We start from the raw sequence: 144179 nt of genomic DNA, 5'->3' as shown, positions 1-144179 counted from the left end.
CATGCTTAGAGTTGTTGAAAGAGCACATGTATATAATACATCTAAGTGCTGGGGGAACATTGCTATTATTATTTTATATATAGGTGTGTTACTTTTGTGCCATTTTTGAGATTTCCTCCAATACTTTGAGTCATTTCCTCAATGAATAATTACTGTGATTTATTTGAAATTTTCAGGCAAGTTTTCATCTAGGAGAGCAGTAGATGAAATTCACTGATGAATTTTCATAAATGTAGTAAATCCCCAATTCACAAATCACCATTCTCATTTCGTGCAATGTTTCCCTAGTTACTCAAATTCTATATTACATTGTATCCTGTTTCCAATGTCCTGAATATTGTGATTAATAACTACTTCATGAACAGTTAGAATTGAATTTATAGTTTTTTGCAAGTCACTCTCAAACATTTATTGCAATTCTCTGTTAAGTTAAAAAATAATGTTAGAGTTGGCCTTTTTTACAGTTTTCTGTTGAAGAAAGAAAAACTGACTGTCTACTGTTTCCAAGAATAAAAATTAAAATACAGGATTGCCTACAAAGACCTTGTGATGTTTTTGATGGTGTTCAAAACATTTATTTTATAAATTTATCTTACTTAGATCAGAAAACCAAGTGCCTATAGTAATGCGTAAATGTGATTGTGTAACAGTTCATTAGCATTCTGTGCAGCATTTAGCAAAATCTTTGAGGCCAGAAAAATGAATCGTGTATTCCCCAAGGTGTGAGTGAAAGAATGATCCTTTGTTTCTATTAGGATTTGGTGCCAAGAAATAAAAAACCTGACAACAGGGGCTTAAACAATTGGGGCTTATCTTTTTCATGCAATGATGCCTCAGGTGTAGGCAGTGTGGGATCGGTGCAGACGCCCGGGCCTATCAACAGAGACCCGGGCTCCTCAGTGAATAAGTTCCCCCACTCTGGCTTTTATTCTCTTGTGTGCAAGATGGTCTCTGCCCCGCCTGAGATGGCGTTTGCATTCCAAGAAAAGAAAAGAAGGCAAGTCAAAGTGCAGGGACCGAGTGAGTTGGTCCCATGTTATCAGAAAAATAAGTGCTCCCAGGGCAGCCCCCTCCCCGGGCAACTCAGCTTAGATTTCATCGGCAAGAACTAGGTCCTAATGCAAGTCAGTTTGGCAGGGTGAGTGAGTATTGGAGCTGCATCCTATACCACCCAGATAGAACTGGCACAAGGAAGAGAAGGACGGATGGACCCTGAAAAGCTCAGAACTTTCCCGCCATGGGTAGGAGAAATTGTGGGAGCACATGAAGGTTTTCCAAGAAAACCATCGAGATTATTTTCTAGTTTTTCAACCTCCGTTTATACAGTCTGTTCTAGAAGTGAGCTGCCTAAACAAGCATCTGAGTTGAAGACATCACACCGGGTGTCTCTAACCACTCTTGCTATTAAAACTGACTTCGGGGATGCCGGGGTGGCTCAGTCAGTTGAGTGTCTGACTCTTCGTTTGGGCTCAGGTTATGATCTGGGGGGTTGTAGGACCGAGTCCCTCATGGAGGTCGGAACTCAACTGGGAGTCTGCTTGGGGAGTCTCTCTCCACCCCCCCCCCATTTCTGCCCTCCTCCTGCTCATGCTCTCTCTCCCTCTCTCTCATGAATGAATGAATAAATGAATGAATGAATGAATGAATAAATAAATAAAATTGACCTCCTTCTACTTTGCAAAAGAATAAATAGATTGATCACTTTGCTACTTTGGGCATTCAAACCCAGAAAAGGAACACTTTTTTAAAGTAGTGATAGTCTTTAGTAAATTCCTTCTATTTCCATCTACTTATATATGTGTTTCTTAGTGTTTGCATATAAATGATGAAAGATAGGAATAAAACTAATGGTGAATACTGTCTCACACTAGCGATATATAATATTCACCCATGGAAATATGAATAAATCTAAAAAAAAAAAAGCCCTACCCAACTCATTAAAAGGCATTTTTAAAAAGGATTTTACTTATTTGTTGATTTGAGAGAAAGAAAGAATGCATGTGTGAGTGGGAGGAAGGGCAGAGAGGGAGGGAGAATCTTAAGCAGACTCTGAGCTGAATGCAGAGATCAGTGAGGGCTTCATCTCACAACCCTGAGATCATGATACAAGCTGAAACCAAGAGTCAGACAAAGATCTGGAGCCACCCAGGTTCTCCTAAAAATTTTTCTTTCTTTCTTTATTTTTTAAAAACTAACTTATAATGTATTATTTGCTTCAGGGGTACTTCAGTCTGTGAATCATCAGTCTTACACAATTCATTGCACTCATCATAGCACATACTCTCCCCAATGTCCATAATCCAGCTACCCTATCCCTCTCCCACCATCCCCAACAATCCTATTTGTTTTCTGAGATTCAGAGTCTCTTATTGTTTGTCTCCCTCCCCGGTCCCATCTTGGTTCATTTTTTTCCCTCCCTAACCCCAAGACACCCCACCTGCCTCTCAAATTCCTCATATCAGAGAGATCATATGATAATTGTCTTTCTCTGACTGACTCATTTCGCTTAGCTTAATACCTGCTAGTTCCATCCAAGTCATTGTAAATGGCAAGATTCCTGGGTTTTTTGATGGCTGCATAGTATTCCATTGTACATATATACCATATCTTCTTTATCCATTCATCTGTTGATGGATATCTAGGCTCTTTCCGTAGTTTGGCTATTATGGACATTGCTGCTACAAACAATCGGGTGCAAATACCCCTTCGGATCATTACATTTGTATCTTTAGGGTAAATACCCAGTAGTGCAATTTCTGGGTGGTATGGTAGCTCCATTTTCAACTTTTTGAGGAACCTCCATACTGTTTTCCAGAGCGGCAACACCAGCTTGCATTCCCACCAATAGTGTAAGAGGGTTCATTTTTATCCACAACCACACCAACATCTGTCATTTCCTGACTTGTTAGTTTTAGCCATTCTGATATCACTGTGGTTTTGATTTGTACTTCCCTGATGGGATGTTGAGTTTGATAAGTTCTTTCTAGATTTTGGATCTTGATCTGATATGTCATTTGCAATACCTTCTCCCATTCTGTCGGTTGTCTTTTGTTTTTGTTCATTTTTCCTTTGCTATGCAAAAGCTTTTGATCTTAAACAAGTCTCAATTGTTCATTTTTGCCCTTGCTTCCCTTGCCATGATTCTAGGAAGAAGTTGCTGCTGCTGCTGAGGTCCAAGAGGTTGTTGCCTGGGTTCTCCTAATGAATACCTGGCTCACGTTGAGGTCTTTCATCCATTTTGAGTCTATTTTTTGCGTGTCATGTAAGGAAATAGTCCAGTTTCATTCTTCTGCACATGGCTGTCCAGTTTTCCCATACCATGTGTTAAAGAGAATTTTTTCCATTGGACATTCTTTCCTGCTTTGTTGAAGATTAGTTGACCATAGAGTTGAGGTTCATTTCTGGGCTCTCTACTCTGTTCCATTGATCTATGTGTTTATTTCTGTCCTGGTACCATACTGTCTTGGTCAAGCTTATTACAAAGCTGTCTTATTACATCTTTGTAATAAGCTTGACATCTGGAATTGTAATGGCACAGGCTTTGCCTTTCTTTATTAACATTCTTCTGGCTATTTAGGGTCTTTTCTGGTTCCATAAAAATTTTAAGATTATTTTTGTTCCATTTCTTTGAAAAAATTTATGGTATATTGATAGGGATTACATTAAATGTGTAAATTGCTTTAGGTAGCATAGACATTATCACAATATTTTTTCTTCCAATCCATGCACATGGAACATTTTTCCATGTTTTTGTGTCTTCCTCAGTTTCTTTCATGAGTACTTTATAGTTTTCTGAGTACAGATATTTTGCCTCTTTGGTTAGGTCTCTTCCTAGGCATCTTATGGTTTGGGGTGCAATTGTAAATGGGATTGACTCCTTAATTTCTCTTTCTTCTGTCTTGTTGTCGGTATATAGAAATGCAAGTGATTTATGTACATTGATTTTATATCCTGACACTTTACTGAATTCCTGTATGAGTTCTAGCAGTTATGGAGTGGAGCTTTTTGGGTTTTCCACATACATTATCATATCATCCTCAAAGAGTGAGAGTTTGACTTCTTTGCCAATTCAGATGCTTTTTATTTGTTGTTGTTGTTATTGTCTGATTACTGAGGCTAGGACTTCTAGTACTATGCTGAATAGCAGTAGTGATAGTGGACAGCCCTTCCATGTTCCTGACCTTAGGGGAAAAGTTGTCAGTTTTTCCCCATTGAGAATGATATTTGCTGTGGGTTTTTCATAGATGGCTTTTATGATATTGAGGTACGTACTCTCTGTCCCTACACTGTAAAGAGTTTTGATCAGGAAAGGATGTTGTATTTTGTCAAATGCTTTTTCAGCATCTATTGAGAGTATCATATGGTTCTTGTTCTTTCTTTTACTAATGTCTTGTATCATGTTAATTGATTTATGGATGTTGAACCAACCTTACAGCCCAGGAATAAATGCCACTTGGTTGTGGTGAATAATCCTTTTAATGTACTGTTGGGTTGTATTGGCTAGTGTTTTGGTGAGAATTTTTGCATCCATGTTTGTCAAGGATATTGGTCTGTAATCTTTCTTTCTTTCTTTTTTTTTTAAAGATTTTATTTATTTATTTGAGAGACAGAGATCACAAGTAGGCAGAGAGGCAGGCAGAGAGAGAGGAGGAAGCAGGCTCAGAGAGCCCGATGCGGGGCTCGATCCCAGGACCCTGGGATCATGACCTGAGCCGAAGGCAGAGGCTTTAACCCACTGAGCTACCCAGGCGCCCCTGTAATCTTTCTTTTTGATGGGGTCTTTGTCTGACTTGGGGATCAAGTTAATGCTGGCTTCGTAAAATGAGTTTAGAAGTTTTCCTTCCATTTCTATTTTATTGGAACAGTTTCAGGGGAATAGGTATTAATTCTTCTTTAAATGTTTGGTAGAATTTCCCCTGGGAAGCTCTCTGGCCCTGGGCTCTTGTTTGTTGGAAGATTTTTAACGATTGCTTCAATCTCCTTACCGGTTATGGGTCTGCTCAGGTTTTCTATTTCTTCCTGGTTCAGGTTTGGGAATTTATTTGTCTCTAGGAATGCATCCATTTCATCCAGATTGTCAAATTTGCTGGTGTATACTTGCTAATATGTTCTTATAATTGTTTGTATCTATTTGGTGTTGGTTGTGATCTCTCCTCTTTCATTCATATTTTATTAATTTGGGTTCTTTCTCTTTTCTTTTGGATAAGTTTAGCCAGGGTTTATCAATCTTATCTTTCAAAGAACCAGCTCCTAGTTTTGTTGATCTGTTCTACTGTGCTTTTGACTTCTATTTCATTGATTTCTGCTCTGATATTTATTATTTCTCTTCTCCTGCTGGGTTTGGGCTTTCTTTGCTGTTCTTTCTCTAGCTCCTTTAAGTGTAGGGTTAGGTTGTGTACTTGAGACCTTTTTTGTTTCTTGAGAAAGGCTAGTATTGCTATACACTTTCTTCTCAGGACCACCTTTGCTGCATGCCAAAGATTTTGAGTAGTTGTGTTTTCATTTTCATTTGTTTCCATGACTTTTTAAAATTCTTCTTTAATTTCCTGGTTGACCCATTCATTCTTTATTAGGTTGCTCTTTAGCTTCCATGTATTTGAATTCTTTCCAACTTTCCTCTTGTGGTTGAGTTCTATTTTCAAAGCATTGTGGTCTGAAAATATGTGAGGAATGATCCCAATCTTTTGGTACCTGTTGAGACCTGATTTGTGACCCAGGATGTGCTCTGTTCTGGAGAATGTTCTATGTGCACTAGAGAAGAATGTGTGTTCTCTTGCTTTGAGATGGAATGTTCTGAATATATCTGTGATGTCCCTCTGCTCCAATGTATCATTTAAAGCTTTATTGTTGATCTTTTGCTTAGATGATCTGTCTATTTCAGTGAGGGGGTGTTTAAGTTCTCTACTATTATTGTATTATTGTTGATATGATCCTTTGATTTTGTTATTAATTGGTTTATATAATTTGCTGATCCCATGTTAGGGGCATAGATATTTTAAATTGTTAGATCTTCTTGTTGGACACTTAAGTATGATAGAGTATCATCCTTCCTCATCTCTTACTGTAATCTTTGGTTTAAAATTTAATTTATAGGATGTAAGGATTGCCACCCCAGTTTTCTTTTGCTGTCCATTAACATGGTCAATGACTTTCCACTCCCTCACTTTAAATCTGGAGGTGTCTTTGGGCCTAAAATGAGTTTCTTGTAGACAGCATATCGACAGGTCTTCTTTTTATCCATTCTGATACCCTGTGTCTTTTGATTGGGGTGTTTAGCCCATTTATGTTCAGAGTAACTATTGAAATATATTAATTTAGACCCACTGTATTGCCTGTAATGTGACTGTTATTGTATATTGTCTCTGTTCCTTTCTGGTCTGTTACTTTAGGCTCTCTCTTTGCTTAGAAATCCCCTTTTAATATTTCCTGAAAGATTTGTTTGGCATTTGCAAATTCTTTTAGTTTTTGTTTGTGCTGGAAGCTTTTTATCTCTCCTTCTATTTTTCAATGACAGCCTAGCTGGGTATAGTATTCTTGGCTGCATATTGTTCTCATTTAGTGCTCTGAATGTATCATGCCAGTCCTTTCTGGCCTGTCAGGTTTCTGTGGATAGGTCTGCTTCCAATCTAATATTTCTACTGTTGTATGCTACAGTAGACCTCTTGTCCTGAGTGGCATGCAAGATTTTCTCTTTGTCTCTGAGACTGATAAGTTTTACTATTCCATGATGGGATGTGGACCTATGTTTATGGATTTTGAGAAGGGTTCTCTGTGCCTCCTGGATTTTGATGCTTGTACCCTTCCCCAAATTAAGGAAGTTCTCCACTATCATTTGCTCCAATATACCTTCTGTACACCCTTCTTCTACTTCTGGGATCCCAACTATTCTAGTATTGTTTCATCTTATGGTAGCACTTATCTCTCAAGTTCTCCCCTCATGAACCAGTAGTTGTTCATTTCTCTTTTTCTCAGCTTCTTTATTCTCCATCATTTGGTCTTCTATATCACTAATTCTCTCTTCTGCCTCATTTGTCCTAGCAGTAAGAGCCTCCATTTTTTATTGCACTTCATTAAAAGCTTTTTTTAAAATTTCAACTTGGATTTTAATTCTTTTATTTCTCCAGAAAGGGTTTTCATTTCTCCACACAGGGATTCTCTAGTATCTCCCATGCTTTTTTCTAGTGCAGTTAGCACCTTAATAATTGTCATTCTAAACTTGGGTTCTAACATCTTAATAATGTCTGTATTGATTAGGTCCCTAGCCGTTGGTATTGCTACTTGTTCTTTTTTGTTTTTGTTTTTGTTTCTTGAGGTGAGTTTATCCACCTTGTCATTTTATCCAGATAAGAATAGATGAAAGAGAGGACAAAACGCTAAAAGGGTAGCAATGATCCCAGAAAAATATACACTAACCAAATCGGAAGAGACCCAAAACTGGGGGAGAAGAAAGGAGTAAATAAATAAATAAATAAATAAATATTACATATATATTATATGTATATATAAAACTCATGAATAGAACAGAGCCACACACTTGATTTGGGGTGTATTTTGGTCTATTAGAAGAAACTCCCTTCCCAAATTTTAAAGAAAGAAAAACATATATAAAAGTAAGGTAAACACAATAAAGAGAGGGAATATGACTGTAAAAATGTAAATTTTTAAAGATTCTAAAAAAAGGAATTGATAAGATAAGAAGTTGGTTGAAAAAAAAAAAAAGAGGAAAGAATGTGATCAGGCTGGAGACCAGAACAAGGTCATGTGCTAAATTTAGGGTATGTTTTGATTTGTTAGAAGAAACTGTATCCCCAATTTTTTTTTAAAAAACTTATATGTATACAAAAAATAAGGTTAAATACAATGAAGGCATAGAATATTATCATAAAAATGAAAATTAAGGGGCACTTGGGTGGCTCAGTGGGTTAAAGCCTCTGCCTTCAGCTCAGGTCATGATCCCAGGGTCCTAGGATCGAGCCCCACATCAGACTCTCTGCTTAGTGGGGAGCCTGCTTCCCCCCCCCCTCTGCCTGCCTCTCTGCCTACTTGTGATCTCTGTCAAATAAATAGAATCTTAAAAAAAAAAGAAAATTAAAAAAATTTTTAAGATATACATAAGATAAAATAAATTAGGTTAAAATAGGAAAGAGGAAACATTCAAAAAATAGAAAAAGAAAAGAATAAAATCTTTAAAAATTTAACTTTGAAAGACTAATGAATCATGGGGGGGGGCCATGAATTCTATGTGCTCTATTCCCCTAGCACTGCTGTTTCATAGTTCTCATTGATAGTAAACTTGGTCTTGACTGGATGTTCTTGCTGATCTTCTGAGTGAAGAGCCTGTTGTAGTGATTCTCAAACATCTTTGTCCAAGGTGGAATTACACCGCCCTTGGGAGGGGCCAGGCTAAGCAATCTGAGCAGTTTTGCTCCCTGTTCCCTGCTTTTGTTCCCTGAATGCTTTCCGTAGAGCTTTGGAGGACGGGAATGAAGATGGTGGCCTCCCAATCTCCAACCCATAGAAGCTGAGAGCTCAGGGCCCCACTCCTCAGTGCGCCTCAGAGAAAAGCACTCAATCACTAACATCTTCCTGGTCTCTGGATGCATTCCAAGCTCACCTGGCCTGTAACCAAGCATTTCTATCTGGGGCACACAGCCCTGTTTGGAGTCTCTTAACCCAGTAGATTCCTGCCCCATGCTCCCACGCTGCCCATCCTGGAGTAGAAAGGTGGGTCTCCCCAGATCTGCCAGATCTGCCACTTGTTTGGTCCCTCCTAGAAGAGCAAGTGGCCTGACTGTGCCTCAGTTCATGGTTTAAGGTAACCCCAAGCTAAGAGCTCTTTCCTTGGTTCTGTCTCTGTTAGCCAGCTTCCCTGCTTCGATACCTGGGAGCTCTGACACCCTCAGACAAACCCCATCTTTCTGTGACCCCAAGGGTCCTGAGAACACACTGTCCCTGCAAAGGCCCCCCCCCCCCCCCCCACTTAGCCTCTGGAAGGACATCCCCCCCGCAGAACAGACTTCTAAAATTTGTGATTTTGTGCTCCGCTGCTATATCGCTTGCCAGGAGCCGCCCCTCCCTCCACGGTCTCTCTTCCTAAGTGTTACCTCGGATTCACTTCTCCACATGTCCTACCTTCCAGAAAGTGGTCAGTTTCTGTTCCTAAAACTGCTGCTCTTCTCTTCGATCTCCTGTTCTGTTTGTAGGTCTTCAGAATAATTTGATAACTATCTAGCCGAACTCCTGGGACCCAACGATATTTAGGTCTCTTACTCCTCCACCATCTTGCTCCTCTGCTCCAAAAAAATCTTCTAACAAAAATGTATATTTTCCATTTATCAAAGTAATATAAAAATGTATATTTCTCACTTATCAGCAATTACCAAAATGCATAAATAATTGTTTTCTATCAATTGATATTATCCTATCAATATTTATAAATATAATTGAATCCAGAAGAAATTTTTAAAATTTAAAAATTTAAAAAATTAAATTAAAAAAAGTTGGGGTGGCCAACTTTTAAAAAAATACATATACATGTTTATATACATTGGAGGATATCAACTTGCTTTGGCATTTAGAATTCAATGGCTGTATGATATTTATATTCCATTGGGTATAATGAAAATAATTACTTTATGGTATTGTTTTTAATTTATCTAAATCCAATATAACACTATAATATATGATATACAATATATAATCTAATATATAATACATTATGAAGCTTTTTATATAAAATATTTTCAAGTTAGATTTAAAACTCTACACTAACATACTTTGCAACAATTCAAATTTCAAATTAAAAATTTTTGATGTCCACTTAAAAAAACATTGTTTTTCAAAAAATTTTTAGGAGGTCTATGGGCAAAAATATTTAAGGGAGAGACAACTGGTGGTATCATGGGCACATTTCCTGTCTCAGATCTACCTGTCACAAAGCTATCACTGTAGGACTGAGTTTTCAAGTGTATCTCATAACTTGAGTTATAGAACTCTTAAAAGAAGCTCCCAGAATTGAAAGGTAAGACCACCAGATGGAGTGGTGTGAGTAACTAGTTCAATCACCAAATAATAAATATTCTTAAGCACTTGTTGTGTTCTTTGCGGGCACCTTACAGACATCAGGTTAAATAAAAGATGGTGCCTACCCTCAAAGATTACACAGATCAGCACGTAGATAAGACATAGCCCACGATGTTGGCTATTTCGACATAGTGCTCATAAGAGGTCATGGGAACAGAGGGAGCTGGATTGAGAAAAGTAGGCACCAACTCCACTGTAACAGAATATTTAGATAGCCACTTGTCCTCGCAGATTTACGATTATACATGTTTCTTTTTTTATTTGGTGCAAAGGTAAATGGATAAATATCATAGTAGTGAACATTTTCTATTTCTCCATGTTCTTTCATAGAATCTATCTGTGTGGTAGATGATTTTTCATAAGTTATGATTAGGGGCAAGGACAATTTTACATTCTGTTTTTCCTCCCATGGGAATTAACACACATTTTTACCAGCAGGGATTGTAAGTACCATGGAAGAAACATTTAGAGTAACCCAAGAGTCTAAGTGGGTTTGCTCTCTAGTCACCATTTATACCAGCCGGAGTCTAATGTGTGGCTGTAACTGAAATGCTCCTTTAGGATTCAACCTGAGTCTTAGATTGAATTAGTTGCCTGATAGAAGCCTCTGAGGAAGAAATTTCTTTTAAGGATAGAGGAGCAGTGGCCTTCAAAGGAAAATGGAAGCAAGATAATTATAGCACCACCTGCTGATCCCCCATGAAGAGGAAATGTGGGAGACAGAGCAGCTCGGCCAGAGATTTCCAGATTGTTCAGAAATCCTGTACTTTCACAGATTTAGGCAGGCAAACATATTTATTTACATGTTTTATTCTATCCCCCCACACAGAAATGTGTCAGATACTGTGTAAATAGCAGGGGAAATACAGAGATAGGTAAATTTCTTTTCCAGTAGAAATATCTTACTCGGGGCGCCTGGGTGGCTCAGTGGATTAGGCCGCTGCCTTCGGCTCAGGTCATGATCTCAGGGTCCTGGGATCGGGTCCCGCATCGAGCTCTCTGCTCAGCAGGGAGCTTGCTTCCCTCTCTCTCTCTCTCTCTGGCTGCCTCTCTGTCTACTTGTGATTTCTCTCTGTCAAATAAATAAATCTTTAAAAAAAAAAAAAAAAGAAATATCTTACTCATCTGTGCCATAATGTGCAAGGATTAGGCATGTCTAATAAACTTCAGACAATGCCTCCCTTATATTCTGTGTCATTTGATACTCAAGAAAAGATCTTGATAAAAATGAAAATAAAAAAGGTGATGGCCTGGCCAGAGCAGCGAAAAATCCTGCAACACCTGATGGGAGAGACAATAGCTTCTCTGACGTGCTGCTCGTGAGGTCAAGTTCAATAGCAGAGCTAGAATGTGAGATATGAGTCACTTGTTGACCAGCACAGAAGTCGTGTCGGGGAGACAAAGCGTATTCATCCTGAGCTATGCAGACAGATAGAACGTTAGCTTACATTTAAACTAATAAATAAATAAATAAATAAGCTACTCAGTTCATCTTTGGAAACAAAGCGGGGGGCTGTTTTGCTCTCGTGGGTCCCTTGTATTTCCATATGAATTAAGATGGCCACGTCATTTTCTCAAACAATAACACCAAACACAGCTGGAATTTTTACAAGGGTTGTGGTGCATCTACAGATCCATTCAGAGAGAACTGCCATTTTAACAATATTAATTATTCCAATCCATGGACACTGGATATTTTTCTACTTACTCAGACTTTTCAACTTCTTTCAACAATGCTTTGTAGTTTTCAATGTCTAAGTTGCACACATCGCACATTAAATTTATTCCTGAGTATTTTATTCTTTTTGATGCTATTGTGAGTAGAATTGCTTTCTTAACTTCACTTTTTGGTTATTCATTGCTAGAAATAGAAGTACTTTTTATATTGACATTTTGCAAACCTGACGATTTTTTTCTTGGTGCTAATGTTGGTGTGTGTGTATGTGGATTCCTCAGACTTTTCCATATAAAAGATGGCATGCAAATAAAGAAGTTTTACTTCTTCTTGTCTAAAAAGAGAGAGAGAGAACAAAGGGACTCTGCTAGCTGGTAGCTGGCATGACACTCAGCCCTGGACCACAATGTTCTTCCACTAATCACGAACATTTCACAGACCGTGAACATCAGATGAGGTCTCTGTGTCCAAGACCCCTCCCTCATCCCACCTGAGTAAAGACAAAAATAAGAATGCAATGCAAATCCCTAAAATGACCAATTTTTTCTTTCTCCTGGCTCACAAGAGGCACTGCTTCTTCTTTCCCAGTTACGTTAGCCTTCCTTGGTCCTCCACCTTCTAGATAAAAAACAATTCAAGCTACCCAATTATGGACTTGTCCCCACTTTCCGATGGCCTCCAATCCAGAGCGACTGCCCACTTTCTTAGACCCTCTCCAAAACCACTCAACACAAACTCAAATTCTTTAAAAAAGCCCCTCCTGAGATGATACTATACTCTTCCTGGGCTGCCCTGTGATGCCTCAGAGTTCCCCATGATGAGTACTCTTTTTAGTTATTATTTATTATTCTTTATTTATTGCCTCCATTATTACTGCTGAGGCAAACAATAAACCCACTTCTGGCTACTGATATGCTCCTCGTAGTCTTTGGCTGGGGTAGGGGGGGTGTGAATAATATACAAACTTATTTACATATCTTCGAGATGACCCCTCGAGGTGATGACTGCTTTCTTCCCCATTTCACAGATGATAAAACATAGAGAAGTTGAGTACATTGGCCAAAGTGACCCAGCCGGAGAACAGTTCAGCTAGAATTTTAATCTTGGTAGTCTCGAAGCTGAGTCTGTACCCTTGGCAGATGCTAGGCTGCCTCCCAAGGAGAAGGAAAAAGAAGGATTAAGAACATGTCAACTGCAGGATGAACATCCTGCAAAAGGACTTAGAGAAGAAAAAGTCAAGGATGGAGATTTTTTAAAGAAAGAAAGCCAAGAAAAGCCTTTTTCTTTCTTTCTTTTTCTTTCTTTCTTTTTTTTTTTTTTTTGAGAAAGTCCATTTCTGCACAGAAAATAAAGATTGCTTATGGAGCTGGTCCTTCCAGGCTAGTTATGAGGGGAGACAGAAAGGTTATGACTACAGATCACCAGCTCCCTAGAGTGATATGCCTAAGAGAAGGAGAAAAAAATAATAATGTCTTGTTTAGGTACAATCTACCTGGTAAGGGACAGACCTGAGACAAGAATGAAAACTGTGAGAAATTTTTATGGAGCTATTTCTGATGGCTGCCTAGTGGAGACCTCTTGTCCTACTTCTACTCAGAGTTCTTAGAGCTACTGCAGTACCGCATGGGATGCCAGGATGTATCTGTTGGGGAGAGGACAGGGTTTATGTCCTTCTCCTTTCCCCTCCTTGAAACCCTGAATTGATTTGAACAACTCTAGAGATCCCAGTGCGATTTCATGAATACCCCTGCCCCATCTGCTCCCACCAGTGAGACTGAAGCTAGGCTCCAGTTATGTTAAAATCTTTTAGATGTTTTCAGAGGCCATAGTCTCTCATGGTTCACCTCCCCTTCCAATTTCCCCCAACTCCCTTCTCCTCTCTAACTCCCTATGTCCTCCATGCTATTTGTTATGCTCCACAAATAAGTGAAACCATATGATCATTGACTCTCTCTGCTTGACTTATTTCACTCAGCATCATCTCTTCCAGTCCCGTCCATGTTGCTACAAAAGTTGGGTATTCGTCCTTTCTGATGGAGGCATCATACTCCATAGTGTATATGGACCACATCTTCCTCATCCATTCGTCCGTTGAAGGGCATCTTGGTTCTTTCCACAGTTTGGCAACCATGGCCATTGCTGCTATAAACATTGGGGTACATATGGCCCTTCTTTTCACTACATCTGTATCTTTGGTGTAAATACCCAGTCGTGCAATTGCAGGGTCATAGGGAAGATTTATTTTTAATTTCTTGAGGAATCTCCACTCTGTTTTCCAAAGTGGCTGCACCAACTTGCATTCGCTCCAACAGTGTAGGAGGGTTTTGAAGGGGTGGGGGGTGGGAGGTTGGGGGAACCAGGTGGTGTGTATTAGACAGGGCACAGATCGCATGGAGCACTGGGTGTGGTGCAAAAACAATGAATACTGTTACGCTGAAAAAAATAAATAAATTTTTTTTTAAAAAAAGAGTTGCTTTGTATTTTAGGAATTAAGAGGAAGCAAGAGATAAAATTCAAATCAAACAAAAGGCCTAATGAGTGTTTCTTGAAACCTTTGTAAAAAGGTTAGGGGGAAAAAGGAGACTGTTTTCAAGATTTAGGGCAGGCAGAGAGATCAGGTAAAGAATTGGCACCAAAAACAAGATCCGTAAAGGGAAAAACTGGTACATTCGGCTTCATCAGAATTTAAACTTTTACTCTGAAAACACCTCTTTGATGATGATGAAGGTATTTCATTACAAGCAATTCCTTGGGTCAGCACAAGTAAGAAATATCTGTAAAATGGAATTTTGGAGCAAGAAGTCACTAGAATTTTCTTTCACACCTGTGCAAAGATGTGATGGTCATGGGATTATAATCTCTCTATACATGAAGACCTCCCACCCATCAGGGTTGGAGTTTGTCGTGTTTATTTTTGCACTTACAAAAGACTTCAAAGTCCTTGTGATAACATTAGGAAGAGAAAGTCCTTGGGATGACAATTCCTCCCTGATGAGAGCAAACGGGTTGTCAGGAGACACAGTAATTTATTCTCAGGGCCAAGAAGATCAATTCTCAGCCTGCTGGATTCCCCTGTTGATGTTCTCCACATTACTAGACTAATAACTAATACAATTTAAACAGAAATATAGAGAAGGTGATTCACAGTTCTCAGTGTGTAGTTCTGCTATAAGAAATCTAAAGCTTATATTAAATATTTAATATAATTTCCTTAAAAACTACAAGAAATAAAGAGCCCCAATTACAATTATTGTTAAGTCAATTAAAATTAATTCAAGATGGATCATCACCATAAATGTAAAAGCTTGAATAATGAAGCTTCCATCAGAAAGCATAGAAAAATATCTTTGCACACTTGGTTTAGGCAAGGACTTCTTATAAAACAACAACAACAACAAATACCAAGAAGCCCTAATTATAAAAGAAAAAGTTATAAATTAGATTATACAAAATTAAAAAGCTATAATTGAGACAAGAGAAAGGCAAAACCACAAACTCTGAAAATATTCCCAATGCATATACCTAACAAAGCACTTTCATTCAAAAACATATTTTTAAATCCCTCTCAATCAGTAATTAAAAGAACAAACAGCCTAATTCTTAAAACAGCAAAGTATCTAAAAGACCCTACATGAAAGAAGTTTAATCAACGGCCAGTAAGTACAAGAGAAAGTGCTCAAAATTATTAGCTCTTGGGGGAATTCAAATTAAACTATAATGAGCTAGTATTTGCATACACCAGGATGGCTAAAATAGAGACAGACCAGTAAAGGTGTGGAGCGAGTGGACTCTTCAGATACCATTGGTTGGATGTAAGCAGCACAACCACCCCAGAGAACTAACTGTTTAGCAGAGATAAAGTTAAACATACCTCTACCCTACAACATGGAAACTCCGTGCTTAGGTATTTGCCTCAAATAAGTGAAAACAGCTTGTACGAGAATGTTAGCGACTTTCTACACAATTGCCCCAAACTGGAAATAACCCAAAATCTGTCAATAAGAAAACAGCTAAACATATTGTAATATGTTCGTGCTTAACAATCAAGCCTACCAATATGCTAATATATGCAACGATATATTGCAAAAACAGGGTATTCAGTGAGAGCAGGCAAATGAAAAGGAGGGGAAGTGAATATCATATAATTTCAAGATATAACATCAGAGGTGGGCGAGAGTAACAGAAGGTGTTAACAGAGATCTGAAGGTGGGGAAACTTAACAGAGAGGGGGCAGGAAGCTTTCTGAGGAATGAAGGAAGTGTTACCTTGTTTTATACAGTGGTTACAAGGTTGCATACAATTGACAGATCTCACCTGGGTGCACCTCTGTGTGTTTTATTTTATTTTATGTGAACTATCGCACGAGTCATAAACTAAGGAAATTAACAAATACGTTGTGAAAAGCAAAGTGCAGGAAGGGACTCATGGCTCCTGTCCGCACGCCAGGCACTGCTGCGTGACTTGAAAGCTAAAGATTACTCCATGAATCTTTATAGCAGTCCCAGGATTTAAATATGATTACCAGATTACAAATGGAAAAACGCAAATTTTATGATGTTGCTACCAACTCACATAATTTTTTTCAAGATTTCATCCTCTTATTTGACAGAGAGAGAGATCACAAGTAGGCAGAGAGGCAAACAGAGAGAAAGGGGGAAGCAGGCTCCCTGCTGAGCAGAGAGCCCGATGAGGGTCTCGATCCCAGGACCCTGGGATCGTGACCTGAGCCGAAGGCAGAGGCTTAACCCACTGAGCCATCCAGGTGCCCCAGCTCACATATATTTTTAAAGATAGGAATCCTGAGACTCAATTCTCAAACTCATCCAAGGTAACACAAATGACAAGTGGTGACATTGTTATTTAAATCTGAGACTTGGAGCAGATACTAATACAATGTTGTTTTAGTTTCAGGTGTACAGAATATTGATTCAACAATACTATGCATTACTCAATGCCCCCCACATTAACTGTAGTCATCATCACCATACAAAGTGTTACAATATCACTGACTGTAATCCCAATGCTATATTTTCCACATCTGTGGCTTACATATTTTATAACTGAAAGTTCATATACCTTTTAATCTCCTCCATCTATTTTGCCCATCCTCCTGCCCACCTCCCCTCTAGTGACCACTGGTTTGCTCTCGGAGCTACAGCATCATTAACTGTGTTCCCTATGTTGTACCTTCCATCTCAGTGACTTACTCATTCCATAACTGGAAACCTGTGCCTCCCACTCTTCTGCATCCACTTTGTCCATACTCCTACCCCTTTTCCTCTCTGGCAGTGAGTGTGTTTGTTCTCTGTATTTACGAGTCCATTTGTGCGTTTTTGGTTTGGGTTCATTTTATTGTCTAGATTCCACATGTAGTGAAATGATGTAGTCTTTGCCTTTCTCTGCCTGACTTATTTCACTTAGCATAATACCATCTAGGTCCATCCATGTGGTTGCAAATGGCACAATCTCGTTCTTATTTACACCTGAGTAATATTCCACTGTGTGTGTGTGTGTGTGTGTGCGTGTGTGTGTGTGTGCATGCACACAAATGTGTGTAAGTACATCTTCCTTATCCATTCATCCATCAGTGGGCACTTAGATCTTTTCTGTGATATTTTATAAGATATACTATGCACCTGTACATTCTTAAAACTCCATAGTTCTCTTACAAACTCAACTCTCACCCTAGGCTGGGGGCATCATTCCATATGCTGGGTTCTTCTACAGGTAAAAAGGGCAATTTCTTTGCTGAAATCCATACTTTTAAAACTGTATTTCTAAGTAATCTCTACACCCAATGTGGGCTCAAACTAACCACCCTGAGATCAAGAGTCGCATGCTCTCCCGACTAAGCCAGCCAGATGCTCCTGAAATCCACATCTTACAAACCAACAGGATTGCTACTGTTTCATCTCATTCTCTTTGTCCTGTGTTTCAGCTTGGATGACAAGGCCAGGTTAGATGCTAAAGCTTCTTGGAAGCGAGGAAATGCTGCCTTGCTGAATATAAACCAAAGTGAATGCTGTACAAAAGGCCCTCTGATGGGAATAGCCAGCCGGACTCCCACTACCTACCCCGAGACTCGGTCCCTAGGTCATACGGTTGACATTGCATGCAAGCAATGACAGCACCTTCCACATTGGCCCCCGTCACTATGCTGAGACGATGATGCCAGGATAGACCTTTTGTTCCTGCATAATTCTACTCACTGACCTGAGTGTCTGGTCTCATTCCGGAACCCTGTCTTTATTACCGTCACTTTCTAATACTTTCATACCTGATGAGAAAGCAGCTGACACTTGAATGGATTATATTCTGCATGGCTGCCTGATATTTCTACCCATTGTTAATGAAAAAACATGACCCTTTTCAATTCTTTAATTCAATTAATGCCCTCCATTTTCATGTCACAAAATCAGGTCAGCTCATCAGTTGCCAGGAATTAACCAATGGCTTGCTGTGCTCAGAAGTTTGGGGACACAGAAAATAGAAAATACAGTTCAAGGAGATGAACGATATACTGATTTATAGCCCCTAGATGGGTATGACATGAGCAAATGCACAGAGAAAACATCACATCAGTACAAAATCTGACGAGCATTCTGATAGGACTAAGCACAGGATGTGAAGAGGGCATGGAGGTGGCTAGAGAACTGGAGAGGGGATGCCTTTGGAAGAACATCATGCTCTGGTCCCCCTTGGGCCACCTTTTGCCCCGTAGGGAAGAAACCTGCAGGACCAAGGACACATACCCACCTGAAACCCATTGCCTCACCTTCTAGACCAAGAATTGGATACCTAGGTCCACAGAATTCCTTGCCCAATGGCTGCCCAATGCCCAATGCTCTCATGGCTTAGATAGTCCCTTCCCTGGATCCACATCCAAGGTCAGACATCCCAGCGACATGTAATTGTGGGCATAATAGCTAATCAAGGGGTGGCTATTGGCAGAGGGTTTAGAAGAAGGTAGAAGTTGGCATTGACATGGTCCCTCATGGTGGAAGAGACAAGCAGGGCTAGGGGAGAAGAGGGTCAGACATAGGTCAAGGACTTGGGCCTGGGTACCAGCTCTCTCCATGAAGACAGGTTCTGAGAATTCCCAGTTGAAATCTGGATTTCTAAAGCAGGAGAATTAAACATATTTTGTTTACCAGTTTAATAAGTTGACTTATGACATCTACATATAACGTACATGAGCCTTTGTTTCCATTCTTGGCTCTGCTATTTAGAGATGAGCCTGCAGAGGAAGGCCCTATGAGGAATATGGCCCCTACCTATGGGCAGGGGGGCACCTCTAGAGGCATTTATCTAGGGAAGTTACATAGTTATAGGAAGATCCCCTTCTGACATATGGTGCTTGGTGGTGAGTGAGCAAAGCTGGGAAAGCTGAGAAGCCAATTCAAGGGGTATTGAGAGTGTTGAAGGAAAAGATGAAGTAAGCTTAATTGAACATGGTGACCGGGAGTGGAGAAGGAGAAAAATAATGAAGCAGTGTTTCTAAGATTGCAGAGGACAGTCTTGGAGAGCTGATTTGTGTCCTTTGCAAGACAGAAGCTTCAGGCACAGGGTCCTATGTAGAGCCTTTAGCTCCAACATCTCACCTGATTTGCTTGTTGTCATTGTTATAACAAATTACCACAAATTAAAAGCTTTAAAACAATACAAATTTATTATCCTATGGTTCTGGAGGTGAGAAGTCTGACAAGGGTCTCACAAGGCAAAAAATCAAGATGTTGGAAAAACCACATTCCTTTGGGGAGGCAGTAATGGGAAGATCCATTTTGTTGCCTTTTCCAGCTGCTGGAAATTAGCCACATCCCATGACCCCAAATCCCTCCCTCCATTGTCAAAGTCAATGACGTGATGGCAGGCTGTGTCCTTCTCAGAGCACCTCACTTGGATCTCTTTGTGATTACGTTGTGATTACGTTGGCCCCACCTGGGTAACCTAAGATCCAAATGTCTCATTTAAAATCAGGCAATAAGCAACCTTAATTCTCCCTGGTCCTGTAATATAACAAACTCTCAGATTCTGGGGACTGGGGTGTAGACATCTTTGGCTTCGATGTTCTGCCTGTCATATCATTTTAAATATTTTATTTTTTTTTAATTTATTTGACAGGGAGAGATCACAAGTAGGCAGAGAGGCAAGCAGAGAGAGAGGAGAAGCAGGGTCCCCGCTGAGCAGAGAGCACGATGTGGGGCTCTATCCCAGGACCCTGAGATCATGACCTGAGCTGAAGGCAGAGGCTTTAACCCACTGAGCCACCCAGGTGCCCCCTGTCGTATCATTTTAGAACTTGCTTCCTGCCATTGTAGGTACTGTGGCTGGGATCATTCATCAGAAGTAAACTGGATGAGCACTGGGTGTTGATACCCAACTAATGAGTCATTGAACTCATCAGAAACTAATTATTCACTACATAGTGGCTAACTGAACATAATAAAAAATAATAATATAGTGTAAAAAAAAGAAAAAGGAGTTAATTAGTGAAGCTTGCCTAACACAAGATATTTCACCATTTTCTAGGATAGAAAACAAAACACAATTATGTTTGAGAATTCAGGATGGTGTCACCTGAAAGCCTCAGTTGTTTCAAGTAATCTATAGCCAGAGTAGCTGCCTGTTCGTCCCCAGAGCTTGTCCGCCTATGGCTGGGTAAATGATATTCTCTGTAAGCTTGGAAGATGCCTCTTTTATCCAAATCCTTTTTCTTAACAGGTGCATAGTTACAAGGTCCTTTCCATGGGCTAGGTTGCTGTTACTCCAGAGGTAACCTGTAAAAATCCAGTCCTCTATACCTGGTTACCAGATGATTTTACATGGAGGACAAAGAATGTAGACCTTCCAGACACTGTTTTTGACAGAAGGAGGAACAAGCAGAGAGAAGTGCCTAGTGTGAAGTGAGGTGCTCTGAGAGCTGTGGTGGATGATTCTAGGGAGCATAGGGGTACACAAGCATAGGAAGAGGGGCAAAGAGTGGGAACCAGAATTGGGAGAGCTCAGAGTTCTGGAACTGTCCTTACTGGTCACCAAAGTCTTTTGCTCCCATGTCATTCTTTCCTCCAGGCTTTCTTTATCTATTCTCTAGACATAGGGGTGAGATGCATGGTTTCCACGGTTTTTCTGCTTTCCCTACTAAGGACTTAAGTTCTGAAACTAAGGTAAAATATTGTGGAGCTATGCACTGCATGCTCAGGGAAAGCAGCCATGGATGATGGATCACCCAGCACACAGCCATTGCTCTCAGAAGCAACCCCTACCTGACTGCAGAGCTGGGAGTTATTTGCAGGATCCTATGTAATAGTTCTTGTAGAAGATCTGCAGACAGAGCATTACATGGTGCAAAATGGAAAGAAATAGAGTCTTGGATTTTTCCATGCTTTCTGGGCATGAAGACTTCTGAAGATCGTTTGGTTTCTGGCTCTATAGTGAGGAGACTTATAATGAGGAGATGTGGTGGCACATCTGAGATTTACTGATGAGTTATTAGTATTTCTGATACAGTATCTATCAATTCCTTCCTCCACAGCTTTCTTCCCAAACTGAGAAATACAATTTTGAAAAATGCATTGAATGCGTTCAGGGGATTGCAAATTAAAGCTCACTGGAAACATTAGAAGAGTAAAGGAAATCTCACATGGCTTCATCTTATGATAAAAATAGCTCACCCAAATTGTGCATGCCAAGTACAGTATTTTATATTACAAGTTAAAGAGCCACATATCAAGTTCATTATCTCATACAACAGTGGTGAGAACTATAACAAAAGAAACATTTCTTTTTTCTTATGTACTAATTTCACTTGATATTTTAAAATTCCAAATGTATCAAATGATCTTTTTGGCCAAATAACCTATTTTTGTTGAGTTACAGTAGTTTCGATGACAATTCTTTCACCTAATATCTCGGTCAATTAGTTTTCCATATTAACCCCCAAAAGCCGAGCTCACAATGGTTGATGATGTCATAGTTGCGATTGGCCTAGTTACCAGATTGGAGCTAGGACCATGGGAAGGGCATTGTAAGAGCCTACTTAATCAGAGGGAGCCATTTTTTGCAGTAAACTTAGATTGACCCTATGCAGTGAACTTAGATTGACCCCACCCCTCCCAGAGGAACTTACATGCATAGCCTAGATACAAGGGCGGGTCAGACAAGGTGAAGACATCCAATCAGTGGGGCGCACGTATATCTACTAGGGTAAATTGAAATTCAATTGGCCAACTGTGTATTAACTAATAGTTTTTTCCTGTGTGTGGCAGACTTAGCATGACTGTGCAGTTTTCTCTGTGTATTGCAATCTCATTGGCCACCTGTGTATAGCCCGGCTAAACTACCTCTATAAAAGTGAGTCTGTGAGGCTGGGAGGGGTCGCCTCTTTGCAAGAGACAGCCCTGACCGGTCAGTTTGATTCTCGATGCTTGGCGTGAAATAAAGCTTTGCTTGACCTTCGCTTTGTATCAGTCTCACTCCTTTGATTACGGACCCTAACATTGGAGGAGACACCCGGATCAAATGACGAGAACTGAGCCAGCATTGGAATATCTGGGAAAAGCCTCTGGAGGTATTGGGATTTTGTCTGTCTCTCTGGTTGCAGAGCTCCAGAGTATAATCCACTGGGATGCGGCCATGCTCCCCAGGGCTGGAGTGGATGCGGTGATACCCCATCCCTCTGCTGGTAGATCGACAGGGGGCTCAAGTTCCCCTGGGCAGTCAGGGGGTTCGAGTCCCCCTAGACGGTTGAGAGGTTCGAGTCCCCCTAGGCGGTCAGTGAATAAAGAAAACCCCCACCAGTGGCAGGTTCTGGATAAGAATCGTTGGGCCTGCAGTTGTCTTGACCTGGTCCTTTTGTTGTCTATTGTGTTGCTGTTGTATTTGGAGAAATGGGACAAATAGGGAATTCTTTGCCTTCTCTGGCCCTACGTGGACTGCCTAGCCCCTCCCCCTTGCTGGTGGGAAAGCATGGCATCTGAAGTGGAGATGGTTATTTGTCTGTCTCAATGTTTTAATGGGTAATTGTTAAAGTGGCTTCTGAAGTCTTTGGTAACCTGAAACTGTGAAGAGTTGCTTGAATGACAAATGGAATTAAATTTGTTGGAAATCTAGGTCTTAACAAAATGGGATAAAATGCTAGAGCATTGGCTGCTGGAACTGAGTTTGTGCTTTTAAAATCTGCTGGTGAACATGTTCCGTGCTTAACTGATTCATAAATTTGCCTTCTAAGAATTCTCTTGTAAAATGACTTCCGCCTTAAAGGAAATTCATATGGAAAGACTTTCAGGACAAATACAGGTCTTTGATATGTTGAAATCCTGGAACTGAAACGGGTAAGAATTTACAGAAGTAAAAGCTGCATTCGGACTAAACCAGAATTATTAACATGGGACTAGGTGAACTGAAAGATTATAATGTTGTATCTCTTGATGTTTTGTCTTATTTTAAATATTAATGGTTCTTTAATGTTTGCTCTTCCAGACTAGGGAAACTTTTTCTTAAGTTATCTGTAACTTATAGAGATAAAAATGTAGTCATTTGTAAACAAATCAAGGTATTCAACTCTTTCTCTCTATCTGAACCCTCTGAAACCAAAGGGTCTCAGCAAGTATTCTTTCTTCCATGGCAATCAGTCATTTGCATAAGTTCAATAAGCATCTGTTCTCCTTGTAACAGGACACCATTGGAAACAATGGTTATTTTACCATGGCTTAGACTGGGATGTCATATTTGAAAGGACTCAGATATGACTAGACAGCCTAAATGAACTAAGGTTGACTTTATAAAACCTGGAACCGTAAAGCCCTTTGGGAACTGTTGGCCTAATACCTTGCTTACAGAGTTCCCAGCAGCCTCACCAGTTGAGTAAAGGATGTTACTTCCTGGCAGGTGCAGGAACCTCAGGATTCTTTGGGGCCCTCAGGAATAGGAATTCACCCAAATCAACAGGTATTACAGGCATGTCTGATGGCAAGTATGTAGCTTGGCTTCTGGCCTGGAGAGGCTATCATAAGTTCAACCTAGAGATTCCTTATGAGAAGTTCCAGCAGAGCAGATTCTAAAAGATTTATATGATCCCTCACTGTTCTTGCTGAGCTTATGTAAATAATTAGGCCAAGCTTGTTAAAACTGGACTTGTTTTTCAAATAAATTAGCCCTGATTTGACTATCTCTGAAAACGAGGGTTATTTTAGAGAGAAAAATCATGTTTTAATAACACACCTTTATGGATGTTAAATTCTAGACTTTATTGTCTTTAAATGTTTGTTTACTTAAGCTAGAAAACATGAGGTAAACTTCAGGGAAGTTGCACAATAGCTCATTTAGACGATCTTGCTTTGCCAGTCAGTCAGCCCCAGATATAGGAAACTTCAGAAAATTGAAGGATTTGAAGGGAAGAATCTGACTGAATTAGTGGGAATAGCAGAAAAATTGTTTAACAACAAGGATGCACAAGAGGATGAAAAACAGACCAAAAAAACTGGTTAAGGTTTTGGCATTACATGAGGCAGGGAGGAGACAGGTAGGGGATAGTAAATGGAAGGAAAAGCCTAAGCACAGAGAAGGCTGGTGGGAAGACTTAGATTCATATCAGTGCGCTTACTGTAAGGAAAAAGGACATTGGGCCAGGGAGTGCCCCAAAAGGAAGAGAGAAATGCTTGCCACCAGAGACTGAAGGGGCCATGGTTCGGAGCCCCTCCCCAAACCTCGGGTAAAAATTGAAGTGGAGGGGAAATCAGTTGATTTTTTGGTGAACACAGGAGCCCAATTTTCATCATTACTTAAACCTATGGCAGACTTACTACTTGGAGAGGAAGTCTGGGTACCAGGAGCAAATGGCACAGAGAGACATAAATGGACAACAGAAAGGACTTTAAAGTTGGCCCCGGGAGTAGTTAAACATCGATTTTTGGTCCTCCCTAATGCCTCTTATAACTTGATGGGAAAAGATCTTCCTTAAGAGCTGGCATTCAGTTCTCGGAAGGAGACATGACTGTAACCTTGAGACAATCCACTGTAGAAGTGCTTATAGCAGCAGTAGATGAATACCTCCTTTATGAGCCAGTCTCAAAACCAGAGGAGACAAAGGGGGGGGAGCCTTCCCCCAATCCTACAGGATGAGTTTCCCCAGGTCTGGGCAGAAGGGAAGCCCCCTGGCGTGGTCAAGGAACAACCTCCAGTGGTGGTACAATTAAAGGCGACAGATATGGCTATTCGCGTTTGGCAGTATCCCCTTCCCCGGGAAGCAAAGGAAGGGGTCAGAAAACACATTAACCACCTCTGAGGAGACGGGATCCTAGTTCCTTGCAAATCTCCATGGAACACACTTTTGCCACCCATCAAAAAGGCTGAGACTGGGGAGTACCGACCCATCCAGGACTTGCGGGAAGTTAATAAATGGGTTGAAGATATCCACCCAACAGTGCCTAACCCCTATATCCTACTCTCCCTCCTGGGCCCCATAAGAACTGTGTATACCATCTTAGATCTCAAGGATGCATTTTTTCTGCATGTCTTTAGCAAAAGAATTCTCAGCATCTCTTTGTTTTTGAGTGGTCCAACCCACAGGAAGGATTCCAAGGCCAGCTCACCTGGACAAGACTTCCCCAAGGGTTCAAGAATTCACCCACTATCTTCAACAAGGCCCTACATGAGGATTTGCATGAGTACAGAACCTCCAACCCAGGAGTCACTCTGTTACAGTACATTGATGACTTGCTAGTAGCCGCTGATGACTATGAGTCCTGTTTGCAGAGAACGAGAGCTCTCTTACAGACTCTGCAGGAAAAAGGGTATCGGGTGTCAGCAAAGAAAGCACAGCTCTGTCAGAGCCATGCCACTTATCTAGGCTTTGATCTCCACGAGGGAGTGCGTTCACTGTCTGAGTCCAGGAAACAGGTGATCACCCTATACCCCCGCCCCACCACATCCCGACAAGTAAGGGAGTTTCTTGTGATGGTGGGCTACTATAGGCTGTGGATACTGCAGTTTGTGGAGATTGCCCGACCCCTCTACGAACTGGCAAAAGGAGGGCTCACTATGATAGAATGGACAGCTGAGGCAGAGGAACATTTTGGGAATTACAAACAGCCTTACTGAGTGCCCCAGCACTGGCCATCCCAGATGTTACCAAGCCCTTCCACTTGGATGTGGATGAAAAAGCAGGGGTGGCCAAAGGAGTTTTAACTCAGACTCTGGGGCATTGGCAAAGGCCAGTAGCCTATCTTAGCAAGAAACTAGATCCAGTAGCAGCTGGGTTCCCCCTATGCCTTTGCATAATTGCTGCCATGGCCCTCCTGGTCAAGGATGCAAATAAATTGACTTTGGGTCAAAATCTCATCGTAACCACCACACATGCTATTGAGGGCCTTCTCCGGACTCCACCAGACCAATAGATGATGAAGGCCCAAGTGACGGTGTATCAGGCCCTTCTCCTCAATGAACCAAGAGTGACCTTCCAGCCCCCAGTGGTGCTAAATCCAGCCACACTGCTGCCAGAGGAACTGGCATGACTGTGCCAGGACCTCCCACATGACTGTGGGGAGGCCCTGACCCAAGTCACAGGAATAAGGCCAGATCGCAGAGACATTCCCCTCCCGGATGCCGAGATGACTCTATTCACAGATGGAAGTAGCTACATGGTCGATGGAAAGAGGTATGCAGGGACTGTGGTGGTTTCTCCTGAGCAGGAACTCTGGATAGCAGCCCTGCCACATGGAACTTCAGCAAAAAAAGCGGAACCAACTGCACTCACTAAGGCACTGCAGATGGCCAAAGGTAAAACTGCCAACATCTATATGGACAGCAGGTATGCTTTTGCTATTCTCCATATACATGGGGCTATTTATAAAGAAAGGGGCCTATTAACAGCAGAAGGAAAAGGAATTAAAACAGAGGAGAAATATTGGCTCTCCTCCAGACTATTTGGGACCCAAAAGAGGTGGCTGTTATGCATTGCCTGGGACACCAAACGGGGACTGATCCAATTTCAAAAGGAAACCAATTAGCAGATCGAGCTGCAAAGCAACAGCCCGAGAAACAGTGCACGAGCTGGTTACACTCCCGGCTCTAGCCCTACCAGAAAAACCACACTATTCAGAGGAAGATTTAAAATATTTACAAAAATGGGCTAAATTAGACTACGAAGGGGACTGGGCTAAGACTAAAAGAGAAAAGTTAATTCTTCCTCGAAGACTAGGTAAGAAGTTAGTAGACCAGATACATCAGGGTACTCATTTGGGGTCATGCAAACTCAAGGAACTTAAAAGCAAGCAGTTCCAGGTTTCTAAATTAGGGTGTATGGTTCAGGATATAGTTGATAGATGTGCTCGATGCCAGGCAGTTAATGTGGGAGGAACTAGAATGGAAAGAGGGAAAAGAGAAGGAGGTAAGGAACCAGGAATTTATTGGGAAATAGATTTTACAGAAATGAAACCCGGAAAATATGGGCACAAGTATATGTTAGTTTTTGTAGATGCCTTTTCAGGCTGGGTAGAGGCTTTTTCCACCAAACATGAGACAGCAGGAGTGGTAGGCAAAAAGGCTACTAGAAGAAATAATTCCTAGGTTTGGACTGCCTTTTGCAATCAGGTCAGACAACGGCCCTGCATTTGTGAGTTCAGTCTCACAGGCATTGGCCAAGGCTGTGGGTACTAACTGGAAACTATATTTTGCCACCCGGCCCCAGAGTTCTGGACAAGTAGAGAGAATGAACCGGACTCTTAAAGAGACCTTGACAAAGCTAATTCTGGAGACTGGCGGTGGATGGGTGGATCTCCTTCCTTTCGCCCTCCTCAGGGCGCGATGTGCACCCTAACAGGCATGGCTATGATCGATGCTGCTACAGAGGGAGACAAAAGGAAAGACACCAAAGGGCTCAGCGTCTATGTTGTGTCCTCCAGATTTTATCTTACTTCTTCGACCCTTGTTTACCCTTTGCTTTATTTCATTGCTATTGCAAATACACCCTATTTGACTTGATTCATGTGAAATTCTAGGACAAGCAAGACTAAGCTATGTTGACACGAATCACGGTACTAGTTGCCTCAGTGTGTGTTTGGGGGGTGACTGTGAAGGGTGATGGGAAGATCTTACACCTTGTTTTATGGGGTGCTCGCATTTGTCAAAATTCATCAAAATGGACACTTATATTCATATTTCATTGTGCATAAATCTGTCTCAAAAACTGGGTTAATTTAGTGCTTTATGATAAACAAAATTTAATGAAGGAACCAGCCAACCACACAGTTCTTCACTTTTTTCCACCTCTTACTTTCTTCATCGAAATTAATAAGTCTACCATCTTGGGACAACTCTGGCATGTTAGGAAATCCCAGATGGATGTATTTACTGAAGATGCTGGAAGCTTCCTGGGAAGAATAATGAAGAAGATTTCAGGATCTGTAGTTGGTCATTGGATAACAATTTCTGACGCAAGAGGAACGACCCAGCTAACTGTTGCTTTTTGCTGGATTGTCCAGAATGAGAAACTCACCCTACTATGTGCTCACTCTAACAGACAGGAGAGATCAATTTTGTCAAGATGAACTGACTAGGGGCAAAAAGGATCCTTTTTGAGTGTGAAGCTGTGTGTTCCCAGGGAATATGTCCCCCATTCTTAAAGAGAAGGCACAACGACCAATCCTAGCGGAAGTCACATCACGCACGGCCAAGATTCTCTGAGTTCGCTCATTTGTCCTACAGGTGGAAACAGTATTTGGGGTCCCAGCCATTTGACTGAATGGTAGTCAGGATCAAAAGCTCATTCCCTCCTGTGGCAATCGTCGCCCTTCTGAGGTCGTGGGGAGGGCACAGTAATAATCATACATCTGTTCCTCGCCAGAACCAACAAAGAGAGGTGACCCAATACAGGCGATGTTTGTGGAGCAGGCTGGGATGGGTGAACGCAGCTTTGATCTGCAAGGAAGTGGATTTCCTGATACCTAGCTGCACAGCTGGATATGAGCTCTCCACCCAGTGCTGGTCCCCGCCGCCCTCCACTGCAGGGACAAGGCTTCTGTGGCCCAGCCTCCCTCAGGACTGACAGAAAGTAGGAGTGTTCTCTGCAGTCAGGTTCCCATCCAAGAGGGAAAGAGGAGGAAGAGAAAAATCATGCCCAGGTTTCTTCCAAAATCCCCGTGGGCAATCTACTTCCTTTTCCCGGGTGAGGATAGGCATGCTGTGTTAATGGAAATATGTATATTGATTGAGCCTTTTCTTTCTGTAGTCCTGGTGCTTTGACATCTGGGCCTTGCTAACACTGGGGAGACCAGTCCTCCCAGAGTTGGCCAATTCCCACATATAAACTAGCCCTTCTCCCCCAGTACACCTTCTAAATACAAACCAACCAAATCCTGGAGCCCATCCCCAACTTCCTCTCTGGGGCTCTCATGCTGGACCCTATCCCCGGTCCTAATCACCCAGAGCCAGGTGTCTGACCACCGGGGATAGCCCTGAAGCTCTGAAATTATTTAAACTAGCCAAGCCTGAACCTGCTTATCCTGCCTCTCCTGTTCCTTCCTAAAGAGACCCCGGGAAAGGCTCTTGCCCACTGTTCCCCTCTCCCTCTGCCTTGTGACCAACCCTGGGGCTTCCCCCTGTTGCCCACCCCTACCCCAAATGGCATGCTATTCCCCCTCCTCTTGGGAACAATAGCAAAGCATCATTTCAATGGCAACTGTCTCCTGAACCATTGGACTTAACCATACCTCAGTAAGAATAAAACCTATATTTGACAATAAGTTCTGTCCACAGGAGGGTGGGGAGGAAGCACGCCTCAGAGGAACATTACTTACAGCCCCGATTGTCCATGCTCACGTTTGTTTCCCCCCGGAAGCTGTTCCTGTCTTCCTGTTGTGAATTCTGTTCAACTTAATAAACCTGGTTCCATCACCTGGGTGGAACTGGGAAGCAGAGTCACAAGGGGTCTGAGGCTCTGGAGTCAGAGCAGACTTGGGTGTCATCCCTGTCGCTGTGAGCTGGGATGAGTAACCCACCTCCATTCTGCTTGACTCCCCTCACGGGGAAAAATGGCTTCATGGGAGGACTTCCCCTGCAGGATTGTTCTGGCACAGAAATGCTCAGTCAGGGTGGTCCTCCCAACACAAGTCTGTCCCATGTAAGGCAAACATATTTGGCAGAATTAGCTGGACCCTTCTAGCAACCGTTCCTTCTTCTTTCTGCTCTATCTGCTCTATCTTTTTCCTGCTTCTATCTGCTCCCCTGCCCCCAACTCCTTGGTCCTTTCAGCTTCCCTGTGTGTCTGTGTGTCCTTCTACGGACTGTGGCTGTGAGTGCCTCACCTCTGGGTCTTGGCATAACCTAGCAGCATCCAGTGTTCTCCTCGAGTCCTGTGCCCAAGTGTTGGACCACAGACTCAGACCTGGCTGCTGATCATTTATTTTAAGGACTGACCTTGTGCACCCTTGGGTTTGATTTCTATTCTCCTCTGCTCAGCAAGCTATCAGCTGTTATTTTTTTTTTAAGATTTTATTTATTTATTTGACAGAGAGAGATCACAAGTAGGCAGAGAGGCAGGCAGAGGGGGTGGGGAAGCAGGCACCCTGCTGAGCAGAGAGCCCGATGCAGGGCTCGATCCCAGGACCCTGGGATCATGACCTGAGCTAAAGGCAGAGGCTTTAACCGACTGAGCCACCCAGGCCCCTATTAGCTGTTTCTATGGAAGACGGGCAGGTGTCTGACCTTCACTGCAAACTTGTCCTGTCTGCTCCTGACCCACGTCCTCCAGTGTTCTCCACGGCCACCTCCTTCTTGCTCGGCTTCTCTCCTAGACTTTTGCTGACTCCCCCATCACCGTCTTTCCTCAGCCACTAAGTGGACCAACCTTAAAAACAATAGCGCCTCTTCCCTGCCCCTCCCTGGCCGTGCTCCCTCTCATCCCCCTCCTGGACAGCATGCTGAAAACACTTGTCCACACGGGGGGGGGGGGGTCTCTTTTGCTCCCCCTCCTTCCCTCCTAGCTCCCATCAGCAGGACTCTGTCCTCCTCTAGTTCCAGTTCCTCTAAAAAATACTCAGTGTGAACTTGGGCCAGGTCCTTCTCTGCTGACATCAGAGGCTCTGTGTAGCGAGGGGTTAGGTGATTAGTATGTCTTCAGGGCCCCATTCACGCCCCACTGTCAAAGACAGATGAACATGATAAGAATCTGTTGCCGTTGTTAATCTTATATATGTAGCATTTTTAGTGATTTTTTTTTAAACATTGTGTTTATTTATTTGACAGAGATCACAAGTAGGCAGAGAGGCAGGCAGAGAGAGAGGAGGAAGCAGGCTCTCCACGGAGCAGAGAGCGGGATGCGGGGCTCGATCCCAGGACCCCGAAGGCAGAGGCCTCAACCCACTGAGCCACCCAGGCGCCCTGCATTTGTAGCAATTTCTACTTAGATTACACTTTTAAAATTAGGAGTAACTCTGGAGAGAATTGTTAGAAGGAAAAGGGATCAAAAGGAGAGTTAATCATTTCCGGTCATGGAACGTGATATTATCATATCGGGCTGTGATGTTAATAGGTGCCTAATGCTATAGCACCCAGTACATTCTTGTGCCGAAATCCATACTCACTTTGTGATTTTAGGCAAATGAGAAAATGACATTTATTGATCTATTGACCTGTTCTCTCTGAAATACGAAGCAATAAAAAGAAAGTGAGATGGAATATATTGTCCTAGTGAACAAATAAGAGATGAGTTGTCTTATTATTCTCACTTGCGTCGAAAATGATTATGTATTTTTCTAATCCAGCTCCTATGTGAATCAATATTGCTGATAATGAATCACCAGAAAATCACCCATGGTTCTTAGTGATAATCACATACCACACTTGGGTTTAGGAACCACAGACATGGACATGGACCCGTGAGGATTTCGGGTTCACCAGGAGAACAAATGTAATAATAGTGTTTATTTTCTTTCTCCCCCGTCTCCTTCCCAGAGGACTTGCAGAGACCTGGGACTTGGAGTAAGCACGGGGGGCACGTTTCCTGGAGCTGGTCTGCTTCACGGTGACAGACTTGAGAAATGCTGAATTGTATATACCAGGTTCACTGCCTCTTGCGGTTTGATCATTGTGGGCCATCACCCACACAAGGTGAAGTTCTGTCCTTTTTTGTGGATTATTGATTTAAGCTTTTAAAAGTCAGAGTTAAGACTGAATGCAGGATCACATGGTTTAAAAAAAGTCAAGTAACCAGAGAGAGCACGGCACCTGTAAATCGTCTGCAGTTTCCTTGGCTCCCACTCCCATCCAGTTGAGGTGCTGCAGGGTAGGACTGGAGAACACAGGGAGCAGTCCCTCCATCCAGCCCCAGATGTCTTCCGCCAGCCTTGCCATACTGTACAAAGCTCTTTGCTGAGCTGGAAAGGTAGCATATAAAGAGGCGATCATTTATTAACAACACGACTTAAACCGTTACATCCATGCACTTTTCACTTCCAGGTTTTACTCAGTCTGTTTCTTCAGTCTAGAAAGACTTCCCCGTCCTATTTATCCATCCTTCAAATTTTAATTCAAACCTTTCCAGACACCCCCTCTCCCCACTAGGGTGATGAATCCCGTCTGCTTCCCGGAAAGATGACTGATATCCCAGGGAGTGTGCCCCTGAGTCTCAGTTGCCTTTCTGTCGCCCATTACCAGTCTTTCAAACACGGTACAAGCTCAGTACATGTTCTTGAACTGGATGTATTTAAGACCAAGAGATTAACTACCCCTCCAGGGTGCTGGCTACCAGGACAAAATACACCTACAATGCGGCCATCAGCCAAGTGGACCATAAATTGCCTACAGGGAAAACATTGAGAAATAAAGATTATATTACGTAGAATGAACTTGGAAGCAAGCAATCAAAGCTGAAATACAATGTGTTGGGGGAGAGTGCATCGTTCACTATGTAAAGCATTCACATCGGATTATTGTAGAGATTGCATTTTCTCTCCCAGCAGCCACCCAATGGCTCTCACCGCCTATGGTTTCGCTTGGCCTCTGAGGAGAAAACAATGACAGAATTTTAACTTCCAGCCTACCCCTTTTCTGCATCCACACAGAAGCAGATCTCTGCCCACATTCCCAGTCCTCTTTCCCAGGCAACTGTGGAACCAGCAACACAGGATCCTTCTTTAAAGAAACCCCAGGGGGGTTGGTGATTAAGTTATAGCTTTTTCCTCTGTTCATAACAACCAAATAGCAAATTAACCGCCCACCTATTACTTCAGAATTTTTCCTTTTTTTAAGATTATATTTATTTACTTGAAAGACAGAGAGACAGCGCACACTTAGGCACACATGCTAACGCACATGATCAGTGGAGGAGGGCAGGAGAGGGAGAAGCAGACTCCCCACTGAGCAGGGAGCAGGAACCCAACTCTGGTCTCCAACCCGGGACCCCAGGATCATGTCCTGAGCTAAAAGGCAGATGCTTAACTGACTGAAGCATTCAGCCACCCCCAGAATTTTTCTGATAATCTACTTGTTAAAGTTAAAAATAGGGACAAATGTCTTTGCAAATGGTAGTTATAAGCCCCTGACCCAGCCTGTGTTGGTGAGATCACGTTCTAATTGCTGTTTCTTCTCTGACCCATAATGTTTACCCCCATTCCCTCTTCCCTCAAGGAACAAAACCCTTTGCCTGTTCAACCGAAGGGAGCACACCATGGTTGTCTCACCATGACAATAGGAACTGGTCAATCATTTCACTGACTTCCCTACCTTCCTGGGGATGCACAGCGAGTTCAGGTTGGGCATTTGTTGTCCGCCCCCATATCTGTCAGGTTATGTCAGTCCTCACAACATATCCGCAGGGTTCGGCATTGTTCACCCCAAGGCTCAGGGAGATTGAGTGACTCCTCAAAGTCTATAAACAGAAGGAGCAGGAGTCCAACCGGGGTCGAACTTCAAATAAAATTACTGCCATTTGGAGTCCCTATCACTTCCAACGGAGAAAGGGAAGCCCACCGTCCCTTTGGCCACTCAGACCTCTAGGAGCAAATTTTCCCTCCTCCATCCTGCCAACTTCCCATTTGCTTGCTTTCCTCCTGCGCTCAGTGGAGTCCCAAATTAGCCCTGGGAGGACAGGCAGGTGGAAGAGAAAGAAAAGGGGAAGAAGGAGGACTGTGAGCGGTTCCACCAACGCTCTCCTTCTCACGAGTAGACAACGTGTCCTGCAGATGGCTCGCCTTCCTACACTTTTTCTTTTTCTATCCACACTCATGACTAATTCTCCACGCGAGCTCCCCATTAATTTGTGCGGTAAGCCCCGGAGCGGACACCAAAGTGCCATAGAATTGATTGCATTTTTGTTGAATCAGATCGTCACGTGCCATCATTACTACGAAGGTCATTATGTGATTTACAGCTGCCTATAGAAGAAAATAAACCTCAACAGCATTGTTTTCCCGTTCTTCCTCACTCGGAGGCTGGCAAACCGATGCGAGCACAATCTGCTCTCAAAAATGAGAGAAATCTGCCCAGACATAAGTGTTTCCTGTTCATCACGTTGGAACTGGACCCTTTTCCTGGATACATAAAGGTTTGCTGAGGGTTTTGACGCAAAAAGTTTCTAATGTCCTCTAAATTTTATTTCAAGGCCATGGGTGTGGGATTTCATTCCTAGTTAATAGATATGCAAAGACAAGGTGAAGAAGAAAACTGTCTAAGTGATTGCTTCTCCAGTAAAAGCCGTCCCCTCAAGTCAAGAGGAGACCTCTCTAAAATTGAGGTGGAAATACTTCTGAGTCATCTGCTTGCTCATGCCTTTTCCGTTGTGCTTCATGTCTGTCTGCTGTGGGGAATGTCTTATGGGGTGACTTCCCCCAGGTGCTGCCACTGTCGTCACACACCGACAACGTCACTGTGTGTTACGAGTTGGGTTGTGTTCCCCCCAAATTCATTTGTTGAAATTCTAACTGCCAACACCAGAATGTGACCTTATTTGGAGACAGGGCCTTTCCCTTATTGGGAGACGGGTCATCTCTGTAAAGTGAGGTCGTTAGGGTGGGTTCTCGTTCAATACTAAATTTGGACACAGAGCCACAGAGGAGCATCCTTTGGGAAGTTCTACATGCCGAGAGACCTGGAACAGATCCTACCCTCACAGCCCTCAGAAGGAACCAGCCTTACTGACACCTAGATTTCAGACTTTTGGCCTTCAGATCCAACACAATAGATGTTTGTTGTTGAAGCACCCAGTCTGTGGGACTTGGCCATTGTGCCTGAGCAAACAAATACACTGTGAACTTTCATGTCCATGGTCACCGTAGAGCTGTGAGTAATTAACAATGAGCAAACTGAAGCTTTGGGTCCTCACTGGTTTGACAGCACCTTTTCCAGAAGAAAAGATACCCTCATATTAAGCATATTTGTAACTAATAGGATGATTATAATCATATTAACTAGCGTTTCTTTGAGTCCTTATGGGTATCAGGCATTGTTCTAAACTCTTTATGTGTCTTAACTAATTTAATCCTTACCGTAATCCTGTGAGAGAAGTATATGATCATCCCCATTTTACAGATGACAAAACCGAGGCACAAAAAGATCAAGAATTTGCCCAATCTCACATAAATATGGCAGAGCTGCATTGAGCCAAAGAAATGGCCCACATTTGGTAGCTCTTGTCTTAGCTGAGCTGAGGACCTGTCTTCTGATTGGATGTCGCTTCCTTTACACACCACCGTGTCAGCGAACCATAATCCTTGTAGATATAATCTTCATAATGAAGAAGTTAAATATGTGTTTGATAATTGGTAGTAGAATTGGGGGTTGGGGGAGTGTGATATTATATATACTTTACACCATACACCGAAGTGAATTCCTAATGACTTAGTGAGTGTTTAATGTAAAGAATTAAAGCCACGAAGGACAAAGGAAAAAAAAAATAGAGAACATATATTTGTTTTCAGGATAGGAAGAACTTTTCGAGAGTAAAAGCACAGAAAGAAAGCATAAGAAAAAAAGATTGATAGATCCAAATAGGACAACTGCACACCAATGAGTACATAAAACACATAGAAATAAACACAATGCAAAATCAGCTTGGACTATATATCATGACTGTTGGGGGAAAAATTAAAATGAAATCTCCAGTCCATCAGGAGAAATATTCTCCACACCCATTCAGAATAAAGGGAACAGGTTTATTATTGAAGTCACATCCAAACAGGCAGCCACACACATCCCAAAGAATAGGCTAATGAAATACAAAGACAGAAAGGAACCCGCCTTGTCTATAGCCTAGCAGGTGAAACCCATCACTCCCAGGTTCTCAGGATTTATGGTCATGGGTTCTCTAGGAGGAGGCCCTGAAACCACCATTTGTTAAATATTCACCTGGTAATTGGGGTAGCCCTCTGTGTCTTTATCTGAAGAGAAAGGAAACTTCCTTTTTTACTCCAAGACAGGCAGGAAGCCTAGAGCCCAGAGGCCAGGTTCTTGTGCCCAGGTGACAGAAGTTAGAGGCACTCTCTTCCTTGATATTTGCATGGCAAAAACTGGGCGCCAAGCCGGCAAGAGGCTTATTTAGCCTCTAAAAAGATTTACGTACCCATCAAAGGAATAGAGGAAGTCATTTCCAAGGAAATGCTCTGAAAAAAGAGATGGGGGAAATCTATTTCCTTTTAAGCAACAGGGAAAATTTAGGGTTGTGTTTTGTGTTTTGTTTTTTACCTTTACATGGACCAATGATAACATCCACAGAGAGAGAGCTCTTAAAATCAACCCGAAAAAAATAAACGTACCATTAGAAAAATAGGCAGATTTGCAGATTCATGAAAGGAGAAATTTAAATGGCCTTTCAGTATCTGAAGATGGATTCATGTCACTAATGACTAAAGAAACACCAATTGTAGGATGCCTGGGTGGCTCAGTCGGTTGAGCTTTCCACTGCCTTCCACTCAGGTCATGATCCCAAGGTCTTGGGATGGAGCCCCGCATCAAGCTCCCTGCTCAACGGAGAGCCTGCTTCTCCTCTGCTGCTCCCCCTGCTTGTGCTCTCTCTCTCTGTCAAATAAATAAATAAAATATTTAAAAATAAATTTAAAAAATAAAAAAATAAATACAAATTATACTAAGAGTTCATATCTGACAAAAATCTGGCAGTTTGACAGAAATTGGGGGGGGGGGCATAAATTATACTTAACAGTGACCTGAGTGTAAATACAGTAGCACAATTGCTCCAGGGGACAGTTTAGCAGGGGGTGTGAAACATCTTATAAATGTCCAGAATCTGTTTTCAGTGGGTCATCTGAAAAAAGTATCAGAGATGTACATAAAGATTTATGTCAGAATGTATTGAAAAATAAGTGAAATTTCAATAACAGAATTGGTACTCTTTCAGTGTATCCATATGATATAATACTATGTAGCTATGAAGTTCAATTTTCATAAAACATTTAATGACAGGAAAACAATTTATGACTCAAGGTGGACTGAAAAGAGCCTGAGGAGGAAAAGATACTTGAATCTATTAACAAGTGCTTCCTCTAAGTAATGAAATCCTATTATTTTCCTCCCCTTATGTTTCCTTTCAATAAATACATATTTATAATCAGAAAAAAACCACATTTTTTTCAACTAATGATTTTTTTTAATTGATAAATTTTAGTTTCTGAGCAGATTCTGGTTTATGGAAGAACTGAACAGAGTTCTCACATATACCCCATCCCCCCGGTTTCCCTGGTTTCTAACACCCTGTTCTATAGTTGGTGAACCAGTGATGATTATCTCAAGCGCATAGTTTCATTAGAGTTCACTTGTGATGTTGTACATTCTGTGGGGGTTTTTTGTTTGTTGTTTTAATACATGTAATACATATATTTTAATACATGTAATGTATTTTTTGCTTCACGGATACAGGTCTGTATCATAAGGTCTGAATCATCAGTCTTGCACAATTCATAGCACTCACCATAGCACATACACTCCCCAGTATCCATCACCCAGCTATCCTATCCCTCCCTCCAGCAACCCTCAGTTTGTTTCCTGAGATTAAGAGTCTTTTATGGTTTTTCTCCCACCCCATCCCATCTTGTTTCATATTTTCCCTCCCCAACCCCCACGACCACCCCACCCTGCCTCTCAAATTCCTCGTATCAAAGAGATCCTATGATAATTGTCTTTCTCTGATTGACTTATTTCACTTAGCCTAGTATCCCCTAGTTCCACCCACGTCATTGCAAATGGCAAGGTTTCTTTTTTTGATGGCTGCATAGTATTCCACTGTAGTCATCTGTTGATGGACATCTAGGTTTTTTCCATATTTTGGCTACTGTGGACATTGCTGATATAAACATTCGGGTGCACGGGCCCATTTGGGTCACTACATTTGTATCCTAGGTTAAATACCCAGAAGTGCAATTGCTGGGTCGTAGGGTAGCTCTATCTTCACCTTTTTGAGGAACCTCCATACCGTTTTCCAGGGTGGCTGTACCAGATTGCATTCCCACCAACAGTGTAGGAGGGTTCCCCTTTCTCCACATCCTTGCCAACATCTGTCATTTCCTGACTGGTTAATTTTAGCCATTCTGACTGGTGTGAGGTGGTATCTCACTGTGGTTTTACCTGATGCTGAGTGATGTTGAGCACTTTTTCATGTGTCTGTTGGCTATCTGGATGTCTTCTTTGCAGAAATGTCTATTCATGTCTTTTGCCCATTTCTTGATTGGATTATTTGTTCTTTGGGTGTTGAGTTTGATAAGTTCTTTCTAGATTTCGGATACTAGCCCTTGATTGGATATGTCATTTATGAATATCTTCTCCCATTCTGTCAGTTATTTTTTGGTTTTGTTGACGTTTCCTTTGCTGTGCAGAAGCTTCTGATCTCAGTGAAGCCCCAATAGTTCATTTTTGTCTTTACTTCTCTTGCCTTTGGTGATGAAAAAACCCACCTTTTTAGAGAGTATTATTTATACAGTGACAGTGACACAAAAAGATTGAGCTTGCTGACATCTGCTGTTCATTTCAAGCTTCTATAAAATGCAGGCTCAGGTAGACGTCTTGACAACACTTTTATGCCAGTGACCTCCCCACAGAGCTGGGAATGACAACTACACACTGTGGTGACCTCTCTTGTTTCATAGTCTTGGGGCATTGCTGTGTGAACTATCCACCTTGTCTCAATACTACCTTGTGTCAAAATAGAAATCACAGCTGATCCAAAGATGATTTGGCTCCATCCCAGAATGCTGCAGCTGGGATAAATGAGCCCAGAGAGATTGATGAAGTCAGAGTTCATTTCTCTGGTTTTGGGGTTTTTTTTTTAGGATGCTAGGGAACAGAGAGGTACTTGGGTTATTTCAAGGTAGCAGTCTGTGGGTCAGCTCCACAGAAGGACAATGGCAAGTAAGAAACACAGTGGACACCAGATATTCTTAGGTAATTTAGAAGGTAATTTGGTGGCCAGCTTGCCTGGAAGTGTTTTCAATGACCACCAGCCTCCAGTCAGAACTTTCATACTTGATATCCCCATGACTCAGCCACTCCATTTCTAGTCATTTTCCTAATGATTTCTACTTATCATCTTTTCTACTGCTCTTTGCCTCCCACTGTCTTTCTAGGCGTCACTCAGCATTTGTCCACTCCACTAATGGTTATGTTCTTTCTTTTTAATCTAATTTAACTTTTCAAGATTTTATTTATTTATTTATTTGTTTGTTTGTTTAGAGTGGGGGAAGAGGCAGAGAGAGAATGTCAAGCAAACACTACACTGAGTGTTGAGCCCAACGTGGGGCTCTGTCTCATGACCCTGAGATCATGACCTGAGCCAAAGCCAAGAGTCAGATGCTTAACCAACTTAGCCACCCAGGTGCCCCTGGTTGTGTTCTTTCTATAGAACATTCGACCTCCTCCTCACACGCCCTAAAAAGATCTGATTGATTCAGGAAGTTACCTGATTGGTTCAGGAAGTTACCAGACATGGCAAATCCACCCTTTAGGACAATAGGGTATTTAGTATGCTGAATGTTGACCAACACATAGGGAATTCCTCAGAAAGCAGCTGAGGCCAACAAGTACTGAACTTCTCCAAAGAGGGGAACACAAGGCGCAGATTCCTTCTTTGACCTTTCCAATACTAGATCCAAACTTTTCCCAGCACGTTCTCAAAGGTGCTCCAAACAAGCCACTGCCCATTCAATAATCTTCCTTTTCTTACCCATTCAATTGTATCAGAAATGCAAAGCTGAGAGGGAGAAATAGCTTTTCTCATTTACCTGTAAGAGCAACATACTTGTACAATTTGACAACTCAGTTACTACTGGGGGTGGTACTGAATTGTCTTGGTTAGGCCAAGATATCTAGATATTTTGGGTTATATGTTGCCACAATTATTCTTTTCTTCAGATTAGATTAATTTATAAATCAGTAGATTTTCAGTAGGCTCTTCACTGTAATATGGGTAAGCCTCATACAATCAGTTGGAGGAGTTAAGAGACACCGACTTAAAAGACACAAAGAACAGGAGATTCTGCCATCAGACTCCTTTTGGACTCAAGTTGCGACATCTATTCTTCCCTGAGTAGATGCCAGCCTGCCCGGCAGATATTGAACTTACTAACCCTCATAATCATGTGAGCCAATTCCTTAAAATAAGTCTCTCTCTCACTCTCTCTCTCTCTCTAAATACACACACACACACACACACACACACACATAGTAAATCATATAAAATATATAGTATACAATTACATATTTATATAATATTCTTTTATGTATAACTCATATACATACACATATAGATCTATATCAATTATATATATTCCGTTTCTCTGGAGAACCCTGACTACCACAATTGATAGCAAATTACTTGAAACTTTTTACTTTTTAGACTCCATGATTATGAATCAACGAATTAATAACTTTTCCCAAAGTTGTCTAGTTTGTTTGTGGTAGAACCAGAACCAGATCCTGGACTCCCAGTTCGGAGTTCTTTCTATGCACTGTAATCCAACCAATCAGTAATTCCATTTATAGTCCAGCTCTGTGCTATCCATTATTGAACTGTGAGCTGAGATGATCATCTGAGCAGGTCACTATCTTTAGGGTCTTAAAATCTGTTTGGAGTGACAAGGCAGACAGACACAAAGGAAATAATTAGGGAATGACAAATAATACTCTAAAAGCAAGAGCTATTCTTTCCAATTCAGGAGATGCTAATCACATGTGGCTATTTAACGTTAAGTTATTAAAGTTACATAAAAGTAAAAGTTCAGTTCCTTAGTTTTATTAATCAGTCATACCTCAAATGCTCAATAGCCACATGTGGCTAGGGACCACCATATTGGGCAGCACAGATAAGGAACATTTCCATCACCTCAGACAGTTTGGTTGGGCTGCCCTAGGCTGGAAACTAGAAATCCAATGTGAATTCAGAGACAAAAGAAACCAAGCCATAGTAAAGGTGTCTGAGGCGTAGGCCTCCATACTTCTTAAATTTCTACCGAAGCTCGGCATCACTTTCTGAATTTAGTGCAAAATCCTCATCAGAGTAAAAGAATCTCTCAAAAATCTCATCCCCTGCCAAGGAGACTCTGTGGCCGCTCCACATTTTCTTGGATAGAAAAGACTCTCAAGTTTAACTTTTACTTTCTTCCTAAAGGTCCAGGGAGGTAGTCAGTTACATGTGATGGGTAGAAAACATATATTTGTCTCCTATCCCTCCTGACCTTTTGTTACATTGACAACCAAGGGGTTTTTAAAACATGAATGGCTGAATGAATAAACCAAAGGCATACATAGACAAGGGAAAAGGGTCAATGTACTCACCCACTTTTAGAACATGGGAAAGTGATGGAAAAGTGGTTAGCCATGGTGACAACTGAGTTAACAGTTAGTTAGCAAAAACGAAACCTCAACCTGTTGGAGAATCTGGAAGCCAACAAGAAGCAAGATCCAAAACTGGTAGCAGATCCAAAACCTTGGAAAAGTCTGGAATGGACTTTGAGATAAACACTAGATAAGCACAAAAGCGTGAGTGCTTAATGACTAACGTCTTTGGAAGGAACATTCCCCAGATGCCTATCCATACTCTGTAAAACCGGGCTAATATCTCCCTCATAACAAAGAGCTTATGAGTAAACCAAGACATTTTTGGAAGAGGGTAACTGTTCCTTATTAATGCAGAAACAACAGTATGGTCCCATGACAATGTCCTGAACACTGTGTTGGCAGCAGAGTCATAGAATAAATACAAAAAGCCATTCTCGTTCTCAAAGAGCTTTCAACCAAGAGCAACTAACATGTAATGACCGCAGCATTCAACCAATTATACCAATCATTTATGAACTCCATTGGGTACACAAGCCCAGTGAATTTTGGAGACATTCAGAAACAAAAACCCTGGAACTGAACTAGCCAAAGAAAGTTTGGAAAGAAAGAGTGATTGAATGTTGAAGACAGTAAGATTTGGACAAAACAGTCATTTTTATTATTCTAAGAAATCAGAATTCTTTAGTGGAACTCAAGAGGTGTTGTTGACTTGCTTGCTCAAGCGGTCGAAATGACCTGTGAGGACTGAATTTATTAAAGATTGAAAGCTGGCTTCAAATCTGGTACACCATTTGCAGAATTTCACAAATCAATACAAGCTTAACATTTTGCAATATTTTCTTTGTTGCGAAGAACTGTTTTGCTTTGAAGGTTGTCAGTGCCTCTTTTCTACAAAACCACCAGAGCTAAATGTGGCAGTTCAGCCGGGGGAGAAGATGAGGAATAGAAATGGAACGACTTGAGCTCAAAGGGACACCAGGAGGTGTGTCAGCACAGAAAACTGGAACAAATTCTAACCACTCAAGACCAATCTCCTTACCTGTGAGTTCAACTTCAGAATAAACACCCTAATGCCCAACGGTCTTATGTCACGGCAAAATATGTCTGAAATTTTTTCTTTATAATTCTTTGTCTCTTTGGGGCTGTTTTTTATTGCTCTTTTTAATTATGGTAAAAAAAAAAAAAAGAAAAGAAAACATTATGTTTACCAGCTTACCATGTTAACCACTTCTAGGTGTACAGTTCAGTAGTTTTAAGTATGTTTACATTGTACAACAGATCACCAAAACTTTTTCATTTTGCAAAACTGAAACTCTATACCCATGGAATAACAACTTCCTGTTACCCCACTCTCTAGCCCCCAGAAATCGCCACTCTACATTCAGTCTCTATGAACTTGACTAATTTAAATACCTCATAGAAGTGGAATCATCAAGTATTCGTAGGAGTGTAAGGTGATATATCTCATGGTGGTTTCCATTTGCATCTCTTTAAAGATTAATGGTGTTGAGCATCTAGGGCGCCTGGGTGGCTCAGTGGGTTAAAGCCTCTGCCTTCTGCAGGTCATGATCCCAGGATCCTGGGATCGAGCCCTACATCGGGCTCTCTGCTTGGCAGGGAGCCTGCTTCCCTTTCTCTCTCTCTGCCTGCCTCTCTGCCTACTTTGATCTCTGTCTGTCAAATAAATAAATTTTTTAAAATCTTAAAAAAAAATAAAGATTAATGGTGTTGAGCATCTTTACATATATTTGCTGGCCATTGGCATAACATCTTTGGAGAAACTTGTTTTAAGATCCTTTGCCCATTTTTAAAATTGGGTCCTTGTTCCTTACGATTGTTGAATTGTAGCACTTTATACATTGTGGATGTTAACTGCTTATTAGATACATGATTGGCAAATATTTTCTCCCATTCCAGAGACTGCATTTTCACTCTGTTAACTGTGTCCTATAAGGTGTAGAAGCTTTTAAATTTTATATAATCACAGAACATTTTTAAATTTGATGTAAAAACAGTGCTGTGAAGTGTGTAAACCTGGTGATTCACAGACCTGTACCCCTGGGGATAAAAATATATGTTTATAAAAAATTTAAAAAAAAATAGAAGTTTTTAAATTTGATATAATTTACCTATTTTTGCTTGTGTTGTCTGTGTTTTTGACATTGTACCCGAGAAACCCAGGCCAAATCAAATGGCATGAAGACTTCCCCCTCTGTTTTCTTCTAGGACTTCTATAGATTTACTTCTAACACTAAGATCTCTAATCTAGTGTGAGTTCATTTTTGTATATGGTGTAAGGATCCAGTTTTATACTTTTGCATGTGGATTTCCAATTTTCCCAGCACCATTTGTGGAAGAGATTGTCCTTTCCTCATGGAGTGGTCTTGGCACCTTTAAGTTCATTTGACCATATACATGACAGCTTGTTTGTTTTTTCATGTTCTTAACCTGCTGAGAATTATTTTTTGAGATTGCCTAATGTCAAGGAACAAAGAATTGTTTTTAGAATTAATCAAAGTTGTTCAATGGATGCTATTTTTTTTTTTTGGCAATCTTTCTTTCTTTCTTATCTTACAGAAATACAAAAGACACATCAGGATGAATTAAACCATTTAAAAGTTCGTTCAAATAGAAATGTCATCCTCTTTAATCAGACTCAATACAAATTTAGTCTCCACAGACGGCAAATCACAAGTGATCATTTGTCTTACTGCATGAATTACTTAAATTCCTTTTAAATATCAAAGGTATAGCCATGAAGGAAACATTGTTGAGTTTATACTACATTATAGGGATATTTAATCTTACTTCGATATAAAGCAGTGATGACACGGTTTTTTTGGCTTATGTTTCTGCAAAGCCCTTGCCTTTTAAAATTTTTCAAGCTTATAGCATTTGAAGTAAAGAAGATGACAGAACCTCAAATGATCAGTAACTTCTATACTGGTTAGGATTATGTATGTCTGCATAGGATAGTACAAAATAACAAGATGACGTTTACTTTTCTCTTATATAAAAGAAGTCTAGAGGGGTGCCTGGGTGGCTCAGTGGGTTAAGCTGCTTCCTTCGGCTCAGGTCATGATCCCAGGGTTCTGGGATCGAGCCCCACATCAGGCTCTCTGCTCCGCAGAGACTCTGCTTCCTCCTCTCTCTCTGCCTGCCTCTCTGCCTACTCGCGATCTGTCAAATAAATAAATAAAATCTTTAAAAAAAAAAAAAAGAAGAAGAAGAAGAAGTCTAGAAATAGGTATCCTAGAGGGTTGTCTAGTGGGTTATGCATCTGACTTTGGCTCAGGTCATGATCCCAAGGGTCCTGTGGTTGAACCCTGCATAGGGCACCCCACTCAGCAGGGAGTCTGTTTCTCCCTCTCCCTCTGCCCCTCCCCCAGCTTATGCTCTCTTGCTCTCTCTGTCCCTCTCTCAAGTAAATAAACAAAATCTTTTGTAAAAAATCGATATGATTTCTGTACAGGACCTGGAAGCAAAAAAATCATTTTTGGGAACACCTGGGTGGCTCGGGTGGCTGAGCATCTGTCTTCAGTTCAGGTCATGATCTCAGGGTCCTGGGATCGAGTCCCGCATTGGGATCCTTGCTCAGTGGGGAGCCTGCTTCTCTCTCTGCCTCTGCTTGCCACTCTGCCTGCTTGTGCGCACTCTCCCTCTCTAACAAATAAATAAATAAAATCTTTTAATAAATTGTTTTTTGTAGATTTACCCATGTTCAGAACTCAGTGTATGTTTTCTTGAACCTTGACCAGGGCAAAACTGATTAACATGTTATTAAACTATTACAGAAGGACAATTATGAGATTAAATGGGAGTTGTGATTCTCTTTCTTCTGGTTTCTATGACTTCCAGACTTCATAACTGTTCCTAAGAAAATGAGATATTTCAGATAATAAATGATGATCACAGTAAAAGATTTGCGAATATTTTATTTTAATTTCTTATTAAGAGTAGTTACATAAAAGCCAGCTAACACTTTCAATTTTGCATAGTACTGGCACAGTTCCTGAAAAATAAGAAGTTTGCTCAGAGGTAGCCTTGGGTTTTTGCAGAAATGGGTTTGTTCCTTCAATATACTACTGAATCTGAATCTTTACCATGTGTCAGGCACAGCGTCAGGTATTGGAAATATAAAGATGAATAAGACAACAGCCCTTCCCTTGAGGCAAGATAGACCTGAAAACAAGAATAGAAAGAACAGAAAACCTTTAGGACTTAATAATACAATGTGTCAGACTGTTTTCACTTCCTATCGCAGGTAAAGACTCTCTTACTTCTGCTCCCTTAGTGTCCAGCAGAATAGAGCTGGGCTTACAGAATCGAGTTGGGCTCATTCATTGGGATGGAAAACCGCAAAGAAATTAATAAATCCATCATTAAGTGAACGAGAGGGACAGTCCCTAAGTACAGGAAGTGTTTCTTTTTTTATCTTTCCTAACCCATTAGCTCGCTTCTGAGCTTTGCCCTCACCCCAGGAAGCTCTCAAAAAAGTACTGAGTGAGTGACTGGAATGAATCAGGTTCTGTTATAGTTCCTGGAGCAAGGTCACTAACGCCTGTTTGATGCGTACGAGACACTGCCCCGGTATGACTGTATTTTCCCCTTTTGCAGGTTCCTGGGTTACCATGGTGATTACAACTGATCACTCCCTGCCAGTTATTTATTTTTCTTCTGGTGACACTGTAACTGCTTCTGTGTTCCATTTGTGGGAGAAGAGCTGGGAATAAGACAATGACAGGTCACTGCTCAAACCCCAGCGCCATTCCAAAACCAAGAAATAACACCCTAAATTCAATCTTCATGTCCTCATAATGTGTCTTTCTCTGTCCTTTTCATTGCTAATACTAGTCTCCATCTATAGCTGCAAGTAAACAGAAATATACTGAGGTCCAAGGGCACCTGGGTGACTCTGTCAATTAAGGTGATTTCGGCTCCGGTCACAATCTCAGGGTGCGGGGATCGAGCCCTGCATGGGGCTCTGCGCTCAGCATGGAGGCTGCGTGGGATTCTCTCTCCCTCTCCTTCTGCCCTTTCCTTCTCCCCCTCCTCGTGCTCTCTCTCTCACTCTCAAAAGGAGCAAAAGGAGAAAGGAAGAAAGGAAGGGGCCAAAGTCCAGAAAAAAATACAAACTGTACTATTGACATACAATGAAAAACTCTCCTACAGTGGATTTCAAAAACTCTAAAATGAGAGCGAGTTGAGATGACAGTGTGTAAGGAGGCGAATCTGGTCATAAAAGGGAGCCTACACGGTACGTGTTCTGTTTGAATTGTAGCCTGTAGGAAATCTGGATGGAATGACGAACTTTAATAATAAGTGCATCCAGATTTGCAAATCTCAGAAAGAAAAGCAATTTCCTCTGTAGCCCAATGTGGCCCGGTTTAAAGCAGGCCGCTCATGTTCCACAGTTAAGAGTCAGGAAAATAATTTCAAGGCAAAATAACAACTTCAAAGTTTAATTTCCTGGTTATCCCATCAGACTAAATGTGCTTTCGATATTACATTTTTGAGGGGCTCCCAATTTCCCAGTTTCACTATAGAAAGCACAGATGTGGCACAGATTTAAGAGATTATAATCAAAGAAATGGAGGAGGCTGGAAGAGAACAGTGAGGGGAAGCGGGGAGAGGGTTTGGAGGTAAAGGGGAAGAGGAATAAAAGAATGAGGGATGAAGAATTCATAGGTCACATGACTCAGTTTAGTGCTTTCCATGAATGGTGTACCTTGATGAATATTTGCTGCTCTACTGTTTCAACACAACCAGGAATCAAGTGTAAGTTACAGGACATAAATACACAGCCAAACCTTCTCGCAGCCCCTCTGCTTCACCCAGGAACATAGAGCTACAGGATCAATACTTCAAATCCTTGGAGCAGAGATTTCCAGATTGCTCTATTGGTTTGGAGCTTCCAGAAATGGTAATAAATAATAGCTAACACTTATATAACTCCTACTATGTACAAATCCTTCCCCAAGTGCTTTATGTGGAGTCAGTTGATCCCCAAAACAACCCTAAGATATAGTTATACCATTATTGCCCCCATCTTATAGATAAAAATAAGGCACAGAACAATTAAGGCCAAGAAGTTGTTAAGTAGCAGAATTGGAGTCTTGCTCTGGTATCCTGGCTCTGAACCACTGTGAGATCCTATCTCTCAAGAAGGCTTTCCACGGACATCTCCCATGTTGTGGCTCCCATATTCAACAGTGAGTTCCAGAATATAAGTATAATGAAGAAATACAATGGAAATCAGAAAGGTTTAAAAATCAGAATAGGGTGTAGGAAATTGGGTTTACATTCATTTGAAATTTCCCATAATGAGTTGCCTTTGCATGTTTTTGTTTTGTTTTGTTTTTGCTTTGACCCTGAGTCCTCCCTGACCAGGAAGAAAATGTGGGGGTATGCAAGAATATAAATATTTAAGAATAAGGCAGCAGAAAACATCCTGAGATCTAATCATAATTATGTTCTCCAAAGGATACTATTTCTCCAGGATCTCCAGAGTATTTATATCTTGACTATTCTAAGTCAATGCAGCTAAATATAACTTGTAGTATTCACAGGACATAACAGTTTTCAAAGCAGAGAAAAATTTTAAGCAATTTGGTGAAGGAGCTCATTGGAACGCTAAATACCTAGGATGGTATTTAAATGATGGTGAGTAAATCCTAGACTGTCCGGGGTTTCAGGATTCAGTCACCAAAGGACCAGCGTATCAAGGACTTACTACGTGTAAAGCGCCGCTAGAAACTAGAGGGCACAAAAAACCAGACTTCAAGGACTTTATGTCCAAATATAAGGGGGGAGTCAGGTATTTGCTGAACTTCTATACACCTTATGAACATATATTCCTTCTCGAAAAATTAAACTCAGATTTAGGTTTTATTTTAATATTTGGCAACTCAATGGGAATTTAGTGGGGATTGGAGGGTCAGCCGATACTACAACCGAGATCTGTGTGTCCCACGGATTCTGATAAATACATGAAACTCATTACAGTAACAAGGAATGGAGGTGAACTGATTCCAATCATCTTCTTTGGTCTTTGTTTCTACAATTTATAGTTTGTGTCCTGCAGCCTTGTGCTCAACCAGGTGCCATACTGTGCCACTTGTTTTGTTCATCTTTCTCCCACAAAGTAAGTGTTAAATACCCTGATGGCAGAGACCATTTATTCTACTTCTGCAAGACTTATAAAAGCTCTGCTGCTTGGCCTCAGTCTCAGAACGTGGTCAAGGTCACACATCAATCAATTATTTTCAAACTGCTCAAGTCTTTACCTCCTTTTTTAAAAAGTCTTTATTTATATATATACTTATTTTATTTTATTTTTTAGGATTTTATTTATTTATTTGACAGACAGAGATCACAAGTAGGCAGAGAGGCAGGCAGAGAGAGAGGAGGAAGCAGGCTCCCTGCTAGTAGAGAACCAGATGTGGGGCTCGAGCCCAGGACCCTGAGATCATGACCTGAGCCGAAGGCAGAGGCTTTAACCCACTGGGCCACCCAGGCGCCCCTAGTTATTTTATTTTATTTAACATCTTAATTTTATTTTATTTTTTCAGTGTTTCAAGATTCATTGTTTATGCACCACACCCAGTGTTCCATGCAATCTGTGCCCTCCTCAATACGCAGCACCAGGCTCACCCAACCCCCAGTCCCCTCCCCTCCAAAACCCTCAGTTTGTTTTTCAGGCTCTCATGGTTCGTCTCCCCCTCCGAGTTTCCCCAATTCACTTTTCCTTTCCTTCTCCTAATGTCCTCCGTGTTATTCCTTATGTTGCACAAGTAAGGGAAACCATATGATCATTGACTCTCTCTGCTTGACTTATTTCACTCAGCATAATCTCCTCCAGTCCCGTCCATGTTGATACAAAAGCTGGGTATTCATCCTTTCTGATGGAGGCATCATACTCCATTTGATTAAATGTCACGAAGGAAACACTCCCTCTCCCCCCTCACGTCCACTGCCATCCCACGTTGCTGCTGCCTCTGTCTCGTATGTAAAAAAGTGAACAAACATCCTCACTGCTAACACTTGTAACTCTTAGGTCTACCTATCGTAAGACTCTCCTTGCCTTCCTTTTTCCCTTTTTTCCTTAAAATTGCAGTGTAATTCACATACCATGAAATTCACACTTTAAAAAAGTGCAGAATTCAATGCAACTAAGAAGTATATTCACAGAATCATTAGAGCCACCAGCACCACCTCTTTCCAGAACATTTTCATCACCCCAAAAAGAAATCCTGTACCTATTAGCAGCCCCTGCCATCCCCCCGACTCTAGCCCCTGGCAACCACTAATCCACGTTCTGTCTCCATGGATTTGCCTGTTCAAAACATTTCATGTAAATGGAGTCGTATAGTAGGGAGTCTTTTAAATCTGGCTTCCTTCCTTCTTTCTTTTTTTCATAAGATTTTATTTATTTATTTGAGATAGAGAGTGAGAGAGAACACAAGCATGAGCAGTGGGTGGTGGTGCTAGACAGAGGGAGAGGGAGAAGACAGCTTCCCACTGAGCAGGGAGCCCAATGCAGGACTCGATTCCAGGACCCCAGGATCACGACCTGAGCTGAAGGCAGATGCTTAACCCACTGAGCCACTCAGGTGCCCCTTGTCTGCTTCTTTCATTCAGCACATTTTCAGCATTAACCTATAGTGCACCATACACACTCTCTCACCACTTTGTATGACTGAATAGGATTCCCTCATATAGGGACACCATGTCCGTTTGCTCATTCACCAACTGATGGGCACTGGGGTCATTCTTGCTTTACTTCTTTAAATAAAATTATTAAATAATGATATCAGTTATCTGTTGCTGCCTAGTAAATTGCCCTAAAACTCAGCAACTTCGAATAATGAATGGGACTAATCTCACTATAATTTCTGAAGATCAGACATTGGGTCACAAGTTGGTGAGGCGGCCCTGGTTCAGGGTCTCTCATGAGGGTTTAGTCATCTGAGGAGGTCATCCTTCAGAGCCACTGCCAAGCTGGCTCATGAGGTCGGCAGCCTCCGTTCCTTGCTGCGGACTTCAGTTCCTTGCACACAGACCACCATAGTGCACCTCAGATCCTTAAAAGAGGCAAACCTGTCCCTCTTGACAAATATGTCCACCCCATCCCAACAAACCCCAATGAGACAGCCCATTAAAGCATCAATTCCAAAGTCCAAAACTCATCCACATTATCTAAATCAGATACGGGTGAGAGTCTGGCTCCCATCCACCCTGGGCAAACTTCCTCTCCATTTTTAGATCTGTGAAACTAGACAAAGTTCTGTTTTCCCCAAATGCAAGATGGCACAGGCGTGGATACTAGGTATTGACATTCTTATTAAAAGGGGCGTGGGGGCTGGGTGGCTCAATGGATTAAGCTTTTGCCTTCAGCTCAGGTCATGGTCTCAGGGTCCTGGGATTGAGCCCCACATTGGGCTCTCTGCTCAGCAGGGAGCCTGCTTCCCCTTCCCTTCTGCCTGCTTCTCTGCCTACTTGTGATCTCTCTGTCAAATAAATAAATAAAATCTTAAAAAAAAGGGGGGGGGGGGAGAGGGAGGAGGGACAAGGGAGGAAGAAAAAAAAAAAAAAAGAGGAATCTTCAGTTCCAAGCAATCTCAAAATCCAGCTGGGAAAACAACATGAGGTCTAAGTCCTGGAAATAATCCTTCATGATTCATAGCTCTGCCCTCTGGTCTCCCGTTTTATTCTCTGGCCTTTCAGTTCTTGCCCTCTGAGTCTTTTTTTTTTTTAAATAAAGGTAGCATGTATTAGAAGCTGAGTAGTTTTACCAGCCTATTTTTTGTCTGTAGAATTTTAAGACTCTGATAGCTTTTTTTCATTTCACTTCATGTCCCTTTTGGTCTAAGATGGCAGTCTTTCTGGGGGGCATAAAATTTTCAAGAACCTGTGGGTCTCCTACATGGGTCACAGAGAACCATTTCATTAGACAAGAGGCTCATCCACCAGTCTTTTCTAGATGAGTCCACCTCTATTTTTAGGTTCTGCTGAGAGGGCTGAGATCCACGAGCCACATACCCAACCCCTTCAGAGAATTCTCCATATGACTGATTCCCGAGACTTTTCTTCCTCCCAGGCACAAGCAAGATGCTGTCCAGCTACTCTCTTGGCTTCCACACCAGAGGACACTTTCCTCCAATTCTCAAAATTCCAGCTTTTTTTTTTTTTCAATCTGGAATAACAAAATTTCCCAAATCATCAGGTGTTAGAAGGTGGAGGAAGGACAGTGAAGTATCCTCCAGAGTGGGAAGGGGTTTGGAGATGGAAAAACGCAAGCCCCTCTATACCATTTATGAAGCTTTAGTCAGGGTGACTTAGTGATAGGGGTGGGGGGTGAGATCAGAGGGGCAAGCGATCCAGGCATTAGGCAGCTCTTCCTCTGCCCTCATCTGGACCTTCATCTACAGGTTTTATAGAGCGAGGGGCATTGTGGTTGGGTGAAAAGGTCGTTATGTGGTAAGGTCAAAGTGATACCGTCTATGCCCCAGTCATCTCTACTGGTTATCTAAAGTGGCACCACCTGTGTGACAGGGGAGGGAGGCTCAGAACGAGCCTTCCTGCATTCCAATCAGGGCACACATTAACCTCCAAGTGGCCTGGAACACGAAGCTCAGAGGAAGGTCATTGTGGGTACAGGAACAAGATGGCGGCCCAAAGATAGAGTCAGTGTTGCCAGCACCCCTATAGCCAGGCACTGATTTAAGTTTTGTTTTGTTTTGTTTTTAAGTGATTTAGTTTTGCTTAATAGTTCTTCCTCAGTTGATCTCACGTTTTCCTGTGAAAAGAAGAGACCAGGCGGCCCCTTCCATACTTTCCTTGGAAAGCTGTTCCGTTAATACCCAAGCTCGTCACTTAAAAGTTCTCCATCCACATAACTTTAGGTCACAATTCAGCTTAGCATTCTGCCACTGTCTGGCAAGGTTCTCTTTTCTTCCCATTTCCAAAAACATGTTCTTCGTTTCTTTCTGCCCTCAGCAGCGGCACCATTAACGCCCATATGTCTACCAGCAGTCTATTTATGATGATTTACATAGTCTATAACATTCTAGGATTTCTCTGCGATGCTCTTTACTTCTTTTTGCGTTCCCGCCAACAAAGTCATTTACATCCATGTTTCTACTGGTGGTCTATTCAAGGCAGTCTAGGCTTTTTCTGCCATGTTCCTCAATTCTTCTAGGCTCTACCCACTGCCCCATACCCAAGCCCTTTCTATATTTTAGGCATTTATTAGAGCAGCACACCAATAATGGTACCGTTATATTGCATCTGTTTCTTATTGCTGCTCTAAAAATTATTACAGACACAACAGCTTATTTGCTTTGAACAACACAAATCACCTTGTAGTTCCCAGTGTCGGAAGTCCAAAATGGTCTCACAGAGTTAGAATCGAGGTGTCAGCTGAGCCATGTTCTTTCTGGAGGCTCTGGGAGACAATTCATTCAGGTGTCTTTTCTGGAATCCAGAGGCTTCCTGAATGTGTTGGCTCATGGCCTCTTTCCTCCATCTTCAAAGCCAGCCATTGTAGCTTCTCCCTGATCCCGCTTCCATCCTCATATCTCTTTCTCTAACCGTAGCAGAAAGCCTTCTCTAATTTAAGGACCCATGTGATTATATTGATCTCACCTGGATAATCCAAATTACCCTCTCCATCTCAAAGTCCTTCCTCACTTCTATGAAGACCCATTGACCGTGTAACGTTTTATACTCACAGGTTCCAGGGATTAGGACATGGGACACCCTCAGATGTGCATATTCTGTCTATCATAACATATTTCATTAAAATATGACACAACTTCTTTATCCATTCATGTGTTGATGGACACCTAGGCTCTCTGCATAGTTTGCCTATTGTTGGACATTGCTGCTATAAACATTCAGGCACACGTGCCCCTTCATATCCCTACATTTGTATCTTTGGGGTAAATACCCAGTAGTGCAATTGCTGGGTCATGGGGTAGCTCTATTTTCAACTTTTTGAGGAACCTCCATACTGTTTTCCAGAGTGGCTGTACCAGCTTGCATTCCCACCAACGGCGTAGGAGGGTTCCCCTTTCTCCACATTCTCACCAACATCTGTTGTTTCCTGACTGGTTAATTTTAACCTTTCTGACTGGTGTGAGGTAGGATCTTACTGTAGTTTTGATTTTGGTATTTTCCTGATGCCAAGACATCCTATTGGCCATCTGGATGTCTTCTTTGCAGAAATGTCTGTTCATGTCTTCTGCCCATTTCTTAATTGGATTATTTGTTCTTTGGGTGTCGAGTTTGATAAATTCTTTCTAGATTTTGGAAGTAGCCCTTGATCTGATATGTCATCTGCAAATATCTAATCCCATTCTGTTGGTTGTCTTTTGGTTTTGTTGACTGTTTCCTTTGCTCTGCAAATGCTTTTGATCTTGAAGAAGTACCAATAGTTCATTTTTTGCCCTTGTTTCCCTTGCCTTTGGCAATGTTTCTAGGAAGAAGTTGTTGCTGCTGAGGTCAAAGAGGTTGCTACCTGGTTCTCCTCAAGGATTTCTGTCTCACATCAAGGTCTTTCATCCATTTTGAGTCTATTTTTCTGGGAAGTGTAAGGAAATGGTCCAGTTTTGTTCTTCTCCATGTGGCTGTCCAATTTTCCCAACACTGTATGTTGAAGAGACTATCTTTTTTCCATTAGACATTCCATTCTTTCTTGCTTTGTCGAAGATTGATTGACATAGAGTTGAGGGTTCATTTCTGAGCTATTTTGTTCCATTGATCTATGTGTCATTTTTGTGCCAGTACCATACTGCCTTGATGATTACAGCTTTGTAATGGAGCTTGAAGTCTGGAATTGTGATGCCACCAACTTTGCTTTTCTTTTTCAACCTTCCTCTGGCTATTCAGGGTTTTATCTGGTACCATATAAACTTTAGTATGATTTGTTACATTTCTTTTAAACAAGCTGATGGTATTTTGATAGGGATTACATTAAATGTGTGGATTGCTTTGGGTAGCATAGACATTTTCACAATATTGTTCTTCCAATGTATGAGCATGGAACATTTTTCCATTTCTTTGAGTTTTCCTCAATTTCTTTCATGAGTACTTTCCAGTTTTCTGTACAGATTCTTCGCCTCTTTGGTTAGGTTTCTTCCTAGGTATCTTATGGTTTTGGGTGCAATTATAAATGGGATTGACTCCTTAATTTCACTTTCTTCTGTCTTGTTGTTGGTGTATAGAAATGCAAGTGATTTCTGTGCATTTATTTTTTATCCTGACACTTTACTGAATTCCTGTATGAGTTCTAACAGCTTTGGAGTGGAGTCTTTTGGGTTTTCCACATTAGGTATCATATCATCTGCAAAGAGTGATAGTTTGACTTCTTCTTTGCCAATGTGGATGCCTTTAATTTCTTTTTGTTGTCTGATTGCTGAGACTAGGACTTCTAGTATTATGTTGAATAGCAGTCGTGATAGTGGACAGCCTTGCAGTGTTCCTGACCATGGAGGGGAAAGCTCTCAGTTTTTCCCCATTGAGAATGATATTTGCTGTAGGTTTTTTTTTTAAGATTTTATTCATTTATTTGACAGACAGAGATCACAATCAGGCAGCGAGGCAGGCAGAGAGAAAGGAGGAAGCAGGGTCCCCGCTGAGCAGAGAGCCTGATGCGGGGCTCGATCCCAGGACCCTGGGATCATGACCTGAGCTGAAAGCAGAGGCTTTAACCCACTGAGCCACCCAGGTACCCCTGCTGTGGGTTTTTCATAGATGGCTTTCATGATATTGATGTATGTACTCTCTATTCCTACACTGTGAAGAGTTTTGATCAGGAAAAGATGTTGTATTTTGTTAAATGCTTTTTCAGCATCTATTGAGAATATCATATAGTTCTTGTTCTTTCTTTTATTAATGTATTGTATCACATTAATTGATTTGTGGATATTGAACAAACCTTGCAGCCCAAGAATAAATCCCACTTGGAGGTGGTGAAAAATCCTTTTAATGTACTGTTGGATCCTATTGGCTAGTGTTTTGGTGAGAATTTTTGCATCCATGTTCATCAAGGATATTGGCCTGTAATTCTCCTTTTTGATGGGGTCTTTGTCTGGTTTGGGGACCAACTTAATGCTAGCCTCATAAAATGAGTTTAGAAGTTTTCCTTCTGTTTCTCTTTTTTGGAACAGTTTCAGAATAGGTATTAATTCTTCTTTATGTTTGGTGGAACTCCCCTTGGAAGCCATCTGGCTCTGGGCTCTTGTTTTTTGGGAGATTTTTGATGACTACTTCAATCTCCTTACTGGTTATTGGTCTGCTCAGGTTTTCAATTTCTTCCTGGTTCAGTTTTGGTAGTTTATATGTCTCCAGGAATGCATCCATTTCTTCCAGATTGTCAAATTTGCTGGTGTATAGTTGTTCATATGTTCTTATAATTGTTTGTATTTCTTTGGTATTGGTTCTGATGTCTCCTCTTTCTTTCATTATCATATTAATTTGGGTCCTTTCTCTTTTCTTTTTGTTAAGTCTGGCTAAGAGTTTATCAATCTTTTTAATTCTTTCAAACAACTAGCCCTTAGTTTCATTGATCTGTTCTACTGTTCTTCGGATTTGATTTCATTGATTTCTGCTTTGATCTTTATTATTTCTCTTATCCTGTTGGGTTTAGGCTTTATTTTGCTGTTCTCCAACTTCTTTAAGTGTAGGGTTAGGTTGTCTACTTGAGAACTTTCTTGTTTCTTGAGAAAGGCTTGTATTGCTATATACTTTCCTCTCAGGACCACCTTTGGCGTGTCCCAAAGTTTTGAACAGTTGTGTTTTCATTTTCATGTTTCACGAATTTTTAAATTCTTTTTTAATTTCCTGCTTGACCCATTCATTCTTTAATAGAATGCTCTTTAACCTCCATGTATTTGAGTTCCTTTCAACTTTCCTCTTGTGCTTGAGTTCTAGTTTCAAAGCATTGTGGCCTGAAAATATGCAGGGAATGATCCCGATCTTTTGGTACCGGTTGAAACTTGATTAGTGACCCAGGTTGTGATCTATTCTGGAGAATGTTCCATGTGCGCTAGAGAAGAATGTGTATTCTGTTGCTTTGGGATGGAATATTCTGAATAAATCTGTGATGTCAATCTGGTACAGTGTATCATTCAAAGCTTTTATGTCCTTGTTGATCTTTTGCTTAGATGATCTGTCCATTTCAGTGATTGGGGGTGGTGTTAAAGTTCCCTATATTGTTGTATTATTGTTGATATGTTTTTTTGATTTTCTTATTAATTGGTTTATATAGTTGGTTGCTCCCATGTTAAGGGCAAAGATATTTAAAAATTGTTAGATCTTCTTGTTGGACAGATACTTTAAGAGTGATATAGTGTCCTTCCTCATCTCTTATTATAGTCCAGCTTAAAATCTAATTTGTCTGATATAAGGATTGCCATTCTAGCTTTATTTTGATTTCCATTAGCATGATAAATTGTTTTCCACCCCCTCACTTTAAGTCTGAGGTTCTTTAAGTCTAAAATGAGTTCCTTGATGGGTCTTGTTTTTTTTTAATCCATTCTGATACCCTGTGTCTTTTGATTGAGGGCATTTAGCCCATTTACATTCTGGGTAACTATTGAAAGATATGAATTAAGTGCTATTGTATTGCCTATAAAGTGACTGTTACTGTATATTGTCTCTTTTCCTTTCTGGTCTGTTACTTTTAGGCTCTCTCCTTGCTTAGAGGACGCCTTTCAATATTTCCTGTAGGGCTGGTTTGGTGTTGACAAATTCTTTTCTTTTCTTTCTTTCTTTCTTTTCTTCCCCCCCCCCCCCCACCCCCCAGAAGCTTTTATTTCTCCTTCCATTCAGTGACAGCCTAGCTGCGTATAGTATTCTTGGATGCATATTGTTCTCATTTACTGCTCTGAATATATCATGCCAGTCCTTTCTGGCCTGCCAGTTCTCTGTGAATAGCTTTGCTGCCAATCAAATATTTCTACTGTTATATGTTACAGACCTCTTGTCCGTAGCTGCTTGCAGGATTTTCTCTTTGTCTCTGAGACTTGTAAGTTTTACTATTCGATGATGGGGTGTGGACCTATTTTTATTGATTTTGAGAAAGGTTCTCTGTGCCTCCTGGATTTTGATGCTTGTTCCCCTCCCCAAATTAGGGAATTTCTCCACTACCATTTGCTGTAATATACCTTCTGCACCCCCCTTCTTCTTCTTCTTCTGGGATCCCAATTATTCTAATATTGTTTCATCTTATGGTATCACTTATCTCTCAGATTCTCTCTTTGTGGTCCGGTACTTGTTTATCTCTCTTTTGCTCAGCTTCTTTATTCTCCATCCTTTGGTCTTCTATATCACTCATTCTCTCCTCTGCCTCATCTATCCTAGCAGTAAGAGCAACCATTTTTTTATTGCACCTCATTAATAGCTTTTTTGATTTCAGATTGGTTAGATTTTAGTTCTTTTATTTCTCCAGAAAGGGATTTTATTTCTCCAGAAAGGGATTCTCTAGTAGCTTCCATGCTTTTTCCAAGCCCAGCTAACAACTTTATAATTGTCACTCTGAACTCTAGTTCTGACATCTTACTAATGTCCCAATTGATTTGGTCCCCAGCAATCAGTACTGCCGCTTGTTCTTTTTTTTTTTTTTTTTTCCTGAGGTGAGTTTTTCTGCTTTGTAATTTTGTCCAGGGAAGAATAGATGAATGAAAGAACAAAATAGTAAACAGGTAACAATGACCCCAGAAAAATATACACCAATCAAATCAGAGGAGAACTGAAACCAGGGGGAGAAGAAAGGAAGAAAAAATATATGATTAGCCTCATGAATAGAACAGAGCCACACACTTGATTTTGGAAGTTGTGGTCTGTTAGAAGAAACTGCCTCCCAAAATTTGAAAGAAAGAAAAAAAAAAAAATATATATATATATATATACATATATGTATATATATATATATATACATATATGTATATATATATATATAAAATAAGGGTAAAACATGATGAAGGGATGGAATATGACTGTAAAGATGAAAATTTAAAAAGATTCTAAAAATGGAATTGATAAGAAGTTGGTTGAAAAAAGAAAAAAAAAAGGAAAGAATGTGATCAGGCTGGAGACTAGAACAAAGCCATATGCTAGATTTAGGATATATTTTAGTCTATTAGAAGAAACTGTATCCCAAAATTTTAAAGAAAAAAAAACTTACATGTATACAAAAAAATAAGGTTAAATACAATGAAGGCATAGAATATTATTATAAAAATGAAAAATAAATTTTAAAGATATTGATAAGATAAAATCTTTAAACTAGGTTAAAATAGGAGAGAGAAAACATTCAAAAATAGAAAAAGAAAGAAAATAACAAAATTTTTAAAAATTTAACTTTGAAAGACTAAGGAATCATGATTGGGGTGGTGAATCCATGAATTCTACATGCCATATTCCCCTAGCACTGCTGTTTTGGAGGTTTCATTGATCAGTAAACTTGGCCTTGACTGGATATTCTTGCTGATCTTCTAAGTGAGGGGCCTGTTGTGATGATTCTCAAACATCTTTGCCTGAGGTGGAATTGCACTGCCCTTGCCAGGGGCCAGGCTAATCAATCTGGTCAGGTTGGTCTTGGGAGCTTTTGTTCCCTGAACGCTTTCCATAGAGCTCTGGAGGACGGGAATGAAAATGGTGGCCTCGCAATCTCTGGCCTATAGGAGCTGAGAGCTCGGGGTCCCACTCCTCAGTGCACCCCCAGGGAAAAGCAGTCAATCCCTCCTGTCTCTTTGGGCTCCGGCCATGCTCCGTGCAAACCCAGCCTGTGACTGAGCATTTCTGTCTATGGTGCACCGCCCCATTTGGAGTCTCCAAACCCAGCAGATTCTTGACGTGCACTCCCACGCCACTCTTCCTGGTGGAAGAAGTGGGGGAGTCTCCCTGGATCTGACACTGCTTGAAGAGTAGTAACATGACTGTGCCTCAGATCATGGTTTAAGGTAACCCTGAGCTGAGAGCCCACTGCTCAACTCTGTCTTTGTAGCCAGCTTCCCCGCTCTGATGCCTGGGAGCTCTGCCACACTTAGACACCCCAAGTCTTTCTTTGATCCCATGGGTCCTGAGACCACACTGTCCTCACGAGGGGTCCACCCTCAGCTTAGCCTTTGGAGCAATGTCCCCCACAAAGCAGACTTCTAAAAGTTCTGATTTCGTGCTCCACTGCTCTACCACTTGCTGGGAGCTGGCCCCTCCCCCCACAGTCTCTATTCCCATATGTCACCTCGGATTCACTTCTCTGCATGTCCTACCTTCCAGAAAGTTGTTGTTTTTCTGTTCCTAAAATTGCTGCTCTTCTTTTCTTTGATCTCCTGTTGAGTTTGTAGGTGCTCACAATGGTTTGATAACTATCTAGCTGAATTTTTGGGACCAGACGAAATTAGGTCTCCTTCTTCTTCACCATCTTGCTCCTTCCCCTAAGGGATTTTTTAGTGATGGGTATTATTCTTAAATGATTTGATTTATCTGTTTGACAGAGAGAGAGAGTGAGAAATCATAAGCAGGGAGAGGGAGAAGAAGGCTCCCTACTGAGCAAAGAACCTATTGCACACCTTAACCCCAGGACCCTGAGATCCTGACCTGGGCAGAAGGCTGAAGCTTAACTGACTGAGCCACCCAGGTGCCCCAGTGTTGGGTATTTTGTGGATAAGCTTCCTGGAACACCTTTCTGGCTATTTCCTGCTTTTCCCAATTCTTCTGAGTTTTTGTCATAGGATGGTGTTGGATTTTATTAAACATCTTTCTGGGTTCATTGAAATGAGCATATGAATTTTTTCTTTATCTTATTAATATGGTCAAAACATTGACTGATTTATAAATTCATAGAATAAACCCATCTCAGGCATGAGAAATTATGCTTTTTATGCAATGCTGGATTTGATTTGCTATCATTTTACATCTGTGTTCCTGAGGAATATTGGCATAATAATTTTTCTTTATTATAATGTCCTCATCTGGTTTTCTATCAGAGTTATACTGATAGGGTATAACTAACATATAAGGGTAGTTGGAAAATGTTCCTTCGTTCTGAATTCCCACTGAGACAGGCTGAGAATACCACCTCCTTAGAGTCACAGCTGGGCAGGTTCATGGCTGACCTCCACTCCCTCCACTTGTGAGAAAATGCAAAATGAGAGAAATAAACTGAGAAAAGAACTGTTTCACCAAAAAAATAAGTAAGACTGGGAGATTTTTAAAAATTCTCAGCCTCTCCAGATGACACCAGATGTCACAGTGGCTGCCAAAACACATCACGGAGAAAAGGTTTTGTGTGGGACTGACAGGGCAACTTCTGCTAAACCACAGGAAGGTCAAGAGAGAGCACAAAAGGCCCTTTTAAGAAGTCCAGGGTGTGCCTCACAGATCCTCTCAAACAAAACAGAGGTTATCTATGAAGCTTGCGGGGCTCTCAGTCATCTGAGCAGAAGCTAAAGACTGAGAAGGCCTTATCTCAACAATGTTTGTGTGTGTGGATTTTGTCTAATGGAGTAAAACACCATGAAATGAATGCAGAGTCTACAAAGTTCTTGAGAAAAATTGTTTCAGCAAAAGTACTGTGCAAAAATTTGTGGGGTTTTGGTACAAAAAGGGACAGAGAGAATATAATGAAATGGAGGATGTTGGATTTCCAAAATCCAACTGATAGAAAATAGGCTGAGAATATTATTCAATTATAAACAGCTACTGTATTTCATGAATAAGCGAGGATGACTCAGAGGGTGGAGCCAGAAGCTGGGAGAGGGAGGAGTCAAGAGCCCATTGGGTGGAGCCATGAGGCTAGAGGGTAGGGCCAAGAGCCTAGAGGGTGGACCCAAGAGCCAAACCAGTCAAACCAAGTGCTGCAAATGATCCTGCCTAATGATCATTCCTAGGCTTGGAGAACTAATTAAGAAAAATTCATCTTTTGCCCTATTTCAGAGTTCATATGGTCTAAGGTCTTCCATTTTACCTTCTATTCTCTCACTCTTTGGGCTAAAATGTCTATATTTATTATCCTACACTGGTCCCACAATTATATTTTCAGAGTATTGGGGTGGGATAACTTGTTTTTTAGCTTCCACAGGCCTGCAGATGGATTTCATCCAGGAATCTCATTTACCCTGAATTAGATGATTTGAATGAATTTCTGGACTATGAACAGATGCTATAAGAGGATAAGGCCCTAGGGAATCTTGGGAGACCATGAATGTATTTTGCATGTGGTAGGTACTTGAATCACAGTGTAAACAGTGGGAGGGACTTCCAAGAGAGTGCTAATGGTCTCTTTGCTAAGTTTGGGTGCTGAGTGTATCTCCTTATACCTTATACATATTATAAACACTTTCTTATTTATGCAATATTTAATAAAAACAACTTATTTTTTAAATTTTGAAAAATTTAAGATTTTTCAGCTTAGTGTCCCTAAATAGTGGAGACTTCCAGATATCTGCAAAAATATGGTCTTCCCTTTCTCCATAGTTGCCTAATAGCTGGGCCTGTGGAGATCCCCATCGCTTGTGCCTCTGGGGGTATGTTTATCACTGTGAATTCTCCAATGGCAAGAGTAGAAGTGAAGACTGCCACTTTCAGGTCTGGACCTTAAAACATTGCATGTACACATTTCTCACTCCTTTCACCTTTTCTTGTACTGGAATATGGGAAAGAGAGAGATTTCTATTAAAGAATTGAGTCACAGAGCTGTGGAGGCTGGTGACTCTGAAGTCTGTAAGGGAGCTTGACAGGCAGGAGACCCAGGAAAGAGTTTATGTTGCACTTTGAGTCTGAAGGACATTGCTGGTAGATTAGCTTTTTCTCCAGGATTCTCAGTCTTTTATTGCTTAAGACTTCAACTGATTGGACAAGACCCACCACATTATGAAGAGTAATCTGCTTTACACACAACCTACTTTTTTTTTTTTTTTTAAGATTTTTAAGATTTATTTAGAGCAAGTGAGAGCAAACAAGTGTGAGGAGGAGAAGAGCAGGAGAGTCTTCAAGCTGAGTTTGGAAACCAATTTGGGGCTTAATTCCATGACCCATGAGATCATGACCTGAGCTGAAACCAAGACTCTGATGCTTAACTGATCACCCACTGCATACAATCTACTGACTTAAATGGTAATTATATCTAAAAAATATATTCACAGAAACATTTAAACATTTGCTTGACCAAATAATCTGGGCACTATAGCCTACCCAAGCAAAATTAAACATAAAGCTAAACATTTTGCACAAGTAATTAAGGTCTATCTCAAATCAACTTCTGTGTATTGTAAGAGATGAGTTGAGGTTTGTATTTATTAATATGGACATCCAGATATTCCAGTATCATTTAATAAAACCATTTTTCTATCCCATTTTATTACCTTGGCTCCTCTGTCATAAAGCTAGTGACCATATAAGTCAGTCTTTATCAGTTCTCTCTCAGTTCTTTACCAGTTCTTTGAACTAGTTGAAATGTTGTGTGGGGATTTTTGAAGATTTTATTTTTTTTATTTGACAGAAAGAGTGCACAAGAAGGCGAGTAGCAGAGGGAGAGGGAGAAGCAAGCTCCCCACTGAGCAGGGAACCCAATGCGGGGCTCGATCCCAGGACCCCAAGATCATGACTTGAGACGAAGACAGACCCTTAACCCACTGAGCCATGCAGGTGCCCTTGAAATACTATTTTTATACTTAATGTGTTCTGTGCCTTTGTATGTGTGTGTATGTTTTGAAGTATGTTTGACACACAATAGTACATTAGTTTCAGGTGTACAACAAAGTGATTCAACAACTCTATATTTGATGCTTTGCTCACCATAAGTGTAACTACCATGTCTCACCATACGACACCATGACAATATCACTGATTATATTCTCTACATTGTACCTTTCAGCCCAGTGACTTATTCATTCCATAACTGGACCCAGTATCTCCCACTTCCTTTCACCCATTTTGCCAGTAACCCCTGCCCCCCTTTCTGGCAACTATCAGTTTGTTATCTATATTAATGGGTCTGTTTATGCTTTGTTTATTTATTCATTGGTTTTGTTTTTTAGATTCCACATATAAGTGAAGTTATATGATATTTTTTCTGTCTTATTTATTTCGATCGCCATATTACCCTCTAGGTCCAGCCATGTTGTTTCGCATGGCGAGAGCATATCCTTTTTATGGCTGAGTAATAGTCCATTCTTTATCCATTCTTCTGTCCATGAACACTTAGGTTTCTTCCCTATCTTGGATGTGCAAAAGCTTTTTATTTTGGTGTATTCTGAATGTTTTACTTCCTTTTATTTCCCTCGCCTGAGGGGCCAAATCTAGAAAAAAATTCACTAAGGTGAATTTAGAGCCAAGGTCTAAGACTTTACAGCCTATGTTTTCTTCTAGAACTTTTATGGTTTCAGGTCTCACATTTAGATCTTTAGTCCACTTTGAGTTTATTTTTGTGTGTGCTGTAAATGTGCCTTGTGTTTCAGATCCTTGTTATATAAAGAACTACAGGGAAGGGGGACAGAATCTCTGCTGAAAGTGAAATTGAACAGCTATTAATATGCTTCTTAGCTATGACTAACTTTTTAATGTAAATTTATGTAAAATTCAAAGAATATTTAATTGAGTTCAAGCAGACAGCAAGAGGACAGTAAGAAAAATTGGACTAAGTTCAGTAAAGTGCCTGGTCGAAATCCAGCTCAGTTTGGTAGTGATCTAATTATCATTTCATGCTTATTCACGGTTTATATTTCTATTGGATTTTCATACCAGAATTTTTTTTTAATTTTCAGCATAACAGTATTCATTATTTTTGAATAATGAGCACCACACCCAGTACTCCATGTTCATGGGTTGTCTAAATCCAATTCCTAAATGACATTTCACTTTAAAATTTCTGCCCACTTGACAAGTTCAGACAGGAATTTATAGATCATAGTGGTATAATTACTATTGCAGAATAAATTACAATTATATTTAGGTCCAGTGCACATTAGTGAAGTAGGTTTTGGGTTGGAACAAAATATTTAGGAAAAGCAATCTCCTCTCTGTCAGTGTAACTAAAAGGACACACATATATGTGTAAGTGTACAGGTATATCTTACACAAGTTATATAGAAAGGCATATTACCCCTTTATAGATAATCAATCAATATATAATCTTGTATGAAAGGACTAGAAGTCTTATTAGCCATATTTCTGTTATTTGTTAGTATTTCTAATGCATTCGAGAAAAATGAGACCACACTTCCGCTGCATTCTATTTAAGTCTCTCATGACATGTAATCTGCCCACCGATTGGTTTGAAAGCATGGCCCAGTTGAATGTCTGTATTAGATTTTGTCTCAGACCTCTTGACCTTATTTCCCTACCTCACCAGTGAACCTCTTCTAGAGAAAATCCCTAATCCATCATTAATGCCAAAACGTGCTAGAAATCTTGAATGCTCGTTAGTGTGAGGTGAAGGAGAATAGATAAAGGTAACAAGTACTACAAAAACTATAAACACGCATAGAGGTGATGACAACTGGCCAAATATTCTTGTCTTTATATAAATTATCACTGTTAACTTTGTAGAGAAATATAGATGTGAGGGTGATTGCCATAATCTTTTTATTTAGCAGTTAAAAATAGCATGCTGAACTTGTCACATCAAACTAAGGCAAAATGTTGTCTGGGGTCCACTGCTTTTAACTTATTTTCCCAGAAAAATCTTTTGTGAGTGAAACCAACACACTTAGCAACATGCATTTTAAGTATTTTCAATGGTGCTTTGATTGGAAAATGTCCGGTTTGGTAGAGCTAGCATTTAAAAGAAGACAAATCTCACCCACAGTTTAGAATAAAGTTTAACTCAGTTGATTAGTAAAACGGGAAGGTAATTTGTTGCTTCTAATGAAGGAGACCAACTTTCTGTACAAGCCATGTTGCAACTGTAATTTCACAAATGAGAAATTTACACTTAAAAACTCAGCGTCAATGTCGCCATGACAATATTTCCTTAATTTCCTGGTGCTTAGATATATGTAATCCCTTTTCATGACATGGTCTAGCTGACCACAGGACATATTTTTATAAAATTTGAAATGCTGTGACTTAATTCCCCAAACCAGGTATAATATAGAGCTGGTGGAGAAAAAAAAAGAATACTTTCTTCTTGTTCACTTTGAACTCTAGAAAAAGCAATGAAAGAGAGGACATAACTTTCAATGTTTATTTACCACTGAAATCATTAGGGGTTCTTAATTCCTAAGAGTAACAATGTATTCATTAATGAAAGCTGGATTACCACTTTCTTGGGGAGGAACCCTAGGGGCCTTAGATCCAGTCTCTTTCCTCTGGAAATGACTGGAAGAACATAATCTGGGTGGGGATAGGAATGCCAGCCCGAGGATCAAAAGTGGAAGTGTAGGTTCATGGGGAATATAGTTGGGCCTTATGAGTTACCTGTTTCGAAGAAAAAAGAGGAGATTAACCAAGAAGGTGAGCAGAAGCTTTTATTTTGTAAGACTCCCACAGAGAACAGAGAACTGTGTGTCATTCACAGGGTAGATTCTAACCATCTTATATTTTAGATAAGTATTATTATAGGAGTCACAAAATTGCTGAATTTGACCATCATTTTACTAACAACAGCAATTTCACATGATTCAACTGAATTTTTATTTTTATTTTTTTAAAAGATTATTTATTTATTCATTTGATAGATAGAGATCACAAGTAGGCAGAGAGGCAGGCAGAGAGAGAGAGGACGAAGCAGGCTCCCTGCCGAGCAGAGAGCCTGATGTGGGCTCTATCCCAGGACCCTGAGATCATGACCCGAGCAGAAGGCAGAGGCTTTAACCCACTGAGCCACCCAAGTGCCTCTCAACTGAATTTTTTAAAGTACTTTTACAGTATTTTTTAATACTTATTAGAAAGCCCAAGTAAAAATGTGGGGTCATAATAAGTTTTTAATGATTTCTATGCCAAATCCCTAATCTTTATTTGTTTCACCTAAAGGAACAGACACTTTGGGAATTTTGACTTCTAATCATTCTGGCCAAGTTGGTTTTGATAAAATTGAAAGCCATTAGCGAAGCCTCCCCTTCTCTGATCACCAAACATGTCAGTGCCACCTCTATTCTAAGAGTTGCTCACTCAGGGAGGTTTCTGCCACTGAAAGATCTGGATTGAAAAGGCAGTCATGGGTGGCTGGGTGGCTCAGTGAGCTAAGCGTCTGCCTTCAGCTCAGGTCATGATCCCAGAGTCCGGGGATTGAGTCCCACATCAGGCTCCCTCTTCCGCGGTGAGTCTGCTTCTCCCTCGACCTCTGCCTGCCCCCTGCCTGTGCTCTCTCTCCTTCTTTCACTTCCTCTCTCAAATAAATAAATAAAATATTTAAGGGGGAAAAAAAAAGAAAAGAAAAGTCTGTCTTTCAGAATGATAAAACTCTTAAGGCCACTAACTTAAATCTACAGCTCATTTTTGAGCCACTACTCTGCCGTTGTCTTAAACAGACACTAAACATGCTCCTGGTTTCAAACGCAGCCACGGCTATGAATCATTCTCATCATTGATTATCTGTCACTGGCATCTGCATTTATGTGGTTTTCAGCAAAGAACAAATATATGTCTCAGTGATGTAAAAGTCCTTGAAAGATGACAAAGTAATAGTGACAGGAAGCTATTATTACCAAGCCCTTGGGTTTCATTTTTAAATATATCACCAAGTACGTCATCCTTATTATGTAGGCATGTTTCCGAGGAGTCTTAGAAATACACGTCGTGACTTTGCCTTCAAAGAACAGACCCTAGAAAATACTGAAAAGCCATTGAACGAAGACGCCCTTTAAAAAGTGGTTCACAAATCCTTAGTTTACTCATCTGGGAAAACTGGATAATAATGGCTTGCTTACTTCCAGTTACTCTAAGAAAGTCACTCTAATGAATGATTTATATGGGAATATCTATAAACTTTGAAACACTGGGTACATGGGCACCTGGGTGGCTCAGTGGATTAAGCTGCTGCCTTGGGCTCAGGTCACGATCTCAGGGTCTTGGAATCGAGCCCCACATCGGGCTCTCTGCTCAGCAGGAAGTCCGCTTCCCTATCTCTTCTCTGCCTGCCTCTCTGCCTACGTGTGATCTCTCTCTGTGTCAAATAGAATAAAATCTTAAAAAAAAAAAAACACAAAAAAAAACCTGGATACAAGTAGGGAAAAAATGGAATTCGGGGGGGGGGGGAAGTAAAAGTTATTTGAAAGGAAAAAAGTGCTCTGATGGGTCGCCTGGGTGGCTCCATCTGCCTTCAGCTGAGGTCCTGATGCCAGGGTGCTGGGATCAAGCTCTGTGTCGGGCTCCCTACCTAGCTGGGAGTGGGCTTCTCCCTTTGCCGCACCCTCACCCCGTTCATGCTCTCTCTCTCTCTCTCTCAATCTCTTAGATAAAATATTTAAAAATAAGTAAAAAGAAAAAAGTGCTCTGAAATTAAGTGAATAGCCATTCTAGAATGAAAACAACTAACATGCAACCTACACTCAGGGGTCAGTAACAAGGGGGAAGTCTGGTGTTTGGTTTACCACAGACAGTATTTCTCAGGTTGAAGGTGACCGGGCTCATGCATCCAGGGAGCAGCGGGGAAGTGAGCGGGAGCAGGAGGCATTGCCTGGTGGCCAGGCTGACCGCAAGCCAGGGCGATACGGTCCTGGGCTTCAGCTGTACCTGCACCTGCTTTGGGTTGCAGTTTGCTTTGAAAGCTTGAGACCGATTAACTCTGCTCTGCGGCATGTCTCTGTCTTTTCGGTCACCTTGAGAAGCGTAGAACCTTTGTCTATCCATCCTCTTTTCTGCTCGCATCTGTAGTTCGTTCCGGGCTTCTCCTCTATCTGTAATTCCCAGTGCTCCTGTCCTCGTGCAAAACTTCTCATTTGCCTTTGTGACCTTTACCAAAGCCACTTCACCCACGCCTTTATCCCAACCGCAGAATACCTTCTGCGCCCCCGAAGCCTGGTCCTCCTGGCATCCTCCTGGCATCCTCCTGGCAGCCCTCGCTGATGCCGCTCATTTTACTCTCCTGTCAGGGCAGGAGAAGCGATCAGCACGCTTCCCAAGTTCCTAAATCAATTTCCGGTCAATCTCCCTCTTCAGTAAAAGGACCCTCAACGGGGGTCAGCCTTAAAGCAGTGCTTCCTCCTTTGATCTCCATCTTTGCTAGCCGCGAACCTCCCACGCCCTCCTGAAACCCTGGAGATTTCTGCTCTTGGCGTTGTCCTCGTCTTCTCTACCCAAGTCCTGGCATTGTCTGGCATGTCTTCCACGTCAAAATACATAATCCCTGACTCACAGCTCAGCCAGCGACATTCTTCCCTCCATGTGGGAATTGGGGAAACCCTAGAGATTGTCATCACCTAGAACTCCCTCCACACCTCCGAAATAAGTCTCCTGTGCTGTGGCTACAACTTGCTCTCCTTTTACTCCCTCCCAGCCAACTTCTCACCACTCCTATTGTCCCAGCTCATTTGTCCAGTTCTTCTGTTTGCCTCCTGGGTGCTTCAGTCCTTGCTCCCTTCATTTCCTTCTCTACGCTATGGTGTGGTTTCTTTATTTTATTTATTTATTTGACACAGAGAGAGAGATCACAAGTAGGCAGAGAGGCAGATGGGAGGGAGGGGGAAGCAGGCTCCCCACTGAGCAGAGAGCCCAATGCAAGCCTCGATCCCAGGACCCTGAGATCATGACCTGAGCTGAAGGCAGAGGCTTAACCCACTGAGCCACCCAGGCACCCCACCACGGCCCATCATTTTAATGCATCTCCTTGTGGGGAAAAGTTGCAGTCCTCTTATTCCTCCCACACCCCGAGCAAGACTCTACTTTTATGTCACTCAGAGAACTGAAGATTGCTCCAGAAAACGCAAACTGAACGGATGAGGCCATCCCAAACATAAGTCTCCAACCGCGACGGCGTCCTCATGACATGTCGGTTTGCTCCTCTGCTGCTTCCCTCCGTTCGCTTTCCTACATCTCTTTCCTCAGACCCAGCATCATACTTAGCAGTATCTCACCTCCTACTTCCCAGATAAAATAGAAGTCACGTACGCACCCTCCACTCCCCACTTGCTCTCTGGAGGAGACAGCACATGTTTTCGTCGCCTGCCGTTCGTTCCCTTCCTCTCCTTCTCCCGACAGCATCTGGTAAGGGATCCTCAGCCAAGGGGAAGGGACCAAGAGATGAAATGGTGCCTTGCAGGGTGGGAATTACAAAGCCAAATGAACGACTTCCCGTGGTGCTAGAGGAGGTCAGGTCAGAAATTTCAGACACTTCGGCGAGCCTTTTTAGAAGCGAAAGGGCTTAAAGTGCGGGATGACAGAGAGGACAGTCATTTCAGGCAGAGAGATGGATCTGAGCAAAAAGACAAGGAATAGAAATGTGCATGACGTTTCTAAAGATAAAGAACCATCTCTAAGGACAGTTTGGCCAGGGACACCCAGGTGCTTCAATCAGCTAAGCATCTGCCTTTGGCTTGGGTCATGATCCCAGGGTGCTGGGATCGAGCCCTGCATCGGGCTCCTTGCTTAGCAGGGAGCCTGCTTCTCCTTCTTCCTCTGGCTGCTGCTCCCCCAACTTATGCTCTCTCTCTCTCTCTCTCTCTGACAAATAAATATATAAAATCTTAAAAGAAGAATAAGAAGATGAGGGTGGGGAGGAGGGGGGGGGAGAGAGGGGGAGGAGGAGGAGCTGGAGCTTAGCCAGGGGAAGAAAGATGCCGCAGAAGGGAAGACAAAGCAAACCACCACTCCCCTGCCCTGAGCAACCCTCCCTCACCCTGAGCCCCCATCTCTCCCTTCCCTACCCTTGACTACCTCCTAGTTCCCCCATTTTTTCATCTTACAAATATTTATTTCACATCTACCCCATGACAGGCACCATAAAAGATTCTACAGATTTCCACAGGAGCAGAACAGATGCAGCGTCTGCCCCTGTGCGATTTTACAGCAAGTGGAAGGATTTGTAGAGCACTTGTTCTGTGTCCCACGTTGTGTGCACGAAACACTTCCTATGCAATGTCTTGTTTATCTTCCCAACCCCAAGTGCTTGGTACATTTATTATTCTCATTTTTACAGAAAAAGAAGAAACCAAGACTTAGGAAATTCATATAATTCTACAAAGTTTGCATTAAGAATAGGCGGGGGAAATGATCGTTGAACCTAGACGATCTGACCTATGTCCGAGCTCTTGTTCCTCACACAAGTGTGTTGTCTCGTCTGTTTATCCTACCACCTGTGTGTTTATTGAGGACAGGGACTCAACATTCTTAAATACCCAGAATATCACCTTATTTATGAAACAGAGTACATACTTAACACGTCTTTTTCATTTCACTTTAAAACATCATTACCGTAGTGTAATTTACATATAGTACCATTCACATATTTAAGCATACAGGTGATAACTTTTCCAAGCATATACACCTGTGTAACCACCATTCCAGGCAGCATACAAATATTTCCAGCTCCCCAGAAAGTTCCTTTTGCCCTTTGCAATCAGTCTCTCTCCCACCACAGGCAGCCACCAATCTCATTGCTGCCACCATAGATCTTTCACCCGCTAGAGTTTTGTATTTACAAAACCATACAGGACATGTTTTTTCGTGCCTGACTTCTTCACACAACGTACTGTTCTTAGATTCATGCATCCAGCTGTGTGTATCAAGGGTTCATTCCTTCATTACTGGGGACAACTCCATTGTATGAATTCATATAATTTAAACAAATCGTATTATAAATAAAGCTATTATAAACATCTGAAAACAAGCCTTTGGGGACTTTCTCCTTCTTTGTTTTTAAGAGCTCTTCCTCTTTTTTTTTTTTTTTTTAAGTTTTGTTAAGGTATAATTGACAACAGTATAAGATTTAAAGAATTTTTAAAAATTTATTCCTTTGAGAGAGAGAGAGAGCATGGGGGTGGGAAGGGTCAGAGGGAGAAGTAGAAGCAGACTCCCCACTGAGCAGGGAGACTGACTCAGGGCTTGATCCCAGGACCCTGAAAACATGATGTGAGCTGAAGGCAGATGCTTAACAGACTGAACCCTCCAGACATCCCTGACGGTGAGATTTAAAGTGCACAGGGTGATGATTTGATAAACATATATTTTATAAAGGATTTCCACCCATCAAGTTAATGAACACATCCAGCCTCTGACATATTTAGTTTTGATTTCTATTTTTGCTTTTGTTTTTGGTGGGAATACCAAAGGTCTCCTCTCAACAAATTTCAGTTATGCAACACAGTGTTTTCAACTCCAGTCAATGAGGTTTTCATCTTTCTGAAGTATTTACAGAAATAGAAATGCTTGGTCACAGAATAATTGGCATGATTAATTTTATGAGGAAGTATCAAAATGTTTCCCAAACTGATTACAACATTTCATATTCCCACCAACAATGCAATGAGACTCCCAGAGACTCTACATTTTTGCCAACACTTAATATTGCTAGTCGTTTTCTCTTAACTTATCATTTTGGAATAATTTTAGGCTTACAGAAAAAGTACAAACTAGCAGAAACAACCACAAGTAATAAAATGCCAATAATTATGTATCTGTCAGGAATTACTTTGAACATGAATGGACTAAGTGCTCCAATCAAAAGATGTAGGGTGGCAGAATGGATTTAAAAAAACAAGACCCATCTATATGCTGCCTATAAGAGAACCATTTTCAACCTAAAGACACCTGCAGGAGTGCCTGGGTGGCTCAATCAGTTAAGTGTCTGCCTTCAGCTCAGATCCTGATCTTGGGTTCCTGGGATTGAGCCCTGAGTCAGACTCCCTGCTCAGTGGGGAGTCTGTTTCTCCCTCTCCCTCTGTTCCTCCCCCCACTCATGTTCTTTTTCACTTTCTCAAATGAATAAATAAAATCTTTAAAAATAAATATATAGCTCAGAAATGGACCCTCAACTTTATGGTCAACTCATTTTCGACAAAGCAGGAAAGTATATCCAATGGAAAAAAGACAGTCTCTTCAACACATGGTGTTGGGAAAATTCAACAACCACATGCAGAAGTATGAAACTGGACCATTTCCTTACACCACACACAAAAATAGACTCAAAATGGATGAAAGACCTTGATGTGAGACAGGAATCCACCAAAATCCTTGAGGACAACACGGGCAGCAACTTCTTTGACCTCAGCTGCAGCAACTTCTTCCTAGAAACATCGCCAAAGGCAAGGGAAGCAAGGGCAAAAATGAACTATTGGGACCTCATCAAGATCAAAAGCTTTTGCACAGCAAAGGAAACCGTCAACAAAACCAAAAGACAACCGACAGAATGGGAGAAGATATTCACAAATGACATATCAGATAAAGGGCTAGTATCCAAAATCTATAAAGAACTTATCAAACTCAACACCCAAAGAACCAATAATTTAATTAAGAAATGGGCAGAAGACATGAACAGACATTTCTGCAAAGAAGACATCCAGATGACCAACAGACACATGAAACAATGCTCCACATCACTTGGCATCAGGGAAATACAAATCAAAACCACAGTGAGAATGGCTCACACCAGTCAGAATGGCTGAAATTAACCAGTCAGGAAATGACAGATGTTGGCAATGATGTGGAGAAAGGGGAACCCTCCTACACTGTTGGTAGGAGTGCAAGCTGGTGCAGGTACTCTGGAAAACAGTATGGAGGTTCCCCAAAAAGTTGAAAATAGAGCTACCTTATGACTCAGCAATCACACTACTGGGTATTTACCCTAAAGATACAAATGTAGTGATCCGAAGGGGCACATGCACCTGAATATTTATAGCAGCAATGTCCACAATAGCCAAACTATGGAAAGAACCTAGATGTCCATCAACAGATGAATGGATAAGGAAGATGTCTCTCTCTCTCTCTCTCTCTCTCTCTCTCTCTCTCACACACACACACACACACACACACACACACACACACAGGAATACTATGCAGCTATCAAAAATGAAATGTTGCCACTTGCAACAACTTTGTCCATAGTGGTAACCAGCACCTCGATACCAGCTCTTGGTTTACAAAGTACTTTCACGTTATCTTATGTAAGTCTTGCAGAACAAAACCACCCCCTCATACATATGCTTCCCAACCCCGTGAGGTCACATTAACTTTGCCCTTGTTTCCATGTGAGGAAATAGACTCATGGAGTCACACAACTTCTTAAACCTTACATAGCTAGCTGCCCAGGGCCTGAGTTAGCCTCCTGTGCTAGTCTCATATGGCTCCACTGAGGCTGTCACCAGGGCTGTGCTCAGGAGGCGTTCGGGAAGAATGTGGGCAGAACTCGTGTCTTGGTTGACCAAGGTACCCTTTTCCAGACTGGCTGTCAGGTGAGAATTGCTCTCAGCTTCTAGAAGCATCAGTGGCTCCTGGCTGGTGAGTCCCTCCCATGCTTCAAATCTCCCTGACCTTTCCTTTGCCTCACCACCTCTCTATCTGATGGACTCTTTGAACTTCTTCTGATTTTCAGGGCTCCCGTGATGACATGGGGCCCCACTGGACAATCCAGGTTCATTTCCTTGTTTTCAGGTCCCGTAATTAGTAACCTCCATGTCATCTGTAAAGTCCCTTTATAGCAGTGCCTAGATTAGTGTTTGATGGAATAGCCTATGGTCACAAAACTCTCAGGGTATGTCCTTAGGGTCCTGGTGTGTCACTGTAGGTGGCCACTGGCCAGCAGCGGGTGGCCATTGAAACAGCAGTTTTGCTTTAAAAGCAAGTACGGACAAGCATACAAAATACTAGAGCAAAACTCTGAATTCTTGCAAGGACAAAAAGGTTACCACAACAGTGTTACTAATTTCAATTTCTGTGGGAATAGCTCAGGTACCACGAGGAAGAAACACAAAGCCTTTTTATTTGGGTGTCCCAGTGCATTCAGAGAGCCAGATATGGGATTTGAGTTTCACCGAAATCCAATGAGGCTGACCAGGAGGGGAGCTCTGGGCAAGGGGCTGGTCCGGGCACCGCTCAGCTCTGATGTTAGCTCTTGATACGATGATCTAACCGCTGAGCTTGCCGTACCCATGCATGCATTGCACACTCTCTTCCTATTACTTGGACATCCTGATGTTTCCATTTATGTCCTCTTTTCTGGAATAAAATAGATGCTGATACCGCTTCATACTGAAAAGAATAGACAAAAATGTTCTGTAGAGAATAAAACCACGTTTGATCATTTAAAAAAAGAAAACAGTGGCCAGTCCATATACCTTTTATTTCTACTTTGTTTATTTTACTTACAGTCTGCCTTCAACTAAATGTTTATTTTCAGGTTAATCTGTGGCTTGCTAATTCTTGTCTCAAATTCATTCTTTCTTTCTTCCTTTCTTTCTTCCTTCCTTTCTTTCTTTCTTTCTTTCTTTCTTTCTTTCTTTCTTTCTTTCTTTCTTTCTTTCTTTCTTTCTTAGTTTCTTTCTTTTTTAAAATATGGGTCTGTATCTACCACCTGAATTTGAATTCTTAGCTGAAGAATATCTTCCCTCAAGAAGACACTTTGAGTAACCTAACATAGTTCACAATGTGTCTTTCGTCTTCTATTTGGGGCTTTTAACATAGCTCATCTGTGAAAACTCATTGCAGCCATATTTTACTTTTCCACAGTGCTCAATTATATATGTATGTGAAAATTATTTTCCTTGATTCTCATTGCAGGTAGAGACAGGTGATGAGTTATTATTACTGCTCTTTGTTCTTTTTGTAGTTGTTAAGCCTGTGAAGAAAAAGACATCCACGTGTCCCACTCAGCAAGCAACATCTATATGTTCTTGACCTTTTTTATGCCAATAATCTTACACTTTTACTAAACTTCAGTCACTTGCTTCCATTGTAAAGACAGAACTGTCACTCTCTAGAAATATTCCATAGATGAATGTTACTTTGGATAATCCACCATTTTGACTTCCATCTCCACCAGAATTCACCGAGCTCTAAGCTCGTATATACCACTGCCTGCTGGGACACGTTTCCGTGCATATCTGAAGAGTATCTCAGACTCTGCTTGTCCTAAACTGAGATCATGAGTTTCTCTTGCTAACCTTATCCTCCTCCCAACTTCAGTTAATGGTGCCACCACCATTTCTGCCCACAAGCTAGAAACCTGATGCCTTTCTTACCATCTACACCCACTCAGCCACCCACTCAGTTTAACCCCAAATCCTGGAGACCCCTCAATTCTCTGGCCTTCTGCTTACATTGATTGATTTATTGATTCATTCATTCATTCTTTCATTCATTCATCTTCATTTCCACAAGCTCTCACTTTGTGCCAGATCCTGTTCTAGGTGCTAAGGCTACAGAACAGTGATCCTTGCCCTTACTGCATTTACCATAGAGGTAAACTGTCATCATTTGTTTTCTGGAACACTCCTTCCCAATCCAATGGTTCTGTGGCATCCACTCCTGCTCTACTCAAACCCATTCTTCACCCTGCAAAGTGGCCATTTGGAAATGTAAATTCGTATGCTGGAAACCCTTCCCTGGATTCCAAGAAAAAGTCCTGTATTCCTAATCTGCCCTGCAAGGTCCCGGATAATCTGGCCCCACCAGCTTCATAGCCTCTTTCCCGCTAGTTCCAGATCCTCCCTCAGCCCCACCTCTTTGTTTTAGTTAATTCCAATCATCTTTCAGCATCTCAAATAGCACAGATTGAGGGAAGCCTTTCTGATCCCCATATGCAGACAGACCTCCCTGTTATGCACCATATAGTTCCCTGCACTGTGCTCCTCTTGTTTAGTTAACGTTTGAGTCTCTCGTCTGAATATGTCTAAGACAAGGAACATAATCTTGTTTCTCGCCATTCCATTCTCTGAGCCTAGCGCCAGTCTTGCTGCACGGCGGGTTTTAAATCTCTGATAAAGGAAGCAGTAAGTAAATGAATGAACAGTCCCACCATTTGCTTTCTCTTTTTCATTGTCTACTTCCATGCTATGGATTGCAGTCGTGCTGACTTCCTCTGGAACTATTCTTTATCAGATGTTTCTTCTTTCTTCTCTCGCTTTAAACCCCACTTCTCCACTGGCTCCTTCCCCCCAGTACACAATCATGCTCAAGTCTCTCCGGTCTGAAGCACATGAGTCCACACAACAACTATCCCCACCCCCGTCAGGGGCTCCCTTTCCACCCACAGACTAGCCAGATCTAATGTTCTGGGCTTAATGCTGTTCACTTCTCCACCTCACTCTCCACCTGGGAGCAGTAGCTCCCGGGGCCTCTAGAACTACACGGGATAGAGTTCCCAACAGCTCCATGGTGAGCACATCTCATGCTTCCCTTTGTGTGCCCTCCTGCAGCACCCAGACCTTCTGAGCATTTTCTGCGTTAATCTCTCTCCTCCCTTGTCTTACAGGTCACCGTGCTCCCCTGGTTTTCTTCCTGCTCCACTTCAGAGCACCTTTCTTGATTGTTTCCAATGCCTTTTACTAAAATCTCTCTCACCTGAAAATAACAGATAACATTCTGCTTGTTCCTCTAACTCTGTTCTTGTCCATCCCTTTGTACAGTTGAGCATTTGGGGGGCACTGTCTTACCTGGCTTCCTCACTTCCTACTTACTGCTCAATCTACACTCTCTTCCTGTGCTTCTCTCATTTCAGGAAAGCTTGCTCTTCTGTCTTTTTCTTCCTTATTTTTCAGGCTGGCAGTTTTCTTCCCTTGCCCCTGATCCCTTTCAGCCACAGCACCCACCACTGCCCGAGAATCTCCGCTGGATTTTCAAATAATTGCAGTGAATCTGGTTGGTAGACAGACAATCGTCTGTTGATCAGCTTTGGTTCAAGCTCTATCCCAATCCAATCCGTCATGTTAGGGGTATGGTCATAGCCACAGTCCTGTTCCTTCTAGAATCTGTAGGAGTGTGTTGTGTTTTATTGTGTCTTATTTCAAACATTCAAAATTAAAGTCTAATAGACAACCTTTGCCTTCCATTGAAGGAAAAAGAACCTGAAAAGTCTTTGTTACATATGGAAAATCCTAGAATCCAATAGAACAAAATTACCCCCAAAATAAATCAGTTCCCTGTCTAGGTCCCCCGAGGCAGGTCCTTGTGCTAAGAACCAGCTTCCTCACATTGAAAGCAATGACAGATACTTACTGTATAAGCACAGGGTGGTTGACCATGGTTCTAAAAATATTTCTCACTAAAGTTTTCTTGCCTGGGGAAAGTGTAATCATTGTGATTATTTATTAATCAAACAAGCAAAAGGATTTATGGTACATACATCCGGTGAAAAATTGTACCAACTGCTATCAAGGTTACAAAGAACTGAGAGACACAAGGATTCTTCCTAAGAGTACATACTCTCAAAGAGAGACAAAGCGTCTACGGCTGACGGTTGAACAATGCTGGGGTTAGGGGCACCAATCCCCTGTGCAGTTCCAAATCCACAAATAACTTCTGACTCTCCCAAAACTTAACCACTAATAGTCAACTACTGACTAGAAGTTTTACCAATAATGTAAATAGTCAGTTAAAACCTATTTTATATGTCCTATGTATTAAACGCTCTATGCTTACAATGAAGTAAGCTAAAAGAAAATGTCATTAAGAAAATCATAAGGAAGAGAAAATACACTTACAGAGTTGCATTGTAGAGAAGAAAATCCATACATAAGTGGACCTACAAAGGTTGAACAGTGCTCAAGGATCAAGTGTACTCACAAAAATAATGACACCTGGAAGGGGTATGTTAGGGACCTGGAGACTCAGACAGATCATGTGTGTATTCAGGAGGGAGAATGAGAGGGGAGGGGGATTTTGTGTGTTTAGATAAGGTTTTTTTTTTTTTTAAAGATTTATTTATTTATTTGGAAGGGGCAGGGCAGAGGGAGAAGGGAGAGAGAACCTTAAGCAGACTGTGTTGATACTCAGAGTCCAATGCGGGGCTTGATCTCACAGTTCTGAGATCATAACCTGAGCTGAAACCAAGAGCCTGATGCTTAACAGACTGTGCCACCCAGGAGCCCCTATTTAGATGGTTTGAAAAGGTGGCCTAAATGGCAGATCTGGATTGGATCTTGAGAAACAGGAAATTTTAAGTGGAAGTGGCATGTGATATGGGAGGAATTAAACCATTCCAGGACGGAAGGGAGAGACTAATACAGCAAACTCAGAAACTGTGGAGTGAACGTTTACAGACTCATCTGGAGTCCTGGCCCAGGAGTTCAGGGGCTTTCGTTGGGGGGATCTCTGTGTCCCCAGATCTGACGATTTTCTGAATAGGTAGGTTCTTCTTGAAAAGCTAAGCCACTGACCTTTGCCATAAAGCCACTCTCTGCTGGAAAGCTTCCTGGAAGACACTCGGTGCCCTGTGTGCAAACACAACAGGTTATGAAGTGCATCGTGCCAAGCCATCAAAGAGCTGAACCAGGTGCTGGGCCAGGTGCTGTCACATGGGGATGCCGGGGGGGGGGGGGAGGTTCTGGTGATAACCAGTGCCCAGGCTGGACCGTTCCAGGTGGCAAAAAAAGATACTGCCCTACTCTTCTTTCTTTCTCTTTTCTGGTGTTAGGGCCGTAAACGCCCCCACAGTAATAGACTGAGATCATGGAAGAACTAAGCCTGGGGTAACCCATTCCATGCTGCTGAGACACATGACCCAGTTTTGGACAATGCTAAAGTGCTGGGTGACCACTGCTCAGGTCAGTAGGACTTCAGAGGCAGGGGACAGTGGGGGGACCGTGGGAGTTAAGTCCTGCTGGGGGTGGGAAACACCCTCCCAGTGTGCATGGCAGGGTAGAGCAGAGGATGTCAATAGAATACTCTCTAAAACAGCTTTTCTTTTAACTAAAAAAAAAAAATTTTTTTGAGTTCCAACTTCTCCCTGTTCTATTTGATCTCTTGCTTCCAGGAGCACCCCCATCTTCCTTCCCCTTCCTTCCTTATTTCTTGCACCCATGGAAGGCATGTTGAAGAGGTAAGCAGGGATCCATTCTGTTTGACACTCACAGGTAAAGTGGGATCGGAGGCATGGTTAAGAGATGGAGATGAGAGAAGGGACATTACGAGCATCGCCCAGGCCAGGGCAGACCGTGTGACACAGGCCTGTGTGGGCAGAAGGACCCGAAGGGGAGTCATCTGGTGCTTGCTGCTCTACCACCGGACCTCAGGCTGCACCTGGTCTGCATTTCTCACAGGATGGACACCTCCCACCACAGTAAAGGGACATTGTGACACTCTGCCAAAGATGACAGAGAAGCTGGGGTCTGCTCTGTTGGGGTCCCCTGACACATGGTCATGGTACGAACAGGAGTTAAGGGCTCAAGGTTTGGAGCATGTTGGGATTCCTGGTGAGGCATCTGCAATTGTCAGAGGGCCAAGTTTGTATGTCACCTGCTTCATGCCTCTCCTCCCCACACATTTGACCTTGTAAATGCTGCATATATAAAATCACAGACTTGGAAAGAACCTTAATAGGCTAAATGCTCTCCATTGTGTCTTTCTAATTTGTAATGGTTTGCCTTCCTCTTGGACACTCATGGCTGGAGCTCACCGTTTCTAGAGGCAGCTCATTCCATAGGTAGCCAAGTCATAATTAGAACGTTCTTTCTTACAGTGATTTCTAAGCCCTATGCCCGTATCTTCTGCCCATTAGTCTTCGCTTTGCCCTTTGAAGACCCACAAAATAAATTCACACGCTTTTTTTGTCTGCATGCAGCTATCCGATCATCCTAAATTTTCTTTCCTCCAGGCAAATGCCTGGGATACTCCTGCCATTTCTCCAAGCTGAGCTTCCAGACCCGTCATCAGACAGGTATATCTCATGAGTGTATGGGCCATATCTTGTACTGGGCACCCCCACTCCCCAGACTGTCCCAGCACTCTCCGGGAGTGAAGGATGTCTACTTCAAAGACCCACATCAGAGATGCAGCCCGAAGCTTGTTGACTGGTGGGACAGCTTCAGTCTGTTCTCAGAGAAACTGCCCTCCTCCTGTCAACCCAAATGCTAACATTTTTTTTTTTTTTTAAATTACGCTAAAAGACACGTAACATGAAATTTATTGTCTTGGCCATTTTTCAGTGTGCGGTTTGGTGGCATTAAGCACATTCATGTGACTGTGCCACCCTCATCCACATCAACCATCCTCAGGACTGTTTATCTCGACGAACTGAAACTCTGCCTTATTAAACACTAACTCCCCATTTCCCTTTCTTCCCCGGCCCTGGCAAACACAATTCACTCTACTTCCTGTCTCTGTCAATGTGACTACTCTAGATTTCTCACGGAAGTGGAATCATACAGTTTTCATCCTTCTGCGATCGACTTATGTCACCTGACAAAGTGTCCACAAGTTCAATTTACATTGTAGCGTGCATCAAAATTTCATTCTCTTTTAAGGCTGAAAAATACTCCATTGTAAGTTCATACTACATTTTGCTAATTCATTCATCTGTTGATGGACACTTGGGTGCCTCCTCACCTTGACTGTTGTGGAGAACGCTGTGAACATGGATGCAAAATGCCTCTTCAAGTTCTACCTCCAACTCTCTCAGGTATAAAGACAGGAAAGGAACTGTGAACGCTATTTTGTACTTGCTGCTGATGCGCTGGGTTTCCCTAACACCGTGTTTGTGAATTTCACTTTTTGAAAGTGAAAGACTTTCCTATGGTGCTACCATTTCTACAAATTGTTCTCATCATCTTACTCTGTTGAGAGAATTAAACCTATTCACAGAAACTGCTTGCCATTTATGCCTAATTATCATCCGGCACAATAGTGATCATTTACATCATTATCTCTATGTCTGATTAACTTGCAAGGCTCTGTGCCAAGCACAAGATTTGTTTCTCACAAAGCTTGGTCACTTGTCTCCAAATTATGTCAATTAACGTGAACACCAAAGCAGAAAGCAGTCCCACACCTCTCGCATCCAACACACCCCCTCCCAGCCCACCCTTGATCCCCTCTTGCGAATCCTCACCCCTTCCCCTGTGTTTTCTTCCATATTCCGAATTTTTTCTGAGAAATGCATGGGCTGACCTCTGCCATGCTCAAGTGGGGGTGGGGTGTCAGAGACGTCAGCTCCCGCTCACGTGGTCACAGGAGGGAAGTAGCCAGTCGACAGAAGGCCTAGCTGGACATTGCGGAGGTTGCTAATTTCTCTGATGACAAAGACAGGTGACCAACGTGCCCAGGGCAGTGGGCCAAGAAGAGGAAGGGAGGCAGCCGACTTCAGTCCTCAAGATTCAGGTTCACTTTGAAAGCCAAAACTACAGAAATACTTGCACTCCTCAGCCCACCCCCTCCTCTGGGCTCCAGTCGACAGTAACATATGATTTAAAAGTATTTGGGTTTTGGAGGGGCGAGGGGTGGGAGGTTGGGTGAGCCTGGGGGGGGGGGGGGGGGCAAGGGTTGGAAGGAATACCGGGGGGGGGGGAAAAAAAAAGAATTTCGGGAACACTAAAAAAAAATTTAAAAAAAAAAAAAAAACAAAAAAAAAAAAAAAAAGGTATTTGGGATTCCTTGGCCCAGTTGTAATATGGACCTGGGACAGAGTCTAAGTCAGAGAAGTGAAATACAGGAGACAATGGCAAAGTCATCTGAAGAACCTTTCTAATGATTTGTCAGGCTCAGCATGATCCTACTGTTCCGGGCTGTCTGTCAGTAAACAGCTACCTCAGAACTCACTGGCTGAAAATAGCAACCGTGTTCTTATAGCTCATGAGTTAGGTCCCGTTTAGCTGGAAGAATCTCAAATATATAAATATTTGTATTTTGTACTGTAAAATATAATAGTATATGACAAATAGATCGACTGCATGGAAAAAAAAACATTTCTGCAGAATATTTGAAAACTATAAAAATGTACACGAAATAAAAGTCACCTATGTACTCCACTATCACTCAAAGATGACTTTTGGGAGCCAGCTGATGTGTCTGAGACTCTGTACATAAGACTGTGTATCTTCAATACATAAGATCACGTAGCTTCAGTAGTCTTCAGATCCATCTTCCACAGCTGTATATCTATGCTGTAGAGATACCATAATTTATTTAGCCATTCCCGTACTTGAAACATTTTAATTGTTCCCGATTCTTACTCATTTCATAATAAACACATGCATACGTATTGCATATATAATAATATCCCTGTATTATTTATGAATAGCCTGTCTATAAATCTTTACCCGATTATTTTTTTCTTAGGACACATCATGGAATCACCTTGAAGCACAAACGCTTCAAGGCTCTGGGAATGTATTGCCATATTGCCTTTCCAGAAGGGTGCCCCGGTTTTCACTCTCCTCCGCGGTCAGGTGGCTCACTGACCCTATCACTTTAAAAGAAACACTTGGGAAAGCTGAATTTCTTCTGTTCGTTGGCACACAGGGAACTTGCTTCCCTCTTCACGTTTCAAACAGCGAGAGTTCAGAAAGGTGCCTTTCCCAAACTCTACTTTACTCTCAGATTCTTTTGCGGGGTTGGGGACTGTAGATCTCTATGACCCAAGGTGCCTTCCAACCCTGGGGTTTTGATATTTTCACCATCACCGTTGGCACCACATCGCTCGAGGCTTGGGCCACTGGGCAGACGAAGGAGGGATTCCAGAGCTCGCTATTTGGTAATACAGGCCCCGATTAAGACAAAATAGGTGGGAGGTGTGGGTGGGAGCAGAGGCTGGGACAGCCAGCGCGCTGCCGCGCAGACGGTCACCCCCGGCCCGCGGTCCGCCGAGCTTTGGTTACAGAAGCCAGGAGGGAGCAGGAGGTGCCGGGGGCGACGGCGGGACAGGGGTCTGCGCGCCAGCGACCCCCGTCCACTCCGCGGGACCACGCGATGGGCGGGGGTGCCCGGGCCGCGCTCCCAGTCCCGGCGGTCCGGCCAAGTTTGCCACGCGGTCTCAGCCGGCTCTCGGGTTACCTGAGCCGGCACCCACGTCAGCGCCACATCATCGGGGCCTTTTATATTGCAGGGAAGCAGGAAAAGAAGGAAGAAAAACCTCTCCGGGGCGAGCCAATCGCAGGCAGACGCCGCAGCCGGGGAGCGCCGGGGGCGCGCGTGGGGAGTGGGCGCGGGCCGGGGGCGGGGCCGAGCGGCGGCGGGGCGTGGAGGGGGCGGGGCAGGGGCGGGGCCGAGCGGCGGCGGGGCGGCGGGCCGCGCTCGGGCCGGTCTGCGGCGTGGGCCTCGGCTGTGGCGGCGGCTGCTGTGGCGGCGGCGGCGGCGGCGGGGGGAAGATGCTGCAGTCCCTGGCCGGCAGCTCGTGCGTGCGCCTGGTGGAGCGGCACCGCTCGGCCTGGTGCTTCGGCTTCCTGGTGCTCGGCTACCTGCTCTACCTGGTGTTCGGCGCCGTGGTCTTCTCGTCGGTCGAGCTGCCCTACGAGGACCTGCTGCGCCAGGAGCTGCGCAAGCTGAAGCGGCGCTTCCTGGAGGAGCACGAGTGCCTGTCGGAGCAGCAGCTCGAGCAGTTCCTGGGCCGCGTGCTGGAGGCCAGCAACTACGGCGTGTCGGTGCTCAGCAACGCCTCGGGCAACTGGAACTGGGACTTCACCTCCGCGCTCTTCTTCGCCAGCACCGTGCTCTCCACCACAGGTAGAGGGAGGCCCGCCGCGCGGGCGGCCGCGGCCCGCGGCCCCCTGCCCGCCGCCCCGGCCCCTCCCCTGGCCCCCCCGCGGCGCGCATCGCGGGCTCCGGAGCCGGAAACCAGCGCGGCGGCCACCGAACGCGCCTTGGGTGTCGCCGCGCGTAACTCCGGGGAGTGGTCCCTAAAGCCTTCGGCCGGGGTTTCTAGGGGGGCTTCAGGGCCCGCGTCCCGTTTTCCGCGGTTCCCTGCCCCTGCCTGTCCGGTGGGGATCTGGAGCATCCCGGCCGCCGCGCGGCGGGGCGGGGGGATGCTGGAGCCCGTCCACCGCTCCGAGTGCTCGCACCGTCCTCCGCCCCCACCCCGCAGGGCTGAGGCTGCGCTCAGGGGTCCCCTTCCGGAGGGTGCCTCGTCCCGGTGATGCATAGATTTCTCGCCTCTCTGCTCTTTGGGGAGCGGTTGTAGGGGTGGCCGGATGACATCACCCTGCTCTTCGCGGGTGACCTCTGAGCCGACTGGCGGATCCGGTTTCTTTTCGGAGTCGGAGGAGGGGTGCGGGAAGGGAGCATCCGATCGCCTCGAGTCTGGCGAAATGGGGGCACCCTGATTCAGCAGTTTTTTCAACTTCAGGTGTGCGAGGCCGCCCTTAAACTTCGCAGCGACACTTCCCCGCCCTGCTCACCCGGTAGGACGCTCAGGAGTGGAGGAGCGTCCTGGGGTGCGGGCGCGGCCGGCGCGTGCCCCAGGGCGCCCTTCCTGTGCGGGATTAGATGAATGAACGCTGGATTTTCCCGGCGGCTAAGCGAGGCGCACCCACTTGGTTGGAGATATTTATAAACTGATATTTGAGCCCTGGAAAGTCTCTCAAAGAACGTTCAGCGAAGTCCCCTTTTTTATCCAGGAGATGGAATCTTTCAGCCGTCGGTCTTGGCAGGAACAAGGTCACGCACTTCCTAGTTACCTGGGCAGTCCTGGAATCCGGGCCCCGGGTGACCCCTGCTAGGATACCGGGCCCGCCCCACACCCACCTCCGGAGCAGGTGAATCAACTTTGTGTGGCAACAATTCTTCTTCACTCCACCTGCTCGGCGCCTCCCAGGGTTTATTTGTAATGCCCTTGGGCTAAACCCGGTTGAATGTTTTGGTAATAAGTGATACTAATAGTACACTTTCCATATAAATCCTGTAAAACAACGATTTGGAAGTCTGGGGTGCATTACCAAACTGCCGTGAACAATTCTAGCTTGCTTTGTGATATTCTAGAGACGGTGATAAGCTTCGCGCTAATCAAGAGTGCTCTCTTTCCCACTTTGCCAACACCAGTCTTTTTTTATTTTGACAAGGGCTGCCTCCATTGTCTTTGTCAGGCTCCCAGCCTCCCGTCATTTAAGTCACCATGCTTTTCCTTTGAAGTACATTTGAATGATTTCTCAATCAAAAATCATTCATTCTCTGCGGCACTGTTTCCACCCACTACAGAAGGTCTTAGAACTGGGTCACAATGTTGAGTAAACGTTAACATTTCTAGTGTTTTCTAAGTATTGGTATTTTAAAGGCAGAACCACGATAAGAACAATATTAAGTGTTTGCTTTTACTGGGTGGGATTTTTTCCATGACTGACACAGCTCATGCCTAATCTCATCACATTAAATTAAATACAATTAAAGCCATTTAAATCTCAAAAATAGGAGTTTACATCTTGAATAGAGAGTTACTTCCCAGGTTCCCTCTCCTCCCTTTTTGAAAATTAGGAAAATTGCAGTTCCTGGTTTTTTGTTTTTTTTTTTTTTAAAGTGGGGATAGATGTCTTATTTTTGGTATTCAGATTACATTGTAGTTCCCAGGAAAGTCTGTTTTCATGCAAAACAAGAGTTCACTTGGGGGCACTTAAGGATACACTAGATGAAAGATGTGCCTCTTGGTTTGTAAAGTCAGCAAATCAATGAATTTTTGTCATTGGTAGAATTGACTTGATTAATTCAAATAGAGTTCCGGTAAGCTTCAGAATTTTCTACATTTTTGTGTTGACCCAGGATCTGGCACATTTTGATGTCCCAGGTGGTAGCAGCACACTGGTGTGGTGGCAGGGGGTCAGACTGTTTGTCGAATGAAGCCAGTCTGCTTCATTACTAGAAAAATGTTTTCTGGAAAAATACTAGACAACTTGAAGCGGAATTGTGGTCCATGCTTCTCTTTCAGAGAGCTCTAAGGCATGTTGTGGTTCTGTTTGTTTAACTCTTCCAGCGCTGCCAATGGCAAATCTCTGAGCTCATTGTCCCCCAGTCTCTCAGTACAGTCAGCCCTGGCTTGCCCAGAGCCTTAACGGTGGGCATCACAGAGTTGATGTTCTGAGTAGAAATCGCTGTAACCCAGGAACACGAATGGGCTTAGGGCAGAATGTTCTCATCTCAGAGAGTATCAGCTCCCATTCCTGTGAGGACCTGGTCGAGGCTTCTGGTCTCTTTGGAAGAAGACTTAGGTTGGTGATTCAGGGATGTTGAGTTGAATCTCTGCTCCCCCAAGGACCCCGTGAATGATTTCAAACAACCAAATGTCTCTTTACTTCTCTTGGATTGAAAAAGATACAGCAACACGGACATGGGATCTGTGTGGGGATGGGAGGGGAAAGTGCGGTACCCTTTTACCTTTCCAGAGGGAAGAGCTGTATAAAAACAAAAGGAGGCATTATAGACTGAGGTATTTCCCATACAACTTTGATACTGTGGTTTTGTTTTTTGCTTTTTCTTTTGTTTTTTTTTTTTTTTTTTTTCAAGGATGAAGGGACATGTAGGTGACACTTGGGAATTAAGAAATAATAAGGAACAATTTGTCATGTCTGTGTACTGTATGTTTGCTTCTTTGTTCATCCCCTTAAGCAGGATTCTGTCATGCTGATGTTTGGTAAAAATAGAGTTTTGTGGGCAGGTGACTCTCAGGTGGTTCTTCCTTGTGCTGTGTTGTAAGTAGGAGTCCAAGACAGCCAGTTGTTGTCCGCTGTCAGCTTGGTGCCTTGTATCAGTGATGAAGTTCTAGAACCTAGGTGGGGTTCTGTGGGCTGAGGTCCAGAGCCGATGACCAAGAAAGAATTCTTGAGACATCTTTGGTGCAAAATGGTGGTTTATTAGAGCACGGGGACAGGACCCATGGGCAGACGGAGATGCTGCCCCGTTATCCTGAGGAGTGGCTGATTATATACACAGGAGTTGGGTGAGAACAAAGGGGGTGATGTTAGTCTCTAAGGAATTTTGGAAGCAAGGTCTCCAGGACCTTGAGGGGCTAGCTATTGTTGGGAGAAAGGTTATTTATTACTAGTACTAAAAATCTTCTTGTGAGACCCTTTAGATGTGTATCAATGGGCCATATGCTTGGGAATGATTCTCGACACTATCTTGGAGATCTAGAGATAAAGTTTCACATTTCTCCTATCAAGTGTCCTTGTTAGTGAGATTTGGGTTTAGAAGAAATTTAACTTTATTTTATTTTATTTTATTTTAAGATTTTATTTATTTATTTGTCAGAGAGAGGAGCGAGAGTGAGCACAGGCAGACAGAGTGGCAGCAGAGGCAAAGGGAGAAGCAGGCTCTCTGCCAAGGAAGGAGCCTGATGTGTGGGACTCAATCCCAGGACGCTGGGATCATGACCTGAGCTGAAGGCAGCTGCTTAACCAACTGAGCCACCCAGGCATCCCAAAATTTGACTTTATTTAGGGCTTGAGGAACTGAGTTATTTGCCTCTGGAAATTCTGCTATTGATAAGGTAACTTCTTTGTTGTAAATCTCTAGGACATTGGTAAACCAAGGGAGACTCCTGTCTTGCAGGATTGTGATTTCTGCAAGTTAACTCTTTGTTTCTCATTTATGGCGGTCAGGGGTGCCTGAGGAATGTCACACACATTACCGAGGGGAGCGGGTAGAGGGGGTGCAAGGTGCCAGGTATTGCTTTGTCCTCAGCCAGCCTCCTGCTCCCTCATCATCAGGACTCGCTGCCTTATCCCTTTTTACCAAGAGAGGTTTCAGAACTCTTAAGCGCTCAGAGGGGTGCCTGACTGGCTTAGCTGGTTAAGTGTCCAACTCTTGATGAACTCAGCTCCGGTCTTGATCTCAAGGTGGTGATTCAAGCCCTGTGTTCCCTGCATTGGGCTCTGTGCTGGGTGTAGAGCCTACTTAAAAAATAAATAAATAAAAGTAAAGCGCTGAGGACAGGAACTCAATCTGGCTTATTTTGCAGTGGCCTTTGGTTCAGTAAGGCAGGGAGCTGCTACAGCATTGGCTGTTTTCAGGAAAGAGAAGGTGGGAGAAAGAAATGGGGGTGCCAGGTTGACCCTGAGTTTTCAAACTCTATTCATTAGGAGAAATGGGTTACTGTTTGCCACAAATCCATATGGAACTTTTGGAAGCTAATAGCGGTGGGCTGGTGATGGTTTCTGGGTCACATCTTTACAGTGGCAGAGTTGAGTCTTTGTGACAGAAACCACGTGTGTCCACAAAACCTAAACGTTTCACAGCTTGGCCTTTTGCAGAAAAAGTTTGCCAAACTTTTAGAATGAGACTTGGAAGGAGCTCTGAGTCAGGGGTGCTCAGTGCTCCGCTTCCTTTTGGAAAACTTTCTAGAAGACGGTTTAGCCTCTGAGACTTCCTTGTGCTGTTTTTTCAGGGGCATGAAGTTTTTAAATTAGTTGCTACCATCCCAACCACTTCCAAAACAAAAATGATTATCATAGAATGACACTGCCCCTCCCCCCCCTTTATAAGTGCTGACAAAGCCACACCTCACATTAGAATTGCCCCATCTAAAGTGGGTGGCAGATGTTGTGTTGTATGTGGAACAGAAATGTCAAGAAACAGACAAGCATACTATCAGCTGCAAGAAATCTGAAATCCCACGTGCTCAAGTTTGCATTCCTTATTCGCAGGAAAGCCTTAGGGCTTGGTTTTGAGCCTTTATATCTAATTCTAACAAATTTAGTCATCTGGTTTGGAAGCCCCCAACAGATTCAAGAAGGAAAGGCACAGCTATGGGCAGGCCTAAGGGAAAGGCTGTGAAAAGACAAATACTTCAAAAATCAGAAAAATGAAGTGATATTTTGAAAAACCAACTTGCATTGAACACTTTATGTAAAAACCTGTCTCGAGGTATCGGTGTCGTTATCCTCACTTCAGAGGCCGCAGCTAAAACTTAGGTTGAGTGACCTTACCTACGTCACAGAACTAGAAATGGGGTAGCCTTGATTTGAATCCTGATGTATCTGGGTTAAGAGCTTGAGATTTGCACGGTGTCTAGCAATAGGAGGTTGTTATGGGCTGAGTGTGTCTCCAGAACTCATAGGGTGAAGTCCTCACCCCTGTACTTCAAAATGGGACAGTGGCAGTGCCTGGGTGGTTCAGTCATTAGGCATCGGCCTTCGGCCTCAGGGTCCTGGGATGGAGTCCTGCATGGAGGGTGGTGGTGGGGATGGGGTCCTTGCTCAGCAGGGAGCTGCTTCTCTCTCTGCCTTTCTCCCAGCTTGTGTGTTCTCTCTCAAATTTAAAAAAAAAAAAAATGTGACTGTATATTTGGAGATAGGGCCTTTAAAGAAGTGATTAAGCTAAAATGAGGACACAATGTGAAGGCTTCATCTGCAAGTCAAAGACGGAGGTCTCAGAAGACACCAAGCCTGCAAACACCTTAATCTTGAACTTCCGGCCTCCAGAACCTTGAGAAAATAAATTTCTGTTACTCAAGCCCCCTAGGCTGTGGTACTTTTTTATGGAAGCCCCAGTAAATGAACACAGAAGTGCTGTTTTGTGTGGGGTTTTTTGTTGTTGTTGAACTGAAACAGACAAAAACAAATATAGGAGCACAAGAAACAGCATTTTTTATTTTTTAATTTTTAAAAATTTTTTAAAGATTTTTTTTGAGACAGAGAGGGTGAGAGAGAGAGAGAGAGAGAGCAGGAGTGCTGGGGAGGAGCAGGGGAAGAGGGAGAAGTAGACTCCCTACTGAGCAGGGAGCCTGATGTGGGACTCCATCCTAGGACCCTGAGATCGCAACCTGAGCTGAAGGCAGACGCTTAACCCGCTGAGCCGCCATGGTGCCCTAAGAAACAAAATGTTTATGTCTTTGCTTTTGCAACCAACAACTTCATATGAATAAGACATCATTATTTGAGAACACAGCAGAATAATTGATAACCCTGAATTATCAAGAATAATATTTCAGTATGTCTCTATTTAAGAAAGCAGAGAAATGTGTAATAAATCCTAGAAACATTTCCACCTAGTGATAGACTGTGTCCTGGTGCTTACTGTGTAAACCCATCCCTGTCTATAAAACATCAGTTCTTCAGCATTTCGAAGGTTTTTTTTTTTTTAAACTATAAATTTGCTGTTATCTATGCCTATTGTATGACCTTTGGAACATACTGTTGCCATTATAAATGACAACACGAAAGAAATTACACATTTGCTTTTATGACTTAACTGTAAATCTTGTCAAGAATGTAATTTTCTATGGTCCCAGTAACCTAGTGGGAAATCTGGTGCCTTTCAGGACGAGCTGTTTTATGACGCTGCTCCTTGGACTGCTGTTGGCGGGGAGAGCATCCGTCCTCCACAGCGCTGAAGAGGACGCTAAGTTTGGAGTGTGTGGAATTGTCGGTGCTTGGTTGTTTTGACCCATACAGTGATTTCATGTGGTTCAACTACCTACAAGTCGGTTTCGGGACAGAGAGACTGTCTATATTCTACCCTCTCTTTGGCATAGAATTGCACTGTGCTAGATTTTATTCTCAAGAGACATCATTCGATCCCAGCTGGAGCCAAATGCATGGGGTACTGGGATGTCTGACTGGGCTGCGATCATGTTGCCTGTTACCAGTGGGAGGTGAGGGGTGTCCTCTAGTCTCCCAGACTCCATTCGTGCTCTGACATCTTTATTCAATCTTGGCAGATCCTTGTCCTCAGAGTTGGTGGGCACTCTCTGTGGGTGCAGGGCCATGCCCCTGACCCAAGGTTAAAATGAAGACTAGGGTAAAGATGGGCGCCTGGGTGGCTCAGTACGTTAAGTCTCTGCCTTCGGCTCAGGTCATGATCTCAGGGTCCTGGGATCGAGTCCTGCTCTCTGCTCTCTGCTCCGTGGGGAGCCTTCCCCCCCCCCCCCGCCCCTCTCTCTGCCTACTTGTGATTTCTGTCAAATAAATAAATAAGTAAATATTAAAAAAAAAAAAAAGACTGGGGTGAAGGGGGATTTGGAGGCATCGAGGAGGTAGAGCTAGAAGGACTGTGATTCTGTCCCTGGGCATGAGTCAGACCAGCAGTCGTGTATTTTCTAGTTGCATTCGTCTTCCCGTTCTTTGATCTGTGAAACAGAATCAGTTCTTATACCAAAGAGATTAATTGGGCTGTGTTTGACATGGGCAGTGTTTCCTCACCGGCTACTGTCTTCCTGCTTCTGGGGTCAGATTCTAACTGTTTGCATGGGGTACTCTGACCAAGGTGGACTTGCTTTGTGAAATGAAAGCATGCATTCTGAAGCCTGTGTGGCTTTAGCTGTTGGTACCTGGTGATGAGCTTTCGGGCAGAAAGCTGCCCAGGGACTCAGTGACCAGGTAATGTAGAGCCATATGAACCTGGCTGTGGGGGCGGAGCTGAGAAGGAAAAAACATGCAATAAAAAAACGGTTTGATTTCAGAATGTGGTCAGTGGGTTGCACATTAGAAATAAGAACTGAAGAACAGACTTGTCGAATCGCTATGTTGTGCACCTTTAGTAATGTAATGCTGTCAGTGTCGTGTGTCAGCTGTACCTCAACTAAAAGGAAGGCAAGAAGGAAAGGAAGGAGAAGGAGGAGGAAGGACGGAGGCTGAATGATAAGGCTTGTGTCTTGTAATGCTTAGGTGGCCCGGGGACCCAAGTTAAGCTGTTTACTCAAGGTGACACCTGTCGCCCAAGTGTGCACTGAGGAGGGGAGTGGCGGGGGGCGTTGTGGGGGGGCGCTCATATCCCAGGGAAGAGTGCTGCCCTAGGGAAGGCTGAGCTGGGCACCCACAGGGTGGGGGCTGCACAGAGGCGGGCTCTGCTTCCGGTCTTCCCAGGGAGGGGGAATCCCTGCTCTTTCTCTTCTGCCTCCTGGTCCCCATGACATCCGGGACACCACCTTATATTGGAATATTCTGTTCTCTCTGTTAGAGCACTTAGGAAGGACCTCGGACGGAAATGATTCGTTTTCATGTCTGTCTCCCTGAAAGAGAGGTTTCGCGAATGAGCACTGTCTTGGCCTCATGCTGCATTCCTGGCACTCAGTAGGAGGTCAGTAAGTGCAGAGGAAGGCACGTTTCTTCCCGTGTCTGAATCTATTTCCTCTTCTGTAAAAGGAGGACGTTTCTAAAGCTCTTAATGGTTTTCAGGAGACCTTAGATCTAATTTCACCATCTTGATAAGGAAACAGGCTCACGTTGCTCCAGTGGCTCCTGTAGGTATTTCTGTAAAGATAGTCCTATCTGAGGGCCTTGTGTACACACGTACACTGTGGAAGGCCCTGAGTAATCTGCAAAAAGGAGAGAGGCACGCATTCTTGAACAAATATTTATTGAGCACTTAGGCTCAGGAGGAAGGATGTACGGTAAATTAGATGACTAAGTGGGAGATAATCGAAGACACATCTTGGTCTCTGCCCTGTTGTTCCTGGCACAGAGCTCCTAAAACCTTTGTAAGTTCCCAATTGGAGCAACAAGAGAGCCTTCTGTTCTATAAGGCAGCTCTGCCTGTGCTCTGGGCAGGGGGGGCTGGTCACCAGACAGATGGAGCCATGATGAGAAGCTTGGAGTTTTCAGCCCCACTCTCATCAGTCCGAGAGGGGAGAGGAGCTGGAAATGCGGCTAAGCCTCTATTGTGTCATCATGAGGGAGCCTTCATAAATATCCCCATAGCTCGGGGTTCAGGGAGCGCCTAGGTTGGCGAACAGATCTGCACTAGGGGATGGACACACCCCCAGCTCCACAGGGACAGAAGCTCCTGCACTTGGGACCCTCCCAGCCTCCCCTTCCGGACCTCTCTCCCTCTGGCTATTCCTGAGCTACATCTTTTTATGATAAACTGGTGACCCAGTGACCAGACTGTTTTCCTGAGCTCTATCAGCTGCTCTAGCAAATTAACTGATCCCAGCGCAGGGATCATGGAAACTCGGATTTGCGGCAGCCAAGTCAGAAGCACAGCTGATCACCCAGACTTGACAGGCGTCTGAAGTGGGATGGTCCTGTGGGACGGAGCCCTTCACCTGCGGGATCTGACATCACCTGCAAGCAGACAGCGTCAGAATGGGGTCGAATTGCAGGGAGCCAGCTTACCGCCGTCTGGGGAACTGTTCTAGAACAGAGTCCCTGCATTGGAGGTGTGGCTAGAAAGCCATCGTGGCTGGCGCTGAGTAAGACAGCACGTGCCAAGGTCAAGGAGAAGGGAAGGGGGCAGATGGGACAGCATGTCCTCGGCCACTGCAAAACTTTGGGCTTTTCTCTGAGTGAGGTGGAAAGCCCCGGGTGGGAGAGTTTGCAGGAAAGGGTAATGTGATCGGACCCACTGTTCTACCAGGGTCACTCAGGCCAGTGTCAGGGGACAAGGGTGGAAGCGGGGGCCCAAAGCAGGACATTTGCTGTGCCCCAGATGAGGCCCGTGGGTGGCTTCTGGAGCAGGTGGTGGAAGTAGGTGGGGAGAGGTGGTCAGATTTCAGATACACATGGATGGTGGAGCCAATAGGGTTTGCTGATGGGCTGGATAGGAGGTGTTGGGAAAAGAATTATCAAGACTGAGCGCAAGGTTTTTGGTCTGAGTCCTGCCAGGACACAGAGAGGCCAGGGAAGGAGCAGGTTTCGGCTGGAGGATCTGAAGCTCAGCCATGGGCACGTCAGACTTGAGGTCGCTACTGGGTATTTGGGGTCCCCACGAGGCTGCACTGACTCTGACGTGGCCTCCTGAGGGCCAGGCTCGCCCTGTAACAGCTGTGATGTCAGCTTACATCCTGTGCACCATGTATACGACGGCCAAGTTTAAGAAAGCTTTTGAGGGGTGATATCTGAGCTTGGCCTTGAAATCCCGCGTCCATAGGTAGAGATGAAGGAGAAGTGTTCCAGATGGAGCGGGCGAATTTTCTGGGTCGAGTTGCCATTTGATGAACAATAAATATATAGTAATTTTACACACACACACACATATACACACAAAAATATATATATTTAAAATATATAGTCATTTAAAACACTTCAACTTCCAGATGGAGAAAGAGTATCTAAATTTCTAAATTACTATTAAATAAGTCTGTATGGAAAACTGGGGGGATGGATGGAAGAGAAGGATTTGCTTCTTTTTTTATTAAATTTAACAACAGGATATTTAGTATTTGACATAATAGTTCAGTTTAAAATTTGCCTTATATATAGTCAAAGAATAACAGTAAATAAGTATCTTCAGTGCATTTTTTTTTTTTTTTAGGAGCAGCTAACATTAATTACCAAGAAATCAGCATAGGTCTTTTCTGTTTTTAGGGAATAAATAAGAAAAACATAATTTTTGTTCCCCGTGAAGGATTGATCTAAGCATTTTATCAGGAGGTCTGTCAGCTTCAAAGAGACACATTTACAGTTTGTAACAGATGGTGAAACGATCACGTGACTCTGCAAACCACCTGAGTACTTTTCATCTCTCCGGTTTGGCTTTAAGTTTGCTGGGTTACCGTTTGAAATGATCCCCTTCCAATAACATGGCTCCTAGGTACTCGATTGAGGATCTGAGGTGTGTGCCTTTTGGGTGCCAAATGCCGTATTTTTGATGTCGCCTGAGCCTGTGACCAACAGGAGGGAGAGCCGACTGTTTGACGCCAGAACTGGAAGGTTAAAACGCCCCTGTAGCTAAAATTCTTTAAATGTTTGAACACTGGTTACCCGGGCGTTCAATTATTTAAGGACTGTGGTTCGGGGATTAGGTTAATTCAAGGCGCCGGAGAGACTGTCCTGCTTTGGCCGCCTGTCCCAGGGCCTCCCCGAGTTCTGAGCTGGGGAGGAGACCGCGCCTCGTGACCCATCTACCCCCCATCCTACGTGCCCCCCAGGGCCCACAGGAACCCCGACAGGAGCCCTGCCCACGGGCAGCCTGCACAGGTGCACCTCTCCGCGGGAGGGGGCGGAGGCTGCCCGCGCTCACAGCAGGGCTCCTCTCTGCTGTGTGGACCAGCAATCTGTCATCCGCCAGGCCGGGCCCAGGGTGCAACTCTGCAGTGCATCCCGGGTTTAAAAATTGAACCAACAAAGGTGGGAAGAACAAAACTAAAATTACAAAAGAAAAAGGAAAAGGCTAAGTGCTGTTGGTTGGTAGTTTCTGGAATGTGACCTAAATCTGCATCTTCCAGCAGCTCTGGCCAAACACCTATGATTGGCGAAGGTAATCCCAATGAGGCTGAAGAGACAGGTTTGCCCCTGAACTTGCTTGTCCATTTTCCTTCCTCCACCGTCACCCAGCTGCGTCCTGGGTGCTGATGTGCGCTGGTGGTCCTCCCGCGCCTGGCCAGCCTGTGTCCTGCTCCCCGGAGGCTGGCGGGGCTGTGTATGTCTGGGGAAGCTGCTTCTGCCATCCCGCGTTGTCACTGCTCGGTGTCCTAGCCCCTGCACACAGCCAGCTGAGGGCAGGAACAGCACAGAGCAGGGTCCCCTCATAACCAGGGGGGTGGGGGGGGTGGATTTCCCCTCAGGAGCCAGGGAATGCTGCTGTCGAGTAGGATGGTCATGGTACCAGACTGAACTAGTACTGAAAAGTACGGCCTGACTGAGTGAAAAGTGAGAATCGTGACTTCTTTTTTAGGGGACATGTTACAGCCCTATATAGACTAGGTCAGATGTTGCTTAGAAATATTTTCTGGGGAACTTGAAGAAATATGGCCCAGGGACGTAAGTGCGGGCTGGTGCACACCAGAGGTGCAAAAGCATCGGCCTGTCGACTGGGGGGGGGCAGCATTGGCCTATGGACTGGGGGGGGCTGGGTTCTCTCCCCGCTAGTCGTTAGCCGCACACACTCGCTGGTAAGGTCTGCAGAGTTTAGTTGTTTCGTCTCGATTTGATGAAAGGACCAAGAAAGATCCTTTGTGGGCTCTAAGCTTCTGTGGCTCTAGTGTCTGGAAGGTGGACTGTCTGCCCTGTGCCCCCAGGTGAGGACACATACAGAGCGCTGGGAAGGGTTAAGCCCTGACCTTGAAAAGCCTGCAGACTGGCAGCAGCGGAGACTAAACTGTCAAACGCAGGGAGAGCTCATGGCTGAGTTGACTGGGGCCCTGGCAGCAGCTCTAGGATTTTGAGGGGTTGACCTGTGTGGGGTGCTTCCTGCTGGCTGGTGGCAGCCAGGAGGCGTAGACATGGAGGCAGAGGTCTGCCACCACGGGAAGCTCTGGACTGAGCAAGGGCAGGGGGCCATGTACCTCCCGACCCACGCTGTGACAGTGCGGCTGTCCGCCACCCGGCTGGAAACAGGGACAGCTGGAGTGGGGCAGCCTGGCTCCGAGGCCTTGGCCTCCATGGCTCACCCACAAGCCGCCCGGCCTGTGGAGGAGAGTGAGCAAGGACAGGGCAAGAATGGCCCAGAGGACAGCGGGGCGTGAAGGCAGAGTTGCAGGGGTGGGGTACGGAGAGCCAAGGGCAGACCTCCCACAGGACGCCTGGGTGGGCATAACCAGGACTTCCTGGGCCTTGAGGTGCGGTGGGATAAGAGAGATGACCCCGGGCTGGCAGAGCAGGACGTTCTCAGCCAGGACACCGAGCCTCACCCTGAGGCGCGGGTGAGAAGCCAAGTTGTTGCTGGAACTAGGACTGTAAGTTCTTTCTAGGTGTGTTTGTGGCAGGGAACATGGAAGGGAACAAGCACCAGTTCTGTCCCCCTTCCCCTCCTCACACAGGCATGGCTGACCAGATGCCTGGCTTTGCACGGGCTTCTGGGGGCCCTGGGCAGCCGTGGGGAGCTGGGCCCTCCACCCTGCTTTCTCAGGGACTTGGCCAGGAGATGAAATAAGCCCTTGAGGCTGTGGCTATGGATATAATTTGTAATTAGGAATTCAGTTCGTTACAAATGGGCATTGCTGAGTAGTTTGAGAAAGTTCTAGTAGACTAGCCATTGCCTATATCATGTTCTTGCTCTTCATCTGCTCTAAGTCAGTTCTTCTTTGACCTGCTAAAATCCCCATCGTAGCCCAGGGCCCAAGTAGCCAGACTGTAACTTACTGAATATTTGGGGGTTCAAAGAGCACGTATTGTAAATATAGTTCTTTGCATTTTGTAATTGCTCAAGGTAATTTCTTAGTGTGTGGCACCCATTTAATCTCTCAGGATTTTTATTTTTTTGCCCAAGGCTGTCCAGTATTCCAGGTCTGTTCTGACTTCATGGAGAAGCTGGGATGATGAAACTGCTATAGCACACTCAGAAATGCCTTGAGCAAAGGGCACCACTTAGCTTACTTTTTTTTTTTAATTGGGGGGAGTGGCCAAGGGAGAGGGAGAGAATCTTAAACACGCTCCATGTCCACCGTGGAGCCCAGTGTGGGGCTCGATCTCACGACCCTGAGATCACGCCCCAAGCTGAAATCAAGAGTTGGATACTTAACCAACTAAGCCACCCAGGCGCCCCTAGCGTAAATCTTTAAATTTATAATCTTATTTTCTTTCTCATTAGATGTGGTTTTTGTTGTTGTTGTTTTTTTAACTGCACACACATTCATACCTACAGAATTTTCTTTCTCCCTTGTCACCTTATTTGAATGGTGTAGACTCAAAAACTAGGTCCATATTGAACCGACATGTGCACAGGTGGTTATTTTAGCCAAGGTTTTTGCCCAAAGGACCTGAGAGATGGACCAGTACGTGATCTAGTTCATAAGCAAATCTGAGAATAGACAGTACAGGGCCATGTTTGATGAGCAAAAGCAAAGTGAATCAGATTTTTATAATCTCTTCAAAATCTGCCATCTGATCTCTGAGCATCGGTTCTAGTAAATCTTGGGGTCAGACACGCCCCCCCACTCCAAGGCTCTGGGGTCGTGTGCTCTCAGAGCAATAGAGAACCCCATAGAAGACTGATACAGATGAACTTTGGTATTTCCAAAAGACTTACTTGAAACAATTAGAGTAGATTGAGTATCATACCCATAGTAACGTCACCCTTCCTTCCATTCTAGCATGCTTTCTTGAAAACGGAGACCTGGCCCTGAGAATTAGGCATCATGCACAGTTTGTCGTATTTATGTCTGGTTGGTAACTAGTAATTCTAATAGGCGTGATGGTTATTGATCAGCGTGCTTCCTGTGTACTGGGGTACAGAGTGAGACCATTTATTTGTTTCCACTCGTTTCCTCTGTGAGATGAGGCTGGGCTAGAGTCTAGCTGTGTGTTCCTGAAGAAACATCCTTGATGTTCTCACACGTTGGGCTTTTTCCTACGTTCACTCGTTCACTCTCCTGAAGTGCCTATAGGGTCTACCTTTTCCCCAGCAGCTCATGCCCCATTTCCCATTAAATGGAGAGTGCCTTCTAGAAGCTTTAGCAGCAGAGACTGTCTTCTGGTTTGGTGCCCTTTGGTTGGGGCTGGAGGAATGGCTGCCCTGGTCCCTGCAGAGCCCCTGGCCCTAAGAGGCACCGGGGACTTCCCCGAGACCAAACCAGGCAGCGTCTGCCCAAGACACCACGACAGGAAGTTCCCCTCATTCTCTGCTGCTGCATGTGTGTGCCGCTGGCTCGTTCCAGAAGGAAAACTCTGCTCTGTGTTCTGCTTGGTATGAAAATGACATTTGCCTGAAGAGCCTCTTAGCAGGGGTGACTTCGTGCTCTGCCCATTCAGTTCAGGGAATGTTATCTCCCTTCCTCAAAGGCTGCTGCCCAAAGGAATGATTCCTTTCCTGATGTGAAGACTTCTCGTGGCCAGAGTTGCCCTGTTTCCTCCTTTTCTTCTCCCCACTGCCCCCACCAAACATACCAACTCTAATTTGAAGCTGATAGGTTTTGACATGCAAACAACCAAATTACCAGGTGAAGTCACAGAGGGACGTTGTAGTCGTCATTTTGACCAGGTAGGGGGATAAGGCCAGTTAATGGACAAGAGGCTTGAAGGGTGCCTTTGTTCATAATGCTACCAGTCCTGGCTTTTTATCCTTTTTCCGAGATCAGTGCAGACTCTGCTGCTGGCTCTCCTGGCAATGCTGTGTCCCCTCCATCTGCTTGGACTTCACCAGGGGTCTGGTCCATGATTCCAGTAATTACTACCATTAGCTGACCACATGCTGCGCACCAGCCACCGGACATGCTTCATTGTCCTTCACTTAACTGGGGGCCTCTGTTGTCCATGTGCCAATCTCAAGGGCACAGCCACGCTTTTCTGATTATCCTGGGTTTGTGCCCCTTCACAGAAGGCGCCCTGGGTACACTTCCTGGCCGTCCTGTCTGCTTTGCCTCTGGCGTTTCCACCTCATCAGGCTCTCTTGCAAGTCAGCTCTCAGAACTTCCTTGGGGACAGCTTCTCAACTCTGAAACAGCCTTTTCCTGTAAAGACGAGAGCCAGGAGACTGTACTTTTTCTTTTTCCCAGAAATGCTAAGAAAGCTGGCTTCCCAGTGTCTCGTGTCCACCTGCTCTGCGGCCGGGCTCCCTGTGGGTCCTGTAGAGGCTAGGTTAGCCGTTGTTAACTTTGGTTTGATCCCAAAGTCATCTCCGCGAAAATGGTACTGATTAATGTGTGATTTTGTACGACAGTAGCAGTGAGATCCTTGAGAAGCAGGGCTGGAGAGCCTTGTAGCAAATGCTGGTTCATCCCCTGACCCTTAGAAATCTACCCTATATTCGACAGACTTGTCATTTGCATCCTTCTGGCAGGTATGAAACCGTAAAAGTATGTTACAAAAAACCTGACATTTTTAAGAAGAAAACATCATTAGAGTGTAGATTTTAGGGCATTTCCCCAGGGCATTTCCCTGTAGGTCAGTACATTAATAAAGCTAGATTAGCATAATTGTACTTGGGAAACGATGCTAGCCCATTTAAACCTCATGTTTGTTTTTCTGATGAATTCAAGAAATATTCTTGAATCTAAGAATACTTGACTTTATACGGTCCTTCAACTGCCAGTTTTGTAAGAGAGAATTTAGAGTCCTATTTGCTATTTCTCTATAGAAGAATAAATTGTGGTGCTAATTTGTCCAAAATCTTGACTAACACCCTGTAAAAATAGTAAATTAGCGTTTAGAGACGGTCTGAAAAGGAGACGAGTTTTGATAGTTTCCAGCATCTGAAATGCCATGGTTTGTTTTTGGGGGCTTTTTTGGTTTGTTGTTGAGGTATGGGGAGATGATTGGAAAGGAGGGGTACAAGAGACCCATGACCGAACTGTTCATGGCAGGCGTCAAGGGAAAACCATCGTGGCTTTTAGGAGGGGCTGGTGGGGGGACATGTTAGAATACTCCTCTGTCCACAACAGAACAGTAGTCCCATTTGTTTCACGGACTCTTCTGGGTGCGAGAAATCGTGACAACAGGTGTTTGGCCCTGACAATGAATCACATAAAGAGGGGACAGTAAGAAATAACACTCTAGAAGAATATTTGCATTTCAATACCGCTTGGAGACTTTCCAGCTGCTCTCACTACCGTTCCTTTCTTGGATTGTCCGGTGTGGACGGCAGAGCAGACCTCCATCCACGGGGTTTTACAGCTGTGAAACCGACCAGAGACCACGAGGGTCTTGTATGACCAGAAGCAGCTGGGGAGTGGCAGAATAGGGACTCAAGTCCAAGTGCTCTGACCGTCCTGGGAGGACTTTGAGGGAGTCGGACAGATTTTGAGAGAGTCGAGTAGGTGTGGTGGCGGGGTGTTCAGTAGAAATAGGGCTCATGGGATGGTGATGGCCACAGCTGCCCATGGTGACGTGATTCTGTGAGGGGCCTCGGGTTCCGAACTGGTAAAAGGATCACCAGAAAACTCTCCTGGGGCTGATGAACCTGTACTTATGCTTCCTTCAGATCAATTAATGAAAAGCTGAAGGAAAATCAAGCTCATCATCTCCTGGGAGTAGACAGACGCCTGATTCAGCTCATGCATCTGCATATGAAGTGGTCATTTCAACCAGATGGAACCCTTTAAATAGGTAAGGAAACAATTGTTTCCTTCCGAAGGGAAACTGACTTATTATCACCTTCATTGCTACTTGAGTTGGCCCAACTCCAAAAAGAGAAGGTGTGAATGTAGGTAGTCTTCTGGTCTAACCTGTCTGCTGTATAGGCCAGTGCTTTAAGATGGAATTATCTTGAGGTGGGGGAAGGGAGCAGTAGGCAGAGCACAGAGGAGTTTTAGGACTGTGAAGTGACTCCGTATGATAGCGTGATGATGGTTGTGTGTGGCTGTGCATTTGTCCAAACCCATTGATTGTACAGCAGCAAGACTGAGCCCCAAGAGAAACTGTGGGCTCTCTGTGATGACGCTGTGTCACCGTGGGTCCAGCAGTCATAATAGATGCCCCACAGCAGAGGGGGTGGTGATAAGGGGGGAGGCTGTGGAAGAGTGGGGGTAGGAGGTATATGGGAACTCTCTGTACCTTCTGCTCCATTTTGCTGTGAATCTAGAACTGCTCTAAAAAAACAAAATCTTTTCCAAAACTGTAGTTCTCATGATACTGACAGGTAAATACCCATTTTCCCCCCTCTATTTCAGGAGCCATTTAAATATGATTAATAGCAATTATCAGCCTTTGAGTGGGAAAAAAATCTTTTCCATAGAAATGTTTTATAGGTATATGGGCACGGGTGGGAGTAGACCTCTCTACCCCCGAGGGTGTGTTCAGCCTAGCATGCTCAAGAACTAATGATATCTGACCAAAACAAAAGCTACATTTAGTGTTCATTCAAGCCACAAATATTTTTTGAATTCCCACTGTGAGCCGACCACTGCTAGGCTTTAAATATGGGATTAAACAGAGCAAATGTACTCTTGCCCAAAGGGAACCTGGCTCCAAGACCATCACATTTTTGTTGCTTTTCGTGCTTTTAAGTTCTTGAATAAAATAGGAAGTTTGAGCCAGTAGAACATCACAGCTTTGTGTATTTTATTTGAAATTTTGGTACTTCTTCCCATGTGATGTGGTGAGTAATAAGTCAGTGAGACACCAAACCTAGTAACTGGGGTTTTTGTAAAAGATTAAGCAATGGATTTGATTCTGCCAAGTGGAATTCATTTACTCTCTCATTCACTCATGCATTCTTTAGTACTTGTATTAAACACTTTTCAAACACCTCCATTATGCGGGGCACATTTTTAGGTGCTGAGGAACATCAGGGAACAATGTAGACCACAGTTCCCACCGTGGAATCTAGTTCCTAGAAGGGAAGAATGATGATATTAGCAATATAAGTAAATAAAATATATGCTAAGGGAAAAAATAAAGTAGGGAAGGGTGAAGTAAGGTTTGAATGAGGGGATCATTGATATTTTACATAAGGTGGCTTGTGTAGGCTTCTCTGAGTTATGCAGCTTTTGAATAAAGACCTAAAGTCCATGAATAAGCCAGCCAAATGGATAGTTGAGGAAAGACCATTCCGGGCAGCAGGGACAGCATGTGCAAAGGCCCTGAGTCAGGAGTATGCAGTCGTGAAGCTCGGAGGCCAGTGTGACTGGAGCTGGGTGAATAGCAGGATATAATTGCCAGTGAAGATCAAGAGATGTGATGTGGGGGTCATATCCTACAGAATATGGACCATAATAAGGACTTTGGGTCTCACTATGAGTGAGAGACTGAGTACCACCTGAGGATTTGAAGCAGAAGAGTAATACTTGTTTTCTAGGGTCACTCTGCTGCTATTTGGGGAACAGAGTATAGGAGGCTGGACAGATCAGGGAGACCCGTTGGTAGACCATTAGTGTGATCTTCAGAGAGAGGTCCATGGCTTAGACCACAAGAGTAGAACAGGGATGGTGAGAATCAGATAGATTATGGACATCCTTTAGTGGTAGAACCAACAGGATTTAATGATGGATTAGACATAGGTGAAAGCGAGGAACCAAGAAGAGAGAGCATGGCTGTAGGGTTTTCAGCGTGAAGTACTGAGTTGAAGGTGCCACAGACCGAGAGGGGACAAACCCAGAGAAGCAGGTTGGGAGGTGGTGAAGGAGACCCAGGAGCTCTCCTGGAGACGTGGTAAGTTTAGATGCCTGGGGGGAATGGACAGCCAAATGGAGACACTGAAACGATGGTTGGATGTGTGGGTCTGGGCAGTGCAGCATCACAGGTCCGAAAGAGGAGGGACTGATTGAGAAGCTGGGAAGGCCATCAGTGAGGTCATGGGAAAGCCAGGTGGCCACCATGGCCCAGAGGCCAAGCAATCAGTAATGGAGACATTGAGACCCGTGGGTGGCTCAGTTGGTTAAGCATCTGCCTTCGGCTCAGGTCATGATCCCAGGGTCCTTTGACTGAGCCCCTCTTTGGGCTCCCTGCTTCTCCCTCTGCCTGCTGCTCCCTCTGCTTATGCACGCTCTCTCTTTCTGACAAATAAATAAAACCTTACAAAGAGAATAATGGAGACATGGAGAGGAGGCACACATGAGTGGTGTCAGATGCCACCCGTGGGTCAGCAGGTGAAGGCCGAGACCGCCATGAAGATTTAGCAAGGGCAAGTCCTGGCTTGGTGCCGGTAAAAGCCCAGTCTGAGTGAGATTCCAAAACAAATGAGAGTGTCCTTCGGGAGGTGGGTGAATAAATAAGCTGTGGTCCATCCAAGATGAAGTATTACTCACCACTAAAGAGAAACACTCTACAAAGCCTTGGAGAGACTTGGAGGAACCTTCAGTGCCTGCTGCTAAGGGAAGTGAGGCATGCTGGAGGCTGCGGACTAGATAGGATTGCAACTATAACGTCCTGGAAAAAGCATAACTTACGGGGACCGTAAAAAACGCTGTTACCAGGGGTGGAGTGTGTGTGTGGGGGGGGTGAGTGAGCAGAGCACAGAGGAGTTTTAGGGCAGTGAAACCAGTCTTCATGGCACTCCCGTGGCGCATACATGTCATTATCCATTTGTCTAAACCCGCAGACCACAGGGCACCAAGAGTGAAGCCCGGTGTCCACTACGGACACTCTGGCCGAGGATCGTGTGTCCGTGTGGGTTCATCCACTGTGATAGATGTACCCTGGGAGAGCTCCTGGCAGGGGGGGGCTGTGCCTGTGTGGGCAGGGAGTACATGGGAACTCTCTGTACCTTCTGCTCAGTTTTGCTGTGAAATGAAAACGGATCTAAAAAATAAAGTCTATTTAAAAAAAAAAAAGAGAGAGGTGATGAACTGAAGGCAGGAGGTCGGTACTGGTTTCTAAGGAACAGAAAAATGGGTGGGAAGTGGTGGACAGGAGAAGGGTCGGTGTGTTTATATGAGGCAGGAGAGTTAACAACGTTTATGGAAATCATGCTGACATGCTGGCCTGGGTCCTGGGCTGGGCGAGTGGGTCTGGCACCTCATGCTCCAGGGGAGAGCTGGCGTCAGAAACCCAAGAGAAAGGCTGGGGTCTTTGTCACAGGTGCAGGGATGGGCCAGTGCGCTCTTGTGCCAGCTCTTGGGTGTGGGTTTCTTTGTTTTCTCCGTGGGAGAACAACATAAGGAGACGTGGATACAAAAGGAGTTTGAAAAACGCACCAATCTACCTCGCCAGTTTTTCTACCCATCTCTCAGTGTTCACCATCATTGCTTCCAAGCTGGCCTCTGAGCTCTTTCAAACCAAAGTTTCCATTTGGTGGCACGTGTTCCTCTTTCCTTAAATGCAGAATGATTGCGCTTTCAAGTGGGATCTTTCTGACAGTAGCATGTTTCCCAGAGCCTGGCCAGTGATGAGATTTTCATCAGTATGAAACCTACACCATAGGAATTTTTTTTTTTTTTTTTTTGAATGTCATGTCTTTTTTGGGAGCCTCTGGATTAAAAGTAAATGCAATTCAGCCGTTTGAGGTGCAAGAAATTCATCTTATTTTTCAGGTGGTTCTATTGGGCAGATTAGACTCAACATTTAAGGCCCTTAAGAGCAAGGGCTGTAGAGTCTCAACATGTGTGGGGGAGGGGAGAGAGAGGTAGTGTGAGTACGAAGTAGATATTTTATATTTATCATGCAAATTACAGAAATTAGTGCTTGATGGAATGTTCAGGAAGACGAAGTGGTAAAGGGTTATCTGCCCTCCCCTAACCAGAGAAGCCAGACTCTCTCCCTTGATGGGTTTACTTTTTCCTTGGGTTGTTTATCTGAAGGGACTACTGCTTTTCAAAGCTAGTATAGTACTGGTTTGGATATCCATCGCTGTTAGCTGACACGTCTTATGTAGTAGAACAAAGCCCATGGTGTGTCTGATTGACATGCTTGAAGTGGGGGGGCCCCTGTGTGCCTCCACTGCCTCCTGACTCTGCAGCGTGCCTGTTCTAAACAGGAGAGCTCACAACCCCTGTTTCCTGATGTCACACAAAGCTGTGGGTTAGGAGAAGAGAAAAAGTGACTCTGTTCTTTCTCTGGTGTGTATGTGTGTGTTTGATGATCAGTTTCAAAAAACAAAAAAAAAAGAAGGGATCAGCTCTAGAAACGATGGTTCAGCACACGCGAGAATGCTTCCTGTTCCTTAGATGGGACCAAAGCCCTGTGGGATACACTGTCATGCAGCAGCTTTGTGACGATTCCGGAGCTTGCTGGCCCCTGAGTCTCCTCCAGTGAGGGTCTCCTGACGGTCCCTTCTGGCCGGCTGTCTGATGGCACAGGTGCAGGACCAGGGGACCCAGCTGGGGCAGCGCCTGGTGGGATGTGTACTCCAGCTCTGCAGCCATGGGCTCGATGACTAAGTCGAGCCATGCTCGGTAGCGTTGTATGCCAGAGAGGAATATTTTTAGAAAGGGAGGGATTCACATGACTCCTCCAAGCAGCTTGTGCTGCCTACGTTTGGCTCAACGGGGGTGCGTGTGTGTCCACAGAAGCAGCCGTAGGTTTTTCCCGCTACCCCCAGGGTAACGGCCCACAGAACAAATGATGCCACTCACTGTTTGGGAAAGGACACCGTAAGCCTGGTGATAATTAGCTTCCTTGGGCCAGAAGGCTTCAGAAGCCTTCTCCCCTCAATTTTGCACCCACGTGTGTATCGCGCACATGGCTGTTGGCTCCACAACTGGGCTCAAGTCTTAAGGCACCAAGACAAGAGGCGAATATACAGGATTTGAATTGAATATGCAGGATTAGCGTTTTGCATTCTTGGGACCCTGACTCTGGACCAGAGCAAAGAGTGGGCTGACCCTCTTCTTCCTCTCTTATGTAGAGCATTTTTTTTGCATTTTTTAAGATGCTCTCTTCCTGTTTCCACATCTTTTGTTTTTCATAAGAGGAGAGGAGCTCTGGTCCTGTTTCTTTGAAGAACCTGCAGCATGTGAAGAATCCAGAAGCCTTTGGCACCTCATGGGTGTGGCCTAGAGACCTGAACATCACAGCCAACACAGTCAAACTCTACTCCTGCTTTTTGGGCTTAGATACGGTTTTGTGTTGCCTAGTGGGACCATCAAACTTCCTGCTCAGTTATCTGCCAAGAATCTTTAAGGTTAGAAGAATCTAACGTCTCACAAAGCACTGAACATTCTTTGTGTGTTTGGGTCGAATACCTGATCTTACTCCCCAGGGAATCCGGAGGGGGGGGGGGTCTCCGTGCTTTTTAAGCTGTCCAGTTTTTAAAAAACAAGAGGCTATCAATCATCCCGTGAATTTGACCCTGTGGTTTGTTCGCATGTTAGCTTGGTTTCAGTTTGGATTTTCACTTTGTACTCCTGGATTTTATCCTGAACACTCCTTTCTGCAAAGTGGTACTGAATGCTGAGTCCATCCTACACGTGGTCCAGGTTGGAATGTACCTGATCAAGGGCCTCAGTGGGGCTCTTCCTGCCTCATTCTTGCTTTATGCCATTGCTAACCTGCGGTTTTGGGGATGAATGGAAAAGAGAGATTACAAATTAAGCATATGTTGGGGGTCACCGCTATTACTTCAATATTCTCATTTTTCCAGTGAGGCTCTGCAAAGGGGACCTCGCACATGTATCCAAAGAGAGAGCTGAGTTGGGAATTCTCTTCTCCAAACAGAAAGACTGTAATCCCCCGAGTGTGTGGGAAGCAGCAGTGAGAGAAAGCCATATGATACTTGTTTGAGGCGTTAAATATTTTTGGTAACATTTAAGTAAATTGGAAACTAGTTCTTTGATAAAATATAACTTTTTTTTTTTTTTGCACCACGGGTAGATTCCAAAAGGCCTGGAAACACTTATAAGAAATCACAATTGCAGTATGTCCGTGTGGGCTTAACTCAGACCGATTCATTGTAGGCTGATCAGGTAAAGAATAATGGCATAAGGGGCCTGCCTTCTTGTTGCTGAACCATCTTAGGGACCTTTGGGAAGCCCAGCCTTGCTTTTGACCTAGTGATTAGCCCGAATTCAACAGACTCATCATATTGCTAATTTCATCTCCATTGAAAGAGAAAACAGACAGGGAAATCATTAATTATAGCTACATGTTAGTGGTAAAATGAATTGGCCTCAACAGTTAGGTTCTGTTCATGTGAACTAATTTCCCCATGCTGGAAATCTGGTTACATTTTACATATGTATTTTTCATCTCTTGGAGAGGTACCCCTGTACATTGTTCCAAAGGAGATGGTTTTCTGGGAAAATGTTGAGACTAAAGGTCAGGTCTGTCTCGTGTCTGCTGGTAACAGCCTTTCAGGACTGCTTTCCTTCTGCACAATGTCCCCCACCTCTCATGGCTGTGTGAACTTGCCACCTGCGAGGCTCTGTGCCGGGCTCCAGAGTTAGAGAAATAAGCAAAGAGCACCAGGGGTCAAGTGTACCTTAAAGACAGATGTAAACTGATCATGATTATACAAGTCACTGACCAGTTAAGATTGCTTTCAGCTCTGGTCAACCAAAGTTCCTGTTTGTAGTTTGTAGTGGCTGACATTGACGGGGGGACAGTTTTCCTCTGGGTATGAGGTCTGGCTGTGAGCCATTGCTGGAGTTGGTCTAGTCGCTCAGCCTGGCTGGCCCCTTCATCCAAGGGGGCTGTTACACTCACGCCGTGCCCCAGGAGTCCCAGGATGGGCGCTCAGCTCCAGATGTGCTGTCTGAAACAAAGGTAGGAAGAAACAAAGCTTTCCTTGGACCAGCTTCGCTCTAGTGGATTCCCACTCATAGCTCCTTAGCCGGGTCTCTGTCAGACAGTCAGCTCCCAGCTCTGGGGCGGCAAGGAAGGGAAGTGTGCAGTTTCTGGGTTCTGGGGTGTCACCTGCTATGGGAGCCCATCCAGAGACCTACGCCTGAGGGGCAAGAGATGGCAGTGGAGGGGATGGGCAGAGTAGGAGAAAAGTGAGCAGGAGCTCTTTGTACAGGGGACATGATAAAGACCTAATCTAAGACATCAGGGGGGGTGATAGAGAAGAAGGAATAAATTGGGGAAATTCTTCCAAAGTCAGTGGCTCTTGGTGTTCGCTCGAATGTTAGGGGGGAGGCCCAAAGAGTTGGGGGTTACTGCTAGGCAGCTGGTGGGTGGACAGTGGAGCTGTTCTTTAACCTAGAGAATGCAGGTGTCCGTCTGGGTGCTGGGTTAGAGGCAGCTGTGGTCCGTCCAGCAGGGCGGGAATGAAGGGCCGGGTTTGATGAGAGAGGTGGGGGCTTGGAGTACGTATGGACCGGGGACTTCGGGTTTGGGGGCGGGGGGTGCATGTAAGTATTATTTGAAATTTAATGGCTTGTTGGGAGTTCTGGGGTTGGAGAATGGCCCCCTCACTGCACCCTGACTGGAAATCATGTCTCTATGAATTCAGTTCTACTTTTCCTTCCATGGTGCACCATTTTCTCTGATGGTTTCCTATTTTTAGCACTTTTCCCAGAGTGAGTTCCCTTGAGTCACTGTACTTCCTCCCTTGCTGGGTTTCGTTTTCCTGGTCCACAGTCCCCAGAGAGCTATGCTGCATTTCACGTTTCTTTCCAATTAAACTCACCGTCTCAGGGGGTTTTATGATGCTCCCCAAACAGACAGCCTTCTGATTCACACGGCCAACAAATTCGTAGTAAGGGCACCCTACAGGCAAAGCAGCGCTCCTAGGCATGTAAGCAATTAACAAGACGAATAAGGGCCCTGTCTCCATTTTGGCTGGGGAGGCAGCCAGCACAAAACTGAGTAAGATGATGTTCGGAAACTGCAGTAGGATGGTGGGCGTCAGCAACTGCGAGGGGATGGAGCTGCTTCAGAGAAAGCAACCTGGGAGCCTGCTCTTGAGGTAGTGATACTGAGTCTGAGACCAGAATGAGGAGGAAGCACCAGTCCTGGAAGTCTAGGGGGAATAGCACATGCAAAGGCCCTGGGGTTGGAGGTTGGACTTTCTGAAGAGTACACACAAGACTGGTGTCCCTACAGGGTAGTATGTGAGGGAGATAGTAGTGGGAAAATTTGGTCACAGAATTTAGTCAAGAGCCAAATCCTATAGAGCCTTAGAAAACATAGCAAGGAATTTAAGTTCACATTTTCTTTCTAGCACTTGCAATGAAAAGTTGTTGGAGCAATTTGATCTAATGAGTAATGGGATATAATTATTAAAAATTACAGTGTTGTAGTGGATTGGTGGCAGCCCCCCAAGTTTGTGGCGATGTCCTAACCCCTGAACCTTATTTGGAAAAGGGTCCCTGCAGATATAATGAAGAATCTTTTTTTTCCTTCAGATTTTTGTTCATTTATTTGTCAAAAAGAGGGAGCACAAGTAGGGGGAGCGGCAGGCAGAGGGAGCAGCAGACTCCCGGCTGAGCAGGGAGCCCGATGCAGGACTCGAACCCAGGGCCCTGGGATCATGACCTGAGCCGAAGGCAGACGATTCACTGACTGAGCCACCCAGGCAGCCCTTATTAAGAATCTTGAGAGGAGATCTTCCAAATTATCCAGATGGGCCCGAGATGCGATGACGAGTGTCCTTGAATGAGACAGAAGCGGAGAAGGTGCAGAGGCGAGGTCGAGTGGAGCTGGGGGCAGAGAGCAGAGTGATGCCGCCACAAGCCAAGGAAGCCACCTTCCTTGAAGCCTGGAGCCACCAGAGGCTGGAAGAGGCAAGAAAAGACCCTCCCCTAGGGCCTTTGAAGGGAGCGCAGCCTGCCAACACCTTGATTCCAGACTTCTGGCCCCCAGAACCGTGACACACACTTGTCTGTTGTTTTAAGCCATCACACGGGTGGTGGTTGGTTAGGACAGCTGCAGGAAACCAGCACAGGTGTCTCCCAGACTTGGCGTAGGGCAGAGGGGGCAGGAGGAGTGTGTTCCTTCCAGTCAGTGGGGAGAAATCATGTGGCTTGGGTTAACGGGCATGGGAATGATTAAAACAAAAGTGCTCTGATTTAGAAAATACTTTAGAAGTAAAACCAAGAGGATTTGTTGATAGACTTGATGCTAAGGACAAGGGAAAGAGGAATTTTTAAAAATCTAGCTGGTATTTGGCCTGAAGAACTAAACAGGTAACAGTACTGAAATGAGGAAAACTAGAAGAGGGACTAGTCTGGGCTGTGGTTTTCACAGCAAGGGACAGTGGTGGGGGCAGGAGGTCCTTTGTGTGATGTAATCAAGGAATCTTTCTTGGATCTAGCAATTTTGAGATGCTTGTATCACATCCCAGATGGGATTTTGAATCGGGTTTTCGGCATGAATTTGGAGCTCAGAAAAAGGGGAAGGCAAGTACATTTGGGAGTCATTAGGGTAGATCAGTGGTTCCCAGCCTTAACTGGTGACTCTTGGGGAGTCTGGGGGGGGGGGGAAGACAGCAGCCTGGCAGGTGCACCCCAAGAATTGTGTCCCACAGATGGCAGCCGATAGCCGACTTGCTTTAAACCCCTGGAAACACTGTGAGGAAACCCCCGACTCTCTCTGCTCAGCCCCTTGCCCATGGCCCAGGAGTGTGTGCCCTCAGAGAGCAGTTGGAGATTTCAACTCTTCTGGCTGAAGAGATGATGAGACTGTTAGAGGTTTAGAAGGCTTAGAAAGCACATTTGGCTGTACCAGAGTGTAAGCGCTATACCTCTGGGTTCTGCCTCATCTTGTTATGCTTTTATTTAGTTTTTTTTCTTTTTAAGGTTTTAGTTATTTATTTGAGAGAGCAAGCAAGCGAGGGAGAGAGAGCACAGCAGGGCGAACTGCCAAGGGGGCGGGAGAAGCAGGCTCCCCAGTGAGCAGGGAGCCCGATGCAGGGCTTGATCCCAGGACCCTGACCCAAAGGCAGACGCTTCACCGACTGAGCCACCCTGGCACCCTTGTTAGTACTGACTGTAAAAGTGGGATTTTAAGGAATAGAGACAGTCTAGGACTTCCTCAGAGGCTGTCTAGATGAAAAGCTATTAATGTCCACATTTCAAAGTCTCGACGCTTTTACTTTTTATTATAGATATTATGAAACCTGTAAAATTAGAGAATTGTGTAATGAGGACTCCCTCCACCCCCAGGCCAGCTGTCCGCATTCAATTCTGCCGTCCTGTTTCATCTGTCCCACATGCCTCCCCCACCTTTTTATTTTATCCTACCATTTTAGTCCATTTTTTCAAGGCGGTGCTGGGGTGACATGGCCCCCAAGTCTTGGTGGCTTCCAGTAACCATGTCCTTGGTGGGTGCAGGTGGCCCTGCCCCCCACCTTTACTCTGGGGCCAAGGCAGAAAGGTGGGCCTCCACCTGCGCAAGTCTGCAGAGAAAAGGGCTATTTTGAGTCACTCTCCGGGCATTTGACAGGAATTCAACCCTGCTCATACCAAGTCTGCACATTTAAATAAGGACCTGAGCTTAGGATTCCTGCCCCGGGTTTCCAATCTGCTTTTCCTGGGGCACCTTTGAAGGTAACCACTTAGAGGGGAGCCTGGGTGGCTCAGATGGTTAAGCAGCTGACTCTTGGTTTCAGCTTAGGTCCTGATGTTGGGGTTGTGAGATCGAGCCCCATGTCAGGCTGGGCGTAGAGCCTGCTTGACATTCTCTCTCTCTTTCCCTCTGCTCCTCACTCCCCCGCTCATGCGCATGTGCGCGCTCGTGCTCTCTCTCTCTCTCTCTCTCTTCCTCCACGTCTAAAATAAACAAACTGGGGCTCCTGGTTGGCTCAGTGGGTTGAAGCCTCTGCCTTTGGCTCAGGTCATGATCCCAGGGTCCTGGGATCAAGCCCCGCATCAAGCTCTCTGCTCAGCAGGGAGCCTGCTTCCCTTCCTCTCTCTCTGCCTGCCTCTCTGCCTACTTGTGATCTGTCAAATAAATAAATACAATGTTTAAAAAAAAAAAAAAGACTGACTAGGAATCTCCTCTCCTCAGTCTGTCTCAGCAAGTACCTGAACAACTAGACCAGAGAGGTCATTCATTCGCCTAAGGGGTCCTAGGGGTGTTTTGCATGGGTAAGAGTGGGGGAGGTCAAGTTATGTAGACCAACTAGAGATGTCTGGATGTTGTTTGTCTGCTCTTGCTTGGAGCGAGTAGAAGATCTTTGTGCGCCCAGCAAGTGGGTACCCCTCACAACTGTGTTTAAGGCCTAGGACTCGGTCTTGTTCTGTGCTCTGCCACTTAAGGAAGGACCTGAGTATTTCATCACCTGATTTTTCAGCTGCCAGAAGGGAGATGACTGCAGCTTCAAAAACAGTGTTGCCTCTGACTCTGGCAAACCTTTCAACGAAAGACTTGCTCAAGGATCTAAAGGAGAAAGGGTTGGAATTGCCCCGAGTTTATAACCTGTTGTATAACTATTCTGTGCCTCTTTCTGGTGTAATGTGCCACCCAGTAGAGGAGTTTTGTGGGAGGGGACCTGCAGTTTTCCCTACCTTTGGTCATTGGAATCTGCTGGTGTCTCCCCATGAAAATGGGACTGTGGTAAACGGCCACCATATTGGATCAGTTTACACTGGAGGGAATGAGAACCTGAAAGGGAGTCTAGATCTTTCTCTGGGGTCATTAGTAGACCCTCCAGTTGCGGAGTGGCCACAAAGTTCCTATATCCGATTGGCCCCTAAGTGCTGTTGTTAGGTCTCCGGTCACTCTCAGGAACTGCTTAAACCGTCGGTGTGAAAGAAGTGACCTTGAAGCATGTGAGAAGAATTAACATGTGTGCAGAGAACAGAGATGAGAGTGCAGACAGTTTTTAACCAGCGTGCCTAGAAAGAGTGTGACCCACTGGAAAGAACAGACTTACTGTCGAGATGATTCCATTAGCGATGTCTTTTGGCATCAAAGGAGGAGTTCGCCCTCCCCGTACTTCGGTCGTACCAGCGTCTGTGCTAATTGCTTCATATGGGTTATTTTATGTAAACCTCGTTGACCCCTCCGTGAGGGTAGGAAGTATGACCCATATGTGATAGATGAGGAAAATATAGATACAAAGTTTCCCGGGGCCTCACAGCGAGTAGGGAGCAAAGCCAGGGCTCAGTCTAGGAAATCGGATTCCTCCTGTTCCCGAAGCTCTGCTGAGTTTACACGTGTGGGCTTTGTTTGCACCTTCCTCCCAGTGTTCTCAGAGCTCAAGCCTCAGAGTCTTTACGTTCTGATGGAAAAGGAAAAAAAAAAATTGGCTATATTTCAGGAACCTCTCCCTCTAAAAAATGTGGAGATTTTCCCATCAAGCCAGCCTGTGCTTTCCTCCCAGAGCCCCTAGAACCCTTGGAACATCACTGTTTTGAGACCCTATAAAGAGAGGCATGAAAACGTGGTTGGATTCAGCAGATGTCTAGGTGTCCCCCACCCCTTTTCACCAGGTGACAGTGGGGGACCACTGTGGCTTCTACTAATCTGAAGTCAAGCTTTGGGCCAGGCAAGATCTCCATTGATGATACGCAGGGTTGGGAGGTAGAAATTCAGCGTCAAGTAAATGGTGTGTCGTCTTGTCATCCAGCATTTTCTCTATTACCTTTTGAGCCTGTCTTCCAGAGGGCAAGGTGCCCAACTGTTCCCAGGGCAAAAGAAATTGAAATCCTGAGCTGTCTGCCCAGCATCCGTGCGACAGCATGAAGCTTAAAAGCCTGTTCTGAAAGTGCATCCCTGGCAGGCCTTTCCAATAGGATCTCTTTTAAAACCCATGGTCGTCGTGGCTGTGGGATGATTATGTCAAACCTGAAGGCAAACCTGAGCAAAGTGGCAGGTGGAGGAAAAACCACTTCAGTTAATAGATCGGGAAGCCTTGTCTGAAATATTGGGGCTCTAGGAAAAACTCAACCCATTGTTCTGTTGCTTTCTTCAGCTTCGCTTGGTTGTCCTGCTGCCAGAATTCCTAAGAAATGGCCAGGAGTGGGTGGGAGGGGAAATAAAATTAAATAATGAAAAACACAGACTAGAATCTGACAGGTGCCTCTCCGGCTGTGCCATTTTCCGCAGCGATCAGACTTTGAGTCTGTTTTCACTGTCCCTGCAGGTGTCCCAGCGGTGAAACAGTGGGTCCGTGGGTAACAGACAGGCAGGCGGGAGTGTGTACCCGTGCCCGTGTGCCGACCCCTCCGCAGGGGGCGCCGAGGGACTGCAGTCCGGGGCGCGCATGCCCAGTAGCAGCTGCTATGGGAACCCCGGGCCCGTCCACGGCGTTGTCGCCTCTGCAGCAGGGGCTCGTGTCTGCGGGAGGAGACGGGGCCTGCGGTCACTACGAGGATGGATCAGCCCCCTGACTTCTGTAATCGGGACCGGAAAATCAGAAATGATTTCACTTAGGTGAAATTTCGAAAGTGGAAAGAAATCTTGGGAATAACCTCAAGGCAAAGGCAGCCGTGAATCAAGAAAACGGGAGTGTCAGGTCCAGCAGGGCTCGGGACAAGTCAGTGCTCTGTCGCCGTAGCCTGGCTCTGGCCTGGAGCCACTAGGTCACCAGGGCTGGGGAGTTTCTGGAGGTCCCAGCGTAAGGTAGCCAAGCGCTGCCATCATTGTCCTAGGTCTCATCTTCTTAGAAGGTTCCTTTCCTTGGAAACCTCCAGGGATTTCTCCAGCTTTTATTCCCCAGGTACCTGGGGAATCGGCCGCCGCCCCATTTCTGTTCTCCCTTGTTCCTCCTCGACACAGCCGCTGGGCCCCGACTGAAAAGATCGGTAAACACAGGGTTCATCTCTGCCTCCCTTGCCTGCTTGAACTTTGCTAAACTAATGACAGTCTCCTTTCCTGTAAGAGGCGAACTTGCCTGCCGATCTCTGAGGGCTGCCCCTGTCCACCGCCTGGGGCCTCACCCACCAGCCGCCCTCCTTTTCTCTCTGGAACACTGTTCAGGTCTTCAGGCGAAGCCAGAGCTGACAAGTAACGAACACCCGGAGAGACGGTAAAGGTTCTAGGAGTTCAGAGTATCGAAGGAGTAGTTATTCACGGGCCATGTGCTGTGCCCCTCCTGGAATGCTGGCAGGCATATCTCCCCGCACCTGTACCCTGTCCACTGGACTCTTCCTGGGGTGCTTATTACAACAGACCCTGGAGGCTCACTGTTGCTTCTGCACATGCCCGCCCGGAACCAGCCTCCTGCTTTATTATGTCTTTTTATTTTGACACTTTGACCTCTTGGAGCCTTGTTGCTCCTGAAGGAACCCACCTTCCCAGGGTCAACCATTCCTAGAGAAATCAGGGCTTACCTATGAGCCCACCTTCCAGATACAACCCGACCAACCCAGAGCGCACACCCCCAAGCTCCTCCTTTATCGGCCTCTTACCCTCCGAGCTACTGTCCCACTGCCTTGGTGACCCCAAGGCCAGATGCTGGACAATGAGGGACAACATCTGTGCCCCAAGCTGAAACTTCTCACATCCTGCCTTGCCTGTTCCTTCCCGTAGGAACCACAAGAAATGCAACTGCTTGGAATTCTGGGAAAGCTGTACTAAAAAGGTGACATAATTTGGTTATAGCCTCCTATTGGGTAGTGGGTCATGAGCTCCCTTTTCCTGCCTCTGGGAACCTAACCAAGACCGTAAGTCACAGTGCTCAACAGATGGTATAGTTGGACAAGCCGGCAGGGGTAGGTGGGGATGATTACCTGCTTTTTTCCATAGGGAACATGTATAATTATGACAATTAGCAAAAAACGCCCTTGGCTGACGATTTCCTGTCTACTACTGTGACATAGAGTATCTTCCTGCCAATGTTCCAGATGAAAACTGAACGATGTGGTTAGGCTCTCGCAGGAAGACAAGGTGGGTGGGCAGCTGGGCTGTGCTGCTGGTGCTGGCCTGATCAGGAGTGGCAGAAAGGAGGGTGGGTAGTTGGAAAATAGTGCACTCCTTTCCCTCCTCATTTCAGTTTGGTGAAGCAGGGCTTCATGGGGGTCTTGGCTGGCAAGAATTACTCAGAGAGGCTAGTGTGAGAGAGGACATTGCAGGGATATATGTCCTTAAAAATGACAGAGAGGGGCGTCGGGTGGCACAGTCAGTTAAGCATCCAGCTCTTGGTTTTGGCTCAGGTCGTGATCTTGGGGTGGTGAGATCAAGCCCCGTGTTGGGCTCTACGCTCAATGCAGAGTCTGCTTGGGTTTCTCTCTCTCCCTCTCCATCTGCCCCCTTCTCATGCTCACTCTCTCTCCCTCTCAAATAAATAAATAAATAAATTTTTAAAAACTATGAGAGTAAATTGTAAACAATGGAGAGACAGTATTATTTATCGGGACATAGAATGAAAAAGTACATGTTTCAGAGTTGCAGGAAATGGATAATGCTTCAGAAAGAAAGCGTCCATAATAGGAGTTCCTAAGTTGGCCGGACTCCTCACCTAAAGTTTAAAATGAGAAAAATGAAATATTTTTGGTTGAGTACTTCAGCATAGCCAGCAACAGGTAGAATACACCGAAAAACTGCCTATTGAGTCAGAATCATAGGAACAAAAGGACTTGTTCGTATGTGAAAGATTCTATGTCGACTCTAGAAGGCCCAAGAGAAAAAATATGGTGGTGTTCCCAGCACTATTAGCGAAAACCATACCCACATAAAAGTGGGCCCAGGTGATAGGTGGGTAGGAAAGGCGGCAGGACAGAGGGTTAGTCTGTATACTGCATGCTTGTGCCAGAAAGTAAGCACCGTTGTGCCAATACCACCTAGGAGCTGGGTGTTTGGACTCCTGGGGATGGCCTCTGCTGGGAGCTGGTGGTTTACTCACTTTCCTAAACTACTTCCGTTATAAGCAAAGTGAGAGAAGCTGGACGTTCCACGTCCTGTCCATGACCCTGATGGAAGGGATGAACAGAGTTCACCCACGTGCGAGTCTTTGCAAAGTGTTGCAGTAAAACACTTTGTGTGTGGGGTGTCTGGAAGGTAACCACGTACTGAATCCTTGGAACAAAAATTTATTGCAAACAAAAGACACAATGACAGTAGCAAAGTCGGCATGACCAGAAGACTCTTCATTGCCAGACAGTGCATTTGTGGCCCTCCTGTGTGTTGGATGGCACCGTGGTTGGAGAGCCAGGAGAGCCTCACAGTAGAGGAGGACAGGATTTCCTCCCCATCAGGGGCTCACGGCTCAGTGGGAGAGAGATAAATAATAAGCGGAAGCCCAGGATTGCAAATTGCACTCTATTTTACAGGAGAGGAAACATTGTAATTTATTTCAATATCTCTACTGGCCTTAGTCTTCAGAGGTTGAGATTCTGTCCTAGATGGTTTTTAAGCAGGTATCAAGCGAGCTGACCGGGAAGTGTCTCTGTTATACTAGATCATTCTAAATAATCTAAATAAATGACAGTATATGTTATATGGGCAGGATCACAACCAGAGGCGTAACAACCAACTGTCCCTCTCTCAGAAACATGTGTGGGAAGAAGTTGCCCGTCGGTGACTTGCTCTAATTACCTGAGTAGGAGCCCACAAAGGTTTTCTGTCTTGGACTTTGTTCATGAGGAATTAAATACCAGAAAAACCGGAAGGCCCAGGTTCCGCAAAAAACACCAGCTATGTAAGGTTTACTACTCTTGCAACATTCTTGGTGGTTTGTAATGGATTTTAATAGAAGGTTTTAAAATAGGAGCTTTACTTTGTGATTCGTCTGGGAGTTCAACTGACTGCACTTGAGTAAATTATTCACCACTTCATTAAAATTCAGCAGCACTGAAGGTTTCCGTCTCATGCACTCAGGGTTGTCCGTTGCAAAAGAAATGCTGGGCGCTCTGCGCAGGGGCTAGTTTTCCCAGTCTGGCCTGCACCGGAAGTATAGGTAATACCAATGGAGTGTAAATTTAACACTTTTATCTTCCATTAACCAAAATTATCTATGTAACCTCAGGAGAAGAAACAGGCTTTCAGTGAGTCATCTACATGTTGGTGATTTTAAATCTCTTAGCGGGAACATATTACTGGCTTTATGCATTTTGATAATGCATTACTGCAAAGAGGGGGAATTTGACTTCTTTGCTAGTTTGAATGCCTTTTGTTTCTTTTTGTTGTCTCATTGCTGAGGCTAGGACTTCTAGTACTATGTTGAACAATAGTGGAGAGAGTGGACATCCCTGTTGTATTCCTGATCTTAAGGGGAGAGCTCTTAGCCTTTCCCCAATGAGAATGATATTCGCTGTGGGCTTTTTGTAGATGGTTTTTATGATATTGAGGAATGTTCCCTCTATCCCTATACTCTGAAGGGTTTCAATCAGAAACGGATGTTGTATTTTGTCAAAAGTTTTGTGCATCAGTTGAGAGGATCATACGGTTCTTGTCTTTTATTGATGCGCTCTACCCGTGGATTGACTTGTGAATATTGAACCACCCTTGCATCTCAGACATAAAACCCACTAGTCGTGGTGAATAATCCTTTTAATGTCCTGTAGGATCCTAGTAGCTAGGATCTTGTGGAGTATTTTGGCACCCATGTTCATCGGGGCTATTGGTTGAATACCCAACATTTGCATTGACATGGATGGAACTGGAGGGGATTATGTTAAGTGATGTAAGTCAAGCGGAGAAAGACAATTATCTTACAGTCTCACTCCTTTGTGGAACATAAGCAATAGCACAGAGGACCACAGCGGGAGGGAGGGAAATCCAAAGGGGGAGAAATCGGAGAGGGAGATGAACCATGAGAAACTGTGGACCCCGAGAAACAGTCTGGGAGTTTCAGGGAGGAGAGGGTTGGGGAGGGTGGCAGGGTGTTGGGTATGGAGGAAGGCATGTACTGTGATGAGCCCTGGATGTTATACTTAAATAGTGAATCACTGGACACCGCATCCATTAGTACACTAATTATGTACTATACAGTGACTACCTGAACATAATAACAAAATAAAAAAAAATTTAAAAAGACATTACTGCAGGGGACAGGCTTAGAGCCTCGTCATGATTATCTGCATTGCTCAGAGATAAGATTTTAGTCCATGAAGAGTCAGTTGGCACTCTAATGGAAAGAGCTGTTGTCATTTGAGAGTAGAAATTACATCCTAAAATATTTTAAAACTGGACCTTTGTTTACTTTTTTTTCCTAGTAGAACTGAAATCATGTCATTTATTGGAACAGATGGCACAGAAGAGGTGGGCCGCCAGGAAATTGGTGTGTTCTACTTTTAGAAAAAAATATATATATATATACAAAAAAGCAGTACAGAAAAGCATAATGAAGTTATGGACTTATGGGCTTTTGCCGAATCTGGCTGATTCAACTCCTTTCCAAAATTCCCGCCTCGGTGGAAGGCCTCCCTGGCTTCCCTGCTTGAGTTCTATGGTCTCCTAGTACTTTGACACCAACTTCGTGATCGCTTTCCAGTGGCTTCGTCATGGTCAAGGGCAATGTCCTTTCCAGAGATCTCTGACCCCGAGAACATCCCTTCTGATGTTTCGCCTCTCCCCTGGCTCTTGCTACGTGGCTGCTTTACTTGGGCCTCGTGGTCATGAGCTGCATTTCTCCTGCTTCCTTCTCTGGTGGGAACAGCATTGGCCCCGCCGTCCCCATGCTTCCTGTTCTCCCCGTGCTCCTTGCCTTGCCCACTTCCCCGGCAACCGTGCCCAGAGCCCAGCACGGTACGGCGGGAGCCGCTGGGTGGGCGCGGCTGCTCAAAACAACCATTCTGAACCCCTTTCAAGAATCTAAGATTCCAGGATCTCATCCCGGAAAGAGGCACATGGGGCTGTGTGTGCTGCAGACAATCGCAGCAGGTTTCTGGGACTCTGGAGCACATTCATCAGCCGAGGGCCTCCCTGGCCAGCAGATAACCCCCGACTGTTGTGTGGACACTGTGCCTGGGAATCCCTGGGGAGGCTTTCCCTGACCACCCGTCCCTGGGCCCTACCCTACAAACAGCCATAAAACCGAGAAAATGGGGATCCACGGCGGAAGGGTTTTCAGAGTTGTTTATTTTTAAGGAGGCTATGCTGGAAAAATCTGGTTTAGAAATCATGTTTTAATCCTAATCACATATGTGAGGCTTCTTCAGGATCCAGCTTCTCTCTCTCTCTCTTTCTCTCTCTCTCTCACACACACACACACACACAAAGGCATTTTGTTGCCTTCTTCCTAAACTGACTTATTCAGGCGTGTTAGGCCTTTTGGGGTGAAGTGCTCGTGAAATTTTAAACGTGGTTCTCCGAGCTGCAGCCGCCTGGCTTCTCTCTTGCTGGCTCTTGTTGGATGAAGCCTGGGAAATGGCTTAATTTGGGGATGATTCAGACCTGGTGGAAAGTCAGACAGGCGTACATCCGGATCATGGGGGCCTAACGTGTTTTTTAAATGTTTGTTTGGGGGAACGTACGACATCTTGCAGCCTTTGGAAATGACAAGGGGGGGAAGTTACAGTTTCTGAATATGCTGTTAGCCACATAGCTGAGCAAGTACAAGAAAGGCTCGGTCCCGTGGCTTGGTGTGCCTTAATCTTCGTTTTCCTTTGGTGAGGTCTGTGGCTTCCTGGCGTCTCCTTCAGATGCCCACTGTCCAGCCGCCCTCGTTAGAACATTGCATGAGCAGTTTGTGGTGGAGGCAGGTGTAGACTGGTGTTTGGTACGAACGAGGGTCCCGGGGGGCGGGGGGCGGGGGGGCATGAGGGCGTGAGGGCAAGGGGGCATCAGCCTGGGGGAGGAGGCCTGTCCTCTGATGCGTTTGCCTGGCTGGTCTCAGACAGTGTTTCTGTTTCAGCCTGACAGTGGGTTCAAAACCAGGCTCGGATGTGAGGGGAAGAGCTGGTCCAATTTTGCCAAGGGCAGTGACATCCTTTGTGCAGTGTTCCCGTTGAGACTTTAGAGTATCAGACCTGAGCTCCGACTCTTTGCCTTGGTTTGAAGGGGTCGGGGTGGACAGCAGGCAGGCAGGAGTTGACAGAGGTGTACTCTGCTCCCACTTCCTCCTCACCTCAGTTTACCTCCTCCCCATGCAGGTTATGGCCACACCGTGCCCCTGTCGGACGGAGGAAAGGCCTTCTGCATCATCTACTCGGTCATCGGCATTCCGTTCACCCTCCTGTTCCTGACGGCGGTGGTCCAGCGTGTCACCATCCACGTCACCCGCAGGCCTGTCCTCTACTTCCACGTCCGCTGGGGTTTCTCCAAGCAGGTGGTGGCCATCGTCCACGCCGTCCTCCTCGGCTTTGTCACCGTGTCCTGCTTCTTCTTCATCCCGGCGGCTGTGTTCTCCATCTTAGAGGACGACTGGAACTTCCTCGAGTCCTTTTATTTTTGTTTCATTTCCCTGAGCACCATCGGCCTAGGGGACTACGTCCCTGGAGAAGGCTACAATCAGAAGTTCAGAGAGCTCTATAAGATTGGGATCACGTGTGAGTATCGGGGACCCCGGACCCCATCCCCTTTGGCCTCTACTTGCTGCTCCTTGCCCCACCTCACCTTCCAATGAATAGTGTCATTCGTAAAAGCCCTGACTGATAAATTGTCAAGCTCTTTGTGCAAAACTCTTACTGCTGAGTCTTATTTTTTTCCAGGTACCTTAGAACTGCTGATCGATTTCCTACTAACGACTAATGCTATAACTGATCAATTTCTTACCAATAACGTAATAGGCATTGTAAATTAGTGTAAAAATGCACCGCCTAGAATATACCGGATTGCCAGCTTTTAATTAAAAAAATTTTCCTGCTTTTATTAAATATTTTAAGTTCCAGAAAACTAGGGCTAGGATATAGCACATTTTCATGTGTTCCTATTAATCATGTCTTCAGTTTGCCAAGAAAATCATAAAAGAGTTGCGTATTTCATTTGTCCATCTGGTTCTTTTTCAAAGAAGTTAGAATATATGTGAACAATTTTCAGAATTTTGGATGTGTAAAGTAGGCATTCAAATTCAGATGGCCAGTAGTTTATCATTTTTAAACATTTTTTTAAAATTGGATGTCGGTATTGAGAGCTTAGAAACCTGTTCAAGAAACTCTTCATTTTTGCATAAAAATACACACACAGTCTTCCTTTCTGCCGTCTCAAGAACTTTTCAAGATTCGGCTCATGTCACGTTTCTGAGGAGATCACAGGAGGGACTCAGGCAGTCAGATGCTGTGTCCTGGCCCTGTCTTGTCGTCATAACCTGACAACATGCTTAGTTGAATTATGTATATATATATATATATTTTTTTTTTAAAGATTTTATTTATTTATTTGACAGAGAGAGATCACAAGTAGATGGAGAGGCAGGCAGAGAGAGAGATAGAGGGAAGCAGACTCCCTGCTGAGTAGAGAGCCCGATTCGGGACTCGATTCCAGGCCCTGAGATCATGACCTGAGCTGAAGGCAGTGGCTTAACCCACTGAGCCACCCAGGTGCCCTGAATTATGTATATTTTAACACCTACATTAAACCAGGGGCTCACCCAGGATAGAGACCCCAGTCATGAACCCCAGTGCTCTGAACAGTGCCCAGCTAACACACAAGTTCCAGAAATGCTTACCAAATAGTTACAAGCACGAGCTTCAGTTTCCTGTAGTTACCATAATTCTTTGTACTGTCCCCCGCATATTTGAGCACTGGCTCTACAGAGAACTAACGAGGCCTCTGTTGTTGACTGTTCCAGCTGCCTCCTGTTGGGGGACATTATAAACAACACCATAGTAAATATTTGTATATGTTTATATTTTTTCTACTTGGATATCTATCCAAGAAGTAGGATTCCTGGCCCAAAGTGAATATCCCTTTCTTGGGACTCACAGAACATGCCGATCCTGCCCTTTGCAAACGGCGTTCCAGGCCTACACTCTCAGCATAGCGATCTGAGCACAGCGGTTTCGGCCCTCCTGGTTGGTGGGCCAGCAGCCTGCGGGCTGTTTTTGTGGCAGATTTAGTAGCTCCGATAAACGTTAGCTCAGCCTTTTTTTCATGTGGTAGGTAAACTATTACCTCCTTATTTTAAGGTACTATTTTTAGGACTTGGAGAAGTTGAATGCTTCTGCGATTACGTTTGCTAGGGCTGCTTGTCTCTTGTGTTCACTGTTGTCTCATAAATTCTGCCCAACTGTCGAACTCCCTCAATTTTTTGTATAATGCTAAATCCTTACTGATCATCTTAACACTTGTTACTGTGTGAACCAGCTTGTTACAGGCGGTCTACATAGCATGCTGAACAGAGCAAATGAATATTTCAAAAGTGTATTAGATTATGAATAGGATAAAATCCTACCGCTTTTGCCTGAAACCCCCGTGGAATATTTTTGTCCGTGTTCAAGGGCTTGACTAAACACTGGATAAAGGAAAAGGAAGGGAATTGTCAACTCGTCCGACAACGTCATTGCAATTTCTTATTTTTAAGATTTATTTATTTATCTTAGCGCATGCACCCTTGCACAAGCCAGGGTGGGAGAGGGAGAGAGAGAATCCCAAGCAGACCCCCCACCGAGCAGGGAGCTGATGTGGGGCTCCATCCCAGGACCCTGAGATCATGATCTGAGCCAAAATCAAGAGTCCGACGCTCAACTGCCCGAGCCACCCAGCATCCCTGTTATTGCTCTTACAAAAATACACCATGTTTATCATGAAAACTTAATAGCCAGGCTCTCAGGATGCTAGAGCCGTGTCTCTCTGCATTCTTGAAACAATCAACCTCTTTGTTCCTATTATGCTGCTCATTCTAGCCGGTTCACTTGTTTTCTGAAAATCCTCTGCAGGCGTTTTACCACGGGGCCATGAAATTGGGATTTTTGTTATTTTTAGTTTTCATTTTCACTTCCCTGTCCTTTCCATGATGAATTTTTTATTTCCTAGAAACTGATTTTAAATGTGTTGGAACTCACTCAGAGTCACCACTGTCCCATCACTGAATTCAAGGAACAGCACATGGCCTGAATCCACAGGTTATCTTCTATTTTGGAGTAAGAAGCTGGTGGATCCCGGTCGGGTGCGAATCGCCACACGAAGACCAGTTTCATGTCCGCGTCCATTCTCAGAGGGATTCTTATCTAGCTTCAGCTATAATTTCTACTGCAATACTTGTTACTCCTTAGTGGAAAAACTGATGAAAGTCTTGAATCCTTAAGAAGGTGGCAAGCTCTGCTCCCAGCACTCATGACAATCAAAACCCTTTGGGACATGTCACTGACTTTTTTTTTTTTAAGATATTATTTATTTTTTTGAGATAGAGGATGTGAGAGAGTGAGCATGAACTGGGGAGGCAGAGGGAAAGGGAGAAGCAGCTTCCCTGCTGAGCAGAGAGCCTAATGCAGGACTCGATCCCAGGACCCTGGGATCATGACCTGAGCTGAAGGCAGATGCTTAATGACTGAGCCACCCAGGTGCCCCTGACATGTCACTGGCTTTTTGAGAGCCGCTGGTCATGAAGCAGAGGTGGAGAGCCTCTGCAGGTCACTCTTGGGGTGTGGGTGAGTACAGGATGGTATTTCTCCTTACGATGCCACGTCAGCTCCAAGTTTTTCTTCTTTTCTCAGAAATTACACCCTGATTCGGAATAATCCCAAGTTTATAGAATGTTAAGTCATTCTTCATTTTTCTCTGGGTGGTTCCTCTTGGAGCCACGGACCTAAGAACATTCCTAGCTATTCAGAAAGTGGCGGGGAATTAGTTCAACAGCACACTGTCTCTGTCACCACTGAAGTCATCTGTGACTCGGTCCCACTGAGACGCTGTCTTTCTTCTCACCCAGGTTACCTCCTCCTTGGCCTCATTGCCATGTTGGTAGTTCTGGAAACCTTCTGTGAGCTCCATGAGCTGAAAAAATTCAGAAAAATGTTCTACGTGAAGAAAGACAAGGACGAGGATCGGGTCCACATCATAGAGCACGACCAGCTGTCCTTCTCCTCCATTGCCGACCAGGCTGCCGGCCCAAAGGAGGATCGGAAGCAGAACGAGCCTTTTGTGGGCCCACAGTCCTCCACCCACCCCGATGGCTCCGCGGGCAACTGAGGGCTTTGCTGCCTTGTCCCGGTGGCACCACAGCCGGGGCAGGGAGAAAGAGCCTTTGTCTCATTGATTTGTATGAGAATGTAGAGGCCAAGATGATCTTTTAACAAATATCTACTGTTTGAAATATTTACAAAAAACAAAATCAAAACACCACAAAAAAAACAACATAATGGAACAAAGCAAGCTTTTACTCTGGAGGAGTGATCTCTGAGGAAACAGGATACGTACCTATAATTCACATGTGACAAAATTACCTAGACTTTACGAATAGGTAAGGATACATGAAGAAGGGTGCTGCTGTGGGTAGAAGCTGATTTTATATTTTTGATCGGGGACTTTGGGATTTGTGTTTAAATCATTTTAGCTAAAGGCTAAATAGCAACATTTATATTTAAGAGAAAAAGAGAAGTATAGAGATGTGTTTTATAAATAAGTTTATGTGTACCTGTTTGCATGTGCCCATCCCAAATCATTATTTTTGTAGAATCTAACTTAAACCTACTATTTATAATGATTAGACAACCGTTAACTGTGTACATACAAGTATAAACCTGTTTGTATCTTGTACATACGGTTTAGCCACCGGGTCCCAGCATCCTTCTTAACCCAAGATTGTAGATATTTTTCCTTTTGATTTCTCTTTGTACTCAAAAATCCAGTCGCTGCAATAAAATAAGGGAACAATACACTTGAGAGTGAGTTACTCTAGGATTCTGCTACAAAAAATGTTTCCACCCTTTGTAAGAGTACGATAATCTATGTCTCACATGTTCGTAAGCCTTTCTCCGGAGGGGAACCGCTCACGAAGAATACGGTTTGTAAAAGAAGTTACTTTGTTTTGAAAGTGCGCTGTGATTTGTAGTCACCTGGTCTGCACAGCCCAGGATGTGAACGTAGGCACCCGGAACGAACAGATTCTGTCAAATTAATCGGAGAGTTTTTACATTTACAAGCTGAAATCAATAAAAGTCATAGCTGGTCGCAATCCTATGTTTTACTGTATCAAGGAAAGCCTTCCTCTGTGTACACATGAAGTTTGTACTCCTTTACAGAAGCTGTTCAGGCAGCATTTAAATGGTGCGCACAGGACACTGTTAAGAGTGTTCAAAGATAAAATGAAAAAGACCCCGTGAGATCACTGAGCCTTGGGGAGATCGCTCAGAAATACCTCCGTGACGTGCCACCCTGGGCACACTGTTACCAGCCTGGTGCTGCTGGTTGCTGGCCTGTCTTTATTGTAGGAGAGCCCGTCTGGCCTCCGAGCAACACAGCCTTAAGAAGGAAGTACCTCGGCTCCAGAGCCCCCATGCTGCCCCAGCTCCCCCAGAATGCCATCAGTAGACCCCTCTTCCCAGTGCTGGAGTCCATATGTGTTTTCTTGCTCTGGATCTGGGTGACATTGCCCCGTGAACACATTTCCGTGTGTGTCCCATGCTGACTGTCTCCACAGTGGGGACTGCTCTTAGGTGGGGGGTGGTGATGGGGTAAGGAATGGACTAGAGACTCTTTTTTTTTTTTTTTTAAAGATTTTTTATTTATTTATCAGAGAGAGAGATGGGGAGAGAGCGAGCACAGGCAGAGAGAATGGCAGGCAGAGGCAGAGGGAGAAGCAGGCTCCCTGCTGAGCAAGGAGCCCGATGTGGGACTCGATCCCAGGACACTGGGATCATGACCTGAGCCGAAGGCAGCTGCTTAACCAACTGAGGCACTCAGGCGTCCCTGGACTAGAGACTCTTTAGCAGGAGGGACATGCATCAAGTACACGACAGGGTCTGGAAAGTTCAAAGTGACCACAGCGCAGGGTGTCGCAGGATAAAGACCACAGAAGCCGTGGGTTTTACACGGGGAGAGTGTGTCTTTATGTTCCGCGCAGGAACAGAACGGATGTGCGCGACTAATCGGAGAGGGGGGCGCAAAACACAGAAGGAGAAAGAGCAGAAAGGGAAGATTCTGAATCAGGAGGTCATCAAGTCCTGCAAGGGTCAAGTTAATTTTCAAAGCATAACTTTATGAATCTGCAGAGAAGGCACTAACCCTTCATGCCCTTCCAGTTTGCCTTAGTGGTTTCGAATGGGAAGGGGGGACACGCAGAAATGGGAGCAACTTTTGCCTCCCGCGTCCTGGGGGATGCGAAATGTAAGGCTGAGTATCTTCCCTGTGCTCTGCTTTTCATCCTTGGCCGTTGGGCAGATGCTGCTCTGTGGTCCTGAGGGGGAGAGCCAGCTGTCAGTCAGAGAACAGAAGCAGAGAAGTAGAACCTGCTGGGTGGGGCAGGAGGAGCCCAGGGCAGCAGGGAAATGACCTTGGAACCTTCTAGCTGAAGGTGAGCGAGGATGAAGCTGGCAGTGGGGGTAAGACTAGCAGGGAGATTTGGAGTCATGTGTCAAGGATAAGCACAAGGATCCAACTCTTGGGCAAGGGTGTTCTAGATTGAGTTCTTTTTTTAGGATTTTGTTTTCCTTTTTAAATATTTTATTTATTTATTTGAAAAAGAGTGCACAAGGAGGCAGAGAGGCAGGCAGAGAGAGAAGGGGAAGCTGGCTCCCTGCTGAGCAGAGAGTCCAGCGTGGGGCTCGATCCCAGGACCCTGGGATCATGCCCTGAGCCGAAGTCAAAGACTCTAACCCTCTGAACCATGCAGGTGCCCTTCTAGATTCAGTTCTTAAGAATCCTTACCAAATGCCTTCAGAGAAGCAGCAGAAAGCTTTTTCTTTCAAGGAGAAGACCCCCGTGTGTGACTTTAAAGTCACATGCGCCCAGCAGGCATCTGGATTTGGGAGCAGCAGGTAGACCCAGTGTGAGCAGGGACCAGTGTTGACGGAGGATGAGTTCTCCATCTCCCAGAGGTCCAAGGCAGTGGAGCGCAAGGGCTGGGAGCAGTCTCCAGAAGAAGCTAAAACAGGAAGTAGAGCAGATGAAGTTGGGCCCAGAGGACTCCGTTTATGAGGCTAGTCTCTGCAGGAATCATCCCCCCAAGGGATTTAAAAGGTGATTTGTTCAAAAGCCAAAGAGGGCGATGAGTGGCTGGGAGAAGGGGATGTTTTCTGAACAGATGGTATGGTGTGACTTAAGGCAAAAACGGGAATGATTCGATCAGTAAGACGGGGAGTTGCTTCTCTTACCTGAAAAACAGTTGTGCCCACACTGTACAGCCTTCTGGAAGCCTTTCGGAAGGTGAACAGGGAGATGTTTACAAATTTGGCAAAATGCTGAAATAGTCAATGCAAAGCTTTTTTAACCCTTTAAAATTACCAGTAGTACCTCTTAAAAGCAGCAGGTATTTGCTTAAGAGTTCATTTTAAGTTGGCACAAGCTTGACCTGGAAGGGACCCGAGGATTCTGTCTCTCACTCAGAAGGCCGTGAGCAGAGCTTCCTGACCAACTGAAAACCGCCTTACAGGGCTGAACCGGAAATCACACAGAACTTACCATGCATTTGACTCCCCTGGTACCATTTTCCATCTGTCTCTTCACACACACAGAATTTTCCCTGTAGTGGTGTATTATTTTCCGAGAGTTCTACTTGTTGGAAATTTGGTCCATCCAAGCCTTTGGTGTGAAGGCAAAACAGGAAATGGTTTGCTGACGACAATTTTCCAAACATCTCACTTATCTAATAGGAGCTGTTGGGCAAACTCAGCTTTTGAAAACACAGTAAGGAGCCCAGAAGTAGGTAAAAAACGTTTTTACGTATGTTTGCAGCCTCGGGTGAAGCACATGTAGGAGGAAACGAGCCCCTCCTCGCTTCCCTCGCTCAGCTTTGCACACGGTTCTAGTAAAATGCTCTCGTTTGCACACGGTTCTAGTAAAATGCTCTCGTTTCCACCCCACTGACAAAGGGGAGCGCTTCCACCCAGTTCTCAAATTTTGAGTGAGCGCCCTTCTCAAAGTTTTTAGGTGGCAAGATATTAAAAGGCATGGTGCACATTGGCGGAACCCGCTGTGCAATCATCAGGCAGACCCAAGTCAGCACCAGATCTCCGTCCCTTAAAAGCATCCACGGATCCTGCACCGTCCACCTTGGCCTCCTGGGCCACTCAGAGTCTGGGGACAGTTTGCTGCCAGACCACCCTTTTGCATACTTAAAAAAAAAATGGCCAAACACTATCTGACAACTTTCTCCCTTAACTGCAGGCTTTTCCATTCTGAGTGAAACAGCAGGGCACGCTCAGGCCAGCACAATTGTAAAAGTGTGAATACTTAATGAGGAAAACGGATTTTCCACATTGGTAAAACTTTGCCCAGCTGCCTGTGTGTGGTTTGCGGGTCTGAGGGCCCTGTGCCACCTGCTTTGAGAACCACATGCTAACCTAGCAAGTGCGCTGAGAGGAGCCGAACATGAAAGACAGACTCAGACGCAGAAGAAAAGAACTGCCTTCTATAGCCCTCCCCGGAGGGGCAAACAGCCCCCAGGACAGCACACTCTGTTGTTGTTGTTGTTAAGATTTTATGAGAGAGCTTGTGTGCATGAGTGGGAGAAGGGGCAGAGGGAGAGGGACAAGCAGACTCCCCACTGAGCAGAGAGCCCCACACAGGACTCGATTCCAGGACCCCGGGATCATGACCTGAGCTGAAGGCAGATGCTTAACCGACTGAGCCACACAGATGCCTCCAGAACACTTTTTTTTATTTTAGATTTTATTTATTTATTTGACAGAGAGAGATCACAAGTAGGTAGAGAGGCAGGCAGAGAGTGAGAGGGAAGCAGGCTCCCTGCTGAGCAGAGAGCCTGATGTGGGACTCCATCCCAGGACCCTGAGATCATGACCTGAGCCGAAGGCAGTGGCTTAACCCTCTGAGCCACCCAGGCACCCCCAGAACACTTTTTTAAAATGTTATTTCAACATTGTGATTTTTATAACAATGTTAAACTATACTTAATATATTCTGTTTAAGGAGATGAGTAAGTGAAGATGTAGTTCCATACAAAATGATTAAAATTAGGCGGTTTCTTCTAAAGATTTTATTTTTCAGTAATCTCTGCACCCAGCATGGAACTCGAATTCTCAGACCCGAGATAAGTAGTCACATGCTCCAACCACTGAGCCAGCCAGGCGCCCCATGCAGAGACTTGTTTTTCAAATATAACTTCCATTGTCTGAAAAACTCGCTTAGGCTAAATACCTCATTTTCCAACATGAGGTAGCAAGTTCATGAGTGTATAGCCTTGCTATCATTTACCTGACTGCTAAAATCTCCTGTAAGTAAATTAGACGTTATTTATTTTTAGTTGAAGAAATTGAGCTTTGAGGGCCTTTTTTAATCCTCTTCCATTATTTATATGTTGTGACTATATATATATATATATATATATATATATATATATATATATATACAAAATGCATGATCATAAATATATACACACATATACAAAATATATATATACAACATATACAAAATGCATGATCATATATATATGATATATATGTGATATATATATATCACATATATATGATATATATATCACATATATGATCAAAATATATATTGTATATGTGTATATATATGATATATATGTATATGTATATATATGTGTGATATATATATCATATATATGATCATGCATTTTGTTTATTTATGATTATTTATTATTTATTTCCATTTCCAGGTAATGACTGGAAATCCCAAGTCCACTGGCAGTGAGATATTTAACTTACTTACCAGTGAGTCTATAAGTGCTCAGAGACATCAGCATAATTTACCTGAAACTCTTGCATTACTTTGTTCTTGCTCTGTGTAAACATTATTGCTTTAAATTGCTGCATTAATGTGGGAAGTGTGCCCTTTTTTATGGACTCCCTTGAATAATGAAAGCCTTCCTCTGTGCCCTTGCTACTAACTTGGTACACCACATGGCGACTGCAGTTTTGGACAATGTGACCGTAACACTGGGACCAACCTTGTTGCCACCCACTGGGCAGTGGCCAAGCCAGATTTTAAAGGTCACTGCATAATCTGTGGCATGTGAACTAGTGGTTAGAACTCTGTAATGAAGTAAAACAGTAGACTTTTTTTTTTTAATTAATCAGGATCTTATTTTCCCTGGGCTGCTCCCTCTGAATTTGGGGAGCTGAGAAAGAGACCAGGCTGCCCCAGAGAACAGCAGAGCCACGGGCCATGCCAGGCATTGACTCCACATGACCCTGTTGGTGATGCCTAGGAAAGGGCATTAGCCAGAGAAGGACAAGCCCCATGCATCCGTCTGCAGGAACTTGGCTGTGCCACTGAGGACATATTTCAGATCATTGTGGAGGGACTTTAAGAAAAGAACCAAATAGGGGTGCCTGGGTGGCTCAGACAGTTAAGTGTCTGCCTTCGGTTCAGGTCATGATTCTGGGGTCCTGGGATCGAGCCCAGTATGGGGCCCTCTCTGCTCAGTGGGGAGTCTGCTTCTCCTTCTCCCTCTGCTCCTTCCCCTTCCCCCTCTCTGTCCCTCTGTTCATCACCCCTTCCCCCTGCTCTCTCTCTTAATTAAATAAATAAAATCTTCAAAAAAAGGAAGGAAAGGAGAGAGGAAGGAAGGAAAGAAAGAAAGAAAGCCAAATATCTTGCATTTGAAATGGTTTCTTTCTGTTTCTCAAGTTTTCATGGCTATATCTAAGGCAGAAAGAAAAGAGGTGTTTTATGCAGAATACAGGTCAAGTGATCACCCTGGTCGTAAAATGGTAAAATCATGTGTGTTTATTTCTCTGCGTACAGAGCGTGTGGGAATCCATGTCGGTAAATCCCACTCGGAGCATCCACCTTGCTGGAAAGAGGTGCGTGTGAGTGTCCTCTCCTGACCATTTTGCCTGTGATCTAAGGAGAAAGAAGGATGCTATGGAGAGTTTGCTGACAAGTTTTACACTATTGTTATAGCAAAGAAAAAAAAATCCAGTGTCAGCTTCCAAAATCATCTGAGAGCCTAGACTTGTTTTGTGTTTTTCTTTTTAATTTATTATAAGCAGTGACTGAAAATTAGTATGATGACCAAACTATAAATAACTAAATATAACACCCATTTTACTTATAGGCAAATAGATGGAATCTCCGATGAGTGTGTAAAAAAGTCAAGATAATTTGACATCATTTGCACACTTAAGTTTTGGACTCTCCCTACCAGTTTTTTTGCACGTGGCTCAACATTCCCCACCCCCTTCCCCAGATCACCCGCGGGGACCCCAGTCCATGTGAAGAGACTGTGAAGGGGGAGCTCTCCCCTAATCCGGTTCTTTTTTTTTTTTTTTTTCTTAAAGAGTTTATTTATTTATTTGACAGACAGAGATCACAAGTAGGCAGAGAGGCAGGCAGGGGGTGGGCGGGGGGAAGCAGGCTCCCTGCCGAGCAGAGAGCCCGATGTGGGGCTCGATCCCAGAACCCTGGGATCATGACCTGAACCGAAGGCAGAGGCTTTAACCCACTGAGCCACCCGGGTGCCCCTCCCCTAGTCTGGTTCTAAAAAGAACCAGTTCTTGTGGGAGCAGGGAAACCTAAGGGCTGTCTGCAGGTGTGACAGCTCAAGGGTTACAAGGGGGTATTTCCAGTGGTGGAAGGAGACGATGAAGAGAAAGGAAGGAACCAGCACCTGGCACTTAGCAGCAAACATTTTCATGACTGTTAGCTGCTACCATGAAAGCCAATTTCGGGGGCACTGGGTGGCTCAGTCAGTTAAGCATCTGACTCTGGGTTTCAGATCCGGTCATGATCCCAGGGTCTGGAGATGGAGCCCTGTGTGGGGCTCAGTGCTCCAGGGGTCATCTCCATGAGGATTCTCTCTCCCTTTCCCAATGCCCCTCTTCCCCCACTCACATGCACTCTCTCTCTCCAAAATAATAAGTAAATCTTTAAACAAAAACAATTTTAGGCACTTTACTAAAAGACAAAATGCTACCTAGTGCGGTCGAAGTCAATACATGGTACAGCTTCTCAAGGAATTCACCTGTTCTTTTCTATGGAGAACAGACCACGTCAATGAACAATACGGGGTCATGAAATTCCAGTGCTATGTGGGGTCTTGCAGGTGGAAAATGATCATGAACGCAGAGGAAGTGGTTCCTGGGAGTTGGGGTGGATGGTGTCAAAAATCCAGAAACAGGGAAAATTGAGACCAGATAAGTAAAATCGTATTTAGTCAGAGTTTACTGTGCCTGTAACAACAGTTTGCAAACTGAGAGCTTTCAAACCCAGAGCTGATATGAAGCTCAGGGGTGTGATGTTACAGAAAGACTTAGAAAGTGGAAAGGAGGGAGTTGTTTAGCCTTGACAATGAGGGATCAGTCCAGTGGAGGGCTCCAACTGGCAGGGGGTTGCTTAAAAGCAGTTATCTTATACCAGTTTAGCAAACAAATAAAGAAAAAAGAACAATTAAAGTACAGGCTGAGAAGGAAAGATGAGTTTGGTGGGTGATTATGTTGGGGTTGGTGTAATGCTGACCTTCCAGATTACAGGAGATGACGTGTGCAGAAAACCAGTACGGTGACTGACATTTGGAAAGGAGGTGTCGAGACAGAAAATGGTCCAAGTGCCAACTGCTAGAAAGCTCCAAATGGGAAAAAAAAAAAAAAGGACACTGGCTCTAGCTACAAGGTAGACATGTTGGCTTTATGAAAGCAGAAGTGGGATAAAGAGATGAGAGGTTCTCAGGGTGGATACCCAGACTGGCAGAGCATGGGTCCTAACATCTATTACATGGTGAGTTGGATAAACATTTTTTTTTTAATTTCATTTATTTATTTTCCCACGGCAGGTTGCAGAGACAGAGGGAGAGGGACAAGCAGACTCCCCACTGAACAAAGAGCCCAACACGGGGCTCAGTCCCAGGACCCCGAGATCATGACCTGAGCCTAAGGCAGACACTTAACTGACTGAGCCTTATTTAAATAATATACATAAATAATCAGAAACAAAAGACATATGCCTACCTGTATCTTCTGAAATATTTAGCCATAATCTAAATATGGGGTACCTGGGTGGCTCAGTGGGTTAAAGCCTCTGCCTTCAGCTCAGGTCATGATCTCAGGGTCCTGGGATTGAGTCCTGCATCGGGCTCTCTGCTCAGCAGGGAGTCTGCTTCCTCCTCTCTCTCTGCCTGCCTCTGCCTTCTTGTGATCTCTCTCTCTCTCTCTGTGTGTCAAATAAATAAATAAATAAAATCTTTTAAAAAATACATTTATATATTTTTGCATCCTGCATAGAATTCAAGTTTTACGTACACGTGATATCTAATGCCAATTTATTTTATTCTGATGTGGCTAGAGTCTTAATTTTAGGAGGCTAATTTGGTAAAAATGATGGCTAATTACAGAACCCACTGCATCTACAGCTGTTTTATAGTAATACATTAGATGACACATTTTATTTTTATCTCACCCCATTCACTGGTGAAGGTTATTTGTCAAATGTATCCAATTCCAAAATCATGTCTCTATCCAAGAGACCCCACAGGCTAAGTGTCAGTGCTGTGACTGCCTCGGTAAACCCAGATTTAGAGGTAGCTCCCCCACCTAGGTCCTGACTTCAGAGGTGGTGTGAGACCTGATCCCAGGGAAGATCATTTTCAAATCAGTTACCACGAGGGAGAGCGTGTCCCATATAATTCTCAAACAACATTCTCTTGGATCTGTTTAAATGCGGCGGTTTATGACCTCCTCTGTCCAGGCCATAACAAACAAGCTAGAAACTAGGATTTTTTTTTTTTTAAACTGGCTCTTGCTGCACAATGATAATCAATGCTTAAACAGTTACGCTGGGACTATGCAGAGACATTAGTGCTGTCTGAATCATCAAAGAAAGATGAAACAGTCTGCGCTAGAGTAGTTTTGCAGGAACCTTCCTGTGCACTGATGCTTTGATAATGACTGGTCTTAATTACCCCATTAAATTTATATACCATTTCCCAACTGCATCTTCATACAACAGGAATACAAATACGCACTCCGGCGAACACTCCTTAAAGTTGGTTGGTAGGACAATGTTTCTGAGTTTCTTTCTTTTAGTGGATATCTGTAGGTGAACATCCCTGAAAGGAAGACACTGTATTTCCACTGTAGATACGCCAAGACGTCAGGAGGTGTCTTCTTGCTCCTCTCAAAATTCTAGATCTGTGTGTTGCGTGATACCAGACGGGCTACTCATCTCTGAGCATTTGAATTCATCCCTCCCTGGCACGGAACGAGGACCAGTGATCGCCACATTCATCAGAAACATCTTCAATCAAAACGGATTAAATTACCATCAGATATGTTTATAAGGAGTGGGAATTGATAGAAAAATAAGTTATTTTTTTGGTGAAGTGCAAAGCTAAGAGGGGTTATTGGAAGGTGGTGACATTTAGGTCAGACGCCCAGCCTTGAAGTAAGGCGGGGATATTCTTATTTAATTGTTTTGATCTTTAGTGTGAAAATGAAATGTCCCTGTGAGGCCAAATATCCTGGTTGCCAAGAAACCCAAGACTTCTGCATTTCAGATTTTATCCTAGGAGCCTGCCTTGGAAAGGATTACAGAAATCAGATGTCCTAACTGGGAACCGAACTGGGAGAGAGTCTGATGCTGTTCTTTGCAATTTTTTTTCCAAGAAAATTCCCAAGCTTTTCTTTGCCCCTTCACGTCTCTGAGTGGATCAGACTCCTCTCCGTGCTTGGCCTGGATCATTCTTTCCCTGATCCAGGCCAGCCTATGATTCCCACTGAGCCTGCAGTTTTGAAAGGACTGAGTTGTTCCTTCGCAAAGCAGCCCCTAATGTGAGACAACGTATCACACCAACCCTGAGTTTTCAAATGAATGGAGAGAGAGTGGAAAGAGAATGAAGGATGTTCAAGTGACAATAGGTTGAGCTAAACCAGCACATCCTGAGATTAGGAATCTAGACAGACCTGCTCGGTTACAGGAACAGCCAATGATGTCCAGAAGTAGGTCAGAAACCAGAGGCTTGATGTCGAAAAGGGATGGTGGGACCTAAGTCTTATGAGCAAAAAACCTGAAGCAAAGTCAAGGTCTGTCTCTTCATTTAAGAGCAAGCAGAGTAGTGACAGAATTCCAGCCAGTCCCTACCAAACAGACTGTCGGCAAGGTGAGCCCAAAGTTGTGGCCTCTGTATAGGGTCAGTAAAAGTACTTAGGTGTATTAGGGGTAGGGTGACCAGTTGCCCCAGTTTTCCTGGGACTGATGGTTTCCCTGAGATGTAGGACTTTCATTGCCAAAACCGAGACAGTCCTGAGAAACCTGGAAGGTTGGTCACACAGACTGGACTCATTTGTTCTCTCACAAGTGTTCACTGAGATCCTGGATGGTGCCAAGTATATTACACTAAACACTTGCACAACCAAAGGACGCTATCTTCAGAAGCTTGCACTATGGGGGCCCAGAGGCAGGGACCCAACAACACCTTGGACTACCCAGGGCCCCTGTCTTGGGCTACCCAGGGCCCCTTCCGGGACCGAGGCACTGCCTCCCCCACCCTGTGCCTGCAGTGTCACCAGCTAACGGCCCGCTGCTGAGTCCTTCAACTGTTGTCCTCTGCTGGAAAACGCTGCCTTGCCCAAGGTGGCATCTCTTCGCTGGAGTCTATCCAATGACAGTCAATGCCAGGTTCGAAGGCCCAGCCCTCTGGTGCCATTGGGGATACATTCCAAGGGCCCTCCTCACCTCGGTGAGCGCCCTGCAAGCACTCACCAGCACGGGGCTCACAAGTGGACTCCAGGGTGTCCGAGCCGGTCTCCCAGGGAAGCTGGCCGGGGACCAGCGACGAATGCAGCAACAGGGCAGGGTCATCAGGAACAAAGATGCAGAGGGCTCTGGGAGCCTCTGAGACAGATTTGACCTAGTCAGGGGTCAGGAAGGACCAGGAGTTCACTTACATGGACAAGGAGGGGCTGACAGTCCAGCCATGGAAGGGACAATAAAGTTGATCCCGGGAGATGAGTGTGGCCCCAGCAGGGACAGTAACGGCAGGGTTGGGAGTGGCATCTGCTAGGAGCTAAGGCTGGAGGGGCAGACCCAAGGGGAAGTGAAGGAGCAGCATCTGTGGCCTATGAGCAGTGACATGTGACTAAAGGGGACTGAAGGGTTCTAGGCTGGCGAATAGGAGGATCCCGTCCAAGTGCAGGAGGTCAGACTCACTTAGCTGAGAGCTGGGAGAAGGCTGGGAGCCGGCGAGCATGCAGACAGGAAGCTGTTCTCTTTCTAGCTGGCGTTGTGCCAAGTACAATAAATGACGTCAGAAAACTGGGTCAAGTTTTCTGATTGACGCCAGAGGTCTTCCTCCAAGTAGAACGTGGACGGGCCCCTGGCTGATGAAAAAGCATACGCAGACCAAGAACTGTTTGTTGCCCAAATCACAACTGAAAAAGTCGAGTCAGATCATGTTACGTAGCAGAGCGCAGTGTTCATTGTATGAAAAATGACAAGATCTAAGTCTCCTTATGGATGGTGAGTGCGTCCATGCACTGTATGGTAATTAACGCCCACGGCATTTCCGTGAGATAGGTCATAGGTCAGTGTTACTGTCTCGGTGGAGGTAAAGATGTTCCAAAAATCCCAAGAGAGCTTTATCCGTAGAAGCAGATGGTGAGGTGTTGGTTGAGCTGACACATTTAGACTTAAGTGATGTTTTGCCTAAAGGCTTCTTTCCCTTAGTGTTGATGATGACGTGGCCATCTCCAGGCTGAAGAAACGGAAATTTACCTTGTTACGTCTTTAGATTTGATTAGCTCTTCCAACTCCTCTACTTCCTGGAAACCGAATCAAAGAACTGTCATCTTTTTCTCTCTAAGGGAGGCATTATTCAGTTTTCTGAAAAACTCTCTCATCTCTGTACCCTTCATACTTTTCTTTACAGTAAGTTTCTTTCCAAGAGAAGGCAATAAAACTCTGATTGATCGAATACCCTTAGAGTATGTTAATTTACCTATTGAAATGTGAGCCTTGGGGCACCTGTGTGACACAGCCAGTTGAGTGACTGACTTTTGCTTTTGGCTCAGGTCCTGATCTCAGGGTCTGGGATGGAGCCCCGGGACGGGGTCCACGTTCAGTGTGGAGTCTGCTTGGGTTTCTCTCTTCCTCTCCCTTTGCCACTCCCCCTCCCAAATAATAAATAAATACGTCTTTAAAAATAAGTAAATGTAAGCCTTCCTTCAGTAAAGCAAAATACAGGTATCTTTTTTTTTTCCCCCATGTAACTTGAAGCTCAAAGTATGTTATCAGGTCTACAGATTCGTGGCTGCGATGGAGAGGAGCGTGTTGGCTTCCAAGCCACAGCAGCTTCTGTGTGAATCCAGTTTCCTGTCGTGGGAGAGGACAGAAAGCTAAGATGTCCTTCCGTGAGGTGTTTGAAGATAGGTCACCATGCTCTATTTCAGAAGAAAACCCCACCGTGGCAGAACGGAAGGCTGAAGTTTCTGTCAGCTCTTCAAATCTCATCATCTCCATTCGAGACCAAGATTTGGAACGACTGTGGCATCTGCCTCAGGGTGTTTGATAAGGTGAGCCGGTAACCTGTCCTCCTCATTATGCTGGGAACCTGAAAGCCCTGAGAGCTGTGAACTCTCTTTGTTGACACGGGGAAGAGCCTCCAACGCGGCGTGGTCACTCCACAGCCCAGGGAGGCAGAGCTGGGACTGTCTCATCCACTTTCCTTAACTCAGTGTCTGACCTGAGCTAAAGGAAGTCTAAAGGGGGGGGGGGGGATCTCATTGTTATTATCAAAATCTAGAGAGGCATTTTAGGATCAATGTGTAGACAATATCTGGGCAAGAGATACGCTTGTACTGTAGATAAAGGTAAGCCAAAAAGATAAATGTAGGGGAGATGCCAAGGACATTTGGAGCCCTTTGAAATGCTGAGGTGACCTCTCATGACTTCTGCTCACAGCACTTCAATGCTGACTTCTGCTTAAATTGGCCATAAATTTGATTCATTCATCCCTTCCTTCCTTCCTTCCTTCCTTCCTTTCTCTCTTAAGATTTATTTATTTGTTTGAAAGGAGAAAGAGAGTGGGTGTAGGGGTAAGGGGCAGAGGGAGAGGGAGAGTCTGTTACTCCACATGGAGCGCAAAGCCTGATGGAGGGCTCGATCTCACAACCTGGAAATCACGACCTGCACCAAAACCAAGAGCGGGATGCTTAACTGACTGCGCCACCCAGATACCCCCACAAATTTGATTTTTTAAATATAGATGAAGCTCACTTCCTCAACATCTCTGACATGACTTTCTTTTCTCAAGTTTATACTGTTTCACAACCTCCTGAGGAGGTCTGACACTTTCACAATCGCAGGGGACATAATTTAAAATGAGGCAGAATCTTCAGATGATGGGAGTTCTTTGTAGGCTTTGCCACAGGCTCTGTGGGGGGTCTGAAGCTTAAGTCTAACTAATAAAGCTTCATTTTCTCATCCCTGGCTTTGCCTTCCCTTCTTGTCTTTTTTTTTTTTTTTAAATTGAAATGTATTTGATGTGTAACATTGTGTAAGTTTAAGGGGTACAATGTGTTGATGTGTTACCTTTACCTATTACAATATTATTGCCGTTACGGAGTTAGCTAGCTCCTCTATCACACCACATAATTACCATGTCTTTTTCTGTGGTTGGAATAATTAAGATCTAATCTCTAAGGAAGTAAAAGTAAACTTGGAATTCTGTATCCAGGAAGACATGGGGCTCCTGGGTGGCTCAGTGCCTTCGGCTAAGGTCATGATCCCAGGGTCCTGGGATGGAGTCCTGTGTCGGGCTCCCTGCTCAGTGGGAGTCTGCTTGCCCTTCTCCGTCTGTCCCTCCCCACCCCACTTGTGCTTGCTTTCTCTCTGTCAAATAAATAAATTTTTTAAAAATCTAAAAAAAAAAAAATTGTATCCAGGAAGATAGAATAGAATATTTTCTCTCCTTATTCTTCTCACTAATTACAGCCATGGACATTACATGTAAATGAAATAGAAGACTGAACAGTGGAGCCAGGATGACATGGCAAGAAAACATCACAGGGAGAAAAGAACGGTGATCCCATTTCATCTATGCCATCAAAGGCAGATTGGGAAGCCTAGACTTCCTACTACTTAGGACAGGTCAGGACTTTAATCACCACCCAAGGTAACAGACCACTCGCACAATGGCGTCAGTGGAGACCACGTGGAAAGCTAGAATTCCCACCCCATCTAGAGGTAACTTTGAGCCCTCTTCCTCTCAGGTGTAGTGAAGCCAAATGGCAAACCTGAACTTGTACCGCTCCTGTGAGTAACAGGGCTGTGTCCCTTACCTTCCCCCGCCTAAGCTGTATCAGAGAAAGCCAACTAAAACAGAAGGTTTAAATAAAATTCATATTATAGAATACAAAAATGTTCAGGTTTTAATTGAAAAACACTAACACCAAGAACTCAGAAGATCTCAAACTGAATGAAAAAGATTCATCAATGACAACATGACACAGATGTTAGAATTATCTGAAAAAGATGTTACTGCAGCCATCATAAAACTCAGTTAAGAACACACTTGAAACAAATGAAAAAACAGAAAGTCTCAACCAAGAGTAGAATATCCTCTACTTGATAAAAAAGCATATACAAAAATTTTTAAAAACCTGCAGCTAATGGTGTGCTTAATAATGAAAAACCAAATACTCCCCTCCTAAGATCGAGAATACCAGGATGTTTGCCATCACCACTTTTATTCATCATAATTTTGGACAACATACTGGTGTCCAGTGCAATAAGGCAAGAAAAGGAAATAAAATGCATAAGTATCTAAAATGAAAAACTATAACTGTCTCTATTTGAAGATGACATGTTCTACATAGAAAAGCCTAAGGAATGTACAAATACTTTCTAGAACTCACAAGCAAAAGAAGGAAGTTGGACCTTTACCTTGACACCATATACTAAAGTTAACTCAAAATGGACCAAAGACTTACATGTAAGAGGTAAAACTATACAAATCTTAGAAGAAAACAGGAAAAGCTTCATGACATTGGACGTGCAGTTATTTCTCGGCTACAGCACCAAAAACACAGGCAACAAACAAATAAATAGATAAACTGGACTTCTTCAAATTAAAGACTTGGGTGCATCAAAATACACTATCAAGAGAGTGAAAAGGCAACACAGAGAATGGAGAAAATATTTGCATATGACATATCTGATAAGGGATGAATATCTAGAATATACAAAGAACTACAAGTCAATCACAAAAAACAAACAACCCAATTTTTAAAAAATGGGTAGGGGTGCCTGGGTGGCTCAGTGGGTTAAAGCCTCTGCCTTTGGCTCGGGTCATGATCTCAGGGTCCTGGGATCGAGCCCCGCATCGGGCTCTCTGCTCAGCAGGGAACCTGCTTCCCCCCCACCCCGCTCTCTGCCTGCCTATCTGCCTACTTGTGATTTGTATCTGTCAAATAAATAAATAAAATCTTTTAATAAATAAATAAAATTTAAAAATGGGTAAAGGACTTGACAAGACATTTCTCCGAGAAGATATGCCAATGAACAACAAACACATGCAAAGATGATAACTAGGCATTAGGAAGATGCAGGCAAAACCCTTCATACCACTTCACACCTATTGGGATGCAATTATTTAAAAAGCAAAATCTCATAGGAAAAAACACAGTTGGTGAGGATGTGGAGAAATTGCAGCCCTTGTAAATTGTAGGCATAGTTGATGTAAAATACAGTAGAGTAGTTGCTCAAAACAATATGCATGGAACTACCATATGATCCAGTGATTCCACTTCTGCTTTTATACCAAAAGAATTGAAAGCAGAGTCTCTAAAGACACTTGTACGTCCACGTTCATAGCAGTATTGATCACAATAGCTAAAAGTGGAAACAACCCAAATATCTATCAACAAAATGTGGTATACACATACAATAAAATATTATTTTGTTTTTGAAAGGGAAGAAATTCTTCATTCCAGTAAGATGGCGAATTTAGTTTTAGCTGCATCTCTATAGTATCTTTTCTACTTTAAGAAAATTGAACTTAAGGGGCACCTGGGTGGCTCAGTCAGTTGGGGGTCTGCCTCTTGATTTTGGCTCAGGTCATGATCTCAGGGTCATGGGATTGAGGCCTGCATTGGGTTCTGTGCTCAGTCCATAATCTGCTTGAGATTCTCTCTCTCCCTCTTTTTCTGTCCTTCCCCTTGCTCAGGTGTGTTCTCTGCCTCTCTAAAATATCTAAACTATCTCTCTAAAATAATAAATAAGTAAATAAAATCTTTAAAAAATAAGAAAAGAAATTGACATTTTTAAAGATTTTATTTATTTATGTATTTATTTGTTAGAGAGAGAGAGAGAGAAAGAGAAAACACACAAGCAGGCAGAGGTAGAGAGAGAAGCAGGCTCCCTGCCAAGCAAGGAACCTGGATGTAGGACTCGATCCCAGGACCCTGGGATTCTGACCTGAGCTGAAGGCAGTGGCTTAATCTGCTGAGCCACCCAGGTGTCCCAAGAAATTGAATTTTTTTTAAAAAAATTAACCAATGGTTTGTTTGTCTTCAAAATCCTGGGCAATGATGTAGTTCAAAGGACAGAAGGAAAATATCCATGTGTTCTGGTATTATAGAGGACTTGTCTTTGTAAAATAAAATGATACAGACATCTAGGTTGCTTAAAGAAGGAAACAGGAGAGAAATTCTAACACATGCTACAACAGGGATGAAACTTGAAGATGTGCTAAGTGAAACACTTCAGACACAAAAAGACAAATAGTGTACGATTCCTCTTATAGGCTGTACCTGCCCACAGAGGCAGAGAATGGGGAGTTATTATTTAACTGCTATAGTTTCAGTTTGGCATGATGAAAAATTTCTGGAGATGGATAGTGGTGATGGCGAATGTACTTAATGCCACTGAGCTATACACGTAAATGTGGTTAAAATGATAAATTTTATGTTATGCATATTTTATCACAATAAAAAATTCTTCTAGAACTAATGTGTTCAGGAAAGTCACAGGGTATAGGATGAACATCAATTGTATTTCTATATACTAACAATGAACATATAAACAACAAAATTTAAAATATAATTCCATTTTTAATCAACTCAAAGTGAATTATTTAGATGTAAATCTAACAAAATATGTACAGAACTTGTATTTTGAAAACTACAAAAGCTAATGAAAGATATTAAAGATGATATAACTAGATGGAGAGACATATCGTGTTCATGGATTGGAAGATCAATATAGTAAAAATGTCAACTTGCCTCAAACTGATACCCAAGTTTAATCCAAATTTTTACCAAATCCCAGACTAATATTTTGTAGATACAGACGAAATCATTCTAAAATTTATATGGAGGGGTGCCTGGGGGGCTCATCTGTTAAAGTGTCTGACCCTTGGTTTCCCCTCGGGTCATGATCTCAGGGTGGTGGGATGGAATCCTGCATCGGTGTCCACGCTGGGCTTGGAGTCTGCTTGTCCCTCTGCCCTCTGCCGCTCTTCCCCGCTCACCTGCATAGGCTCTCACCCTGCCCCGCTCACCTGCATAGGCTCTCCCTTTCTAAATAAATAAGATCTCTAAAAAATATTTAAAAATTTATGTGGAAATGAAAAGGAACTTAAAAAGCTAAACCAATTTTGAAAAATAATGAAATGGAAAGAATCAATCTACCTGATTCTTTAAGATTCATTACACAGCCAGTCGAATCGGGTGGTCCTGATAGAGGCTAGACATATCAATCAATGAAACAAGAGTAGAGAACCCAGGCCGACATTAATCTGATAGACTAACTTTTGACAAAGGTATAAAAATAATTTCATCAAGGAAATAGAGCTTTTTGAACAAATAGAAATGGGGCAATTGATACCCTGAGGCCCAAAAACTATATTGACGTAAGTTTCACAACTGTACAGTTACACAAAAATTAACTAAAAATGGAAT

General features: G+C 44.0%; 1 protein-coding gene across 1 annotated transcript; it reads left to right on the top strand.

The window, feature by feature from the left end:
• Nucleotides 1–83619: 83619 nt before the first annotated feature.
• Nucleotides 83620–126020, top strand: KCNK1 (potassium two pore domain channel subfamily K member 1). Its single transcript, XM_059397304.1, has 3 exons — nt 83620–84055; nt 121359–121754; nt 125075–126020. Exons 1-3 carry the CDS (start codon nt 83701–83703, stop codon nt 125332–125334), a joined length of 1011 nt encoding a protein of 336 aa, XP_059253287.1. The 5' UTR covers nt 83620–83700; the 3' UTR covers nt 125335–126020.
• The last annotated feature ends 18159 nt before the right edge of the window (nt 126021–144179 follow it).

This window comes from Mustela nigripes, chromosome 4 (assembly GCF_022355385.1).
Source record: "Mustela nigripes isolate SB6536 chromosome 4, MUSNIG.SB6536, whole genome shotgun sequence".
NCBI classification, from domain to species: domain Eukaryota; kingdom Metazoa; phylum Chordata; class Mammalia; order Carnivora; family Mustelidae; genus Mustela; species Mustela nigripes.
Note: the sequence above shows the minus strand (reverse complement) of the source record. Positions and strands in the feature narration are given on the sequence as shown.

What these genes read in the sequence shown, in the direction of transcription:
- KCNK1 (XM_059397304.1), top strand. Translation starts at nt 83,701, where the DNA reads ATGCTGCAGTCCCTGGCCGGCAGCTCGTGCGTGCGCCTGGTGGAGCGG. An exon ending in CACCGTGCTCTCCACCACAG is followed by an intron (nt 84,056 to 121,358) that starts GTAGAGGGAGGC and finishes CTCCCCATGCAG; the next exon opens with GTTATGGCCACACCGTGCCC. An exon ending in CTATAAGATTGGGATCACGT is followed by an intron (nt 121,755 to 125,074) that starts GTGAGTATCGGG and finishes CTTCTCACCCAG; the next exon opens with GTTACCTCCTCCTTGGCCTC.